This window comes from Choloepus didactylus, chromosome 9 (assembly GCF_015220235.1).
Source record: "Choloepus didactylus isolate mChoDid1 chromosome 9, mChoDid1.pri, whole genome shotgun sequence".
In the NCBI taxonomy this organism is placed as follows: Eukaryota; Metazoa; Chordata; class Mammalia; order Pilosa; family Megalonychidae; genus Choloepus; species Choloepus didactylus.
In genome coordinates, this window is record NC_051315.1 from 70885900 (window position 1) to 71030078 (window position 144179).

Genomic DNA, 144179 nt, shown 5'->3' on the forward strand with positions numbered 1-144179 from the left:
TATAGCCAGAGGACAAAAGGATACAAGTACTAGGGAAGCATCAGAAATGGACTGAAAAAAAGAAGGGGGTAAAATAAAGGAATACTGAGGAAAGTTACCAAGTGGGAGGAACACACAAAAACACTCTGAAGTTAAAAAAAAATAGTAATAAGTATTTGTTCTAGTTTGCTAATGCTGCAGAATGCAAAACACCAGAGATGGATAGGCTTTTATAAAATGGGGATTTATTTCGCTACACAGTTACAGTCTCAAGGCCACAAAGCGTCCAAGGTAACACACCAGCAATCGGGTACCTTCACTGGAGGATGGCCAATGGCCTCCGGAAAACCTCTGCTAGCTAGGAAGGCAGCTGGCGTTCGCTCCAAAGCTTTGGCCTCAAAATGGCTTTCTCCCAGGACGTTCCTCTCCAGCAAGCTTGCTGCTCCGCAAAAGATCACTCACAGCTGCACTCACTTTCCTCCCCCTGCCCCAGTCAGCTCATTTATATAGCTCCACCGATAAAGGCCCACCCTGAATGGGTGGGGCCACGCCTCCATGGGAACAGCTCATCAGAATCATTACCCACAGCTGGGTGGGGCACATTCCGAGCAAATCCAACCATCACCAAAACGCCTGCCCCACAAGATTACAAAGACAAGGGCATTTGGGGGACACAATACATTCAAACCGGCACAGTATTTATTCTACATTCGTTATGTAAGGTATGTTGCTGGCCATGGCAAGTGTTTTAAAAAGATCTGTAGCTCCATACACAGTCATTTACTTGAGAAACTTCTTAGGCAACTCAAAATATTTATCTCTGTATATTTTCTGTAGACACACACATACATACTCAAATATATGTAAAACTCTGATATCAACTGAAAGGCTCAGGAGAAAGCTTCTTCCAAACACCCAAAGGGTTCTGGGGTCTGCCTTGTCTAAAATCCAGCCCACCCTTTTAATAAGGACAGTTCCGTTTTGGTCACACATTTGCTGGGAAAGGGGAGAGTAGGTAATTGTGACAATATCTGTTCATGTTCAGTATCTTTTACCTCTGCCCCTCTCTCAGGTTTGTGAGGGAGAGACTGGTAGGACTACAGACCAACAAGGAAAAACAGGAGACTGAGAGGAAACAACTTTCTGTGATAGCTGGTGTTTGCTTTTGGTGCTATTTTGAGGGCTGTATGGGAATCTTTTTTTTATTATATGCTTTGTAGAATAATTTGCAATAAGTCAAATTTGTATGCCTGCAGGTATGCCTTTAAATCATGACCCCCAATTTCAAGGACAGACATGGCAAAAACAAGTGAGATATAAAATAATTACAGGACAGGTGCCCTCTGAGGAAGACTTCACTTTAGAAACTACGTCATAACTTAAGAGTTGCTTCTGGTCAAGGTGGTGATGTCATGTAACCTTGGAGCAGTACTGAGGTAACTTGAATGACCCTATTAGGTGAATTGAAGGCAACTGGGCACCGTTTAGTCTCTTCATAGTGAATTTATCAATATGGTAACTACTATGAATTCAACATCTGTTAGAAGCCAGGTACTTTCCCAAGAACTTTATATTATCACCTATTCTTTCAGGCCCAATTCATTGTTAATTCTTTTGACCCATACCCCAAGCTAAATAATTTCATTACTACTTATTAATTGATAATAAGTAATGCTCTATTGTCATTCTGTTCACTCCTTTAATACAGCACTTTTCATTTTGTAGCCTACATTTCTGGTATACAGTGAGCTCAGTAAGAGGAGGATTCCATATTTCATTCCATTTTCCTAGCATTTACTAGTTGAATGAATGTTGAGTAGAACTCCCACTGTGACTTCAGACAGTAAAGAATTATGGCATTTTTCAGCAAGAGTGGGCTTAGAACCTTTGAAACAATATTTTTTTAATATATGAGAAAAAGTAAGTTGGAACAGGTAACTTGCTTGAGGGTCACACAAACTTTTGAGGGTTACACAAACTTTTGAGGGTTAGAATCCGGTTCCTTTGAGTGAAGCCCAACATTGTTTCTTCTGTAAAACATGCTACCAAAACACAACTAAACACTTTATCTCCCAATTTCCTTACCCCACCCAAATCCAATCAGCAATTGGCCCCTGGACTTGCAGCTTATTTCTGTGATAGTACATTTCCTGAAAGAACCCATTTTTGACATATAATTTTCCTTTAACATCTCCCCATTCCAAACAGAGCAAAGCCCAAACACCAAATGGGCTGGCTTATGCTGTATGGTCACATAGGGTAAAAGTTGGGGGAACCTTCTGTCCATATTTTCACTAATAAGCTCTTCCCCAAGCCCCCTTTGATTCAGCCAAACCCAAATGCTTGTCCATACGCATGCCATGTTCTTTCTTGAAGACTTGGTGTTCATACTGACTGGAATCTCTTTCCTCCTTAACACCTGGTCAGTTTTAATAATCTGTTCCCCTTCTGAATTGAGAGCTGCTAGCACAGAGGAATCTGGCTTTAATCTCAAACAAAAGGAATGAGTGAATTTTGTGCATCCAGCACGTGGTAGCATATCCCTCAATAAAGTTCATTGAATACCTGTGTCTTAAAAAAATTACAGAAATGCAACTTTACTGGTCACAATTCTAAGTATCCCTTTATCAAACCTTTTTTATTTGGAGGAAAAATGAGTAAATATGTTGGCTCCCGCAGTCATTTTTTTTTTTTTTTTCTTTTCCTTTTAATTCTTGTTCTGGTATGACTCTGCCATTATCTTTCTGTGAACTCCACATTCTCCCAGCACTCAGGCCCCTGGAAACTTGTGGAAGAGGAATCCACAAATTCCTTTAGGGCTCCATCACTGGAACAAGTTCTCAGTAGCTAGTGGAGATCTGGGCTGCAAGCAGAAGTTTTTGTACTTTTGATTACTTTGTGCTTAGGATAAAAACTCCGAGTCCACCTGAAGACTCTGCAAGAGAATGCTAGAGCAAAACTACACTACTTCCCACTACTTTTCTCAGTGTGGATATTCTGGTCCAGTATCATTCAGTTTCTCTTTCCATAACTGATCTCTGGATGCAAGTCAGAACAGCTGAGCAGAAAAGTGTCAGATTTGAGCCCTCAAACTCCCCTCTCCGTCTTCCAAAAAGGTTGAGCGGGATCTCTGAAAACGGTTTTGGATTTTTAAGTTTTCAAAGCATCTGAGGCCAGTCCCCTTTGACTACAGCAGCTGCGGACTTGAGGGTCAAAGAGAAGCAGAGGCTGATCTCCTAGTCTCGCAATCCTTTCTACCCCCTTACCCCACAACCCTATCCTGCCCTTCCCCTCGCCCACATGAGGCAGAAGAGCCAGCTTTCCTCCGCCTGCGTCCCAGGGCCTCAACACTACCACCCTGAGGCTTCCAGTGCCTAGGAGGGCAGCAGGAGACTCCCGACCACGCGCCCAGGGCCCTTGCCCAGGGGTTGAGGCCCAGGGGTCCACGTCGGCCCCTGATCAGGCGGAGGAGACAGATCTAGCCCTGGGAATGACCGCTGTCAGCCCGCCCGTAAGTTGCCCGAGTCCTGGCCGCAGGGCAGGTAGCCCAATGGGCAGCCTCGCCCTGGAGGCGGGCGGAGGCCGGAAGCCACCCCGCGGCACAGCGGCCCCGCGAGACGGCGCCCGCGCCCCCGCCCTCTCTGGCGCGGACTCAGCGGACTCTGCTGGCAGGGGCCAACCCGCCAGGTCCCCGCCGCGCTCTTTGTCCTGGCCGCGCGCGGGCGGACGCGTGCGCCCCCCCCGGGTGGAGTGAGGCGCGAGAAAACGCGCGGGAGCGCGCAGAAGCAGCTCGCGCCCGCGGGGCGGCAGGGAAGCGCGTTCCTCCGCCAGGCAAGCAGCGAGCACGCGCGCCGCCGCCGCCCCTCCCCCCTGCTCGCCTCGGAACTTGCTGACTGCGCGGCCGGGAGGAGCTGAGCCGGGCGGCGGCGGCGGGAGGCCACAGCGCGCGGGGGTCCCCCGCGTCCCCTCCGCCTCGCCGGGAGCTCGCGCCCTCGCCCTGCCGAGCTCCCGACACCCCCCTCCCCTTTTTTTTTCCGAAGGCGCTGGGCGGCGCCACCCTCCGGCCGGAGCCCGGCACTGCACAACCCCCTCCGACTTTCAATGTTCCACACTCCCCGGCCAGAGCCTCCTCGGCTTCTTTTTTTCCCTCCCCCCTTTCCCCCCCCCTCAGCTGCCTCCATTTCCTTAAGGAAGGGTTTTTTTCTCTCTCCCTCCCCCACACCGTAGCGACGCGCGAGCGGGCCGGGCGGGTGGCCGAGGTAAGGCGTGGGGGCCGGGGGGCCGCGTGCGGGGCGGCCGGGGCGGCGGCGGTGGGGGAGGGGGCGGGGGCGGGCAGCTTTGTTCGCGCCGGGCGCCCGCGCCGCCGGTGTCCGCGAGCCGCGGCGGGGACGGCCGGGCTGCTCGCATCACTTGGCGCCCGGCGCGGCGAGCGCTGCCCGCGGCCCCTGCGCGGCCCTCCCCACAAAGGGCCGCGGAGCTGCGTGGCCGCCGCTACCGGCCGAGGCTCGTCTCCGCGGGCGCGGAAATTTGTTGCACTTCTTGGGGCTTTGTTTGTTTGTTTGTTTTTCTTCTGATTTTTTTTGTTGTTGTTGTTATTTTGGACAAAATGTCCGTCCATGATGTAAAAATTGAGCGAGGAACCTTGGAGGCACTGGGAGCTTTGCAGAAGGTGCAGTTTGGATTCTGCTTTTCCCAGGGTGTCAGCTCGGTTTTGGCCGGATGAATCTTTGCTGCTGGCCGTGGAAACGGCTAGAGCAGCTTGTTAGTTGATTTTTAAAATTCTAAGTGTTGTGATTAAAGGCTTACACACACAGAGGAGGAATCGCCACGTTAAATAAGCATATGGGCGATTAACAGGGTATGTTTTCCTTTCAGAAAGGGAATTTGGTAGCTTTGACCAATGTCAGTGTGTAAATATTTAGACATTATTAGTGACTTTTTAACGTTTTTCAGCGCGATCTGTTATTTACAGTGTGTCATGTGTTATTAATGCTCGTTGCCTAAGTTCCCTGGCAAATCTGTTTCATGCCTTCTGAGAAAGTAGACAATTGATAAATTGTCCAAGGGATGGAAAAAAATGTGAGTGGGTTTTCTAACTTGAGTTCGGTAAATCCCTGAATGCTGGCGTTGTGACACACATCACTTCCCCTATAACCTTGCTCTACGATGACATAAGTGTGAACACTTCTGAAGCTTTTTCATTAAGATACTGTTTTAGGTGGATATTAAGAGAAGAAAATGCTAGTGGCTTGTTCTTAGACTTAACATTTTCTTTTATTTTTTCCTCTTTAAAAGTTTTTCAAGAAATAACTTCACCAAGATGTCCAGTGATAGGCAAAGGTCCGATGATGAGAGTCCCAGCACCAGCAGTGGTAGTTCAGATGCGGACCAGCGAGACCCAGCGGCTCCAGAGCCTGAAGAACAAGAAGAAAGAAAACCTTCTGCCACCCAGCAGAAGAAAAACACCAAACTCTCTAGCAAAACCACTGCTAAGTTATCCACTAGTGCTAAAAGGTAATGTGTAAAAGAAGGATTAAGCACATCGTCAGGTTGTCTTCCAAATGGTTGGACACTTTCGTTGGGTTTTTACTTCAGCAGCAATAGTTCAAAAACATTTACTTCATGATCAGTTTTATTTGCACGTGAATGAGCCGTCGTTCTTTAGGTGGTATATAAACCACCTGCCTCCGGTTGTACTTTCAAGAAAACTTATTTTGCATTTTGGTAACTTCAGAAAGAGCATTTCTTAGTAGAGCTTGGATGAACATCCTGACGGATTGTTTTATGAGTTAGTGAAGGTAAATTTGATGAACCCAAATTAGATGGTATATTGGGGATGTTTCCTTTATGTGAGTCACATACTCTTCATTGAAATGGACAGTAAAGATCAGCATGAAACTTGGTGATCAGAATCATCACATTTGCTAGAAAACTTGTAAATTCAAGGCCTTGGCTGTGTGTGAAAGCAGATTTAAAATTGTGCTACAAATCTGCCTTCAGTTTTACAAACAAAATTTTAAGCCATGCATCCCAGATATTACTTTTTATAGTTATGTTATGATTGCCTGTCTGTTCTTGTGAGGACAAATAAAACTTGAAAAGCAGCCTCTTAAAATTTTAGGTGTCACTTGGCTAACTATGAAAGTTTTCAGTAGCCAAATTTTCATCATCCTTGTAACTGGTCACTCTAAAATGTGTGGATATACTTGACACATTAATACTTGGCAGCAGGAGAAATATTTTGTTGGGTACAAGTGAATGGTCATTAGTTTCATGTTGATTTATATTACCTGTGATGGACAAGAAGAGATTTTGTTGATGGGAGTCCATCAGTGATGGTAATTGCGGAATACCCATGAACTCTAGTAAATATGTGTGCAGAGATAGTCAGATGTATTTATTGTACTAGCCATTTTTGACATTGTACTGATTTTTATTGATCACAACTAAAGAGCAAAGAAAATGTAAAAACTGATCAAATATCACATTCTGTAGTGATTCATAAATACTCTTCTATAGATTTTCACTTTGGTTTTGTATCAATAATCAGGTATTAATAACAAGAATATTTTTATTAAATGATAGCAGTCTTTAAATAATTTAATCTTGTTGAAGAACTTATTAAACAAATCTTAAGTTTTGAAAGCATGTTAAATTTGAATAAAATCAGAGAATTGTTTTTTATCTCCTTAATTCAAAGCTATGTAGTATGACTTACTCTTAGTCTCAAATTTTTGACTTTCAGTACTGTATTTAAGATCAGGGAAAACATGCAATTAAATAAGAATGCTGAATAGTTCTTTGAAAGTTTTTTACCGATGAAAATATTTGTAAATTTTAAACTTTTTTAAACAGATAAAATATTGTCAAAACTATTAATGTGTTCTTACAGTAACATGCTAATTCTTACCTCAGGAAAAGTGACTCGAAGTCATTGTCAATATTCTGGTGCTTTCCCTCCTCCCTTCTTGCCTCATTTGCATATAAGCTTGAAAAGAGAATTTCCTTAGTAAAAAGTGTTTTGAAATAGATTTTATATCCTTTACTGAGTACTAGTGGAGGACTATTTCCCAAATCAGGTTTAAATGTCTTACTTATTTACAGTAGCGAGTGAGAAAAAAAGCTGCAAAGTTTCTGTTAAGGGATTTGGGTTATGCCTCTGAGAACAAAGAGGAAGCAGCCATGTTAGCATTACTGAAGGCAAAGCCAGCCTTGCATTTAACTGCATGGTGGTAGAGGGCAGTGTAATTCCCTGGTTATTCTGTAGACTATCTCAGTGCTTTTTGTCTGCTCTCATTTCACTAACAGAATTCAGAAGGAGCTAGCCGAAATAACCCTTGATCCTCCTCCTAACTGCAGGTAAGGAACACATTTTGTTGTTATGATTTCAAATCGTGGAAAAATATCAGGAGATTTCATGTACCGTCCCTGGATATGTGTGCAACATAAGAGGCAACATTTGCTTTTCAGATTTGCAAGTGGATTAAATAAAACTTATCAAAAGTGAATTCAGTAAATTCGGGAGAAAAAAATATTTTTTGGCATGTATCATATATTTTTGACTTTTGAATATACCGATTTTGTGCTGCTTACTGAGATTAGTTTGGATACCATGGATTTTTCTTTAGAACGAAGATTATTTCTATAGAACATGTTATATTCAGAAAAATATTGCAGAAACTTATAAAATTTTGTTAAGCTTTAAAGTTACTGCTTGTGGGCAATCTGAACTGACCTTCCAAATTTAGGAATTGCTGAATGTGGCCTTACAAAATGTAAATGCAGTAAATAAGGGTATAGTTGTTTCTTTATTTATTCAGTGAGTTGCCTTAAGGACAAATTTTATGAGCTAAGCTAATGGATTTGTTGTTTTCCAGAGAATGCACTGTTGCACTTATTTACATTTTAAGCAAATGTCCTAAATACCTGTAAAAATTCTTAGTAATTTTGGTAGTTGTTTATTGTATGAAAAACAATAAAGGAATTGGAATTTGTGGGAAGAACTAATTTCAAGGAACTCAGGGAGAATATATTAAGATTGTTGATTAGTATAAAATACCTTAAAGTAATAGGTTTGGCAAAGTTTTTTAGGTTATCTTGTGTAGTGCTACGTTCTTTTTTTTTTCTTTTTTAACAGTGCTTCTAAAATCATCAAATTTTGAAAAATAATCTTGTCATAGTTTGAATAGATATGTGCTCAGGAATGAGAGTGGCTGTTAGAAATGTAGCAGTGTTATGGTTTGATATGAAAATGTTTTAGTCAGTTACCTGTTTTTTTTTTGCTGCAAGTTTTGTTCCCTTTGATGGTCAGACCTATCTCTGAAGGCTATTTGAGATATAATAGAGTAATCCAGTAGCTTCTTATTGTGTGTGTTAACTGGATCTTCAAATATGGTAATCTGATCTGGTTTATCCAGCGAATTAACGGTTCTTCTCATATTTGTGATTACACCATTTCATTTCAAAAAGGAAACATGAATGTAAACTAGATTATGAACAGGGAGTGGTATGCCAAATCGCCGAGTATGTACTTAAAAGCTGCTCTGTCCAACAGCATAAACGATAGCCTCATGTGGCTCTTGAGCTCTTGAATTGTGGCTAGTCCAAATTAAGATATGCTGCAAGTATAAAATATATACTGGATTTTGAATACTTAGTATTGAAAGAGAATATAAAATACCTTATTAATATTCTTTTATATTTATTACATGTTGAAATGATAGTGTTTTTGATATATTGAGCTATGTAAAATTATTAAAATTGATTTCACTTTTTTCTTTTTTCCCCTTTTTAATGTGGTTACTAGAAAATTAAAAATTACATATGTGGCTTGCATGATACTTCTGTTGGGCAGTGCTGCTTTAGAGAATAAGTAAATCAAAGTATTTCCTTCCAGCCTTCTAAATGGTGTGTCAAATCTGTACCCATTTAGGGAGGTCAAGTTAAATTTGCTCTCTGGAAGATTCATCTTGCCGAGTATATTCTCGTGTTTCTCACTATGAAACGTAAATATCTATCATTTCAAAACTCTTAAATGTTTTAAAATTGCATGCAAGGTCAAACCTTTAAAAGGTTTCTGTTGATTTTCTACAAATGCCATAAACTAGTGTACATGCATAAAGATGGAGAGCACAGTAGACTTAAGTTGAATACCATCAGAGCAGTAGCCTAACTTTGCAGCTGCTGAAGAAAGTGTTTACATGTTTAACCCAGCAGTGTTTCTCCAGGGTCACTGAGAATTATATTACAGGGAGTAAAATCTACCAGATCTAAGACCATAAAATAATGCTTTACATTTAGTGATTAGACTAGTGAAATAGTACAGATTTGGGCTTGTGTACAGTAACAAGGGATACTTCACTTCTTTCTCTTGTCACAACCTGTGATGACTGTTAACTATTGCAAATGATATCCTTCAATTCTCAGGTTCTTTTAATATATGAGTTTCTTTGTGGTTTAAATAATTAAAGAAAAAAACAAACATCAGATATGAGTCTTAGCAGAGGAAGAAGTTATTTTTCATTACTTTGGACAGAGTTCTTACATATTCCTGACATGTAAAATGTCTAGTTACCTTTGTGTGCTTTATTAAAAGTGATTTTAGATTCTTTTAGGTAGAAGATGGCATATATGTATAAATATACATATAAAATTATACAAGATACATAGTAAGTATATTGTTTTTTCTTTTAAGGGTAATACTGTGTTCATTGTTGAATAATATCCTCCAGTAATCCTTTTCAATGATAACTGTTGTGCCCATCACTTAGGTTTCATTATAAAAGATAGAAGAGTCCCGTAAAGCATATTCCCTGTCCTTGAGCAGAAATTTGGAATATTGAGTATTTTAGGTTTTTGACAGATAAGTCTGAATTTATATTGTGTTTTTACCTTCATGTCAGATGTGTGGTAGAGAGCAGTGTTTTGTTAATTACGGTTGCGTAAGTGAGGATTTTCTCTTTATGGTGATTGTGCAGTTTGAATTTTTAAATTGTTATAATTAAAATGGGATTCTGTATTTATAAATTCTAGAATATGTGAGTTCATATTGCCAGAGATATACAAAACCTAGAACTTCTAACTTTTGTGTGTGGTTAATTAATCAGAATTCCATTTTAGGTTTTGAATTATTTTTGCCAGCTTGTCAAAGTATGTGACAGATTTAATTCTTCCTCAGGGAAGAAATGTAAAGTATATTTGTGTGCATTCAGAAAAGATTGAAATTCTGCAAAGTCCAAATCAAAATTACTCTTAATCCTTTCCTATGTTTAATTAAGAAAATACTCTTCAGTTATAAAATTTTGTGTAATATATATGCTGAGTGATCTTGGGGTAAACTGAATTGCTGAGTTAATTGTATAACATTAAACAACATTGTTTGATATACTTAGTATTAATACTTCTTTTGCTGATAGTATAAAAGTTTGATAAAGTTGTTATTTCCAATGATTTGATTGTATTTCAGTTATTAGGTATTAGAGGACTGTGGACTCAAATGTCCTAAACATAGGGATGTAATAGTCATTTAATGGTTTCAATTTATATTCTTTACTTAGGTGACATTCTGTGTTTTAGATTAGAGTATAGATAGTTGATACATCAATAAGAATGAAAGGAAATTGTGCTACTCTCATTCTCCTAGCTGTTTTTGGAGAAAGTTATTGACTAGAATGGTTGAGTGGTGTGTTATTAAGAAATTTATGTTCCAGCTATTTTCCCAAAGTGTGTCCTTTTTTTTTTCTCACAGGCTTTACTTACAAAAGACAAAAATTGAGAAAGGTACTGGACTTTTAACTCAGTCCTTGATTTTTTTCCACATATGAAAAAATACAAAAATGTTCTTTAGAGATAATTAAATATGTTCAGATTGGATCTTTGTTAAAATATACAGGGATATTTGAAATATTTTTTGGATGTGAGGGTAGCCTTTATTGGAGGGGGTATTACAGTATGAAATTATGGCATTTAAACGTACACTATAAACGTGTTTATAACATATTAAACATAATATGTTTACTGGCAAAACCTGAAAGTGGGTACTGTAATTGTAATACTTGCAAGTTTTGCTACCTTGCTGCTGCTTTTTTTTTTTTAAATGAAAGAAACAGTTAGTTCTAAACCAGAAGTTGGCAACCCCTGTCTTGCTCATAGCGTGATTTAGCTTGAATGAAACTACCTCCTTTTGAGGGTTACCACCACTTTCCATTGTTTTCTAGGATAGACTAGAAATTTGCCACTTAAGAATGGTCTGTAGACTAGAAGTATCTGCATCTCAGGTGAGATTGTGAGAATTTCAGAATCCCTCACCCTCCATTCCCCTGTACTGAATCAGAATCTGCATTTGATCAAGATTCCCAGGTGATTCCTATGTATGTTAAGGTTTGCAAAACGATTGGTACTGGAGCTATTTGATCTGGTTCAAATTCCTGTGTTCCTCCTACCTCTTAGCTGTTTTACCCTAGATAAGTTATGTAATATTTCCATCCTTCAGTTTCCTGAGCTGTAAAATGGAGATTATAATGATACTCTCTTCCCCTCTTTTAGGGTTGTTATGAGGATTAAATGAGTTAATATGTTAAAGTGGCTGCAGCATCATAAAAGTAGGAGAGGCAGGATTAACACTTACCTTGCTGGCAGTTTCTCCAGTGCATCAACATCCTACTATAGGAATATTTTTGTGTGTGTGGTAACATATATATAACATAAAATTTGCCACTTTAACCATTTTTTTAATATACACTTCAGTAACATTAATTACATTTACACTGTGCTACCATCACCACCATTCCTTACCATAACTTTTTCATCACCTCAGACAGTGAATGATTTCATTTTAATTAAATCATCAGCTGTTCATTAAATATGTACCAAGCATTTGTTTTTTGATGTAGTAAAAGCAGATCCTTGGAACATAAGTAAAAGAAGGTTAACCTAAGAGCATTGGGCAAAACTGAAAAAATAACACATCCCTTTTAAAGGAATTGGGCTAATGATTTCTCTGACTGTCCAGTAATTTATTATTTTTTAAAATATGGGTGATGGTTATGTTTTCTCCTTTTTAATATCCCATTATAAGAATTTGCAATGGATTATAATTAATTTTAAATTTGGCACCAGCATAGACCTCAAAAATCATGGGAGTTTTTCTGGGGACTTGGGCATTATTGATAATTTTAAATGGTTTGTGATCCAACCAAAATCTTTTATTTTTCTATAAGCTAATAGTTGCTTCAGTTTAGCTGTAATACAATATGCTGTTAGTGCTGTATTATAATTACAGTATCTACTTGTTGTCTTGTTTCAGCAAGAGTGAGTGTTCTTTGAAGGGAGAGATTGCCTTGTTCGTATTTGTATCTTTTGCTTCACATAGTGCTTTGCATGTGAAAATTTGTTAAACTAATAAAATAAATCGAAGTATTTCAAGTTGACATAAAAATAGAAATTCCAGGCAAAACAATGACTTTGGATTGGAGAAAATCTATTAAATAGCAAATACATTCTTACCTTTTTTTTCATAATTGTGTTTTTTAACATGATTATTTAAAGATTATTTAGGTACAGTTTTTATTTGCTTAAAAAAGGAAATTGCTAATCTCAGTAAGCCTAAAGATTTCCATCACATATGCCAGTGTAGCAGGACTCAATACTTGTGTGTGATTAAAAACATTTTCTCTAAAAATGATGTGATTGGAAACAGTTTTTTCTCCAAAACAGTCACATTTTTACCATGGATCTATTAAGTTGATTGCAGATTATGTAGTTAGGTAGATGAAAACAGTGTTAGCTTTTAAAAAAACTTACATAGTTACTTTGCAGCAACTTGCATGATCCCCAAATTGCTTTATTCCTATCTGTAGGCAACTAATTGGTACCTTATTCCTTCTTTGGCTGAGTTGCTGTACAACCATGGATTTGTATAGTTATCAGGAAAATCAGCAAGTCTTCCTTGCTTAGAGTGAAGAGCACTCAGTTGAGAATGGAGATGCTGATAGGCCCTTCTCTCCTTCTCCACCAAGTTGAGATAAAAACACATAATTAAACCACTTCTAGAGCTGGAGAAATAGAAAATGATTATGTATTTTTTCTTCCCATAGTGCTTTTGACAGGGAACTATATTTGGACATTTTATTCAAATCTGAAAGAAAAATCTTCAGAGTGGTTCTTTACTGGGGCCAATTTTTGTCACATTCTCCCCCACACCACCCCAGGAGACAATCACCAGTGCCTGGAGACATTGCTTGTCATTACTAGCAAGGAGTCGGTGGTGCTACTGACATTTAGTAGGTAGAGGCCAGGGATGCTGCTAAATACCCTACAAGTTACAGGCCCAGACTCCACTCCACCCCACCCCCAACAATCCAGTCCAAAGTGTTAGTAGTGCTGAGGTTGAGAAACCCTACTCTGGATATTTGTTCTGATACCTTGGCTCCTGGCATTTTGAATGGCTTGCTTTTTACTGTATTCCTGTCTTATTAGTGATGTCTGTTCAGTAGTTTCTCTTATCCTTTCCTCAGAACTGGTGTCCCTACTTCCTGCTACCCCCACCCTATCATTACATTTATCTTATATTATCTGGCATATGTTTTTTTTTTTTTTTTTATATGAAACCACAGGAATAGCTACCTTGAAAAACCTGCTAAATTATGTCTAGTTGGGCAAGAAACGTTTATTGCCATGTTTTTATTTTTGGTCTTCTACCACTTAATAATATCCCTATGCAATGTGGCTTTAGGCTGGTTGCACCTGTGTTGAATTAGGAATATTGAAGTACCATCAAGGTGAAATACCATATATGCCAGTGTAGCAGAACAACGATCAAAATACCTGTTTTAGGTTGATGAATTATGAAGTCGGGTTAGAAAGCCATACTCTTCATTTGGTTTTTATTTTCCTGTATTTAATACAAAGGTTCTATTCTTCTATTGGTACAAATATACAGTCCTTTATTTTAAACCTTTGGGATCAGATGTGTTTCAGGATTCACAAATTTTCAGATTTTAGAAAGATAATATGATGCGTTTGTTGTAATTTAAGAAACATCCCAGCAGGATCTGGGCAGTAGACCATCATCAAACATAGTAATATTTCTATAACAAAAATGTATGAATATTCATGCTAGATAGAATAAACGGAGACTACAGATAGTGTTAAGTTGGTTCAAGTTTGGTTTTGTTGCCAGATTATTTTGTGCCACACTTACCAAAAACCTCTGGTTTTCATAGCTTACTATACGACTATTACAATGACAATGACTATGGCTCCTACTCTCATGGTGAAAGGGTGTTTTATAGTCCTGTTCTCTTTTCCTTTTACATGTTTCTTAATGCTTGATTCTAGTTTCTCTGTTAGTATTTTTGGGTCATTATGTCCTTTTTATTTATTTTTTTTTTTTGTTATCACTTGTGTGCCTAACTGGAAACATTTTTAGGCTCTTGGTTTCAGAGTTCTTTCCCGTTAAGGTGAAACATAGGTATTTCTCTTTAAATGTTGTTTTGTGTATTGGATTACTCCATTTTGCTATTAAATATTGGCTTTTAATCATTCCAAACATTCTAGATACGTAAAATTACATAGGAAGGAAGATATTCTTTGATACTTAAACACAGGGTTTGCCATTTTTGTGTATTCATTTTATCTTGCAGCATTTAAGTGTAATTAGGTTATAAAAAGATGCATTAAATTATTCTAGGCTGTGTTGTGATAACAAGCTAACACACTAGGAGGTTTAGTAGCTTAACATTTAATGGTTTATTTCTCACACATGAGGTCTACGTTGGATCAGGGGCTCTCCTGGGCAGCTCTTCCAAGTGTTAACTTGGATCTGTGCTGCTTGCCTCTTGTAGCTCTAGCATTTGGAACATATGGCCAGGCAAGAAAGCTGGAGGGTCATGCACAACATTTAAATGCTATGGTCTGGAAGTAAGGCATGAATTAGTCCCACAGCCTTGAGTAACAGCAATGGCTGGGAAATGTGGGAGAGCCTATGAATATTCAGTGAAAAATCAATTTCTCTGACCAGTAAAAGATATATACTTACATGAAAGTATTCCATGAATATTTTCACTCTCGCTTCAAAAGAGGAAAGAGATAATTGAGTACCTGGGCACTGTACTAGGTTCCACAGTACAGTAGTTATTAATACAATATCTTGTTCACCAAACAACCCAATGAAGTAAGTTTTAGTATCTTTGTTTAGATTTTAAAACTGAAATTGAGAGTTGTTGAGAAGTTTGCCAGATCTCACATGCCTAATGCATATATGTAAAAAAAAATCCAGGGCAAAAATCTAGGTTACTTTTGACATGAAAGTAAATATTTTTGCTGTTGCACAGTGTGCCACTTGAGAAATCTGGTAAAAGCACTCAGAGTTGATTAAAATGGGTCTATAGGTGCTTGCTTAAGGCAGTAAGTGCATCCTATTTCTTTGCTTCTAGTCTCTTGAAGGATCCAAAATACTGGTGGTGTATGGTTTTAGAACCTGGCATGTGAGGTCCAGATGGTGAAGTGGGGAAAGAAGAGTCTCCTTTGGCTTGGTGGTACTAGGTCCTTCTTTTTTGTTTCTGTTGATACCGGACAAAAGCAGTGGATTCTCTGCCTGATGTGCTCAAATTACCAATTCCTGAGACACCAGGATTTCAAAGAGAGAAAGAATTTATTGCTAGGCACGAAGCAGGAGATCAGAGATGGCTTACTGACCTGAAAATGTCTCTCTGAACTGCAGTAATTCTTATAATTTTATAATATTTAAAGATGGGCAGGTTTTAGGGTAATGAACACAGTGGCTTTAGATGGTGTAATTAGAGGTGATCTAATTATTGATCATGTGCAGATTGATTACGTGCTTAGTCACAGAACATATGTAAGAAAATGGAGGCCTTAATATGATGGACTTGATTTTTAGTATTATAATGAGGTATAAGTCACAAGTTCAAGTCTAAGCTACTATGCATGTCAGGCGGCCCATTTTGGTTAGATCCAGCTTTGGTTATCGAGATAACTTTTGAAATGTGGGATGGGTTAGTTCTGGGCTGACTCATGATCCTCCATTAGTAAACATTAGGGGCTGTCTTTAGTGATCACAGGACTCCTAAGTCAAACTGGGTAAAATGGGTACAAGTGAAGGTCAGTAGCAAGGTTTTTACAATCACAAGGGCACAAGATAAAGGCTTTATTTATGATCATCATCAGAGATCAAGGCAGCTGCATTACAGTTCTCATATTTCAGGTATTTCCCTCTGTCTGCTGTAATATACCAGAAAGTAAAAAAGGAATATTTATATAATGATTCAGTAATCATAATCATCCCTTAAATCCTTACTTCTCAGTTAGGTTGTTGTTAAGTCACTGTTTGGAAGAATTTTCTTTTTAGGGAGCATTCCCTAAGTAGTCAGCTCTCCTGTCTTGTTCTCTTCCCTTGTAAGGAAAGTTGCCAAGGATTGAATATGATTGTAATAGAAAAGTGGAATTTTTGTTTCTCTGTCTTGTAGTTTTTTGTGTGTGGCTTTCCCGTGGCAAAATAGTAACTTCTAAATCTATCTCTCCTTTTTTCTCTGGACATTGTGAGTCATTCCGTGTTTATAAATTGCTCTGAAGTTGGAAAAATTCTCTAGGGATACGAATTTCTGTACTTTATGGGTAAAAGATCTAATCACATAAGATTTGGGGGATTTTTAAAGCTGATATCTCAGACATGTACACAGATTATCTTTTATTACTGACCATATCTGATTTTTTGCTGAAATTTGGCTTTGTATTAAGTTCTCACTAATACTGTCTTGTTGTCTTGTGTTACATTAGTTTCAGAATTGATTTAAACACAATTTTCCCTAAAGTTGTCAATTTATGCAAAAATTATTCCTAGGTTTTAGTATGAGGATTTTCTTTTTTCTAATGAGTCTCTTTCGAAGAGGAGCTGGTCCACTTAGTGAAAAAGTCCTAATAGTCTCAGGGTGTTCTGCCAGGTTTATATACTTAATTTTGAATTGATGAAACTAATGAGTTTTATGAGTCAAATCTTTACATTACAGTCTTGTCTAAATGCATTATTAAAGTTAAATTCTAGAGTTTTGAGATTATCTCTGTTGCTACCAGAGTTTGCTAATCAGTTTACTAATAGTGTGCAAAAGCTGTTTATTGTACCTGTTATAGATATGATAGGCAGTAGGCAGTAATTACTCTTAATAGTATCAATATTGAGGGTCAGATTTTTACTGTCATTAAATTTTTAAAATTCCAGACACCCCCTTCATTTGGTTCTTGGTGTATGCAATAATTGTTTTAATTTTACGGTTATTTTCAACAAACAAAACTTTGAAAGGAATTGCAGTATCACAGTATTCATTCATTGTCTGAGGTTTTAGTCTGTCTGTCTTGGAGGGATTTGGACCAGTTATGCCATTCTAAGAAAGTTTCATTGCTGTTCACTGTCCTAGAGCAAATGTACTTTGTCATTCAGTTTAACTTTCAGCTTGTCTGGGGAAAAATAAAGACATCTCTAGTTTGAAATTGCTTTTGGGAGCATAGCTCCACATCTTTTGGTCTGAATGAAAGGCCTAGGGAAACATGAATTTTGTTACCGTTTTATTTTATTTTCCTTTTCTTATAAATCATCATGATGATCTTCCCTTTACATTCATGTGTCTCACTTTTGGTAAACACCATTTATTCCCTTTCTGAGGGTGATTATTTGTAGATAGTTTTGCTGTTTACAATCTTATAGGTCCTTTACAAATGGATCATTTTTTCACATTAAATTTTAGTAGGTCAGGAATCCATTTATTCAGGGTCCCCAAGAGAATCGATCTCAGAAGATTGTGGCTGCATATTTTTTATGGCTTCCTATTGCTTTCTGTAGTCTTCTCAATTTAAACAGTGGGAACAACAAAATATGTAGGGCACCGTAAGGCCTTGGCTTCATGATTTTATTCTTGCTTCACACTTGTTTCTATTGGATTTGTGATGTGTATGCTTGTAGTAAATTTACCTGATATCACAGTGTAGAAAAACCTGATGGTTGAAGGCTTTGAACACAAACTTAAGAGACACCTGAGCTATGTGGAATACACTGACAGTCTTGACTAGAGTACCTTAGATTTTTTTTTTTTATTTACACCAGTGCCTATTTCAAGTTTAAAAAGACGTTTCTGTTATAGCTTCCCAGATGCTAAATATCCATTTCCATTGGAGGACTTGTATGCCAAGTATTCATTTTATTCTTTTTTAAAGCTTAAAATAAACGTGTTGCAGATGATCAAACACATTTCTCTCCTGCCAGGGTTTCTTAATTTTTTAACTTTACTTTTTGTTATGGAGAAATTGAAATCCACAAAAGTAGACATACTTTTGTTGAACCCTCATAATCTTAACCCAGTTTCAGCAGTTATCAAACCAATGGCCATTCTTTCATTTACACCCCCATCCGTTTCACCCTCCCATATCACAATGAAGCAAATCTCAGACATCATTTAATCTGCATTTTTAGAGATGCAGATGTTGCAGTATGCATTTTCAAAAGACAGTGACTCCTTTTAACTTAACTGCAAGTTCATTAACGCATCTAAAAATTTTATAGTAATTCCTTAACCCGTCATTGTTCCTATTAATTCCTTAGCCAGTCATTGTTCCTATTTACAAATATTTCATGAGTGTTGTTTTTGTTTCCTTTCTGGTTTGTTTGAATCAGGATCCAAATAAAGTGGACACATTGAGACTGGTTGATATGCCTTTTATATCTCTTCTAATCTATAAGTTCTTCCTTAATTTCTTTTTTTTTTTCTCTTTGTGACTTACTTATTGAAAGAACTGGACTGTTTATCTTGTGGAGTTTCTCACAATCTGGATTTTGCTTATTGCATTCCTATGGAATTTAATATTTTTTATTCTGTATTTTCTGTAAATTTCGGAGTTAGTTCAAAAGGCTTGATCAAATTGAGATTTTATCATTTTTTCTTTTTTGGACAAAACTGCTTCATAAGTAGTGGTATGCTCTTCCATTAGGAGACATAAAAGACATAAAAGGTTGTCTTTCTTTTTGTGATGTTAGCAGCCGTTGACTACATCTGTAAAGGGGAATTTACCTTCATCTTCCATTTGGTTACCAAATGGTATAAGTTGCACAGTAAACACAGGGTGAGCGCTCAATTCTTTCCTCTTGTTTGTCAGGTTTTTTTTTTTTCCCCCTCCTCCAAAATAATGAGTTGGTTTCCTAGCTTCTTCCAGTAGTGACCATTTTTTTCCCAGTCATCATTACCTCGTCTCTGGTGTTTCAGTCCATTGCAGTGCTTCAGTGTTTTGCTATTTTTATCCATTTAGAACATCTTAATTTTACCTAAATTTCAGTATAAATTGCTTTGCCTTAGGCAATCTTATATACATAAAAATGGCATGGACCTATTTGGTGGTGGTAAAATAATGCAAATGTATGCATTCAACTGAACCATTACCCCTGGGTGTTATTTTGAAACCTTTACACTTACTGAAGCTATTGTTTTTAAACATGACATTCTCTGAGCCAACTTATCATTTGTCAAGAGATGTCTTAATATTAGCATAATTTTGTTTATTAGAATTATAGGTGTGTTAAAAGTTTTGAATTAAATCGAGGCAGTAGATCAAGTTGGAAGACAATCTTTATCAAAATCAAATTATATCACAAGAATTGAATTTAAAAACTTACCCTATTTATCTAAATATACGAGACAAGCAACTTGGTCTGCTTACGGTGTTTCTCACAGGGACACATTAGGGATTTTGGGCTGGATGGTGTTTTGCCTTGGAGGACATTGAGTATCCTTGTACCCTGCTGACTAAAGGCTAGTAGGGCCATTGTCAGTATTGTGGCCAACAAAAAACTTCTCTTGCCCCATATCCAAATGTCTTTTGGGGGATGAGGATAGGTGTCACTTCCAGTAGTAAATCAGGCTAGATTCTGTGTTGCAGTGATAGAAATCATAATGCTGTAATAAAGAAAACTAATTTTATGTAGCACTGCTTCAGCTAATGTGTAACAATTTGCATGGTAGTTTGGAGTTGTATGTACCCCAGAAAATGTGTTCCTAAGTTTAATCCATTCCTGTAGATATGAACCCATTGTAAGAGAACCTTTTGATGAGGTCACTTCAGTTAATGTGTGACCCACCTCAGTCAGGATGTGTCTTAATCCTATTTTTGGAGTCCTTTATAAGCAAAATGAAACTCACAATGAGAGAGAGAAAAAGCCATGGACAGTAAGAAGATGAAATTCAATGGAACCTGGAAGAACTGAGAGGCTAGAAGAGGCTGCCATATGCCATTACCATGGGACAGAGGAGCCAAGGACCAAAGATTGCCAGCATGCCACCTAGTATGCTACAGTCGTCAGGGAGAAAGCTTCTCCTTGATGATGCCTTGATTTGGACTTTTTCCTGGCCTCAAAACTGGGAGCTGTTAAATTCCCGTTGTTAAAGCCATTCCTTTGCATGGCATTTGCTTGAGCAGCCTGGGAAACTAAAACCATTTGTAGTAGACTTCTTATGTAAAATCTGTCATGACCAGATTTGCGATTTTACTGCATATGTAATTGTTTTCTATGCAAAAAGTAGATATTTTTCTTTATCTAGCAATTTTTTTAAACCTTCCCCAAACTGAAATTTTATAATAAAAGTTGAACTTTATGTATGAGCCTACATGTGCATGTGCACACATTCTTTTGCAAATATAGGTCTCTGTGTATTCCTTTGCTCTTTTTACCAGTGTGTTTTATTTACAAGAAAACCTGTAGTCTTAACAGGATTTTTTGCTAGCTTATTGTCTTAAACTGAATTTTTCCTTTTCTCTAACTTCTAACCTTTGTCTCACATTATTAACCTCTTCCTGTTTCTGAGAGACGTTGTAAAGGCCCGTTTAAAAATTATTTCTGGCATCTTTTCTCTCCTTTTATATCCACTATCCAACTTCCCCTTTATCTGCAGTTCATTGAATCATATGTAGCCTCTTCTGTACATTCCTACCTTGTACTTTTTCCGTCTTTTTTGTATTTTGGCTTTCCCTCTAATATTTCATTTCAGAAAGGTCATTTTGGTAATCTTAGCTGTCATGTTTTCTTCATATGACTTCTTTCTAATTTCTTTTATGCTTCAAGTGCCCATCTTATGTTTCTCTACTTTCAGCTTCTTTTCTGATGTTCTCTTATTTCTCTTTTTCTCCTAATTACTCTTTTTTATTATTTAGTATTTCTGCCTAAATGTGATTTCTATTCTTTTTTCACTCCTGTATCTTTTACGTTGTCCCATTTCTTCTGGACTCAGATGCCATGCTGTTTCACAGTTGCTTTTTGATTACGGGTTTCTCTCAGAAACTTAAGTGTTGGCCATCAAGATTTCTGCATTTGTATTTTAGCTTATCTTTATTTTGCATCTCCCATTATGTATAAAAGCCTTATGCTGTAGCAAAAGTGGTCTCTTTCTTATTTCCTGGGCATAACTTGGATTTTCTAAGCTCTGCAGCTTTCTTTACCTCTCATTGCCTAGAATGACTTTCTTCATCCAAACACTGATGATCCTGTAAGGCCCATTTTAAATCCTGTGCCTTCTTGTGAAGCCCTTTTCTCTACATCTCTTGAGAGGTTTTTGTATTGTTTATTCACTGGTACTTAACTGCCTTTTGTCATGTGCCCTTTCTCCCCAGTTGGTGTGGGAACTAGGAAGAGATACAGATCTTTGTATTTTCAGCTTTTAGTAAAATACTGTTGCACTAAATGTTAGAATAATTTCAGTTAATTTATTAGTTGCAGGTAGTTCTGAGACTAGCAAGAATCCAAAGTGTGGCGGCACCATATTTTTAACCACACATCTTGGTGTACACCTATCTTGACATAATTATTAATAGTATTTCCTTTCACTTTCAGAAATGTTCCAGATGTGTGATAAATTACAGGGTCACTTTACCCTGATTATGTAAAGGTGGGGTGATGTTCTGGTTGGTCGTGGTTAATCAAGAGGTGCTTGTAATCAACAGTTACCCAAGCATAGAGACTTTGATTCAGCAGGCCAAAAGTGGCCTGAGAGAATGTGCATTTTAAGAAGCATTTCTTGGGATTCACATATTAGTGGCCCTCTAATCCTTCTTTGATAAGTAGTACTCTGAAGCTTATTGTCTTAGTTGGTATGTGGAGAGCTGGGAAGGGGCAGATGAAGGATAATGAAGTACCATTTATCCTCTGTGAAGCTAGAACTGAACATTTAGGATCATGTTTTATGTCAGTTGCCCGGCTGCTATGACATACTGTTATAGTGGACTGGCTTAAACAGTGGGAATGTTTTGTCTCTCAGTTTTGGAGACTAGAAGTTCAAGGTGTTGGCAAGGTGATGCTTTCTTCCTGAAGTTTGTACCATTTGGGTGCTGGCTTGCCTCATCCTTGGGTTCCTTGGCTTGCATCTCTGCCTACCTTCATGTGTTCCTTGTGGCTTTCTCTGTCTTCTGGCTTCCAGTTTCTTCTTTTTGTAAGGCCTCTAGTAGTATGGATTAATCCAACCTGATTCAATTGGCCACACCTTAACTAAAAATAATGTCTTCAAAAGATGGCATTACACCCACAGGAACATGGATTAAGATTATGAATATGGCTCTCCTTGGGGTACATCATTCAACCTACCACATATTGTTTACTTGATTTCAATGGCTAGCCTTTTCTTAACGTTAGTACCCTCTATTTACTTTCATCGTGTCGTGATTCAAAATTAAGTATGGGATTCTGTGCTGGAACATTGAGACTTTTTTTTAATGGATTTAATGAGTTAATGAAATTTTAGTGCAAATAGCTGAAAATAGAAGTAAATTAGAACCTAGTTAATAAAATACAACTCTGGAGAAGCTGGAGTGAGCTAAAAGTGCTAGAGACATTCCTAAATCTCACTAATACGCCCTTTTAACCAAAAAAAAAAAGCAGGAAAATAAAAAAGTCTACTTTAGTAGTCACTTCAAATAATCAACAGAGGATTCATTTGAAAGCATGAACGAATTCAATTATTTGTAAAATAACTTCAATTTATACTTTTGTTACTTTTCTCTATAGATTTATGAATGAGATATTTAAACTTTTGAGGGGTAGATATTTCCCATATTATTCTAGAACATAGGAAAGATGAAAAACTACCTTGAATATTTTTAGGCAAATATGATAACAAATCCCCAAGCCTGATACTATTATGTGTAAAATGACAATTGTCTTGTCTCGTAGATGAATATAGGTATGCAAATTAAGTAGAGTTCATTTATTACGATTTTTTAAAAAAATGCTTCTCAGATAAAGAAAGTCTGTTGGAAGACTTCCAGAGAATGGCAGTTCCCATTACTGTGATGAACCACAACAATGACCAAAGAAGGAAAATTGTTGAGCATTTCCAGCATACCAAAATAAAAAACAAACTTTTGAAATATTTTATCCATTCATCAGTTGATGACTATGTTGTTTCCACCTTTGCTATTGTGAATAAACTTGCTATGAACATTTGCATACAAGTATTTGAGTCCCTGTTTTCAATTATTGGGGTACATACTTCACAGTGGAATTGCTGGGTCATATGGGAATTCTATGTTTAACTTTTTAAGGAACCACTGAACTACTTTCCATAGAGGCCGTACCATTTTACTTCCCCACCAGCAATGTATGAAGGCTCCAATTTCTCCACATCCTTGCCAACACTTACTTTCCATTTTCTAGATTATAATCATCCTAGTGGATATGAGGTGATATTTCATTGTGGTTTTGATTTGCATTTCCTTAATAACTAATGATGTTGGACATCATTTGGTATATTTTAACTGACTTCCAATTTACATGTAGCAGTTGAAGAAGTCTTCCTTAAAATAATAAAATATGCTTCCCTTTAACAAAAAGTTAATATTGTTTATTGAAAATTCTAACTTTTTTTTTTTTTAATTTTGGAGAAAAAGAGCCAGGGGTATGCCATCATAGTTATATAATGACAGACTGTAATAAAATTTGAAAAAGAAAAGGTATAGTGTGGTAGTTTGGAGCTGTATGTACCCCAGAAAGCATGTTTTTAAACTTAATCCATTATTGTGGGTGTGAACCCATTGTAAGGAGGATCTTTTAATGAGGTTACTTCAGGTAGATGTGATCCAATACAATCAGGGAGGGGTCTTAATCCTATTACTGGAGTTCTATATAAATAGAATGAAACTCAGAGAGAGAGGGAAAGCCACAGAGGGAGCAGCCAGAAATTGGATTTCAGCAGAAGCTGAAAGAGAACAGAGAAGCCAGGAGAGGCGACCATGTGCATTGCCATGGAACAGAGGAGCCAGCAAAGGACTGAAGATTGCCAGCAGCCAGCCCTAGAATGCCAGTCTTAAGGAAGAAAGCATTGCCTTGATGACGCCTTGATTTAGACTTTCCTTTAGCCCCCGAATTGTGCGCTAATAAATTCCCTTTGTTTAAGCCAGCTCATTGCATGGTATTTGCTTGGCTATCCAAGGAAACTAACACATGTAGATATTGGAAAGGCAGAAACAGATTGAATCCCTCCTACCCCTTCAAAACTGTCCTGATAGTACATTTATGAAATTCAAAAAATAAAAGGCTTTGGGTCCACAGTTGAATAACTGTAAGAGCTTGGGCAAGTTGTTTAACTTATCTGACTTTCAAAAATGAAGATAATCTTTCTTCATCTGTTTGTGAGTATAATTGATATTACATATCTAGCATATGATACACATAATGGTAATTAGTTTTTGTAGGGAAAGATAAACGAGAACATTTATGAAAACATTTTAAAAATGAACAATTGGAATTTATTATAATACAAAGTATTAAAAAGATGGCCTGGCTGGCAAATAGCAGAGATCAGTGGGACAGAATAAAAAAGTATTATTGAGTATGCTGATTGTTTTGTCTCTCTGACAACACTGAGACCGTGGTATTCAGCAACTGTTGTTTTCTTCTGTTCAAGGCATTTAGCCCAGTTTCTAGCACAGAGTAGATACGTTTTCAAAAAAATTTTGTTGAATTGACGATCAGATTGAAACTCAGTATATTCAATAAATACCTTTTAAAAACTCTGCTAAAGTAGCTTTCCAAAATAGGAGGTTAAGATTATTTATTAAGGGAAATCGGAAGAATAGTGATTTTACAAATCGTCTGTCACAACTTTTATAATGTGATAATCTCCAGATGGATGAAAACCTTAAATATATCATGAAAAGTCAAGGAATTGCAAAATTTGGAAAATGGGCCTATATGTTATTCGGTAGATTCAGAACATCCACATTGAAACCTTCAAGGGGTGTCATTCACACTACATCTTTGTTAATGCACCCTCGGGAGTTGTGCAGTGTGTTAACCATGACTGGACCCTGAAGAATAACTTTAATTTTGAAACTGTAGGCAAAATCATAAGGGAAAGAAGTGAACTTCCAATACGTAAAGTAAGAACACTGTGCTCTAAAAAGGAACAAAGCTTTAAACACACAGAAAAAATACTTGCATCGCTATTACAAAGAATTAATGTGTATTATACATATAGTTAACACATTTATTTAAAAAATCAGGATTCATAATGATTGGATAAGGTTTATGAATTCACACAAGCTCTGACAAAGGCAAAACTTCATAGTACCCCTTGGATTGCTTCAGTATCTATTGAAAGCTGTAAAATCAACTCTTCAGAAAAATACCGACATGGGTTGCATATCAGGAGGTTTGCGGCCACCTAGATTAAGAATTTTGGTTTAGGAGACCACAGAGTTCCTTTTGACCTCTAGAATTTTAAAAATGTGAATTTATTGCATACTTAAATCTAGGTAGTGTGAAGAAGTGAAAAAAGGCAAAACATTCCACTTAGGAAAGATAGGTTGGGGAAAAATACATGCTTAACTTCCAAAAAATTGAGAGCTTGCATGTTGAAATAGAATTTGAAGTACTTATTAAATGGCTGAGAAAATAGAATTATTAATTTCATTTTTTTCACTATGGATGTGTACTGTGGGGGAACAAGAGGTGGAAATCTAACGCAAGAAGGAGATTTAGAGAAGTGGTGGGTTGATAGAGCACCAGATAAGTAGGTTTGCCCAAGCACAATGGAGGGAACAGATGGAAAAGACAAGCCTGAAGTGGCTTAATGAAGCAAAAGGGCAATAGGAAATTTCTGCAAAGAATTGAAGAAAGAGGGTGGGACTTAGAGGTAACGTATTAGCCTGTGACGTGAGTTGTGGTTAGAGAGACTTGGTTAACAGACAAATGGATGTTTGGAGACAGGAAATGATCTGGATACAGTTCACCTTTCAAATCTGTTAATTTACTGTTTTTAAATGTGGAGGGGGGTTTTTAAAAATTTATTTTTTTATCCTTCTAGTGAAACAAAGACTACCCTCACTATTAAATATTTGGTTACTAAAAAAATTGATATTTGTCCAACTTCTTGATTTAATGAAGTTAAGAAGAAAGTTGTACTTTTCCAGCTGTTAAAAAACTCAGAGATGCAAGCAGCAGGCAGTTTAGTATCTTAAGTGAAGTACATGTGACCTTCCATACCACACATTAGTTGGCAAATGAAATTCTAGGGGTTAGGTTGACTTTATGGTTGGCCTACTACCTATGTCTTGGAATGGATTTGTTTTAATGACAATGCATAGCAATTGCTGGCTGTGTGATAAAAGCACTAGCACATTGGTAACAGTGTAATGTCATGTTATTTATTTTTGAGTATAAACTATATTATTATCTATTTTTAGTATAAACTATATTATATGTTAATGTTTACTTTATATTGCTCACTGTCATAAGTAAGGCATTCTAAGTGGTTGTATGAAAAGGTATGGAGAGGATTGTGGAAAGATGGCAGAGTAGGAAGTTCCAGGATTCAGTGCTTCTACCAAAACACTGTCAATCAGGCAGGAACTGTCTGAGACAAACTATTTTGAGACTCCAGAGGCCAGTAGAAAACTTTGTAGCATCCAGGGAAGAGCTGGAGAAAGAGGCTGGTAAATTATGGTAAAGAACAGTCAGTTGCTTTCTGTGTCACTGTGAATGGTGCCCATCTCCATTCTTGCAGCAGACCACCATGGGGTCCAGCACCTGGCTAGCTCACTGGTGACAGAAAGAGACATAAAAATCCTCTTCCCCAAGATCATGGGTGGGCACAGCTATTAGCTGATCACAGCTTTTGATTAGCAACTTGGGGTCTCTGGGGTCCCAGCTCTGAGGGTGGACATTGTTTCAACCTGCCCTGGATAAAGATGGCAGTGGAGGAGACTCAGATGTTATGCTTCCTCAGGGCTGCAGCAGTTAATTGAAGAGCTACACTTGTTGGGCTGGCCAAGAAAACACAGTTTTGGGGAGTCATGGAAGATGTTCTTGGTGCCCTTCTGATCCCCTCTTGTGGGCACTTAGCAGTTGGTCTGCACCCCCTTTGTGGGTCCCTGTGATGGTTAGGTTCATGTGTTAACTTGGCCAGGTGATGGTACCCAGCTGCCTGGTCAAGCAAGCACTGGCCTAACCATTGCTGTGAGGATGTTTGTGGCTGGTTAATAAACCAACAGGCTGGTTTATTAAATCATCAGTCAGTTGGCTGCAGGTGTGACTGATGACCCAACAAAGGGCGTGTCTTCCACAATGAGAGAATGCAATTGGCTGGATTTAATCCAATCAATCAGTTGGAGACTTTTAAGCGAGACAGATAGAGGACCTTCATTTCTTCTTTGGCTGACCAGCGAAGCGTTTCCTGAGGAGTTCGTAGAAGTTGCCAGTTTGTTTCCTGAGGAGTTCATCGAACACGTTCATCGAAGATCCCAGTTCATTTCCTGAGGAGTTCATCTAAGTTGCCAGTTTGTTTCCTGAGGAGTTCATCAAACATCTTCATTGGAGTTGCCAGTTTGCTGACTGCCCTACAGAATTTGGACTCGTGCTTAGCTGCAGTTGCGTGAGTCACTTTTATAAATCTTATATTCATAGATATCTCTCATTGATGCTGTTTCCCTAGGTTACCCTAACTAATACAGTCCCTAACCCTGCTTCAGATTTGAAAACCTAGCAGCTAATATCTTTCTTATTGCTGAAAGACTGAAAGTTTTCCCTCTAAGATCTGAAACAGGACAAGGGCCCACTGTCACCACTGTTATTCACTGTTATACTGGAAGAGCGGTTAGGTAGGGAGAAGTAATAAAAGGCACCCAAATTGGAAAGGAATAAGTAAAAGCTTCCCTATTTGCAGATGGCATGATACTGTATGCAGAAAATCCTGAAAAATCCACACAAAAAAAACTCCTAATAAATGAATTCAACAAAGTGGCAGTGTATAAGAGCAACATGCAAAAAGCAATAGTGTTTCTATACACAAGCATTGAACAGTAATAAGAAATCAAGAAAATTTCCATTTACAACAGCAGTACAAAAATCAAGTATTTATGATATATCTAACCATGGTTGTAAAGGACTTGTACACAGAAAACTACAAAACATTACTAAAAGAAATCAAGGAAGAACTAAGTAAATGGAAGGACATTACATCTTCATGGATTAGAAGACCAAATATTCAGATGTCAGTCCTACCCAAAGCAATTGATAGATTCAATTCAATCCCAATCAAAATTACAACAGTCTTCTTTGAAGAAATGGAAATTTCAATCATCAAATTTATTTGGAATGGTGAGGGGCCCCAAATAGCCATCATCATCTTGAAAAAGAATGAAGTTGGAGGACTCACACTTCCTGATCTTAAAACTTAATACAAAGCCACAGTAATCAAAACAGCACAGTACTGGCACAGGTAAGACATAGGCCAATAGAATTGAGTTGAGAGCTCAGAAATCAACCTTCACATTTATTGGCAAATGATTTTTGTTAAGGGGATAAAGGCCACTCAATTGGGAAGAATAGTCTCTTAACAAATGTTGCTGGGAAAACTGGATCTACATTTGCAAATGAAAGAGGACCACTACCTTACACCTTATACGAAAATCAACACCTAAGTATAAGAACTGGAAGTAAATATAAGAACATAGAAGAAAATGTAGGGAAGCATCTTCAGGTCTTTTGTTAGGCAATGGTTCCTTAGACTTTACACCCAGGGTATAAGCAATAAAAGAAAAAATAGATATATGGGACCTCATCAATATTAAAAACTGTTGTGCCTCAAAGGACTTTATTATGAAAGGTAAACAACAATCTACTCAATAGGTGAAAATATTTGGAAACCACCTATCTGATGAAGGCTTAATATCCAGAATATAAAAAGAAATCCTTCAAGTTAACAACAAAAAACAGACAACTCATTTAAAATGGGCAAAAGACTTGAATAGACATCTCTTCGAGGAAAATATACAAATGGCCAGAAAGCATATGGAAAGAGGCTCAACATCATTAGCTGTTAGGGAAATGCAAATGAAAACCACAATCAGATACCATTTCACACTCATTAGAATGACTGCTATTAAAAAAATGGAACATTTTAAGTGTTGGAGAGAATGTAGAAAAATAGGGACACTCATTCATTGCTGGATACAGTGTGAAATGGTGTAACCACTGTGCAAGACAGTTTGGGGGTTTCTCAGAAAATTAAGTATAGAATCGCCATATGACCCGCTTTTTCGGTTTGCTAAAGCTGCTGGGATGCAAAATACCAGAAATGGATTGGCTTTTACATTGGGGGGTTATTAGTTCACAAATTTGTAGTTCTAACGCCATGAAAGTATCCTAATTAAGGCATCCAAAGGACCATGCTTTCTCTGAAGAAAGGCCGATGGCATCTGGGGTTCCTCTGTCACATGGGAGGGCACATGGTCACCGTCTGTTGGTCCTCTCCTGTATTTAGCTTCTGATTTCTGTTGCTTTCTCCAAAATGTCTCTGGGCTTCTGTATTAGCTTTTCTGTCTTAGCTTCTCTCTCTCAGCTCCTGTGTGTCCTTGTTTGTTTCTCCCAGGGCTTTTTTCTGTTAAATGTCTGGGGTCCTCTCTTAGCTTCTCCAGGGCAAACTCAGGGTTTCATCTCTTAGCTTCTCTCCTGGTTCTGGTTCCAGCAGCTGTTTCCAAAATGTGTCTGGGTGTTTTCTCTCTAAGCATCTTTCTCTCAGCTTTTTTCAGCTCTATCTTTTCATAGAGAATGCCAGTAAACTAATTAAGACCCACCTTGCATGGGTGGGTTCACATCTCCAGGGAAATAATCTAATCAAAAGTTCCCACCCGCAATTGGGTGGGTTACATCTCCATGGAAACAACCTAATCCAAAGATTCCACCCACAGTAAGTCTACACCCACAAGATTGGATTAAAAGAACATAGTCTTTTTCTGGGGTGCTTAACAGATTACCAGCACACCCACCAATCCCATTACTAGGTGTGTACCAAAGAATTGAAGAAGGGACTCAAACAGATATTTGTACATCCATGTTCACAGTGGCATTATTCACAGTTGCCAAAAGATGGAAGCAACCCAAGGGTCCATCACTCAATGAATGGATAAACAAAATGTGGTATCTGCATACCATGGAATATTACTCAGCCATAAAATGGAATGAAGTTCTGATACATACAACAACATGGATGAACCTTGAAGACATCATGTTGAGTGAAATAAGTTAGATAGAAAAGGACACATATTGTATGATGTCACTGATATGGAATAATTAGAATAAGCAAAATCGTAGTGTCAGAATCTAGAATTTAGATTACCAGGTAATGGAGTGGGGATAGGACATGAGAAATTGAGGCTTAAAATGTACAGTGTTCCCATCTAGAACAATGGAAATGTTTTGGTAAAACAGATAATGAAGATAGCACAACATTGTGAATGTAATGAATGGCACTGAATTATATATGTGTATATGGTTAAAGAGGGAAATGTTAGGTTGTACATATATGGTAACAAAATAAAAATTAAAAAATCCATGAAACTGCAGTACAGAAATGGGGAGCCCTAAGTTAAACCATGGACTATAGTTAATAGTATAAGCATAAAAATGTGCTTTCATTGATATACAGCAAATATTCCACACCAATGCAAGGTATCAATAATAGAGTGGTTATGTTAATCTGGTATTTTGTGCATGTTTCTGTAAGCCCATGTCTTCTCTAATAAAGAAAATAAAAAGAAGTTGTATGGAAGGGTGACAGGAAATACAGTGTTTAAACTGGCAGATATGTATTAATAAAAATCTTCTTAAGACAAACCTAGGAATGTATACAAGTAAGGAAAATCCTCTGAATTTACAGATTTAGATGCCATGATTTATAATAGTGCTGTCCAGTAGAAATATAATGCAAGCTGCGTATATAATTTTCAAGTAGCCACATTAAAAAGTTAGGAATAAGTGAAATTAATTTTAATTGTTTTTTAAACTCAAATCTTCAAAATTATTTCAACATGTAAACAATAAAAACATTGAGATATTTTACACTTATTTTTGTATGATGATTTGGAATTTGGAAATCTGATGTATATTTCACTGTTTACAGAATATCTCAGTTCAGACTGGCCACTTTTAAGTACTTAATAGCCACAGGTGGCTGATGGTTACTGTATTGGACAGGTCTGTCTGTATTGCCCCATGACTTTCCATTTATCATGGATTAATTTTAACTCCCTCTTACCTTTTTTATTGTTCATAGATGTCAGAAACTGGGGCACACCCTAGTTTGTAAAAGGACGATTAAAAGTTCTTCTTGGTTAGGGATAAGTAGGTGTTAACTACTGACATCAGGTAACTGCAGATAAATAACGGTGTTGTCAGTATGGACAATAATAGAAGTAGATTGTAAATAAATTTAAATGGATTTGTCTGTGTCTTTTTAACAACTTTCAGGGGGAATTAGATTGTTTTAAGAAATGCAAAATTTACTTAATGTAATTACAATCGGACTTCATTTGAGGTAAACTTTAAATAGGAAGCATTTAGTTCCTGTTTTTTTGGATTGTGGTTTTATTCACAACCTAAATGTAATAATTTGCTTAACCCATAGTGCTTGATAGAACCAGACTATATTTTACATGATTTCTAGTCTTTCACTTTTTTATTGTCATTTACTTTTTTCTTCAGCAATCAACTAGGACAGGGGTCACAAAATTGCAACTATGCATTGCCTATTTGAATGTAACTTCAAGTGTTCTTATTTCGTATGAAACGACAGCTATTTATTGAATGTGCTAGGTACTGTGCTAAGTAATTTACATCTATTATCCTATTTCTCAGTTCTCCCCAGGGAGACACTTTTTTTTTTTTTTTTTTTACAAATGAGAAAAATCTATGAGAGATGATGTAACCAGGCTAAAGAAATAAGTAATGGAAGCAAGATTCAAACTCAGGTCTGCCTGGCACTAGGGGTCATGTTCTTTCCATTACATCACACTGCCTTAGAAGTTCTGAAGGCATCAGTGTGAATGTGTGCTTATGTGTGAGAAATGTGTACATGGGGCTGGGATTGGAGAAGAAAGGAAAGCCTAATACTTTGTCTTTCTCTTCACTTTCTTTTGTATTATAGTTTAAAATCAATTGATACTAAACAACTTTCAAGAACTTAGAGGCATCGTTCTATAAAGTTTAGTTTTTATCTGCTGAAACCAGTGTTAGTGTATAGTAGTTTTATTTGTGAAACTCGGTAATATAATTTTAAATGTCTTATTTGTATGCAAAAAACTACACAAATAATTAGCTGTAGCTTATGAAACAATACAGTTGTATGTAATTTTTGACTTAGGGTTTAATATGTTTAATATCAGGGATACTTGTCAGTTTGAATTTATGTTGTGTTCAGTGAGTGGCTTAGGGTTTATTTCTTTTTAAAGAGACCAAGGCATCATAGTCCGTTTTACTGCCAGAAAAAGGTCATATATTATATAGTAAATGACAAGCAAGGTCTCTCTGTTGCTTCTCTTGGACTTTTGCCAAATGTAGTTTTGAAGACTGGTGTTTGTATGTTATATCTTAAGGCAGACTGTTATGTCTTACAAAGAAAATGTTTTGGAAGGATTTAAAATAAAACCCAAGAGTTTATTTATAAACTATATATATTATACTGGCAGCCTATAAGCTAAACTCAGCATTGTGTTTGTGTGGGAGTTATTTTTAAAAATTGACTTTGAATGCCTGTATCAGGACTCTTGGTTGCAGTGCCAGAAGTAACTGGCTTCTGCAAAACGTGAGTTTGTTAACTCACATGACTGAAAATTTCAGAGTAGATTTGGCCTTAAGCATGTCATTAGCATCTTACTTACCTCTTCATGGGCTAGCTCTGCTTCCTAGTGGCTGAAGCCTCTATGGCTGAAGCCTCTATCAGATGGGCTTGTAGTCACAAGCTGGTACCTTCCAGCTACATCCCTCAAGTTGAGATGCAGTGTGAAGTAGTGTGAGAATTCTGGCCTCAGCATTTCCATCAGAAGTCTAATTGTATTTCATTAATTCTCATGGGTGTTAACTCTGAGAAGTGTATTCATCCTTGAAGCAATCACAGCGGTGTGGGGAGTGAAACGGTAAGTACTTATGGTTCATGCCTAGGCCATCTGTTTTGAATATAGCCTGTGACAAGGGCTACAAATGTGAATAGTGTCACCACAAGTCAAGAGAATGGAGCTACGTAGCAAAATCAGTGTCTTTTGGAGATAGCAGGAGTTCTCTATTTCCCTCCAGTCTTCACCCTTTCCTCTTATGCTGGCTCACTTAACTAATTTACGTAACTGGTTTGGCACCTAGTCTTTTGAATTTGCTTTCTCTGGTTTATAGCTTCCTGTTATGAGAACTATTGAAGAATTTATTACGGTTATGTAAATGTATATTTTATCTACTCCATTTAAAAGATCTGCTTTCATAGCTTTAACATTTTGGGTATCTGGTTGTAAATAAAGAGTTGGGCTAATTAATTTTTTTCAAGTGACTTGACCAAGACAAGTTTACTTGTTCAAACCTCAGCTGAAAGTCTTGAACTGCTTTTGGCATTTTTCTAACAGAACCTGTAGCCAGGATTTTGACTTCTGTAAATGGTTGAAACTAAACAAAGAGCTACTGATCTAAACACCAGTGGACGGTTTGAGGGCTAGGAGGCTGCCATCGATGGAAGCCTGTGTCCTTCAGGAACAGATTCGGGAGACCCTAACTGGGACAGCATGCCAAAAGTGGAGGGGGTGGGGCGGCAAAGGTTAGTGTCAAAAGGATAAAGTTAACAATAAGTAGGAGCTGGAATTGAGTACAACTAGTGTAGAAAAAATTTCTGTATTTACTCCATCTATATTGTTTATGAATTCAGGCTTTATTGGTTTCTAATAAATTTCCAGAGTAAATTTTGAATTTCCAGTTAAATAACAAATAGTTTGTTAGTATTAGTATATCCCAAACATTCCGTCAGGTGTACTTAAATTTTTTGTTATGTATCTGAAATTTAAATTTAACATGGGACCCTGTGTTTTTCTTTAAATTTTTTTATTGTGAGATAATTGTAAATTCACATGCAGTTGTAAGAAATAATTTAGAGAGATCATCTACTATTTTTATTTGCTAAATTTGGCAACCATATCTGAGTCTTTCCATCATAGGGCAACCCACCCCCATTTGCATTTTGCAAATGATATGTATTAGAAACTCTTAGATAAATCAGAGAAGACTAATTATTGGAAGAATCATCTTTAAGGTAAGATAGTACTAAACTTACTTCAGTATTTTCAAATTTTCAAAATGAAATTATTTTAAAAGCCACACAAGAATTTAGAATATCTAATAATCTAAACTCCTTTCTAGGAAATTACTGCATTGAAAATGTTATGAAATATACAATGATCTAATTTTGAGGCATCTCTAAGCAGGTAATATTTTAAGCCAGATAGTCTCAGGGCTCTCTCTCCTTCAAAGGTTTTCCATCTCCTTGAGTCAGATTTGGCAAAAGGGTTATTATCCTGTCGTTTCCAGCAGTTTGCAGTGACCTCATTAGTGATTTCAGAACTCTACAATTATGACAATAAATAAATCAGAACCTATATGCCGGTCTCTCGCCTTCCTTTTGAATAAGCTGATAAAAATAAAACGACCCTTCAGGTTTACAGACTTCTTGGACTAATTGGAATAGCTTGCTTCCTTATCCTTTTCCCTCATCCAGAGAGCAGGTGGTATGGCATGAAGAGAAACATAGCCAGCTTGTTTCCCACACAGCTCCTTAGCCAACTCCAGCTGTTGCTTCCTCATCGGCAGTCAAACTTTTTTAATACTTTTATTGTTTTATAGAGAGTACTAGACTAGGCTGGGAAGAGGGAGAGGAAGTGGAACTAAGTAAAACTGTGAACTGAGTCTAAAAATGATCTTCTCTTTTTTCTTTTTTCTTTCTCCCATGCTTGGAAATAACTAGGCAAATAGCTATAGGACAATTGTTCTTTAATAAAGAGATAAAAATTGGAGCTAGAATTAATTAGCTCATTGGACTTTCCTTTGGATCAGCTTTGGTCCCCAGCTTTATCTCTGGAGGAACATGGCAAGCTGGAATATGTTCTTGTTTATTTTGCCACCACTCACTAGGAGGCAAGACAGTGAATGGAGGCCAGTTCAGCAGTTGCTGTTGCAGGGCTCTTTCTACCCCAGCACTGTGCAGTAGAACTTTCTGTGATGGTGGCAATGTTTTATGTCTGCCACATGTGGGAATTGAGTGCTTGAAATATGACTAGTACAACTGAGAAACTGAATTTGTAATTTCGTTTAAGTTTAATTATATTATTCAATGGGAATGTGAAATTAATTGAAATAACATCAGTTCTTGATTAAGTCAAATATAGCAATACTAAAGATGGTTATTCTAAAACAGAGAATAAACAAATCCTACTTGTATAAAATAATTGAAAGGTAAAAGAGGTAGTTATTTCTTTTAACCAACTCATCCAGTTTTGTTACCTGCCCTGTTCCTTTTGAATGTCCTGTCTAGTCCTTGATTTTCCTCCTTAGTAATTGTTAACGTGATGCTATATTTTTCCAGCGCATGTTACATTTCTGATGTTAAGAGATTGGGCACATTACAAAATGAGTAACTGAAAAGTAATCCCAAGTTTTTCCTTTTTTTCCATAGGTGAAATAAACAGTTCATCCTTTCTTCCGAGTTAACTTTAAAGAACAAAACAACAAAACGCTGTTTCTTACCTTTCCTTTTCAATGGTAAAATGCCTTTGCTGAAAACACCTTAGAGGCCAGTCTTAATGATTTCCTTTCTCAAGTTATATAGTCACACCAGTGTATCTTCAAGCTCTGAAAGGGTGAGGGGGCCCAGACCAGGTCTTTTATCATTCTTGTATGAAGAACATTGGACTGTGAGCCAGGAGACCTCTTTTCTAATTAAGATTCTCTCATTTTTCTGATGTGACTTTAGTCGAGACACTTAATTTGTTTGTATCTTGGAAGTCTCATCTGTGGCTCCTTCAGATACTCTACAAAAGCTGCCTTGAAGCTAAAATGGGGTAAAATAGGTTAGAGAATGTAGAAATACTGCTTTAAGAATTTAGTGATACCTAGAAGTGCAAGGTGGTATTAATAAAGAAAGCGTATTGGCCCTTAGCTTCTTTTATAAATGGTTTTTGGTCACAAAGTATAACCTATTATTATTATTCTAAATAAGCTAATTTTTCCTGTTTCTTTATATACAATTTTACTCTTCACTAATTCTCTATTATTTGTATTTTGATACTGTATTGATTCTAGCCATCTACATGGTACTGAGTGTAATCAGATTCCAGTGATACCCATCTCTTAACCCTTTCTGCATCTTGCCATGTTTTCCCAGCTAGAGAGAGAGTGAGGTGAATGTGTACCAAAATATAAATTCTGCTACAAAACTGATATAATAATTGGGAAATACATACTTGTGGCAGGCTGCCTTCTTTGGTATGATTTATTGTGCTTCTCTATATAGTTCTCGTCTTCAAAGAAATCAGCAGTTACAGGATTAATAACATTACTGTAATATGATTTCTTGTTTTGTCTTATCTTTCACAATATCAAAGGGTTATTTATTGAGGTGGCAGCCTTAAGCTTATTTTTTTTTTAGTTAGTGTGATGGTTGATACTCTTAATGTAGAAGTCATCAAAGGAATATTTGCATATTTTTAGGTTTTCCCTATCTGCCTTAATCTGATGACAGTGTGTTCTCTGGTCATAGTAAAGATTATCTGCAGATAGTATGCAAGAAATTTTTCTTTGCTGTGGTGTAAAAATTCTAGCAGGATTGGTACTTTTTTAGTTTGATTTTGTAATTGTTTTGTGACTGCCAAAAATGGATTCAGTAGTTACATCTGAATTTGGTTTCACAGTTAGATATAAAAAGAAAACTGTTAGTAGAATTTTTCTAAATATCATATTGTACTTTCCTATTTCTACATTTGATAAACAGTGTTTTCTAGTGGGACTTCATAATAACAAAAACAGCCTTTGGCTGATAAAGCCAATTTAGGAAAAAAATGCTTTTTCCTTGCAAGATGTATGATACAGAGTATTGAATATATTTATATTGGATATATTTACCTCCTATTTGTAGTAATTGTTTTATCTTCTTCTTTTGCATTTCATACTTACATGGATGTGCTTATTGGCAGTATTCATATCCACTTCAGACTTTTATGCATGCTTTGTGTACCCACTGGCAAAAAGGAACCTACTACTTTCTTTTTTTTTTTTTTTTTAATCTTCATTTTATTGAGATATATTCACATACCACGCAGTCATACAAAACAAATCGTACTTTCGATTGTTCACAGTACCATTACATAGTTGTACATTCATCACCTAAATCAATCCCTGACGCCTTCATTAGCACACACACAAAAATAACAAGAATAATAATTAGAGTGAAAAAGAGCAATTGAAGTGAAAAAGAACACTGGGTACCTTTGTCTGTTTGTTTTCTTCCCCTATTTTTCTACTCATCCATCCATAAACTAGACAAAGTGGAGTGTGGTCCTCATGGCTTTCCCAATCCCATTGTCACCCCTCATAAGCTATATTTTTATACAACTGTCTTCAAGATTCATGGGTTCTGGGTTGTAGTTTGATAGTTTCAGGTATCCACCACCAGCTACCCCAATTCTTTGGAACTTAAAAAGGGTTGTCTAAAGTGTGCGTAAGAGCGCCCACCAGAGTGACCTCTCGGCTCCTTTTGGAATCTCTCTGCCACTGAAGCTTATTTCATTTCCTTTCACATCCCCCTTTTGGTCAAGATGATGTTCTCCATCCCATGATGCCAGGTCTACATTCCTCCCCGGGAGTCATATTCCACGTTGCCAGGGAGATTCACTCCCCTGGGTGTCTGATCCCATGTAGGGGGGAGGGCAGTGATTTCACCTTTCAAGTTGGCTTAGCCAGAGAGAGAGGGCCACATCTGAGCAACAAAGAGGCATTCGGGAGGAGGCTCTTAGGCACAACCATAGGGAGGCCTAGCCTCTCCTTTGCAGCAACCGTCTTCCCAAGGGTAAAACTTATGGTAGAGGGCTCAACCCATCAAACCACCAGTCCGCTATGTCTGTGGTCATGTTAGCAGCCATCGAGGTGGGATAGGCAAATACCCCTGCATTCTCCACAGCTCCTCAAGGGGGCACTACATCTTTTTTTCCTTGTTTTTCTTTTTTTTTTTTTAACTTTCCCTTCTTTTTTAAATCAACTGTATGAAAAAAAAAGTTAAAAAGAAAACAAACATACAATAAAAGAACATTTCAAAGAGACCATAACAAGGGAGTAAGAAAAAGACAACTCACTTTCTTTATTAGTGAATACTTTGTGTTAAAATTTCCAAGTGAAGACTTGTTTAGCTTTAATTTCCCATCATGCAATAGGCAGAGCCTTTACAGACCTGCATAGTATGAGTACCTCACTTTCTTAGTAAAATTAAGGAGATATTTAATGACTTGGGTGTACAAGGCCATTGACCCGTTTTTTTTTTTTTTTTTTTTTTAAACAGAACCAGAACAAAAGTCCAGATCTTTGGGCTCCAGCCCAGTGCTCTTTTCTAGGGCACTCCAATTAAAAACAAACAGAATTTTCTTTTAGGAATATAATCCAGTGGCTGTAAAGGGACCATGGCATAGAAGTCTTATTTCTTACTATATTAGTTACCAGGTAATATCCTTCCATTCTTCAGCTTTCATTGTAACACCAGTCTTGTGTGAGCAATAACAATTTAATCACTCAGATCTTCTGGCAAGTTGTGTTATAAAAATTAGATCATACTATTATTTGTTTTTATGTTGGCTTTTGAAATGAAAGAACCATGTGTTCCCCTTTTAGGAAGAGCAAATAAGGATTGATGGTAACATTTTTCCAATACTTTAATTTCACATTATGGATGGTGATTTTTATTTATTTGCTTTTAAATTCCTTGAGTGAAATATATTAAGCAAAGTGGACTCCATAGAATACATCATATTTTCTTGTCACTTTAGTGTTCTCAAATTAAAGTTAATCATTTTATGTGCAAGGGTAGGGCTACTTTACTCCACTGCAAGGTAGAGGACTCGGTTACTAGGTGGGAAGGGAAAAATTGCCTTCTTTGATAGAGTCAGTGTCTTTGATAGGCAGTGACATTGGTCCCTCGCTACAGATTTGTTTTATTCCTTGCTGAGGAAGACATCTTTAAATAGTATGCATGTCTTCTCTTGTGTAGTAACACTAAGTAGGTAAGTTTTAACAAATCTATTACATGTAATAGGGTAAATTGTGAAGTTTCAAATAGAACTAAGGCAAATATTTTGTTTTATTATTCAGTTGATAGTGTCATGGTGTTTGTCAGAGCTGTCCTTTAAATCACTGTTGTCTTATTATATACATTATTTCCTAGGTAATTTGCTGTATATTTTAGGTACTTTAATAGCTCTTTAAAAAAACAACAGCAACACAGATCTGTTCAGGGTGTGTGTGTGTGTGCACTCACACATATGTGCACTCATGGATTCATGTTTGTGTGTGTGATTGATTTTAAGCCATTTACCTAAGAAGCCATGTATGGTTAGATAGCTATATAGAGAGGTTTAACAAATAATGGCCACAAAGTAATTTGTAATTCTCCTATGCCTATATTCAGTTTGGAAGGCCTGACTAGTAAAGTGAGTGCAGTATATTCTATTTATGCTAATAGTTTTATATCTGTATCTATATATATGTATACATGTAGACACATATTTGTGATTTTTATAAAAATCAGTTTCCTTGGCTGCTCAGGCAAATACCATGCAGTGGGGTTGCTTAAACATTGGGAATTTATCAGCTCATAGTTTTGAGACTTGGAGCAGTCCAAATCAAGGCATCATCAGGGCGATGCTTTCTTCCAGGACTGGTATAATGGGGCTGAATGCTGGTGATCCTTGGTCTTTGGTTCCTCTCTCACATGGCAGTGTTCATGGTGTCCTCTCCTGGCCTCTCCCTTCTCTTCTTGGTTCAGTTCTTCTGAACTGAATGCTCTGTTCTGGCTGCTCCCTCTTTGTCTTTCTCTATCTGTCTGAATTTCATTCTGCTTTTAAAGGATTCCAGTGATAGCATTAAGACCCATCCTGAATGAGGTGGGTCATGCCTTAACTGAAGTAGCCTCATCAAAAGTCTTACTTAAAATGGGTTTACATTCACAGGAATGGATTAAGTTTAAGGACATGTTTTTCTGGTATACATAGCTCCAAACCACCATGATGTGTATTTGAAATTAAAATCTAGTTTTTGAAGTAAGGTATTAAGCTGTTTCATAGCATCACATATTTGACTAAAGTGAAGTTTTATCATGATCTAACACATTTTTGGTCATAAATTTAGATATAATATCAACAGATATTGACATTTCTCATTTTGAATATTTGTAGAGTCTCTACGATCTTAAACATTGCTTCACATTGAGACTATAGCAGTGAAAGAGTCAGGTGTTGTTATTGTCCATATACTCCTCTCTTTGTAGCCGGGAGGACATATGCAATAATTTTATTTGATTACAAATGTGTTAAGTAAAACAAAGGAAACGTTTAGGTGTTGTACAGTGTACCATAAGGATTGTATTAGTTTCTCTCTTGCTACTTAACGATTTACCCAACAGTTTAGTGACTTAAAGCAACAAATGTCCTCTCACTTTCTAGGTAAGCTAGCTGGGTGGTTCTGGTTCAAGGTATTTCATGAGTTTGCAGTGAAGATTTCAGCAGGCTGTAGTTATCTGAAGAGTTGATTAGGTTTGGAGGATGTTACCAAGATGACTCATTCACATGGCTCTTGGCATGAGGTCTCAGTTCCTTGCTGGCTCTTTGCAGAGGCCTTAGTTCCTTGCCATGCGGGACTCTCCAGAAGCTGCTTAAGTGTCCTTATAACATGGCAGCTAACTTCCCCCAGAGTAAGCAATCTGAGAAAAAGAGGGAGGGAGGAAAAGAGGGGCATGGCTTTTCCATGTGGCCTGGGCTGCCTTAAAACATGATGGCTGGGTTTCCTAGGGCAAGCGTCTTGAGAGAGAGAAAGAGAGAGACAGACAGACACATACACACACAGACACTGGGGCGGGGGACCCAGAAACAGTGAGAAAAAGCAAAAAGCATGTGCATGGGTGCACATGCTAGGTCAATCTGTGTTCTCTTTTCTGACTTATGCTTGGAAGTCATCCAGCATCACTTCTGCCACATTCTGTTCATCAAGGTCCCACACAAATGCAAAGGGAGGAGAAATAGACTGCACTTCTTAACAGAGATGGGTAAGATTCTGGAATAGCATGTTGAACCGGAAGTAATGATCATTTTTGGAAAATACAATCTGCTCTAGAAGAGAGAGTAAAAGCGAATGTGGGGAGATTAGTAAGTACATGCTGCTCTTAGTCCAGGAAGAAGAAAATAAGGTGGCATTGGGGATGGAAAGAAGTGGATACATGCAAGAGATGTGCAAGAAGATGGGCAGGATCTGGTGATTGAAAAGATATGGATGCTGAGGGAATGGAGAATTAGAGATGACTCCCAGGTTTCTTGCATGAGCAATTAAGTGGAAGTGGTGCTGTACTCCGGGATAAGAAAACCTGGAAAAGAATCAAAGTGGGGAGGGAAGTTTTTGCTTTTGTTTTCACTGGTTATGGTTGTGGTGGGCTGGATAGAGGGAAGATTCTGAGCTCATTTCTGAACAAATTTGAATGTATATAGATAGCAATAAGTATGAATGAGATCACTGAGGTGAATGTGGACTGAGAAGATGAAAAGGAAAAAAAAAAGCTTTAAGGAATTCAACAATTTAATGGTTAATTAGAGGAAGATATGTCAACAAGTGAGACTGAGAGGGTCTGGCTTGAGAAGTAGGAGAAAAAGGATAATATGTCATGGAAACCTAAGGAAGTCAGTGTTTCAAGGTTGTATCAAAGTCAATTAAGTTGAGGACTAATAATGTTTATTGGATTTGGCTTCTTGGAGGTCACTGGTGACTTTAGCAAAGTTGTTTTTGAAGAGTGAAGGTGAAGCCAGGTTGGAGCAGTGTGGAAAGGGAGTGGGAAGGAAGGGGAGTGCCTGATGAGACACTTCGTTTAGAAGTTTGCTCAAGGAGAAGATAGAAACTGAGGCCAGTAAGCAGAGGAAAAGTGAAGTAGAGAGATTTTTAAAATTGATTTTTACTTTTTAAGATGGAACACCTAACATTTATGTAAGTATCTGGAGAGAGAGAAATAAGGGCCGAATCCTATTTTTGTTATTTTAATATAAAACTCAGGACCTGCAAAAGGATATTTAAAAATTGAAATGTATATATGGCCAAATATATTGTCACCCCATATATAACCACGTTAGGCCATTTAAAAAATGCAAGCTTGACAGAAAAATGAAAAAGATCATGTGTATAAAGTGACCCGAAGTGTATCATCGTAAAGAATTGTAACTAGGCATTTTTTTTTTATTAAATTCAGTTTTATTGAAATACATTCACACACCATACAATCATCCATGATATACAATCCACTGTCCACAGTATGATAACATAGTTATGCGTTCATCACCACAATCTATCTCTGAACATTTTCCTTACATCAGAAAGAACCAGAACAAGAATAAAAAATAAAAGTGAAAAAAGAACACCCAAATCATCCTCCCATCCCACCCCATTTGTCCTTTAGTTTTTATCCCCATTCCTCCACTCATCCATACGCTAGATAAAGGGGGTGTGATCCACAAGGTCTTCACAATCACACTGTCACCCCTTGTAATCTACATTATTCTATAATTGTCTTCAGGAGTCCAGACTGCTGGGTTGGAGTTTGGTAGTTTCAGGTATTTACTTCTAGCTATTCCAATACATTAAAGCCTAAGAGGTGTTATCTATATAGTGCATAAGAATGTCCACCAGAGTGACCTCTTGACTCCATTTGGAATCTCTCAGCCACTGAAACTATTTCGTCTCATTTTGCATCCCCCTTTTGGTCAAGAAGATACTCTCAGTCCCACGATGCCGGGTCCACATTCATCCCCGTGAGTCATACTCTGTGTTGCCAGGGAGATTTACACCCCTGGGAGTCGGGTCCCACGTAGGGGGGAGGGCAGCGAGTTCACCTGTCGAGATGGCTCGTAACTAGGCATTTTGACTGCTTTCATTGTTGCCATTGGACTAAATCCCAGTAGCCATTGGACTAAATCCCAGGAGCTTGAATGGCAGAGACATTATTACACAGAGGAGTTTAGGATGATGGAATTGAGGACTCCATCTCAGTGGTTCCCTAAGTATGAAGTGCATATGTTTCTAATTCTCACTTATCACTGGATGAATTTTTAAAGCTGAGTCATAAAAAATCATTTTTCATAAATTTAGAAGACTTAGTAAAAAGAATGCGAACTTTCACTTAGCTTCAGTTTACTATTTAGTGTTTTTGTGTTTTTTGAAAAGTAAATTAGTGACTTGAATGTTTTTTTGTTTTCAATAAATCTAGAGCAATTTGCCAATAACCAGTATTTATTGAGACATTTCAGGGGTAGATGATAGTAATTGGTGGATTTTTGCAATAAAGACAAACAAAAATAAAGGATTTCATTTTTGAAAAGGACCCAAGTGGTGAAATAAATGATAATGTATAATCTTGAGGAAATGCAGAGAGATTCTTAAAAAGAAAAAAATAGTAACAGCTATCTTAAAAGCCAGTGTCAGAATTCTTGGAAGAATTAAGATTTTCCATTATGCAGAAAAGGCAAGACCATTTTTGCTTTGAATTTTTCATTTTCACAGATAAGAATGGGTTAAAATCAAGTTAGTTTGTTAGGAAGTCTCCTGGAAATAGCCAACATTTAAAAAATCAGAGTACAATTTCCATCAGAGCTGAAAGGTTGCAGAAAATTGGGATGTTCTTAAAAGCACACACAAAAATCTGGAATAGGGTATAATTGCTAATATTTGTTTATCCTTTGATAAATAAAATAAAAATCTGGTCCCACATTTTTGAGGTCCACAGAGGTTAGCTCACTAGCTCAGTAATTCACAGCTAACTGTACTGAAAGGCCCAAACTAGAAATCTGTTCAATCTTCTCAGCAGTCAGTGTTCTTTCTATTCCAGAATACTGTGGAGTATGTCAGCGCCAAGAAAATGAGACCAGAGTGATTACCAATGAGGATTAAAGTTGTCTGACTAAATTGGCTTCATAAAGTTTTAGGAATTTTTAGGAAGGTAAAATATCCACATGCCACCTCTGACTTTCTTACGACAAACTTTGAAATGAATGGTAGTGAACAGTATAGTGGGTTCAGTGTTAGGAAACTAGGTTTTAATTCTAAATGTGCCACAAATTTAGTTGTGTGAACCTGAACAAGTCACATAACTTTTACCTTCTTTATATCTTTCTGCCATTATCAATAAAATGATGGAGTTGGAGTCAGAGCTATGAAAAGCTCACATTTATTGAGCACTAGGCACAGCGTCACCTTCTTGATATTTCCTCATTTAATCCTTAAAACAACCTTGAACTGCCAAAATTATCCCTCTTTTACAGATGAGTCTAGGTAACTTGACAAGATTACCTGGCTAATAAGTGATGGAGGTAGGATACCAGTTCATGTGTTGATCCCCAAACTGATGGCTTCTTAGACACCATCAGTGTGTTCCAGACTTCATTCATTTTTGTACTGTTGTAAAAACTGTTTCATACCAACATGTTATCACTAGTTATTTATTTATTAAGTAAATATTCAGTATTAATATTTTTCTTTAGTTTTTATTTAATCATTGAAGTCCTGTGATTACTGATAGTATAGGACCTTTACTTTGAATATATTTTACTTAAATTTATTTTGGAAAGAAATTTTAGTTATTGGTAAATAAAAACAATAAAAACTGGTGTGACATTGGGGACTACCAATTTGGATGGCTGAGCCCTTGATCTTGGGGTTTGCCCTTATGAAGCTTGTTACTGCAAAGTAGAGGCTAAGCCTACTTATAATTGTGCCTAAGACTCACCCCCAGAGAACCTCTTTAGTTGCTCATCTGTGGCGTCTCTCTCTAAGTGAAGTTGGCAGGTAATCTTACTGCCCTTCCGCCAACATGAGACGTGACTCCCAGGGGTGTAAATCTCCCTTGTAAAATGGGACATGACTCCCGGGGATGAGTCTGGACCCTGCATTGTGGGATTGAGAAAGCCTTCTTGACCAAAAAGGGGAAGAGAAATGAAACGTAATAAAGTTTCAGTAGCTGAGAGATTTCAAATGAAGTCGAGATGTCATTCTGGAGGTTATTCTTATGTGTTATATAGCTATCCCTTTTTAGTTTTTAGTGTATTGGAATAGCTAGAAGGAAATATCTGAAACTGTCGAACTGCAACCCAGTAGCCTTGATTCTTGAAGATGATTGTATAACTATATAGCTTACACTGTGTGACCGTGTGATTGTGAAAACCTTGTGGCTCACACTCCCTTTATTCAGTGTATGGACAGATAAGTAGAAAAATGAGAACAAAAATTAAATGAATAATAAGGGGGTATAGGATGTTTTGGGTGTTTTTTTACTTTTCTTATTTTTATTTTTTTGGAGTAATGAAAATGTTCAAAAATTGTGATGAATGCACAACTAAATGATGGTACTGTGAACAATTGATTGTACACTGTGGATGATTGTATGGTATGTGAATATAGTGCAGTAAAACTGAATAAAAAAAATTAGCATGAAAGTTCTAAGTGATAAGGAACTCTCCCTTTCCCCCAGGGGGAAAAAGATATGTGAAAGGTAGGAGGGACTATGGACCCAGAGAGAAAGAAATCTCTTTAAGTAGAGGCCAGAGGCTGTAATTGCCAGAGTAGCTCAGGGAAGTGGGTTTGGGAGGGAGACAGAGTTGGGCCAGGAATGGAACCTGTGTTATAGAAGTGTCTGGCTGAGGAAAGAAGACTCCCTGGAAGCTGGGAGAAAGGTAAAGGTATTGGGGAATCTAAAAGAAGTTTAGGATTTGGAGCTCAGATAAAAGCAGAACAGTGGGCAGGACTCGGCAGAAATGGAAGGAGCATGTGAAGGCTGAGGCCCATGGGGCCAATGAGACAAGTAAGGACAGGGTCTGAAATTAAAGGAATTAAAGTTTAAAGTTGGGTTGGTCTGAGGTTGGGACCCTGGAGGATGAGATGGGAGCATGGGAGTGTCGACTAAGCATGACTCCCTTCTGTACCAAGCCAACAGTTTTTCTCTTGGGACTGAATCATGAGTGTGGTTTTGTGCGATTTTCTCAAAGGGAAGACAGTTTGTATGTATACTATCTAAAATAATTTCTCATGTATGCAGTGATGTGCATATCACTCTTTTCAGGAAATATTGTGGCTTTTCCTAGACTTGATTAATCTGTAAGTTCCCTTCCCTTCCCTTCCCTGGGTCTGCTCGATCTACTTTGTGCAGGAGTATTTTATTCTTTTTTCATAGGTACTTATTTAACAATAGTGTGTCAAAGTGTTTTGTTTTTTTTTTTTAATTTAACAAATACTCAGATTCAGAATATTATTTTCACTTGTCTTGTCTTTCAGTTCCTAATAATAAAGGGCAGCTTTGGTATAGAAGATGGGGGACTCAGGCTGCCTTTCTAAAGAGAATGATTGACCTGTGAGACTCTTACACCCTACTACTGCAGGTTTTCTTGGCTAAAGGAATCCCATCACTCCTGATGTCAACCATCATTTTCCAGCTAAACCATCATCTTCCAATTCTGTCTTCTGATCTGGGTTTACTTTTGTCTCCTTTTGCCTTCAATAGTATCTTTATTCTTTCTGCTATTTTCTACCCACAAGGTTACCCTAGTTATTTTGTTTTTGTTTTGTTTTTACTAGGTTCTACAGGATGAGCCTGCAGCACTGGTTGTACTTTGGTTTCATTCATGCCCATTGGACTTTCATGTGCATTTCTTTTCTTGGTACTTTGTTGTCATCTTTTCTCATATGGATAATCTTGAATAACTAATAAGAAAGGTGGTATTGCAGTAGCAGTGTATGCTGTTAAAACCTAAGGAACACTTTATATTTAAAGATTCTGCCCCTTTTGGAGGAATGCATCCTGGTGATATACATTCATACATGAATACATATGCACACATATAAGCACTCTGTTTACATATGTGGGTAATATTTTCATCTGTACTTACACATATATTTGACATATAGGAAGACATTGTGCATACTATATATCTGTAGGGATGTGTGTATATATATGTATACAGCCATACATACATATATACATACATACACATTGCATTACAGATCATCTATTCATTATTTGCTTTTGTGCCAAAGGCCCCATGGGAGTGTAGGTGTAAACTATGTACCCTTATTTGCTGACTTCTCTATTTTGTTTCATTTTTTAATGTCTGTTCTTTTTACTAAACCATTTGTTAAGCGGTTTCTTAGCAGAGTGAAGGAAGAAGTCATTTAATTGCAGGAGTTAGCTGTGGTTTTCCTTCCAGTCTGCCAGGACTCTTCATCTTGGATTTGATACAGTAGTAATAACAGTAGCATATATAGTTGTTTTCTTAAGTGTCATAGAGTCTAGAAGATCTCCTGCCTTTTGTATTGGGGAGAATTATTTTCCTGATAAACAATATCTGGGCTGGGAGTCAGCAGGGATCTAGGTCATTTGGTCTCAGGTTATTCATCATAAAATGAAGAAGTTGGTTTACTAAGTCTCTTATAGTTCTCTTCCAGCTCTAAAATTTATGAGAGTATGGGTCCATAAGATTCTTAGTTGACACACATTAAATCATTGGAGCATGTTTAGCCAGTGCTTAAAATTTGCTGCCCACAAATGTCACTCAGAAGCATATTGCTTCGCATTAATCTCTTCCCCCTGCTGTATAAACTTTCTGACTTTATAGTAAGTCTGCCTGTGCATTTTAAACTGCAGTTGTTTCTTTGAGAAGCACAGCACAAATGTTGTTTCCGTTTTGCAGTTTTAGGGAATAATGGAAACTACAGTCTTCTCAGGAGTTGGTAGCTTCATTTGTAATTAAATTTAAAAAAAAAAAATGAAGTGTTTTTTTTACCAGAGGTCACAATGCACCAGCACTTAAAAAAACAAAAACAAAACAAAAAAAAAAACAAACATTTGTCTAACTTAGCTTTTGAGGAATGGTTGATGAGAAGATTTTGATCATAAATAAGTAATAATGTCCTAAAACCGGAACTATTGTCTTCCTTATTTCATAGTCCTTTCAACACTGTCAGTACCACCTTTCCATCTGCTGAACAAATGTATGTCAAGAAATGTATTTGATCTTGTTCTGGTATCTAAGATCAAATAAAAGTCTCAAGGGCAGTGCTCAAACTGGTCTTTATATAGAGCTAAGAGAAAGAAGGGGAGCAGTTAAAGTGGTTTTCATATGTAATGTATAAGAAAAAAATACTAAGTAGCCATAGGAAGTAGATAACTTTAAATGCACATTAACAGCATTTCATGGTGTGAATGTAAAAAATAGTTCCGTGGTTATAGTTGACAGGATTGATTAAATTTTTAATTAAATTTTTAGACTTAAGGAATGGTAGAGGTAGAAAAGAAAGGGGGATTTTTATCCTTCCTGTCTCATATTTAATTGGAAATGCTTCAGTATTTGAATGTATATGAATTTGAAACCAGTGGAAGGGTTATTGCATACCTTGTCAATTATTTTATAGACTGCTATGCATGAAAAGCAGTAATTATTTCAGGAAAGTAGTTTAACGGGTTCAGAAATATGGATGAGATCATTGCCACAGCAACATCAGTCCTTGTGGACTTGTATATATAACATAGGTGCAACTGAAAATGTGGGATTGCTCAGTATCGTGGTGTTCTTACTGGCAAACAAGATATAAATCCCAGAGCAGGTTTGTTTTCCCTCTTAAAATTATGTATACATTTAAATTACATTTTTTGTCCTAATCCAATTTTTAAAAATTAATTTTCTAAATTATTATAAAACTCCATCCCCACTCCCCAGCCCTGGCTAGAATTTTTCTTTGAAATTTGCTGTATCTGTTAATGCCTGTGGATATGGAGCCATATAAAGTAGTTTAGTGGTATTTGAATCAACAGATTTCTTAGATTCTTATAGACTCGTCTTTTTCTACTGGTGGTTTTTTTGTTGTTGTTGTTTTCTTAATTTAAATGATTCCTAAATACATATGGAAATTTCAGAGTAAGTGTCCTGAGAATCCATAGCTTTGTCCTTCCTTTATATGTGAAATCACCAATTTTTCTTTATTAATTGTTTTACTGTTCTAAGTTAAAAAGAGGATGGTAACGATTTCCCTGCTTTACTTTACAAGTTGTGTGAAGATTAAGTAAGAATAATGTGTTAACATTTTGGAAATTGTGAAATGCTGTACAGATGTAATAAGATATCATTAACAGTAATGTTGCTACTTAAATGGGAAGTGGATCGATCTTTTTCTGATTAATATTGTTATGGTGAATATAAGTATAGGAATCATGGGCCACCATTTTTCTATGAATGTTCAGTAGTTATTTGATGATTTTACCTTTTCAGTAAGAAGACCTTGAAAATAAAATTAATATTGGTAGCTCCATCCATTTTGGGAATATATTGCAAAGTTTTATCAGATGATTGGACAAAAAAATGTACTGAACACTGAAAGAATCAGTTGGGTTAAGTTGTTAAAGTTAGATTTAGATACTTTTTAATCTTAATTTCACAGTAAATAGTACATCCTTTATCTTTGTCTTCTGATTTCTCAAAGAAGATGTATTGCCACACAGTCTTCATTATCAGTGATGTTTGTTACACATAATTAAAATTAATTTAATGCTTTGTTTGCCTTTTTATTTGATGGGAAGGAATATACTACTTAAAACAATCACATGGAATTACTTCGTGGCACCAGAAGGCAGAGGACCTTGGCCAGTGCGAGGCGTCCCTTGTCTTCCTTAACACAGCCTGACTAGCCAATAGCCCTGCTGTTTAAGTAACTTCACTCTGACAGCGTCTGAATGTTTCTGGGAGTAAAATTCAGGGACATTCCATGTAACATAAGAGTTAAAAAAAAAAGAAAGAAGTATCATCTGTATCTTGGTATCATCACTTAGTCTCTGTGTGATCATGGACCTACGTTTTGCATCTCAATTTCTTTTATGTGATGAAGATGGTAGTATTACCTCATGATTTGGGTGTGAGAACTAAGTGAATTGATCTGTGAAGAGTGCTTAAAACAGTGCCTACCACTTAAGTTAGTGCTCAGTAAGTGTTAGCTGTCATCATAATCATTATTCCTCTTTTTACTATCATCTTCAATTTAAGTAGACCATTTTTATTCCTTCCTATCCCTTACTGTCACAGGTGATGAAACAGTTGGAAAAAACTATGGCTTTACAGTATTCCTTGTATTTACAACTTCTCTCATTTTACAGTCTTTGTAAGAAGTCAGGAAGTGGGGAGGTAAACATGTATGTCCAGTCCTCCATTATGAGCCAAAGTTGATACTGGCAGTTTGGTCACTCAAAGGACTGTTTTTAAAAATACTCATTAGTATCTTCATCTTCTTTCAAGGTTGGTCTTTCTGACTGACATGTTCTCAGAGAATGTTTGATAGTGTATATACAATTGGAACTTAAAGTGCATTTTGGATTATGTTAAAATGATTAGGAAAAAGTGAGATTCTGTCCTTCCATTCTACCATCCACTACCCACTTACCTTTTACCAAAAAGAATCCAGAAAGTGTTTCAAAAAGGAAGGAAAATGCAATCAGGTATTTTAGAAACTGAGTTTCAGTCATCATGGAGTGAATAAGCAGTAACCAGAGTAAATAAAGATCCAGTAAAATAGAATTGAAGAGCAATAAATTAGACTTTGAATTTTGTCTAAATTTATTTTCAAACTTGGCATTTAATATATAGGATATTTTAAAGATATAATGGTGATGTGCTGCTATGTAGATAGGAGTCGCTGTCAGAGTGTCCTATTTTTTGCAGCATTTTATTATGAAAATTTTTAAGCCTACAGCTTTTAAAACCAAAAGATTTTTACAGTGAATACTTGTATACCCATCACCTGAAGTCTACTATTCAGTAATCTGTTCTTACGAAGATAATTTAATGTTTTACAAATGAAAACTGTATACTCTAAAAGACAAAGATGTTATCTCCAGAGACACTTTGGTAGAAATGAAATAAGGCTATCTGCTTAGATAAATTGCTCGATTCATAGTAACACAAATGTAATAGTTTCAAAAGTAGGTTTTTTTAATATTATTGTCATGCCGTTTCACATCAGCTCCACTAATAAAAATGGAACAGTAGTAAAATAATAGTTATGATCCCATTGACAGGAGACAAATTTTTCAAAAAACAAATGGTAAATATAGATTTTTTTAGAATCTTGTGGTTTTAATCAGCCACAGATGTGGATGGGTTGTGGCACCAGAGATGGAAATATTCTCAGAGAGTTAAAAATATGGAACAATTTCTAGGGGCCCCAGTGTTTTGAAGTACAGTGTAGGATTTAGGATGGGCCTGGCCATTTGTCCAGAAACTGGACGACTTTGTACATTATACAATAGAATTTGAATTACTAAATGTATTCACCAGTCTATACCCTCTCACTCCTAAACAGATGAGAACCTTGCTCTCAATAACATGTAAGGTAGTAAGCTGTGTTTGCTTTCTGGAAATGTTTTTGTTTTTATTACCAGTATTTTATTTGCAAGTAAATATAATTTTCAGTCATAATTTTTACTCTGTCACTGATAGTGTTACCTTTTTATTCCCTTGACAGTTAATGTTAAAATGTCTTCAGCCTCGTTAAGCAGGAGAGCTTTGATGCTTTTCTTTACTATTTATAATGAAAATATGTGTAATTACTGATTATATGTCGTTTAAGGATATGTTCTTTTACAACGGTTATGTAAGAGGTACCATTAACCCTAAATTGTTCTTGTTAAACACCACATTACCTTTTTTTCTGGATTTAAGTGAGTACTGTGCTGTGTTTATTGAACTTGTCACAGAAATAGTAGAAATAAGAATTATTATATTAAATTAATTCTGGATTTGAATCATGTTACCATTAATAATCTTCCAGAAGCAAATCTTTTTTTATTAACCAGTTAAGAATTATTTTAGTGACAATCTGTTAGACTTAATAAAAGAGAGAAAATGAAAATTTGAGTTCATGCCCTTAAGAGTACTTCTAATTACAGCTCTTTGTTTTTTGTTTTAAAAACTCTTAAGACAGTTGGATTTAATATGGAAACACTTTTCAAATCAGTAGGAAATGGATTTATGTAAATTTTTACATAGCTATATGATTACATTTTATCTAAAATGTATAAAAATGTTTTCTTAATGTTGTTAAAAAATGTTAAAATTTGAATAATACCAAGAAGCAATTTGATTTCATTTACAAAGCCAACACAGGAGTTAATAGAATGACTGTAGCACTGAGGAGGATTTTGCTATAGGATTAGATATGTTTGGGTAATGCAGCCTTACATAGTTTCTATAAAGAAAGCAGGGAAGACTGAAAAATAAACTCTTCTGAAGGTTTAGTTAAAATTTTTGAAATTAATGATTGAGGCTTAAACTTTAGATGATTCCATAGAAATAGAAAAATAGGTGTTTTGGTGTAGCAGATGGAGATTTTATATTCTGTATATTGTGACATTTTCTTGTAATTTGAAATTTTTTTTTATTTTAAAAGACGTTCAGTTCTGACTGACTCCCCCATTTCCTGTAGAGGACATCTGCAGTCTTTAATAGAGTATTTTGGTTCCTGTTTGTTTCTGTGTCTTGTCTGTCTGAAGACAGGGCAGAGGCAGTTACGTGTGTGTGTTTATTTTTGGTCAGCTAGTTTTTATCTCTTTCAGCCATTTTTTCATAATTGTGGAGAAATGCTCTCCAAAATCTTGAGGGAAAAGAGAGGGGAAAGAGCTGCATGTGATGGAATAAGTTGGTGTTCTCAGGTTTGCAATGAAGCCATTAATTTACATGTCTGACTCTGGCACTTTTTTGTTTTTTGTGGTTTTTTTTTTTTTTTTTTAATTTTTTTATTGCAAATATAACATATATACATAGAAGTGATAACTTGCCAAGTGCAATTTACCAAGTAGTTAGCAAATTTCAGAGAATGTTATGGGTTCCAGTTTCAGTTATTTCCTTATTGTAAAATATAACATATGTGCAAAAAAGGTGGTAACTTCAGAGGCTGAGCAAATTCAAATAGAGTAAAGATGCTGTCCTCGAGGTTACTCTGGCACTTTTGTATTTGAGATTTGTCCCATCATTACTTCAGGTAGATTATATTACCTTGATTGAACTTACTATATATGTCTTTTGGCCAAATATTTATGTTAATTAAATGTATATCAGTGGCAATATTAGATCTGTTGTACATTTATCAACTGTAAACTTGTATCGGAGTGATACTGGTTGTAATTCATGTTTGAGTCTACTAACCAGATGACATTTTGTATGATTTCTATAGCTAAAAACTAGTTACCCATGCAGTTCACACTTTAGATTCTTTTATTTGGATTTTATCAGAAGTATCACTCCATGAAGCTAATCATTTATTGGTAAAAAGATTTGTGAATGAGAATTGAGCAGAATATCCTCACTTTCTTTTATCTATTCTTTCTCCTAATTTACATAACATTTAGGAATGTTCTTAGTATCTTTATTATTTAAATTTATCCAGAATTTCGTAGGCAGTCTGTACCATTTTAGTTAAAATGTGATTAGAAACCTTATAATATAAGTGATATATTTTATAAATTATTTGAATTTCAGATTTGTAGCAAATATGTGTTTGTATTTACGTGTGTATATACATACATAAGTTAAGTCTTAAAATAAAAGATTGCCGACAACTAAGTGGAAAAACTTTATAGTCACTATATACTGCTTTATGCTTATCTAGAGAAGATATTAGTGGGTGTATCATGGCCAGCCAAACCTGTTGTTTGAAATGAGAAGCACCATTCTGAAAGAATTATTTGATCCATTAAATAGAAGGATCTTGCCAGGAATTCCTGGACATAAAGCCATTGAATTCTGAGATTTTACTTTAAAAATTAATTAGACTTTAAAGTTTTTGTCCTTTGGACTTGATGGAGGCCAGAAATTTTAGATTTTGTTTTGAAGGTCTAAAAAAAAAGTAATTTAGAAAAGCAGAAGTAGAAGCTTACTCTGATTTATTTGAGTCTTGGCCGTAGTTCATTAATTTCAGTGCTGTATAATATTATGTTATGTGAATATACTTGGTTTTATTTTTCCACTCCCTGGGGCATATTAGATGTGCCATGCTCGTTTGTTTTGTTTTGGCATTGTGAGTAATCTTACTGTGAAGATTGTTAATTAAACTTGTGTTCTAATGTATTTGAATAAGTTCTTTAAGTGTATATCTCAGAGTGGAGTAGGTGGTTCTCACAGGGTATGACGTGGCCTTGCAAGATAATGCCAGATTGTTGTGCACCATTGTACACCAGCAGAGTGCATAACTTCCCTTTGCTCCACATGCCTATCAAATTCAGACTTTTAGATTTCTAGTAATTGATGAGTGTAAAAATGCTATCCTTTTAATTTGCATTTTCTCTAAAGAGGTTGAGTGTCTTTTTATATGTTTATCTTCCATTCCCACTTTGATTTCTTTGAAATTCCTGTTTTTGTTTTTGCCCCTCTGCTCCTCTGTTTTTATCCTTTTTTTTTTTTCTTATCAGTTCTTAAGATTCCTTACATTTTCTTGACACTAATACCTTTTGGTTGTATATATTACAGATATCTTTTCTCGGTAATGTCTTGGTTTTTTCATTTTATGGTATTTTGATGAGAAATTAATTTTATTGTAAACCTACCAGATATCTTCTATGGTTAGGACTTTTTATGTCATGGTTAAGAAATCTTTTCCTGCTCAAGATATTGAAGATATTATCTGTATTTTATTTGTAAAATTTTGTCTTTCATATATTATTTTTAAAGTACTTAAAATTTTTAATTAGAGAAGTTATAGGCTTAAAGAAAAACCATGGAGAAAATACTGCATTCCCAGATACTCACCACTCTTTCCCCATTATTAACATTTTCCATTAATGTGGTACCTTTGTTACAGTTGGTGAAAGAATATTATAATTGTACTATTAACTATAATCCACAGTTTACTTAGAGTGTTTATTTTTCCCCTTGTACCACCCTATTATTAACACCTTGCATTAGTGTGATACATTTGCTAGAATTCATTTTTTAAAACTGTACTGTTAACTATAATCCATTATTTACCATAGAGTTCACTGTGATGTACAGTCCAATGTTTTATATTTTAATTTTTGTTCTAGTAACATATATATGACCTAAAATTTCCCCTTTTAACCACATTCACATATATAATACAGTACTCTTAATCCATACACAACGTTGTGTTACCATCACCACCATCCATTTCAAAACTTTATAATCAACCCAAATAGAAATTCTATATAATTTAAGCATTAACTACCCATTCCCTACCCTGAACCCGGCCTCTGGTAACTAACCCCCTAGAGTCTAACTTTATGATTTTGGTTATTCTAATTATTTCATATCAGTGAGATCATATAATGTTTGTCCTTCTGTGTCTGGCTTATTTCACTCAACATAATGTCTTCAGGGTTCATCCATGTTGTCACATGTATCAGGTCTTCATCCTTTTTATGGCTGATTAATATTTCATTGTATGTATATACCACATTTTGTTTATCCATTCATCTGTTGATGGACACTTGGGTTGCTTCTGTCTTTTTGGTTTTTGTGCATAATGCTGCCATAAACATTGCAAGTATCTGTTCAAGTCCCTGCTTTCAATTCTTCGAATATATACACAATGGAGGGATTATCAGGTCATTTGATAATTCTATACTTAGTTTTCTGAGGAACTGCCAAACTGTCTTCCACAGCAGCTGCACCATTTTACCACGCAACCAACAACGAATGAGTGTTCCTATTTCTCCACATCTTCTCCAACACTTGTAATTTTTTTTAATAGTAGCCATTCTAGTGGGTGTGAAATGGTATTTCAATGTGGTTTTAATTTGTATTTCCCTAATAGCTAACAATGTTGAACATCTTTTCATGTGCTTTTTAGCTCTTTGTATACCCCCTTTGAAGAAATGTGTATTCAAGGATTTTGCCCAATTTGTAATGGGGCTGTTGGTGTTTTTATTACTGAATTGTAGGTTTTCTTCATATATTCTGGATAGTAAACTCTTATTAGATATGTGGTTTCCAAATATTTTCTCCCATTGAGTAGGTTGTTTTTTCACTTTCTTGATAAAGCCCTTTGTACAAGTTTTTAATTTTGATGAGGTCAGATTATCTATTTTTTCTTTATTTGCTTGTGCTTTAGGTGTGAAGTCTAAGAAACCATTGCCTAACACAAGATATTGAAGATGCTTTGCTACATTTTCTTCTAGGAATTTTATAGTCCTGATTGTTACATTTAAGTCTTTTATCCATTTGAATTAATTTTTGTATAAGGTGTGAGATACACTTCCTCCTCCATTCTTTTACATATGGATATACAATTTTCCTAGCAGAAGTGTTGAAAAGAGTATTATTTCCCAATTGAGTAAACTTGGCAGCCTTGTAAAAAATCAGTCAGCCCTAGAAATGAGGGTCTATTTCTGAACTCTCAGTTTGATTCCGTTGGAATATACATCTATCCTTGTGCCAGTACCAGGCTTTTTTGACTACTGTAGCTTTGTAAAGTCAGGAAGTGTGAGTCCTCCAACTTCATTCTTCTTTTTCAAGATAGTTTTGGCTATTCAGGGCCCCTTACCCTTTGAAATAAATTTGATAATTGGCTTTTATATTTCTGGAAAGCAGACTTGGAATTTTGATTGGGATTGCATTGAATCTGTATATCAATGTAGAATTGATATAATAATAAAAGTCTCCATTTCATGAGCACACAATATCCTTCCATTTATTTAGCTCTTCTTTAATTTCTTTTAGCAAAGTTTTGTAGTTTTCCCTGTATAAGTCCTTTAAAACATTGGTTAGATTTTTCCCCCCTTAATTTCCTCCTCAGATTGCTCATTACTACTGTATAGAAACACTACAGATTTTTTGAGTTGATCTTGTACCCCACCATTTTGTTGAATTTATTAGCTCTGATAGCTTTGTTGTAGATTTTTGGGATTTTCTATCTGTAGGATCATGCCAGCTGCAAACAGTGAATGTTTTACTTCTTACTTTCCAATTTAGGTAACTTTTATTTCTTTTTCTTACCTGACTGCTCTGGCTAGAACTTCCAGTACAGTGTTGAATAGCAGTGGTCACAGTGGGCATCTTTGTCTTGTTCCAGATCTTAGAGGGAAAGCTTTCAGTCTTTTACCACTGACTATGATGTTAGCAGATGGTTTTTCATGTATGCCCTTTATCGTGTTGAGAAAGTTTTCTTCTGTTCCTACTTTGCTGGGTGTTTTTGTCAAGAAAGGATGAGGGGCATCGCTTTGCAAGTGGTCAAGCATTTTTTTAAGATCTCCGAAATGTCCAGGCCATTTGAGCTATATGAAGAGAGCAGTGACCTGCCTGCAGGTGGAGGTGATGCCTGGCAAGAGTGACCTTCTGCAGATGGAGAAGAGAAAAGGCCAGTGACTTCACAGTTGGAGGAAAAGGAAAAAGGATCTGAGGACTCTTGAAACCTCTTTTCAAGAATGTCCTGAAGCACTTGTGCCTTTGACTTGCATTGGGGAAAATCTTTCCTGTACGCTTCACTGTATGGAATGGTTTTGCAGGAATAAGTCATGACCAAGACAAACTGCCAACAAAGAGCCCAGTGCTATTAACTGGAATGAGAAAAAATAAGCAAAGTGTCTGTCTTAGGACAGAAGATGTCTTTGAGTTATTTGGACTGGAAGCCTATTGAGAAAACTTTGAAAATTCCAACTTTGAGATCTGTTCAATCTGTGGTTATCAAAGGCTTAATCATTTGTGTAAGATAAAGAGTTTTTAAGTCTCCCAACAGAATGATCAAACCCAAAAGGAAATGATCTGTAATTGAAGAGAATCTATTGTCATAACATTTTAAAAATTAAGACCAATTATAAATTAAGATGCCCTTAATGTTTTAAATGTAAACACCAAAGTGTATGTTAAAGTACAAAGAAAACAAAGTATTTCTAACATGCTTATATACTATGGACAATTACTGTTTTGCTCCATTTTTCATTTACCTTGAGAGGCAAACTTCAGATTATAAAAATTGCTAGTGAAAATTGTCCCATAAAAGGAAAGCTGTGTATTTTGAGCTAAAACAAAAAAATACTTTATATGAACAGTTTTGCCATCAACATTTAAAGGTTTTAACCCTGCCCAGAAATGCACCTTACTATCTGACGTTTCCCTCTGTCTTCTCCACTAATTAAGCATGTTATTCATTATGCACCAGCATTTGAAGATAATAAAATTTCTTGTTCTTTGGGGGTTGGGTAGGCTGGGTGCAGGATGCTGATTTTGTTAAATGCCTTCTCTGCATCAGTTTTGGTGATCGTGTGGTTTTATCCTTTCCTTCTGTTGAATGTGGTGCATTACATTAACTGAATTTCTTAAGACAAATCACCCTTGCATACCTGGGATAAAACATACTCATCATGATATATAATTCTTTTAATGTGCTGTTGGACTCAATTTGTTGATATTTCGCTGGGGATTTTTGCATCTGTATTTGTTGCAGAAATTGGTCTGTAATTTTCTTTTCTTGTATCTTTTTCTGGCTTTGGTATTAGGGGATGTGACATCATAGAATGAGGCAAGTAATGTTCCCTCCTCTTCAGTTTTTTGGAAGAGTTTGAGCAGGGTTGGTACTAATTCTTCTTGGAATGGGTTGTAGAATTCACTGGTGAAGCCATCTGGTCCTGGGCTGTTCTTTGTTGGGAGATTTTTGATGGTTCATTCAATGTCTTTACTTGTAATTTGTCTGTTGAGGTCGTCTGTTTCTTCTTGACTCAGTGTATGTTCATGTGTTTCTATGAATTTGTCCACATCACTTAGGTTGTCTGATTTGTTGGTATGCAGTTGTTCATACAATATTCTTATGAACCTTTTTATTTCTGTGGGGTCAGTAGTAATGTCTCCCCTTTTCATTTCCTGTTTTATTTATTTGCATCTTCTCTCTTTTTTTTCTTTGTCATTCTAGCCAGGGGTTTGTCAATTTTATTGATCTTTTCAAAGAACCAACTTTTGGTTTTGTTAATGCTCTCAGTAGTTTTTTAAATCTCTGTCATTTATTTCTGCTCTAATCTTTATTTCCTTCTGCTTGGTCTGGGTTTCATTTGCTGTTCTTTTCCTAGTTCCTCCAGGTTAGCAGTTAAGTCTTTTATTTTAGCTCTTTCTTTTTTAATGTAAGCTATTAGGGTTATAAATTTCCCTCTGGGCACTGCTTTTGCTGCATCCCATACTGTTTGATATGTCATTGTACCAGTTTGGATATATTATGTCCCCCAGAATCTTGTGGGGCAGATTTATTAGTATTGATTAGGTTGGAACCTTTGGATTAGGTTGTTTCCATGAAGATATGACCCATCCAACTGTAGGTGATAACTCTGATTAGATAATTTCCATGGAGGTATGGCTCAACCCATTCAGCATGGGCAATGATTAGTTTATTAGAGCCCTATATAAGATCTCAGACCGAAGGAGCTTGTTGCTTCAACTTAGAGAGATGTTTTGAAGATGGCCGTTGAAAGCACACTTTTGCTTCGGAGAAGCTAAGCGAGGACAAGCGCCCCCAAGAGCAAAATTTTGAAGAACGCACAGAACTGAAGAGAGGAGCTAGAACACAACCTGGGATCAGCAGGTGCCAGCCATGTGCCTTCCCAGCTTACAGAGGTTTCCCTGGATGCCATTGGCCTTCCTTTGATGAAGGTACACTATTGCTGATGCCTTACCTTGGACACTTAATGGCCTTAAGACTGTAACTTTGTAACCAGATACCCCCTCGCTTTATAAAAGCCAATCCATTTCTGGTATTTTGCATTCCAGCAGCATTAGCAAACCAGAACAGTCGTGTTCTTGCTTTCCTTCATCTGAAGATATTTACTGATTTCCCTTGTAATTTCTTTAACCCATTGGTGTGTAAGATTGTTTTATTTAACATCCATGGGTTTATGGATTTTCCATTTCTCTGCCTTTTACTGATTTCCAGCTTCATTCCCTTATGGTCAGAGACAATGTTTGGTATAATTCTAATCTTTTTAAATCTCCTGAGCTTTGTTTTGTGACATAACATGTAGTCTATCGTGGAGAATGATCCATGTGCACTTGAGAAGAATGTATATCTTTCTGTTTTGGGGTGCAGCGCTCTGTATATGTCTTTTAGTTCTAGTTCATTTATCATATTATTCAAGTTCTTTTGTTTCCTTCTTGATCCTCTGTCTAGATGTTCTTTCTGTTGATGAAGGCTGCACATTGAAGTCTAAAACTATTATTGTAGAGGTGTCTGTTTCTCCCTTCAGTGTTGTCAATGTTTGCCTCATGGTTAGGTGCATAAACATTGGTGATTGCTATTTCTTCTTCATGGATTGGACATTTTATTAATATATAGTTCCTTCTTTGTCTCCTGCAACAGCTTTTGACTTAATGTCTATTTTATTCGATATTATTATAGCTACAGCATCTCTTTTTGGTTACTGTTCATATGAAATATCTTTTTCCGTCCTTTCCCTTTCAACCAATTTGTGCCTTTGGATCTAAGGTAAGTCTCTTGTAAACAACATGTAGTTGGATCATGCTTTGTTATCTATTCTGCTACTCTGTCTTTTTATATGAGGAGTTTAATCTGTTAACATTCAGTGTTACTACTAGAGGCAGTTACGTTTTGTCCTTTTGTTTTTATATGTCATACCTTTTTTTTATCTCTTTTTTTTTGCAACCTCCTTTTCTGTGTAGTTGATTGTGATGTTTCTGACAAGATGCTTTCCCATTTCTGTTTCTGTATATTTTTTAAAAACTTCCTTTTTGGTTACCCTGGGGTTTGTATACACAACCTATATCTGTAAACTACTGATTTGGAGATACCAACATAGCTTCAGTAGTATACATGTTCTCTGCTCCCATATTCCTCTCTTTGTCCTCTTTATGTTGTTTTTGTCCCACATTACCTCTTTATTTTTTGTGTGTCCAGTATAAGGAAATATGCTTTCTTGATCAATTTTACCCTTTCTCATATAGGAATTAAAAAGTAGAGTTATATACTGAGGATACAGTAGTATTGGGTTTTACGTTTACCCTTTTTGATTTCCTTTAGTGAAGATTTTCATTTCTTCACACTACTCTAAGCCAGTCTCGCCTGTCTTTTCCTTTTAGCCTGCAGAACTTCCTATAGTAATTCTTGTAGGGCAAGTCTTTCGTTGACAAATTCAGTTTCTCTTTATATGAATATTTTAAATTCTCATTTTTGAAGGACATTTTCGCGAGATAAAGAATTGGGGGTTGACAATTTTCCTCTTTTAGTACCTCATATATATCATACCACTGCCTTCTTGCCTCCATCGTTTCTGATGAGAAATTGGCGCTTAGCCTTATTGACGATTCCTTGCATGTGACGAATCGCTTGTCTTTGGCACCTGACATTTTGATTCATATGTTTCTCAGAGAGGTCTCTTAGGGCTTATTCTAAGACATGTATATTTATGTCTTTCATAAGAGTTGGGAAATTTTGGACCATTATTTCCTCAGATATTCTTTCTGTCCTTTTTCTTTTCTCTTCCTTCTGGGACACCCATGACATGTATGTTTGTTTGCTTTGTACTGTCATTCAAATCCTTGAGACTGCTCAATTTTTTGTGTTCTTTTCTCTATCTTTATGATTTTGATTGTCCTGTCTTTCAGTTTTCTGCTTCTTTCTTCTGCCTGTTCAAATCTGTTGTTGTATGCCTCTGTGTATTTTTAATCTCTACTGTTGTGTCTTTCATCCCCATAATTTCTTTTTATGTTATGTTTCTTTTTAAACTTTCAAATTCTTTATGCTTACACAGTGTCTTCTTAATATCCTTTAGCTCTATATCGATATTTCCCTTCATCTCCTTGAATTGATTTCAGGAGATTTGTTTGAACTTATTTGATTAGTTCTTCCAAATTCTGTCTCCTCTGCAGTTTTAATTTGTTTGCTTGACTCACCCATATCTTCGTGTTTCTTAATATGGCTTGTGATTTTTTGCTGATAACTGGACATCTGATTATTTTGATTTGCTAACTCCAAAGAGTTTTATTATTGATTGGCTTTGTTTTCTGGCTCTTCACTGACATTTGGTACACCTTATTCTGGACCTTTACAGTAGCCCATGTTTAAATGTTCAGATTTTATTAGGTCTTTTTCACCTGATTCTTGCCCTGGATATGTGCTTCGGTTTTTAAAATTGCACTTTTTTTTGCAAGTGTTCACCTCCAGTTGAAAGCTTCCTTTCCTCTGTTCCTTCTCTGAGAGTCTTACTCTGTTCCGTTTGGTTTTGCGCAGAATTTTCTCCTTAGCTCCTATGATTTTTTTAAATTCTCATCCTCACTTAGTGCCCCCTTTTTCTTACATTTTCAGTTCTGGGACCTCTCCTGTATTACAGCAGTTCAGCCCCCCACCCCCCACCCTTTTGCCCCATGAGGCTTTTTTGTCTGTGGTTTCTTCCCCACTAGATTATCCCACCCCATAGAACCTGATGGTTCAATCCAGAAAGGTCTGTTTTGCCTTTATGTGGTCCGCCAAAAAGAGTTTGGATTATGTGCATGCACCTCTTGTCAACATTTCTGCTGCAGTCTCTCTCTTTCTTTTTTTTTAAACCCTGGGGTCCCTTTTGTATTATACTCCTCAGTGCTTGTGTTTGACCCTGGGTCTCTGCATACATAGGTCCCAGTGCCTGGAAATACATGGGGTTGCAACCGGCTCTGTGAGTGGCTCTATAGTCTGCCTCTGTAGCAGGAAGGACCCGAGCCATGCTGTATTGTGACTCCTAAATTGCGTGGAACAGAGTGAAAGGGTGAGCCCCGGTCTGGTGGGTCTGGGACTAAAATCTCTTATCTGATTTTGGAGACTCTTTTTTTTTCTTCAAGTCAGTGTTTGGGGTGTCCTTCTCCAGTCTCTATTATCCTCCAGAGTTCCAAGCAAGTGGGATTTTCCTTTTCTTAGTTGATTCTGAGCAGAGAATTTTCCAGGGCATGTCTTACCTTGCCATGTTGATGACATCTCCCACATATTTTAAAAAATCTGTTTGATATTGATTCTTTGGACAGTTATTGAATAGTCCCCCCAGAGACTGGAGTGACACCTCTGTAATTTCCTAGTTCTTTTTTTGCATGGTTCTTTGCTGGGCTCGTCTGTTCTAGTGATCAAGTTCTCTATTCCTACAGAAGTACTATTATGATGTTTTAATTGCTACAATACTGACAAGTCTTGATGTATGGTAGGGAAAGTTCGTATCTTTTTCAGGAGCCTTTGGCTCATCATATACATTTGAGAGTCAGCTTATCATATTGCTTGAATAGTTGTTCATGTAGTTTTTTTGTTTTTTTTTTATTAAATTCAGTTTTATTGAAATAGATTCACACACCATACAATCATCCATGGTATACAATCCACTGTTCACAGTATGATAGCATAGTTATGCGTTCATCACCACAATCTATCTCTGAACATTTTCCTTACATCAGAAAGAACCAGAACAGGAATAAAAAATAAAAGTGAAAAAAGAACACCCAAATCATCCCCCCATCCCACCCCATTTGTCCTTTAGTTTTTATCCCCATTTTTCTACTCATCCATACACTAGATAAAGGCGGTGTGATCCACAAGGTCTTCACAATCACACTGTCACCCCTTGTAATCTACATTATTATATAATTGTCTTCAGGAGTCCAGACTGCTGGGTTGGAGTTTGGTAGTTTCAGGTATTTACTTCTAGCTATTCCAATACATTAAAACCTAAGAGGTGTTATCTATATAGTGCATAACAATGTCCACCAGAGTGACCTCTCGACTCCATTTGAAATCTCTCAGCCACTGAAACTATTTCGTCTCATTTTGCATCCCCCTTTTGGTCAAGAAGATACTCTCAGTCCCACGATGCCGGGTCCAGATTCATCCCCAGGAGTCATATTCTGCATTGCCAGGGAGATTTACACCCCTGGGAGTCGGGTACCACGTAGCGGGGAGTGTTCATGTAGTTTTAACTGAAATTTCATGAAATCTGTTTATCAAATTAGGAAGAATTGAAATTCTTAACAATGTTGAATGTTCCCATCTATCAACATAGTACATCGTCTCCATAATTTAGGACTACTTTGATTACATTTGTGTTTTATAATTTTTTCTATACAGGTGTTTCACATCTTTTGTCTGATCTGTTCCTAGGTATTTAATATTTTTATTGCTATTGTAAATTTCATATTATTAAAATTTTAGTTTGTTCCTGTTTTGTTGTGTAGAAATTAAACTTATTTTTAAAATATTTTCCATTGTATCTAGCTAGTTTGCTAAAATTTATTAATTGTATTCATTTGCAAATAGATTTTTAAAATTTTCTATATAGGCAGTCCTATCACCTGTGAAGACTGCTTTCTTTTTGTATTTCTTTTATTTTGAATCCTTGCTTCTTTTAGTCTGTTTCTTAATTTACTGCACTGTTTTGGACCAGATAAGAAGTGGTCCTCCTTGTCTTTTCCTCATTTTATAGGGAATGGTACAAATATTTCATCTTTAAAAGTGATGCTTGCTCTTCCTGGACTTGAGAAGCTTCCTGGTAAGTCCCTGGACCAGCATCGCTGATCATCATCAGTTTTCAGTCAACTCCCCAGTGAAGATTTCCCCATGGTTAGTTCTAGAGCAGCCAAGGTTTAGTTAATGAACAGACCCATATTCTTGTTTCATTTTGTTTAAAAATAAGATCACAGATTCTGGGAAGATGGTGGATTAGGAAAGGCAGAGCAAAATTCTCCTCCATGAAGCATACTAGCTAAAGGACAGAAAGCACTCCAGAACAGCAGTTCCGGGGTACCACCAGCTGGGCAGGACTTCTACACCACATGGTGAGGATGTAGCTGTAGAGGCAGAGAGACTGCGTGCAGGATGAACGAGTGTTCAGCCTGGAACGCCACTGGGGTATAGGTAGTTGGAGCTGGCTGTTGAGCACGGAGCCTTCCACACCCCATATACCCTTCTTAGCATTTGCCTGGGTGATAACCCTTCCCAGCCCTGCGGTTGAGAGCTCCCATGCTAGGGACTGGCGGTTGGAACCAGCAGATGAGCGTGGAAGGGAGCAGCTTTCCAGACCCTGTGCACCCTTCTCAGCAGTTGGCTGGAGAGACAAGCCTTCACAACCCCACGGCCGAGAGTTCCCTTGTGGGAATTTGGGATTCGGTGGTCTCGTGACCAAAGACTGCAGTGTGCACAGCCGAGAGGCAAGAGCATCACATGGAAGTGTCAGGAGCCCCTCCCAAGCCCCAAGGACTTGTTGGCGCACGGTAGACAAAGACTATGGGGCATTTGAGCTGGAAGGGGAGACATGCAGCTCTGCAGCCCCATGGTATACTCCACCCACAGCCCTGGGAATGGCCAGGACCACTGTGTCCTGGAGTGGGCTGCCTGTCGAACTGTGCAGAACCTGTGCCCCTCCCACAAGGCTGACAGTCCCCAGTGCACACGGAAAATTGGTGCAGTGATTGAATTTCTAGCTGGCTTTAGGGTAAGAAGTGGCTCAAGAACACCACCTGCCTGTAGGACAGGGAGAGTGCACTCCACCAAGTTGTGTCTCTGCCAAATTATAGATAAATGTTCAAATAATCCTGCATAACCTTATCAAGATAAGCAAATGCCACAAGGCCAACAACAACAGGAAATCATAAAGCATATGAAAAAACCGGAAGATATGGACAATCCAAATGACCAAATTAAAAAGCTGGAGGAAACACAGAACATAGATTGTATATCATGGATGATTGTATGGTGTGTGAATGTATTTCAATAAAACTGAATTTAACAAAAAAAAAAAAAAAGTACACAAAAAAAACTCCAAAACAACTCCAAGGAGATGGCTAAAGATACAAAGGACATCAAGAAGAACCTAGAAGAACATAAAGAAGAATTTGAAAAAGTATATTAAAAAATAGCAGATCTTATGGAAATAAAAGATACAGTTGATCAAATTAAAAATATACTTGCGGCACAGCAGCAGATTAGAAGGGGCGTAGGAAAGAATAAGCGAACCAGAGGACTGGATGATGCAGTGCAAAAGCATAAAAGAACAAATGGTGAAAAAATTTGCACAATTTGAAATGGCTCTCAGGAAATTGTTGGGCAATGTGACGTGCGCAAATATAAGAATCATTAGCATTCCAGAAGGTGAAGAGAAGAGTAAAGGGCTAGGAAAAGTATTCGAAGACATTGTTGGGGAAAATTTCCAAACCCTTTTAAACAAAATAAAGAGATCCAATCAGTCATTAAAAAGCGTCCTACAAATAAAAGTCCAGGGCCAGATGGCTTCACAGTGGAATTTTACCAAACTTTTCAAAAAGAACTGACACCATTCCTGCTCAAACTCTTTCAAAAAAATTGAAGAAAATGGCACACTACCTAACTCTCATTTTATGAAAGTAATGTCACTCTAATACCAAAACAAGATAAACAAGGTAAAGGTGCCACAAGAACGGAAAACTGCAGGCCAGTCTCCTTAATGACTATAGATGCAGCAATACTTGGCAAATCAAATCCAAAGACACGTTAAAAAATCATACACCATGATCAAGTGGAGTTCGTCCCAGGCATGCAAGGGTGGTTCAAAATAAGAAAATCAATCAGTGTAATACAACACATTAACAAATCGAAAGGGAAAAATCAAATGATTATCACAGTAGATGCTGAAAAAGCATTAGACGAAATTCAGCATCCTTTTTTTGATAAAATTGCTTCAGAAGGTAGAAATTGAAGGAAACTTCCTCAGTATGATAAAAGGCATATGTGAAAAACCCACAACCACATAATACTCAACAGTGAGAGGCTGAAAATCTTTCCCCTATGATCAGGAATGAGACAAGGATGTTTTCTGTCACCACTATTATTCAATATTTGTTAGAAGTTCTATCCAAAGCAATCCAGTGAGCTAAATAAAAGGCATCCAAATTGGAAAGAAAGAAGTAAAACTATCAGTATTGGAGCAGATGATATGGTTGTATATTTGGAAAATCCTGAGAAATTGATGACACAGCTACTTGAGCTAATAAATTCAGCAAAATGGCAGGATACAAGATTAGTGTGCAAAGTCAGTAATGTTCTGATATACTAGAAAGAACCTAACTGAAAAGACACTCAAAAAAAATTCCATTCACAATAGCAACTTAAAAAATCAAGTACTTTGCAATAAGCTTAACCAGGGTTGCAAAAGACTTCTGCACAGAAAATTACATAACTTAACTAAAAGAAATAAAAGGGGACCTAAAGAGATGGAAGAATATTCTGTGTTCCCCTATAGGAAGGATAAACGTCATCAAGATGTCAGTCCTACCCCTACCCAAGCTTGTCTATAGACCCAATGCAATTCAAATCAAAACTCCAACACCCTGCTTTGCAGACTTGGAAAGGCTAGTTATCAAATTTATTTGAAAAGGAAAGTGACCTCAAATTTCTAAAAACCTTCTAAAAAACGTTCTAAAAAAGAAAAAGTCAGGGACTTACACTTCCTGACTTTGAAGCCTACTATAAAGCTACAATAGTCAAAACAGCATGGTATTGGCACAAAGATAGAAATCCTGATCAATGGAATCTAATCAACAGTTCGGATATAGACCCCCAGATCTATGGTTGACTGATTTTTGATAAGGTCCCCAAATCCACTGAACTGGGACAGAACAGTCTCTTCAATAAATGAGACTGGAAGAACTGGATATCCATATCCAAAAGAACGAAAGAGGTCCCCTACCTCACCACCAATGCAGAAATTAACTCAGAGTGGATCAAAGACCTCAATATAATGGACAGTACCATAAAACTAGAAGATAATGTAAGGAAACATCTTCAAGACCTAGTATTAGGAGGTAGCTACATAGACCTTACACTAAAGCACAAGCAATAAAAGAAAGAATAGATAAATGGGAACTTCTCAAAATCAAAAGTTTCTTTACCTCAAATTTGACAAAAATGTGAAGAGGCAGCGAACACTTTTGGGGAAAATATTTGGAAACCATGTGTTCTAGTTTGCTAATGCTGCAGAATGCAAAACACCAGAGATGGATAGGCTTTTATAAAACGGGGGTTTATTCCACTACACAGTTACAGTCTTAAGGCCACAAAGCATCCAAGGTAACACCTCAGCAATCGGGTACTTTCACCGGAGGATGGCCAATGGAGTCCGGAAAACCTCTGCTAGCTAGGAAGGCAGCTGGCATCTGCTCCAAAGCTCCGGCCTCAAAACGGCTTTCTCCCAGGACGTTCCTTTCTAGCAAGCTTGCTTCTCTTCAAAACATCACTCCCAGCTGCACTCCTTTCCTCTTTGAGTCAGCTCATTTATATAGCTCCACCGATCAAGGCCCACCCCGAATGGGTGGGGCCACGCCTCCATGGGAACATCTCATCAAAATTATCACCGACAGCTGGGTGGGGCACACTCCAAGCAAATCCAACCAGCACCCAAGGGTCTGCCCCACACAAGACCACAAAGATAATGGCATTTGGGGGACACAATACATTCAAACCGGCACACCATGTATCTGATAAGAATTGATATCTTGCATATATAAAGAAGTTTTATAACTCAACAACAATCATACAAAGAACCCAGTTAAAAAATGGACCAAAGGTATAAAAAGACTCTTCTCCACATAAGAAATATAAGTGGCCGAAAAGCACATGAAATAATGTTTGTGTTCACTAGAAGCTATTAGGGAAATGTAAATCAAGTCCACAATGAGATATCATCTCACACCAATAAGAATGGCTGCCGTTAAATAAACAGGAAACTAAAAATGCTGGAGAGGATGTGGAGAAATTGGAACTCTTAATCATTGCTAGTGGGACAGTACAGCTGCTGTGGAAGATAGTTTGGCGGTTCCTTAGACAACTAGATACCAAGTTACCCCATCATCCAGCAGTTTCACTTCTCAGCATATACCCAGAACATCTGAAAGCATGACATGAACTGACATTGTTAATAACACATACAGACATGGTAATAAGGGTTAACTTAATGGTATAGGAATGGACAGGTGTTGTTATGGTTGGTTAATGGGATTATAAGTTTGAGTGCCACATTGAAGGCTAATGTATTTGAAAGTTGTTGTTTGAAGGCATGTAACCAACAGAGTAGCACTACAAATATAAATATGTGTTAGCATGATAAAAGGTATGATACTGGTACAAAGAGTTAACCAAGTGGTATATGGAAAAACTACCCATTTCGTATTGTAGACTATATTTAGTAGGAATATTTTACTAGCACCACACTAATATTAGGGATGAATAATTGTCAGCTGATAAGAGCTCTGGGATGTTTTATGTTATGATAATTGTTTAAAATTGATAGTGACTTGATGTGCTGAACCTTCTGTCGTGGGACTTGCCCTTAAGAAGCCTGTTACTGCAAAGGAGAGGCTAGGCCTGCTTATAATTGTGCCTAGGAGTCTCCCCTAAATCCCTCTTTGTTGCTCAGATGTGGCCCTCTCTCTCTAGCTAAGCCAACTTGGCGGGTGAAATCACTGCTCTCCCCCGCTATGTGGGATCTGACTCCCAGGGATGTAAATCTCCCTGGCAATGCGGAATATGTCTCCCGGGGAGGAATCTGGACCCAGCATCCTGGGATGGAGAACATCTTCTTGACCAAAAGGGGGATGTGAAATGAAATGAAATAAAGTTTTAGTGGCTGAGATATTCCAAATGGAGTTGAGAGGTCACTCTGGTGGGCACTGTTATTCAATATATAGATAACTATTTTTAGGTTTTAATGAATTGGAATGGCTAGTAGTAAATACCTAAAACTATCAAACTACAACCCAGTAGCCATGAATCTTGAAGACTATTGTATAACAGTGTAGCTTACAAGGGGTGACAGTGTGATTGTGAAAGCCTTGTGGCTCACACTCCACTTTATCCAGTGTATGGATGGATGAATAGAAAAATGGGGGCAAAAAACTAAAGGTAAAATAGGGCAGGAGGACAGGGACAATTTGGGTGTTGTTTTTTTACTCTTATTTTCACTTTTTCTGGTACAAGGAAAATGTTCAAAAAATAGATCGGGGTGATGAATGAACAACTAACTATATGATTGTAATATGAACAATTGATTGTATACTGTGGATGATTTTATGGTGTGTGAATCAATTTTAACAAAAAAAGATAATATGTTTCTGTTAGGAGGAAGTTAAAAGGCTGAACAAATTTTGACATGTTTTTTGGAGAAATTGAACATAAAAAGTGTAATTATAAGGAGGAAGTTAAATTTACTTAGAAGATAAGGTTAATAAAATTTCTGCACAATTTGGAAAAAAAATTGATAGTGATAATTGTATAAGTGAAGATAATTTGAGAAACTGTTTATCTTTGACAGAATGTATGTTTTGTGAAATTAGGAACCCCCTACTTAATAAATCAGACCCGCGATCTTGAGGCTTGCTCTTGTGAAACTTGATGCCATAAATGGGAGGCTAAAGCCTTCCTATAATGATGCCTAAGAGGCACCTCCAGAGAACCATTTTTATTGCTCAGATGTGGCCTTTTCTCGCTAAGCCCAACTTGGCAAATAAATTAATTAACCTACCCCCTACGTGGGACTCCCAGGGGAATGAATCTCCCTGGCAACATGGTACATGACTTCCAGGAATGAGCCTGGCCCAGGCATCAAGGGATTGAAAATGCCTACTTGACCAAAAAGGGGAAAAGAAAGGTAACAAAGTACAGTTACAGTGGCTAAGAGATCTCAAAGTCGAGAGGCAATACTGGAGGTTTCTTTTATGCAAGCTCCAGCTAGATATCCCAAATGGCCACAGTATGCCATGCTCTTACCAACAGTAGTTCTGAAATACCTAGGTCCCTTTCTTAGATTCTATAAAATCTTCACTCAATAAGTTTTATCTCTCAAACTTAAATCCACCAATGTTCCTATGCGAGACAAGTCCTAAAACCCAGAGGCAACAGCCTCTTGAAGAACAGCAATCAGATGCAGCCCCCTTCCCCATAATGGAGACACCCCTTTTCAAGATGAACAAGTTAGGGTGATCATTGCCTAAACACCCCTGAAGATAGAGAAAGTGATTAAACTAGAGGAAAGAGGAGCAACAGACAAGATAGGATTTAACAAAGGATTACTTATATTGAAACTGTGAAACTGTAACCTATAATATTTTTTGAAATTACCTATATAACTGCTTGTTGAGCTGTTCTTTTAAAGTTAACACCTTTCTGTTCACGTTACATTTTACAATAGTGAAAATAACCGAAGTTGTGTGACTGTAACCCGTGACATCCTTTGAAATTTGCTCTCTAACTACTTGTTAAATTATATTTTGAAAGTTATCACTGTTACCTATATATGTTAAAGTTCACAGTAAAAAATGAATAAAAATGATGCATGGTGGGAGCATGTGAAAGATGGCTTTTTATCAATTAAGGTAATCTCTGTGTTTCTCAGTGATTGCTTTTTTGGTTATTTTTGTTGGTTTATTCTTCCTATGTAAAAAATCATGATTGGATATTAATTTTTATCATACGCTTTACTTACTAAGTTTTGCTTCAATCTGCTGATTGATAAATTTTATCTTTCTAGTGCATGCCCTCTATGCATTTCCAACTTGGCCATGATATGTGATCCTTTCTAATATTAACACTCTTGGATTTGGCTTGTTTTTAAGAGTTCTCCATGTATGTTTATGAGTAAAGCTGTCTTTTTTGTGTGTTTTCTGTGGTTTTTAAGAAGTTTTATTCTTTTAACATATACCTAAATTTCCCACTTTAACCACTTTTAACTGTACAATTCGATGGTGTTAATTTCATTTACAATATTATATTTCCCTGTGAACTGGACGGTTCATCTAAGATTTTTTCGTGGGTATTGTTTATGCCTTTTCTCAATCAGCCTTGATCATAAAATATGGTTTATTGGTCTTGACCATAAAATAACCCCATCCCACTACCCCAAATTCTTTCTCGATGCTCTATTTTGTGTGTGTGTTTTCACTAATTTATACCCTTATCTTTGTTATCTCCTTTCATATGTGCTTGGGATTATTCAGTAGTTCTTTTTGTAGTTCTTTAGGCTGTGTTCTTTGTTCATTAATCTTTAGCTTTTCTTTTTCTCTGATGTTAGTATTTAAAGTTAAATTTATCTCTAAGTACTGTTTTTGGTCCAGATGTTAATTTTTTTAAAATTTGTTGAAACTTGCTTTCTAGTCTCATGTGGTTAATTTTTGAAGATATCTTCAGTGTGTTTGAAAAAATGTATCTAATTATTAGGTTAATTAATTGCATGTTCCAAATATTTTACAGTTTCACTATTTTTGTTTCCTGCTTGACTTAAAAATAAAGTGACAGGTGTGGAAGTGCATACATTTGTCTAATTTCCCCTATACCAATGTATCTTGGGGCTATTTTGTTAGGAAAAATAATTTTGAAGTTAAGTTATTTCTTTCCATGAATTGAAAAATTTATAGCTTTGTTTTTGTTTTGTCATTTAAAATACCATATTACTGTGTGTTCTGGTTTGCCAATGCTGCCAGAATGCAAAACACCAGAGATGGATTGGCTTTTATAAAGGAGGTTTATTTTGGTTACAAAGTCACAGTCTTAAGGCCACAAAGTGTCCAAGGTAAGTCATCAACAATTGGGTACCTTCACTGGAGGATGGCCAGTGGTGTCCGGAAATCCTGTTAGTTGGGAAGGCACGTGGCTGGCATCTGCTCCGGAGTTCTGGTTTCAAAATGGCTTTCTCCCAGGGCGTTCCTCTCTAGGCTGCAGTTCCTCAAAAATGTCACTCTTAGTTGCTCCTGGGGTGCTTGTCCTCTTAGCTTCTCCAGAGCAAGAGTCTGCTTTCAACGGCGGTCTTCAAACTCTCTCATCTGTAGCTACTCTCTCAGCTCCTGTGCATTCTTCGAAGTGTCCCCCTTGGTTGTAGCAAGCTTGCTCCTTCTGTCTGGTCTTACATAGTGTGGCAGTAATTTAATTCAGATCCACCCAGTGGGCGGGCCAACACCTCCATGGAAATTATCCAGTCAGAGTCATCACCCACAGTTGGGTGGGGCGCAAAGAATTACAATCTAATTAACACTGATAGGTCTGCCCACACAAGATTACATCAAAGAATATGGCTTTTTCTGGGGGACATAATACATTCAAACCAGCACATTGTGCTTTTTTTTTTTTTTTTTTTCTCTCTCTCTCTTTTAAATTCAGTTTGGCACTCTCTGAAGAGTTTGGTCCATTTATTTGTTTTTGTGATCAGGGCTTGTTCCTACCATATAACCAGTACTTTCTGTTTATCTGTTTTTTTCTTTTCTTCCCTTCTCCCATTTTGATTGATTGAAGTTTTTTTCTTTTTGTTAGTTTTTTAATTCCATTCTTCCTCTCTGCTCATTTTTGGAAGATACAGACTATTTTTGTTTTCTTAGTAGTTCTCTTGCAATTTTATCATGCCAACTTGATTCTAGATTTAATATCTTAACTCCATCTCAAGTAATACAAGGTCTGTGGAACAGCTTAGTGCCAATCAGCTCCTTTCCTGGTTTAGATATTTTCAAACTAGTGACTTTTTTTTTTTTAATCAGTCTACACTCAGTTTATCTGCTCTTAATACCATTACTTTTTCCATTTACCTAACATTACTTTTTCTTTTAATTGGGAACTTTAACATATATACATAACAGTAATAACTTTCAAAGTACAATTTTACAAGTTGTTAGCCAACATCAAAGTATGTCATGGGTCACAGTTCCATAACATTAGCCATTTCCATTATTGTAAAATACAACATACATAACAGGAAAGTGTGAGCTCTCATTGTACAGCTCAACAAGCAGTTATATAGGTAACTATATTGTAAATAGTGACTTTTTAAATGCTGCTGTTTCTAGCTCTGTTTTCTCGGCTCGCGCTGCCAACTTGGAAATGCTGTGTAACCTGCTCTTGTCATCCAAGGATTATTTTCTGCAATGGGAAACCAGCTTCAGAAAGGTGCTCCATTAGCCAAACCTTGGAACCAAGACTGCTGATGATCACTGTTCTGAGGTTTTTCTTCTGTAAAGAAGCAGAAGCTTTTAGAACCCCTCTAAGGATATTCTGTACCCGGCTTTCCTTGGGAGGTGTCTCTGAGAAAATAAACCATTTAGTTGACGTAATATCTTAGGAAAACATCATTGCTTCAAAGGAAAGGAAAAATAGAATATGATTTTACATAGTGATTAAATGAAACAATACATATGCAGCATTAACTTTTCATTGGTGTCATTCATTTCTCTGGAAAGTCTACTTCTTTGTCTGATTAAAATGTATATCAGAGGAGAGGTGGGGCACGACGGGGGCATAGAGAGGTTGGTCCTCTACAGCAACTAGTAAATAGCCAGGACAACTAGTGAATAGTCTGGAACAACTGTTGGCGGACATCCATGACTGGACACACACATTCTGAAATGGGTGGAACAGCTGAGATCACAGCATAGGATTGTAAGTAAAGCTCCCCAACTGCAGAGCTGGCACCCCTCTCCAACTGGCATGGCAGGCTGATTTGGAACACTTCCTGTGGAAAAAAGAAGCAGGCTACTGGGTACAAGGGTAGGTAACACAGTGAAGCTCCAGTTGTGGTTTTAACTAACAAATTTGGACTACAGAATACATGCTGCAAGCATAGATAAACCTGGAGCAAGCAGGAAAGGAACCCTGAAGTCTCTCCTGGCAGAGAGGAAGCGGGACTGATGAAAAAATAAATAAATAAAAACAGACTTTGGAGATGGTCGAGTTCAGAATACTGGAAAATGGCTGTGTCCCAAGAAAGAGGGCACATAGAACTGGGTATCAATTCGGGTTGACCAGTGAAACTGGGGGGCTTGGGGACTCACTCTGATAGAGGGATTTCTTCCTTTTTTCTTTTTTTCTCTCAGTCTAAGTAGCTTATTAGAGGAAGCCTCAGGCATTTGCAATTTTCAGTACTGACCCTAGCAATGGTGGAGTTAAGATAGTAGAGACAAAGGAAGAAATCAACTGAAGGAGATAATACCCTAAATGGCTTATCTTCCCTAAGAAAAGGGGGGGATGGAGCCCAGCTCAAGTGGCTTCCCTCCCTCAGAGAACTTAGACACTGGGCCCTGCGGGGGTTGGGTGGAGCAGAAACAGCTTAAGCTTGCCTTCTGACATCTTTGGCTGCTTGCCAGGAGAGGGTGCCCTAAGAATTAAAGGCACCGCACCTCTTTACGCCATTGGGGATTTGTGGGCTGACAAGTGCTACCTGCCAGTCAGAATAGGAAAAACAGAGTCTAGAGACCTCACAGGAAAGTGAAAACCTTCTGGGTCTCATCCTCAGGGAATCTTGGTATTGATTACACCGTCCTCCTAAGACCTGGGCCCCTCTGCTCTGGGGAAGCCTGATTGGGGTAACCAAGGAAACCAGATGCCTAGACAACAAAAAAGTACAAGTCACACTAGGAAAAATGAAGTTATGGCCCCAGTCAAAGGAACAGATTTGAGCTTCAAATGAGATACAGGAGTTGAAACAGTTAATTAAAGATTCAAACGAATCTTCTAAATCAAATCAGCGAGCTGAAGGAAAATGTGGCAAAAGAGATGAAGGATATAAAGAAGACACTGGATGACTGTAAAGAAGAATTCGTAACATTGAGAAAACAAATGGCAGAACTTAAGGGAATGAAAGACACAGTAGAAGAGATGAAAACAAAAATGGAGGTATGCAACAGCAGATTTGAAGGGGCAAAAGAAAGGATTCAAGAACAGATAGGGAAAAGAATAGAGAAATATGAGTAGCATCTCAGAATTGAATGACAACATGAAGTGCATGAATATACATATCATGGGTGTCTCAGAAGGAGGAGAGAAGGGAAAAGGGGCAGAAAAAATAATGGAGGAAATAATCACTGAAAACTTCTCATCTCTTATGAAAGACATAAAGTTACACGTGCATGGAGCACAGTGTACCCCAAACAGAATAGATCTGAACAGACCTACTCTGGGACACTTAATAATCAGATTATCATCTGTCAGGTTCAAAGAGAGAATTCTGAAAGTAGCAAGAGAAAAGCAATCCTTTACATACAAGGAAAGCTCAATAAGACTACTGCAGATTTTTTAGCAATAAGCATGCAGGCGAGAAGGCAGGAATATGATATATTTAAGATACTGAAAGAGAGAAACTGCCAACCAAGAATTCTGTATCTAGCAAAACTGTCCTTCAAAAATGAGAGAGTTTTAAATATTTTCAGACAAGCACACTGAGAGGATTTGTGAAGCAGATACCTGGTCTAGAAGAAAAACTAAACAGAGCACTACAGACAGGAAAAGAGGAGAGAGAGTTTTGGAGAATAGTATAGACATGAAGACTATCAGTATGAGTTAAAATACAGAGAGAGAGAAAAAATAAGATATGACGTAAAATCCAAAAGACAAAATGGAAGACAGTAGACATTACATTGAGTGAACTTAGCCAGAAACAAAAGGACAAATACTGCATGGTCTCACCAATATGAACTAACATTAATGAGCGAACCTTGAAAGTTTAAGTTGAGAACACAGGTTATCAGGTAATAGAAAGAGGGTAGAGATAGGCATCTGATGCTGGAGTACAGAATATTCAACAGGATTGATTGCATAGGTCCAGAAATAGGTAGCACAATACTGTGTGATGGTAGCACAATATTGTAAGTACTCTGAACAAGGATGAGTGTGGGTATGGGTGAAAGTGGAAGGCTAGGGCGATGTATGATATTTGAAAGAAAGATAGAGGATAAAGACTGGGACTGTATAACTTAGTGAAGTCTAAAGTGGTCAATAATTGTGATTACGTGTAGTAATAGAAGAATGTTTTTATATGAGGGAGAACAAATGAATGTCAACATTGCAAGGTGTTGAAAACTGAATGGTATAGGGGAAAAATACAGTCAAGGCAAACTAGAATGTATAGTTAACAGTAGCATTGTAATATGCTTCCGTTAATTGTAACAAAGGCAGTATACCAAAGATAAATGTCTATAAGAGGGGGCCATAAGAGAGTGATATGGGATCCTTGGTGGTGTTGTATGACCTTTTCATTGTATTTTGTTTTATTTTTTTCTTCTATCTTTTTGTATTCTTTTTTCTTTTCTCCTCTTCTCTTTGATTGCAGGAGAAATGGAAATGTCCTCATATAGATTGTGCTGGTAAATGCATAAGTATGTGATTATACCAGTAACCATTGAATGTTGACTTAGGATGGATTGTATGGTGTGTCAATGAAACTATTTAAAAAATAGAGGGATATAAGTTCTGGGGAAAACGTTGGAGAGAGGGATGTACCTGTTCACTGTTTGTGGGGAAGTAGAATGGTGCAGCCCATCTGGAGGGCAGTGTGGTGGTTCCACAGGAAGCTAATTATGGGATTGCCATATGGTCCTGCAACCCTATTATTTGTTGTATACTTGGAGAAACTGAGAGTAGGGACATGAGTGGACATTTGCACTCTGGTGTTTGTGGAGGCAGCATTCATGATTTACAATGGATGGAGGTCACCTAAGGGTACATCAATTGATAACTGGAATGGTGAACTGTGGTCTATATATACAATGGAATATTTAGCAGTGGCAAGAAGGAATGAAATTGTGAGATATGCACCTAGGTGAATGGACCTTGAGGGCAGTAGATTGAGTGAAATAAGCCAGAAATTAAAAGACAAACATTATAATGTCTTACTAACATGGACTATCAATAATGTGCAAACTCTGAAAATTGAATCTGGGAGCATGGGTTATCAGGAGAAGGTTTATGTAACGGTTCCTAGATAGTAAGCTCTTACAGCAGTCACATCTGTTCATGAGTTGTAACAGTTATTTCTAAATTCTGATGCTGAGCTGTTTGTGTGTGACCTGAATTAGTCCCTAGAGCTTTGGGGATCTGTATGGCACCAGGGACTCAGAGACAGAGTTTGGCATCTGTGAATGTTGGCATTGCCCCATGCAGCAACTGTTAAAGAGGTTGAAAAGGAGATTGAACTTCATTTGAAGATATGCGCAAAATGGAGTTGGTTGAGAGTGCAGTAGATCAGACTAAAGGATAGAGGATAATATTAACTGGGTTTTAAAACTTCGAATTTTGTGGGACCGAAGGAAGACATGTTTATTTGATGCAAAATCTGTATTTTCTGTAGCACACTATATAATTTAACTTGTATGGTCAGTTTATTCAAACACCATAATTACATGGAATCTTGAATAGGATGTCAGATTTGGTTAATTTATACAGGTTAGCCTGAAGCTCTGGTACATCCAGTGTAATTTTGGCAGAGTATAAAAGGTATTTGCAAGCCCCTTTGAGAGACTGGGGAAAATTGTGGAAATAGTAAACTTCCCCACCTGGGGAATTATTTATATTCTTGCATGCATTGCAGACTGTCAGTTTAGTAGATCAAGCTCTGATCTTGGGGTTTGCCCTTATGAAGCTTCTTAATGCATAGGCAAGTCTAAGCCTACTTATAATTATCCTTGAGAGTCGCCCCCTGAGAACCTCTTTTGTAGCTCAGATGTGGTCTCTCTCCAAGCCAACTCAGCTGGTAAACTTACTGTCTTCCCCACTACATGGGACATGACTCCCAGTGGTGTAAATCTTCCTGGCAACATGGGACATTACTCCTGGGGATGAGCCTGGTCCAGCATCCTAGGATTGAAAAGCCTTCTGGGTCAAAAGGGGGAAGAGAAATGAAACAAAATAAAGTTTCAGTGGCTACGAGATTTCAGATGGAGTCGAAAGGTCATTCTGAAGGTAACTCTTACGCATTATATAGATATCCCTTTTTATTTTTTGTTTGTTAGAATAGCTGGAAGGAAATAATCTGAAACTCTTGAACTTCAATACAGTATCCTTGATTCTTGAAGACGGTAGTATAACTGTATAGTTTACATGGTGTGACCGTGTAATTATGAAAACCTTATGGTTCACATTCCCTTTATCCATGTATGTACAAATGAGTAGAAAATTGGGGACAATAAGTAAATGAATAATAGGGGGAGAAGGGGCATGTGATGTTTTGGGTGTTCTTTTTTTTCTTTTATTCTTATTTTTAATTTTTGGCATAATGAAGATGATCAAAAATTGATTGTGGTGGTGATTGCACAACTGGTTGATACTGTGAGCAGCTGTATACCTTGTATGATTGTATGGTGTGTGAATATATTTCAGTAACATTGCATTTTGGAAATGTATACCGTACTTTCTTATACATGAATTACAGGAAAATCATTTGGCTAACTTATTCAGATGGCTCCTTGAAGAGAATCTCTTAGTCTCCTTAAGATAATGACATTTCAAAAAAAAATTATAGCAAGTCAGTATTTTTTAATATAGTTTTATTGAGGTATATTCACATACCCTACAACATCCACAGTGTATAATCAGTTATTCACAGTACCGTCATACAGTTGTGCAGTCATCACTAGAACCAATTCCTGAACATTTTCCTTAATCTAAAAGAAATAAACAAAAGTAAAAAAGAACACCCAAAAGATTCCACCCACCCCACCCCCATCACACCCTATTTTTCATTCATTTCCTGTCCCCACTTTTCCACTCATCTGTCCATACACTGGACAAAGGGACTGTGAGCCACCAGGTTTTCACAAGCATACAGTCACACCACGTAAGCTACATGGTTATGCAGTCACACTCAAGAATCAAGGCTGCTGGGTGGCAGCTTGACAGTCCTAGGCATTTCCCTTCAGCCATTCCAATACACCAGAAACTAAAGAGGGACATCCATATAGCGCATAAGAATACCCTCCAGAGTGACTTCTCAGCTCTACCTGAAATCTCTCAGCTACTGAAACTTTGCCCTTCGTCATTTTGCTTCCCCCTTTTGGTCAAGAAGATTCTCTGAGTCCCAGGATGCCAGGCCCAGGTTTATCCCCAGGAGTCATGTCCCATGTGACCAGGGAGATTTACACCCCTGGTTGTCATGTCCCACGTAGAAGGGAGTGCAGTGAGTTCACCTGCTGCATGGGCTTAGAGAGAGAGGGCCACATGTGAGCAACAAAGAGGTTCTCTGTGGGAGACTTTAGGCACAATTATAAGTAGGCTTAGACTCTCCTTTGCAGTAACAAGCTTCATAAAAGCAAGCCCCAAGATTGAGAGCATCCTACTAAATTGTCTTTAAAGTCTGTGAGAATATCAGTAATAACCCAGGTGGGGAAGACCGTCATTTCTGCGTTTTTCCCCAGTTCCTCGGTGGGGGCCTGCAAATATAATTCTGTTCTCTGCCGAAGTTACTTTGTATTGGAATTTCACAATAACCCATACAAACCTACCAAATCTCACTTCCTATTCCAAGTTCCATGTAATTATGGTGTTTGAATAAACTGACCATACAAGTTGAATTATTTAGTGTGCTGCAGAAAATACATATCCTGCATCAAATTAACATCTCTTCCCTTGGTCTCAAACAGAATTGATGTTCTAAAACACAGTCAATATTGTCCTTTACCCTTAGGCCTGATTTGCCTTAGTCCTAACCACAACCACTTCATTCATAGCTCTAATTGAAGTCTGAACTCTTTTTCAGCCTTTTTTTAACAGTTGCTGTATGAGACAATACTGACATTCATAGCTGCTAAGCTCTAGCTCTGAGTTTCAGGTGTCACACAGATACCCAGAGTTCCAGAGACCCACCAGGTTGTACAGCTCAGCATCTCAAAATTTGGATATAGCCATTACAACTCAGTAATGGATGTGACTGCTGTAAGAGCTTACAATGTAGGGACCATTACAATAAGTGTTCCCCTGATAAGCTGTGCTCTAAGATTCAGTTCTCAGAATTTACACATTGTCATTAGTCCATAGTAGTGAGGCATTATAGTGTTTATCTTTCTGTTTCTGGTGTACTTCACTCAAAATGCTGTCCTCAAGATCCATTCACCTAGTTGTGCGTCTCACAGCTTCATTCCTTCTTGCAGCTGCTCAATATTCTTTTGTGTTCATACACCACAGTTCCCCATTCTGTTCATCAGACAACGTTCCCTTAGGCCACCTCCATCCATTGCAAATCGTGAATACTGTCGCCATAAACACCAGTATGCCAGTGTCCATTCATGTCCCTGCTCTCAGATCTTCCAAGTATATACACCACATAATGAGGTTGCAGTACCTTATGGCACCCACATACTTAGCTTCTTGTGGAACCTCCACACTGTCCTTCAGGTAGGCTTCACAATTCTACTTCCCTACCAATAGTAAATTGGTACGTCCCTCTCTCCATGTTTTCTCCAGCACTTGTATTCCTGTTTATTTTTTAACATCATTTCATTGACTTCTTTAAATGTGTTTCCAAAGAGTATTATTATTAAAATTATTGTGAGTACATGTCTTACTCTGTGATTTCCTAGGATTCTTGCCATAGGGATTGGGTCACATAATAAGGTATAGGACCTTACAGTGAATTCTTTTTGATTCTTCAACAGCCATCAGTCTTAGAGTCCAATATTTATTGTATTTCATATTGAATTCTATAGTTATATATTAAAATGAACATTGTCTTACGTGGTATCAACACAGTACATTCTTTAAACGGGAGTCATGATTTTCTTGAATAGTATCTTTGAAATATCACATTTCAAGTGGTGGGCATTTTGGAGGGGTTGGTGGAGAGTCAGGCCATTTATGATGTGGTTTTTATTACATTTTGAAATCTTAGTCAAAGACTGCTTTGAAGTTTCAGTAGAGCTTAAATATTACCAATTAGGTTTTGTTCCATTTTCTGACTGGACAGGCATGCCATATTTCGGTTAAAGTGGTCATACATTCTATTTGTGAGAAGAGTTGTCTTTAGCAGTGGTAGTAATAGGAATATAGTTCCCTTGTTACTGAACTCTTCTCAATTTAAAGTGAAACTGTTTAAATTCTTTGCATGTTTGTATTTATACCTATCAAACATTTTCTTTTATTAGGGCCCAACTAGTTCTGAAAGTCAGTGATTCTAAGATTTCTAAGATTCTTATCTTTTCATATGATGTTATAACTAATGAATTTGGGTATGTAGGTAAAGTGAATGGTCACATTCATACTCTGTGTTTGCATGTATATTAAAATTATTCGTTTAGTTACATTCCCTATTTTATTCTAATTTTCTGTCACCTTGGCCTTTCCCACAAGTTCCAATCAGAACTAAAGTTGGGATTCATTTTTTTTTTTTTTAAGTGGAATTCTGTTGAACTAGTGTTCCAGTTTGCTAAAGCTGCCAGAAATTGAATGAGTTTTACAATGGGGGTTTATTAGTTCACAAATTTACAGTTGTAAGGCCATGAAAATGTCCCAGTTAAGGCATCAAAAGGACGCTGTCTCTCTGAAGAAAGGCTGATGGCATCTGGGTTTCTCTGTCACATGGGAAAGCACATGTTTGGAGTCTGCTGGTCATTTCCCTGGTTTATCTTCTGGTGTCTGTAGCTTTCTCCAAAAGGTCTATGGGCTTCTGTCTTAGCTTCACTGTCAGCTTCTCCTGGGGGCAAACTCTGGATTACATATTTTAGCTTCTTTCTTAGCTTCTCTGATTATTTCTCCCAGTGCGTCTCTGAGCTCTCTTCAAAATGTCTCTTTCTTTTATTCTTTCCTAGAGGAGGCCAGTAAAGATGATTAACACCTACACTGAATGGGTTGGGTCACCTCTCCATGGAAATCATCTAATCATAATGTCGCACCTACAAAAGATCTGCCCCGACAAGATCATATTAAAAGAACAGAGTCTTTTATGGGGTACATAACGGATTCAAACCAGCACAACTAGTTAAATAGAAAGTTAAATACTGTCTAGTTTAACTAGGATAGGTAAAATACTATAGTTATTTTGGACTTTAGATATTTTAGATGTCATTTTATTTTATTTAGTTTTTAAATTTCTAGCTAAGTGTTTTCCCATCAATTAAGGGAGTCTGATTTTATTTTTTCTTAATTATTGTAAATAACCTATGGTAATACCAAGGAGTGTTCTCTTAGAATACAGCTTCTCTGTGGTAATGTAGTTAATAGGATTTGGACCTTTTCGTGTACTTTTAGCTCTGGACTAAGGGCTGTGTACACTGTTAAACTTAATTCCTGAAGTGAGATTCTACCATATCTTTCAACCAATAATAGAAGACAATTCTAACTTTTTGCTCCTTTTAGACTACTTATGAATGACTATTAAATATTCCCCACAAGAAATACACTAAATAATCCAGCAAATAATTATATTATTTTTACAATAGATGAATGTAATAAGAACATAATATTAAAATAAATAAATCATTTGATGATGTGGTAGTCTGCAAAAGAAGAATTCTGGTTCTAAAGTAATTCAGTTAGTGCAAGTGAAGTTTTACAGTTTTCTATAGTAATTGAATCTGATTTTCCTCAGTTTTACCGCCTGTTTCTTTTATTTGTTCAGGTTATCCTCCCAAGAGTTTCAGCAGCATAGGGCATCTGTTTGCCAACATATTGTACTATTAATTTTAACTAACATAAAAACTGACAGTATGCAAAGAATTTCATTTTGCTTATATGTTTATACTGGTTATTTTCTAAAAATATCTAATTTTGTATTGAGAAAATTTTACAGATACTAAAATGCATGAACTTATGTGTACAGCTTGATGGATTTTTATATAGGTACACGTAAGTAACACACCCAAATCAAAATACAGGACGTTTCTGGCAGCAGGCCTTCCTCACGCTCTCTCCCAATTGAACAACCCCTCTAAGTTAACTGTTCTTCCCTTTATTATCAGTTTTGCTGCTTTTTGATCTCCATGTAAGTGAGAATAAAATGTTTGCTTTTTTTTCTTTATAATTCAATGTTGTATCTGTGAGTCTCATCCATGTAGTTAGCTATCATGGTAATTTTAGCTTTTCCATTGCTATGTATTATACCATTATACAATGATTTCTTTATCCGTTCGGGTACTGATGCACATCTGGGTAGTTTTCTGGTTGCAGCTACCATAAATAAAGTTGCTGTGAATGTTCTTCCACATGTTGTTTGATTGACATGAGCACTCATTTATTTGGTCATACATGGATTTTGAGTGGAGCGTAGTTGCTGGGTGATTGAAAAGACATTTGTGCCTTCTGAAGTTATCTTAATAGTCTACAAATGTATTATGTATATGTGCCGGTTTGAATGTATTATGTCTCCCAGAAAAAGCCATATTTGATGCAATCTTGTGGGGCAGACATATTAGTGGGGATTAAGTTGGAATTTTTGGATTAGGTTGTTTGCATGGAAATGTGCCCCACCCAACTGTAGGTGATAACTCTGATGAGATATTTCCATGGAGACGTGGCCCCACCCATTCAGGGTGGACCTTGATCAGTGGAGCCATATAAATGAGCTGACAGGCAGAGGGAACTCAGTGCAGCTGTGAGTGACATTTTGAAGAGGAGCTACAGCCAAGAGGGACACTTTGAAGAAAGCACAGGAGCTGCAGTTGAGAGACAGTTTGAAGACGGCCGTTGAAAGCAGAGTCTTGTTCCAGAGAAGCTGAGAGAGGACAAATATCCCAAATGCAACTAAGAGAGACATTTTTGAGGAACTGCAGCCTAGGGAGGAACATCCTGGGAAAAAGCCATTTTGAAACCAGAACTTTGGAGCAGACGCCAGCCATGTGCCTTTTCAGCTAACAGAGGTTTTCTGAACACCATTGGCCATCCTCCAGTGAAGGTACCCGATAGCTGATGTGTTACTTTGGACACTTTTATCGCCTTAAGACTGTTAACTGTATAACCAAATAAACCCCCTTTTATAAAAGCCAGTCTGTCTCTGGTGTTTTGCATTCCAGCAGCATTAGCAAACTAGAACAGTATATTTCATCATTTTCTGTTACATTATTTAACATTTTTTATTTACCACCAGTTTTAATGTCACTTACTGTGCTAGTTTTCCACTGCTAAAACAAATACCATATAGTGGATTGGCTTAATGGGAATTGTTGGCTCATGATTTTGAGTCTAGTAGAAGTACAAAATTGAGGCATCAGCAAGATGATGCTTTCTCCCCAAAGACTGTGGTATTCTGGGTCTGGCTGATGGTGAGTACTGGCTCTTGGCTTTTCTGTTACATAGCAATGTACTTGGAGATGTCTTCTCCTTTCTTTTCCAGATTTTGTTGACTTCCAGCTCTGGCTGTCCTCAGTGACTTCTCTTTCTATGACCTTCTCTTTAAGCACCCCAATAATAGGATTAAGACTCATCCGGCATTAGTTGGCCACATCTTAACTAAAAATGACACCTTCTAAAGGTCCTATTTGTAATGGGTTTATACCCACAGGAATGGATTAAGATTAAAAACATGTTTTTCTGAGGTACATAATTCCAGGCCACTACATTAACTTTCATTATTATCAGCATAAACTCTTGAACTTCATCCAGCATTTATTTAGTTTGGAATATTTTTTAAATAATTTTGAGTGTACTGTTTAGGGGATTTCTAAGTTAACTGAAGTGGACAGGAGGGAGGATCCAGACTAGATCACAAATGGTGCCATTTCAGACAGTTTAATTTTTGAAAGTGAGAAACAAAAGTCAGAGGACTCATGCTGCCTAATTCCAAGACATAATATATAAAGCTAAATAATCCAGACACCGTGGTATTAGCATAAGGATAGATACATACATCAGTGGAACAGGATAGGGAGCCCAGAAATAGATTCCACATAAATGGCCCATTGAGCTTTGAAAGAAGTGCCAAGGTAATTCTGTAGACAAAGTGTAGTCTTTCAACAGATTGTGCTAGAACAACTGGATATCCATATGCAAAATAATGAATCTTAACTTATACGTCACATTATATACAAAAATTAACTTGAAAGGGTTCATGGTTCTACATTGAGCAGCTAGTTATAATACTTGTAAAATAAAACGGAAGAAAATTTTTGTGCTGTTGGATTAAGAAAAGATTTCTTAGGACACAAAAAGCATAAAATGTAAAAGGAAAAAAAGTGGTAAATTGGACTTCATCAAAATAAAAGATATTGTTGAGAAAATAAAAAGTCACATGCAGGGAGAAAATATCTGCAAAACTTACATCTTTTATTCTGTGTTCAGAACATATAAAGAATTCCTATATCTCATTGAGAAAAATCACCCAATTAAAAATGTGCCAAAGATTATAATAGACATCACCAGTGATGCTTTATTACTGGCATTGATCCTTAGCATTACTAGTTATTAGCGGAGTACAAGTTAAAAGCACAATGAGATATAATTATGCGCTGACTAGAATTTTAATTTTAGAAAGACAGACCATACCAAGTTTGGGGAGGACATGGAGTAGTTGGAAGTGTCATGCATTACTGTTGATAATGCAAAATGATAGAGCCACTTTAGATAACAGTCTGGCAGTTTCTTACATTACCATCAACTCACCGTATGACCCAGAAAATACCACTTTTACGCATTTACTCAAGAGAAGTAAAAGCATTCACACAAAGACTTTTACAGAAATGTTTATTGCAACTATATTCATATTAGCCCCAAACTGAAAACAACCTAATGTCTCCCAACTGGGGAAATAGATAAGCAAGTTGTAATGTATCCATATAATAGAATAAACTACTGATACAAACTACAACATGGACGAGTCTAAAAGCATTAAGCTAAGGGAATGAAGCCAGTCAAAAAAAGTCTATAAACTGTTTGCTTCCACTGACGACATTCTAGAAGAGGCAAAACTAGTGATAGAAAATGGGTAAGAGGTAGTTACCAGGAGCAGGGGCTGGGAAGAGGGGATTGAGTGCAAAGGAGAATAAGGGAACTGTTTTTGGGTAGTGGAAATGATGTGTATCATGATTTTGGTGACATTACATGACTATACGTTTGTCAGAACTTACTGAATTGTTCATATTCAAAATAATGAATTTTATCATAAATAAATTACACTTCAAAAAAGCTGATTAAAAATTTATAAAGGAATGTAATAAATGGTTGTGTTGAGGCTATAGCGAATATACCTATAGCTGGAATGCAAAAAATCAATTGTCCTTAGAATATCAAGTCTGGTTTGATAAAATTTCTGTTAACAGTGTCAATTGCAGAAGCAGAAAGTGCTACATCTCAGTAACTTAGAAGTGAAAGTAATGTGCTTTAGAAAGCTGTTAGATGACTTAAATGGATTCTGGTGACAATGAAGACACTGATGTCAGTTGAGTAAAATTTCAGTGTAATGTGAGAGTGGGGAAAAGCATTATTTGCATGTTAATTTATTATTTAGTGTGTGTGTGTGAAAATGGAGGGTTGTTCTATATTCAGGCATGCATAGAACTTTCTCATATACCCAGTGAAGCAGTGTTGATGCATCCTCCTTCATTTTTCCATGGGACATTGGACTGTTTCTAGTTCTGCACTTGGTACACTGAGTTGTATTTAACAATTTCATATCTGTTAAATATGACAAAATTTATCCCTTTTGTCCCTAGGACAGGCTAGAGTACCTGGCATATGATGTGCATAAAGAAATATTAATGCATAGGGAAATTTTGTTTTTTTTTTAGAAAGAATCAATTATATTGTGCCTAAGAGTCTCCCCTGAATACCTCTTTGTTCCTCAGATGTGTCCCTCTCTCTCTCTCTAACTGAGCCACCTCGGCAGGTTAACTCACTGCCCTTCCCCCTGTGTGGGACCCGACTCCCAGTAGTGTAAATATCCCTGGCAATGCAGGATATGACTCCTGGGGATGAATCTGGACCCGGCATTGTGGGATTGAGAATATCTTCTTGACCAAAAAGGGGACGCAGAATGAGACGAAATAGTTTCAGTGGACTGCAGTAAATGCAATACTCTCTGCCTTGGAAGAGTGGAAGTCTTGGATTTTCACAAGTAGGCTCTTAGAAGTTCATTCTGATGCTTCAGCACATTTTATTTTCTGTAAAGTACAATGCTGAGTAATCCTTCACAGATTCACTGGCTTTTTTTTTTTAAAATAGATTTTAGTCCATATAGTATCAAATAGCATTGAGCCATAGCCCTTTACTTCTTATAAGGGATTGTTACACAGTATTGGAAGTTTAGAATGAAGTATCTTTAATATGGTCAGCATAGCTCAATACTAATTGTAAAAATGGGCATCAGCGTTTTCTGTAGTGGCTGTATAAAATATGGATTCTTAATGCCACAAATTGTCATATGGTTTTGTTAAAGAAAATTATATTCCTTCATTCAGTGATTTGAATGACAAAAGGTCTGAAAAGAGCTATTGTGGCCTGGAAGAGTACTGAGTATGAAGAAGACTTCATCTCCACCCTTACAAAGTGGAGTGTCCTCTGGGCAGACCTTAGTACTGTTGACTATAAACACTATGGTGGTGCCTGTCCCTTAAGCAGTAGAAAGCATGTAAATGAGAAAATATTTGTGAATCCTGCTGAAAGTTAATAAGCTCTCTAAATTCTGAACATTAATACCTTGAAGAGTTTAACTCCATTATTCTGTCAGCCTTATAGTGTTGTAATTAATTTACCAAATTTCTGTTAGCTTGATTTGTTCTAGACATGTGAGCAGTGGCTAAGAATATTGTCGCAGCCCATGAGAGCCATGCCAGTCCAGAGGCAAAAGAAGACAACAAGCATTTTCTGATACATGAACTTTTATTCAGGGCTTATTTACAGGGTGAGAAGTCGTGGAGAGATCATGATGGCTCTCTCAGGTCAGGCGGGCAGCGCATTCACAGGGAAGTCGACTGCGGGATGCAAAGAGGACAGCAAGTCATTTATAACGGTTTAAGACAAAGGCATTCCTAAGGGTTAGGGGAGCATGGATGTGGGAACAGGTCACTCTGACCTGAGGGATGGTGCAGGAAGTACTAGAATAACACTTGAACAATTACATTTTGCTTTTTTGTGTGTGAGACTAAGAGCCTCTCACCTCCTGCCTGTTTCCCATAAAGTTACATTTTAAGGTCAATTTACCCTTTTTCTCTTTACTGCCTTGCAAAGACAGTAGGTTAAACATTAGCTGCCTAGGTCATGCAGACTACTGTGCACCAAGATCTGGAGGCCTGTTTTGCTCAGGCCACCGGCTGCCACAAATATAGACTTCTTTTTTGGTGTATGTTTAGCATCATTCATTTGAAATACTTGGTCAGAGAGCAATGGCTGTACTATCTACGCTAAAGAGCACATGTAAAATTACAAATCTCATTTTTTTGGTTTAACAGCATGTCAGAATACAGCATGATGAGATATTTAGATTGAGGAATATAGAAGATATGGAGCGCTTTGCTAGAATCTGCTGGAAAAAGATATTTGAAATAATTCCCAAGTAACCCTTCAAAGTTTATAGAAGTGTTTATTCACTGTGGTGTTTGTTGTCTTGTGAATGTGCTTCCCTTGCCCTATAGTATCAAACATTAACGTTCTGGGAGACTAAACATGTTGTTTTAGTGTCCTGGTTGCTAAAGCAAATATCATGCAGTGAGTTGGCTTAAACAGTAGGAATTCATTGGCTTTTGGTTTTGAGGCTAGGAGAAGTCCAAATGAAGGCATCATCAAGGCATTGCTTTCTTCTCAAAGGCTTGTGTCGTGGGGCTGACTGCTGGCATTCCTTGGTTCTTGATTCCTGTCACATGGCAGTGCATATGTTGTCCTCTCCTGGCTGCTCCTTCTGTGGCTTTCTATCTCTCTGAATTTTGTTCTGCTTATAAAGAACTCCAATGATAGGTTTAAGAGCTGTCCTGATTGGTTACTGAAGTAGGCTCATCAGAAGGTTTTTCTTCCCATAGAGTCACACCCACAGGAATGGATTAAGTTTAAGAACATGTTTTTCTAGGTTATGTAGCTAAAAACCAGCACATGTTATAACAGAAAGAGCACACACAGTCTTTGGGGTTAGGCATACTTGAGTTTGCATTTCAGCTAGCCATGTGAACTTCAACAAATTCCTTAACTTTCTGGGCTTCTGTTTTCTTAGCTGTAAATGCTATAATTCTTGAAACACAAATAAGTTGTTTGCCAACTGGGTGCTTAGTTTTGTAATGCCTTAATCACTTCATTCTAGAAATGAGGAAACTGTAAAATAAACTTTATTTTGGAGTACTTTTAGATTTACATGAAAGTTGCAGGGATAGAGAGAGCTCCTGCATACCCTTTATCCAGTTTCCCCTAATGTTAACCTTTTACATAACCATGCTACGTTTGTCAAAACCAAGAAATGAATGTTGTTACATTACTATTAACTAAACTCCAGTTCTTATTTGGATTTTACCAATTTTTCACTAATGTCCTTTTTCTGTTCCAGGATACTACATTGCATTTAGTTGTCTTGTCTCCTTAGAGTAGCATATCAGTTTTCAAGTATATTATGAATTTTCCAGATGTTTGAAAATTAATCTGTTTGCCTGCCGTAGTAAATAGAAAATATATACTGATCATCAGTCAGTTTTTTTCTTGTTAACTCAGGTCAGTGTTGTGAAACATCAGTTATTATTCTATGCCTTTTGAGGCTGTTGACATGTTTCATGTTTTCTGCCTTGATCTGAATCTACTGTGTGCTCTTCTAGTTGACCCTTCATCACTGTGACCTAACCAAAGGGAACCATCACAGAGTTGTGTACCAGACAAATTAAAAAAGAGAAGTAACTTTTTAGCATTAGGGAGAGCCTTGGCAAGAAAACAATTCAGATAAAGAATACTGAAAGAGGCAGGAATGATCCAGGGAGGTAGGAAAAATAGCATGACTAAAGACCTGAGGAAATTTCCAAGGATATTGTTGCAATAGTACTGAACTTGGAGTCAAGAAACACAGGTTTGGATTCAGGTTCTGCCACTTATTAGTGCTTGGTTTTGAGCAAGCTAATCTCAGTTTGTTCATTTGTAAAACAAAGGACTCATACTGAATGATCCTCTAAAGACTCTCTCAGTTTTAAACCTCTAAAATAGAGTCCCAGTCAGTTGTGGTAAGTATCTGGGTTGGAGGTAGTGATAAAGAGAAGCACCATCTTCACAATAATTCCATAGGTAGGTGCCATCACATATAGACAAGGGAAAAAAAATTGGGCTATGTGCCCAATGTCACACATCTGGTAAGTTCAACCAGATTTTAGACCTTGTGCGATTTCAAAGTCAGTGCATTTCCAACAACAGTTGCTCCTTCCCTTCTCGTGTTATTAAAAAGATTGTTCTTAAAAGGGCTTTCTGAGAATGACTGTATATGGGGCCTGGTGAGGAAGTAAGCTTAAAAACTCAAGTTTTGTGCCTTGAACATCTGCAAGAATGATAAATGAAAGTACTATTTAAAAAAATAACATTTGTTTTCTGATTATACAAGTACATTTACTGAAGAACCTTAGTTAAGAAACAAAAGCAAAAAAATAAAATGAAATTAAGTGTGTGACGTTGCCATAGAGATAACCACTATTAGCATTTCCATTCAGCCACTTTAAAATGATTCCTGTGCATATTTTTTACACAATTTTGTTAATTACTATATAGTTTTGTTACCTGCTTTTTCCCTTTAATCTACCATGAGCATTCCCCTGGCTCATTAAATAATCTTCAAAATAGTGATTTTTCAGTGGCTGTATCATAGTTCATTGAAAACCATAATTTATTACCATTTTGTTAGGCATTTAACTTGTTATGAGTTTATTATTTTGCTTTTTCCAACTGCATGTGCTCACTTGGTGTCTCTGTGTCGCATTTTAATTAAGGTATGCACATTGTTTTTTAGACATGTTTTTGCACGCTTAGTGGACTACAGTACAGTGTAAACTTTTTTATGCATTGGGAAACCCAAAAATTTGTGTGACTTGCTTTATTGCCATGGTCTGGAACCAAGCCTGCAGTATCTCCTCTGTGTGTCTGTATGCTGGTTATCTTTGTAGCTTTTTGGAGTGGCGATAGGGAAGTTGTTTGGCAAGGTTGGTGTGCCCATTGGATTAGCCCGACAAGGCAGCATTTCTTTGGTAAATTCACCACAGCCTGTAGATGATAATGAGTTTTGGCAAAAGTTAGCATAGCCTGTTGCATCTATTTGCACAATAAGAGTGACTGTTACAGAGGCCAAATAATTATGTCATATCTGAGGCTTGGAACATTTTCTTATGTTTCCATTCTGTCATTTTCCAGTCTTTATGTATGTCAGTAGATCTCCTCTCCACACCATAGTTTTGAATCTTGGCTGCATGATATATCTTTTGAATATTTTTCAACTTCTCTGTGCTCAGACCACAACCCAAACTAATTAAATCAGAATTTCCATGAGTCGGACATCAGCAGGAGTAGCTTGTAAAGCTCCACAGGTGATTCCACTTAGCATCCAAAGTTGTGACCCATGCTTTCAGAGCCATCAATTAACGTAGTGCGTCTTAAGAGGATTGATTATTAGAATCATGTGGCAGATTTTTTTTGCCAGCTTATTAACTCTCTTCCTCTCTCATTATTATATGAGTGAACCAGCGTTTACCCATGCCTACAATGTGTTGGGACAAAACAAAAGATCAATTTTTTAAGTGCTAGTTTTTCTGTTTTCTTTTGGGGTGATATTCTGTTGATTTAAATGAATTTTGCATTTATCCAATATTATTTATGTTGATAATTTTGTGTTACCTGTTCAATATTTTTATAATCTCTATGAGGACAGAGGCCATGTCTGTTCTGTTGTTCATCACAGTATTTTTAGTATCTTATAGTGCCTGGTACTCTGTAAATGTTACAAAAATGAATTAACACTGAGCTTTGGGAGTTCCTCACTGTTATCTATATGTACTACCTATATTAAGAGGCTTTATAATTACATGACCCACCAAGGAAAAGATTTTCCACAAAGCAGAACATAAATAGGAAGCACAGTCACTGAATCTTTTTTGCAGTTTAAGGATTCTGTATAGGCATTTTAAGTTTTGAACAAAAGTGCAGCACACACACAATGTAAACAATTCCTGGTAGAAACTGTGTTTCAATACCTGGCCCTCATGTCAGACTTCAGAACACAACAAAACATCCAGAAAAATTAGTGGATAGATAGGTGTTTTTAGAGTCTTGTTAAATTTAATATTCGTGATTAACTGGGCTAGAGCCTGGCACACTTATAAACTTGTTAGTGTACTTTACTCATAGTTTGTCCTAAAGTAGTGGTAGAAAATGAAACTGACTTGTGGTTGACTTGTGATACAGATTTATAATATATTGGCAAATGTCTGACTTGAATTTTTTGTCTACAGAGGGCAAAGAAAAGAGGAATGGGAGGGAGTTACCTAAGAAGTTTCTATCTCAAGACATCTAAGAGCAGTTTTTTTTTTCCTTTCTCTAAAGAGTAAAAAAGTATAATTTATGTACATAGTAAATAATTCATAGAAGAAAAGCATATACAGTGAAAAGTGGGTTTCCTTTCCATCCCAGAGCACCAGATACTTCTTAGAGGGGTAACCACTATCAGTTCATAGTACCAACGTACACATACAGATAGCTTCTGGTAGTTTACACATATAGGAGTATCTATTATCCAGTGCTCTGTATCTTGCTTTTTTTTCCTCCCCACTTAATTATCTTAGAGATTGTTCCAAATTACATTTTTTTTTTCTTCACAGTGAGCTGGCATGATCCTCACCAGGTAAAGTCTTACCTAGTCTAGTTTCTATTATTCTTTTCAAACTCGGCTTCTTCCCATATCTCTTCATGTTACTAATTTCTCCTCCGCTTAGCTCCCATTTTTTTGTCCCTCTATGAAGCACCTGTCACAGCTGTGCCATATATTGTTATTACGTGTATGTGGTTCTTTAATTCCAGACGTCATCTTCCCATTACTCGCTGAACTCTTTCCCTAGCCTGACCTGGCCCATCACCCACAGGACTTTAATTACTACATGTGTATCAAGGTCTCAAATTTATTTCAAAAGCCCAGGCCCCAACTCTGAATTCCAGACCCATACATGTGTATTTATTTTTTGGATATCTCAAAGACATCTCAATCACATATGTCCAAAACCAGGTCTTTTTTTCAGTGTTCCTATGTGATAACAAGGAAACTATGAGCTATTCTTGATACCCCCCGTTTTAGTTTCCTAGCTGTTAAAACAATAGGAATTTATTGGCTCACAGTTTCAGAAGCTGTAGAATGCTTGATTCCTCCTAGGGTTGGTATCTTCTGGGCGGCAGGCAATCTTTTGGGTTCCTTGGCTTTTCCATCACATGGAGTCTTCTGGATTCCATTGACTTCTAGTTTCTGGCTCTCCCAGTGACTTCCTTCTCCATCTGACTTTCACTCTATTTATAAAGGAGTCTAGAAATCTGGATTAAAGCCCAGCCTGATCCAGTTGGGCCACACCTTAACTGAAGTAACATTTTAGAGATCTTATGGGTTCACACCACCAGAACGTGGATCAAGACCTAGAGTATGTCCAAACTGGAATATGCAGTTCAATCTGTCACACCCCCTTCTTCCTCTCCTCCCATATTCCACAAACGTAAGGTTGGTTGGCTTTTACCTCCTAAATATCTCTCAGATACATCTGCTACTTCTCTTATATGGTAACACCACCTTGGTCCAGCTTATCATCTTTCACTTGAATTACTGCAGTCTTCTTCCAAGTAGTCATTGCCCCTTTCTGATCCTTTTTCAAAACATTCTCCACACAGCAACCTGAGGAAGCTTTTCAAAATGTTAACATTATTATGAATTCCTCCCCTGCTTAAAATCTGGATGGCTTCCCATTGCTTTTAGGATAAAGAAAAGTGTCTTTGAAATAACCTGATAACTTCCTTCTAACTCCCTCCCTCTTCAGTTCATCTCTCATGTTCTCTCTGCTTCTGCCATATTGTCCTTATTTCCAGGTCCTCCTTGCCATGCTTCTTATACCTTAGGGTATTTGCATAGGCTGTGCACTGTTCTTTCCTAGCTCTTCCTTCTCACCTTCTAGTTAACTCTCACTGGGGGTTTTAAGTATCATCTCAAGGGTTGCTTCCCTGATTTCTGACTAGGCCACATCCCCGTGATATTCAGCAAGGGATACCTCTCCTTTATAGCGTTTCTCACATTTTTAGTTTTAGATATGTTTGTGTGAGTTTGATTAATATCTATATCCCCAGCTAGGCTGTGATCTCCCTGAAGGCAGTGGCCCCTGTAGCTCTAGTTTCTAGCTTAAGTGCCCAACAAAAATAGTAAACACTCTATAAACCCTTTTTTAATGAATGAATGAATTTATTTCTATTTTCTCCATTGAATCTGGCAAGTACTGTACTTTGTGTATTGTAGAAACTCATACATATTTTGATTGAAACTGAATTCACAAGGCGTAATATGTATTAATAAGCAATACCATTTCCAGGTTGGTTGTAATAGAGATTAATTTACCTCTTCACCAGACTTCACAAGATCTTAAGTTTACCAGAAAAGGGTCATACTGGGGAGGGGAGTAAAAAGATAAGCCCATTGAGAGCTGGTAGCAGATAATCAATGTCTATTTTTTAGTTAAATTTGCTTACTGGTAATTTTTTGGGGGGGCATCTCCTCTAATTGTCTTAAGTCTCTCTCTAATAAATTTTAAACTCCTAATTAAGTTTAGAGAAATCATAACATTTTCTCCAGAGCACTGGGGAATAACACTTCTTTACTTATAAAACAATTGTTTTATATTTGGAAAGAAATAAAGAGATATATTTAAGATTGTGGACTCTAGATAGACTTCCTGGATCTGAGTACTAGCCATTTATCCTTAGAGAAAGCTACTTAACTACTATAAGCCTTGGTTTTCTCAAAACTGGGATAGTTAACAGTACTTATCTCATAGGACTACTGAAGAAAGACTATTTGGTAGTTACTGGCTCAAGAAATCATTGCAATATTTGTGCAGATAGAAGTCTTTAAGCAGATGCCTTGAATATTTTTTGAGTTTGTGAGTTCATCAGCGTTTTTGTATACGCACTTAACCGCCAGATATATTCATTAATCCTTTCATGAACATGATTTCGGAAGCTGCAAATTTATTCATGTGTAGATATGTGATATATACACACATAGATACTGTCTTTTTAGGAGGCTGTTCCCTTTAAACAGAAGATCATGAAAATAAATATTTTTTTTTTCTCTGTAGACTACGTTTTTACATTGTCAGGTCTGAACAGAAAGAGGAAATCTGTTTCTATACCATTTTTAATATATGGAAAGAAGATTAGGCATCAAAAATCATGCTTTCAAAGATCACAGTGATTTACAAAAGGATCAGACAGATATACATGCATTTTGCAGTAATTTATGTAAAAAATGCTAAGCTGGTAAGGGATGGTTCTTTTTAAGAGTCAGAATCTGCATAACACAAATCCCCTGAAAAGAATGCACTCCTTTACAGGACAGTATTCTGATCAGTTTCTTGAATAGATATTAAAAAAAGAGTTACATACTAATACAGGTTTTAAATATACCTGAATTATATTTGTTTTGGAAGTAGATGCTTTATGGATTTTCTATTTAATTGTCTTAAAAACTTGAATTTAATGTTATTTTAATTGTTTTCCCTCCCATCCACTACATTCTAGGTGATAAGTATAAAAGAATCTAAAGCTCAACTTGTCACCTGCCTGTTCTCTTCAGAAACATAACTCCTAAAGTTTGGGAGGTATTACTATCCTAGGCACTTAAACCAAACAAGGATGGAACAAAAAAGATTAATGATCCAAATTTTATGAAGCATTTAATGTTTTAAAAAAAAAAACTAGTACTGGAAGCTATTAACAGAATCATCTTTAATATGTTATCAAATACCTTTGTTTCTGGATCTGTTAACATTTTGTTATTAGAAAGCTGGGTAGTTAGAAATATTTTTAGGTATTTATTGCTTTAAAAATTGTGATGATGACATTTTAGAAGAGGATCTTAGTTATATATGACCCTATGCAATTCACCCTTGGCCCTTTATTTTCTCATTTGTGAAATTGTGATAAGAATACTTAATAGCTTCCTAAGGATCAAATTAGATAACGTGAAGCTCCTGAGAGTGGCAACTCCATAAAGTGTTTCCCTTTATTTACTTAAATTAGTCGTTAAATAGAGCAGTGGTGCATTTTGAAACATTCTTCTTTTTTTGTTTTAGTGTAAAGTACAGAAGTAAATGTGATGAATAATAACCTGATAGTCTTCACTTACATTATAGCTTAAACATACATATTTTTTAAAGGAAATGAAACTGTTTATATGATTGGAGCCTTTTTGTACCTCCTTCCCAGTCTCATTCCTATTCCTTCCTCCCAAGAAGGGACTGTCCTGAAGTTTTTGAGCATGATTCCTGTGTAAGTTTTCATATATTCATAAACAATGTGTAGTATCATTTTTTCATGTTTAGAAATTTGCATAGATTTCAGTCATCTTTTTCAAGTTAGGAGATACATTTACCTAGTGAAAGCATTTTGTATAGATTCTGTGTAGACCCTACATGTATTTCTGAATCACTGAAGTTTTTCCATATATTTGGCACAATCTAAAAAGTGTACTTTTTTTACTTAATTGTAACTGATTTTACTTAATTTTACTTAATTGTGACTGATTTGTAGTGCTGAAATATCTTTTATTTCATTATCTGTTTTAGTAATCTGATTGAATCTTACCCAGCTATTAAGGTTTAGGGAAAAAAGGTAGCTATTTCCTATAAGAAAATGAGGATAGTGCTCAAACTAAAAAAATAATTAAAGTAACTAATTCTTGGTATAATTTGTACAAATTTTGGTTTTTAAAATAATACTAATTAGAATTTTGGTGATGTCAAGAATTTATTAAAACAGAGTCTGTGGCTTTTAAATATTCTTACTGACCCAACTATTTAGGATATATGCTAATTGCTTTTCAGAAACTGAATTTAAAAAATACCTGGAAGTGGCTTCAGCATTGAAAGTTACCATGCAGGCAGAACATCAGACCCCTGATTTTCAAGCATTGAAGCCAACAGCAACATTGGCCAGTCCTCTTCTTTCATTTACTATCTGCTACAGGAATTCCCCCTTGATTATCTCAGAATTCTCTCTTTCCAAGCCCATTGGTCGTATTGTTCCTCATCACTGTTGCCACAGAGAATGCCCACTGTTAAGGTCAGGGTTCGATTCCTTTCTTTCTTTTCTTTGCCCTCCCTCTTGTGCTTCTGCTGTGCCAGGAGAATCCTCTGTCTCCACGCTGTGGCGTGCTTGCTGGTCACTTTCCTACCTTGCCTTCCCCTTTCTCCTTAACCTTTCTCCTGTCTGTTAGCCCAGTTGGTGGACTTCTACAATTCTGTTGTACAATCTTCTTTCAGTCCATCTTTTAGTTATTTTGACACCCTAATTCTCCAGGAATAATCTTTCTTTGATCCTTATCCTTTAGGACTAGCATTGCCTTATTTTTGCCCTTCTCTTCTCCTTGGTTACAAAGGTATGTCTGAAAGATTAGGCAACGGCCAAAGTGAATAAATTCCAACTATGGATTATAGTATGTGTTTAAAAATGTTTAGCCTGATATCTTGATATTTAAAATATAACCTTGCTTTTTAGTATTTTTATTGCAGCTATGCAGTAGATCGTTTAATGTTATGGAGGAAATAGTTTAAGTAGATTTTTGTGGGCCAACATTGAAACCACCATTTATATTACTGTGGTTAAAATGTGTTCCAAGTTCCAAAATACGTGATGTTTTTAATGCAGTTTTATTGAGATATATTTACAAACCATATAATCCATCCAAAGTATACAATCACTGGCTCACAGGATCATCATATAGTTGTACATTGATCATTACAATCAATTTTAGAACATTTTCATTACTCCAAAATAAAGGAAAAAAATAAAAAGAACACCCAAAACATCTCATACCCCTTATCCCCTCTATTATTGTTATATATTTTTGTCTTTATTTTATTACTCATCTGCCCATACACTGGGTAAAGGGAATGTCAGTCACAGGGTTTTCACAGTCACACGGTCACACAATAAAAGCTGTATAGTCATACAGTCATCAGCAAGAATCAAGTCTCCTGGATTATAGTTCAGCAGATTCAGGTGTTTCCTTGTAGCTATTCTATTACACTAGAAACTAAAATGGAATATCTAGATTACACATGAGAATAGCCTCCAGAATGACCTCTTGACTCTCTTTGAGGTCTCTTAGCTGCTCAAACTTTGTTTCATTTCTTTTCCCTCTTTGGTCAAGAAGGCATTCTCAATCCCACCATGCCAGGGCCAGGCTCATACCTAGAAATAATGTCCCACATGGTTGGGGGGTGGGGGTAGAGAGTTTATTTGCAGAGTTGGCTGAGAGAAAGAGGCCACACTTAAGCAACAAAAGATTCTCAGGGGGTGACTCCTAGGCATAATTATAAGTAGGCTTAGCTTCTCCTTTGCAGGAATAAGTTTCATAAGGGCACGCTCAAAGATCAAGGGCTTAACATCAAATTGGGAGTCACCAACACCAGTGAAAATATCGGGAATTCCCCTGGTGAGGAAGTTTACATTTTCCTTCAGTTCCTCAAGGGGATTTTGCAAATACTTTTTTTATTTTCTAACCAAAATACTCTGGGTATATCAGCTATTATATTAACATGTACAGAATGAAAGATCTCATTCCCTATTCTAAGTTACATGTAATTATGTTGTTTGAATAAACTGACCATACAGTGTAATTTACATAATGTGCTACAGAGAATATAAATTTTGAACCAAATAAACATCTCTTAAATAACAGTTTAAAACTCAGGAGTAGATGTGACTGCTGTAAGAGGTTACAGTCTACAGACCTTTACAATAAGCCTTATTGAACATTCTGTACTCCTGCATCGTTGACCACCCAATCTCTGCCCACATTCTATCCCGTTAATTTACGCTCTCAAATTCAATTCTCAGCATTTGCTCATTATACTTTATATTAGTGAGGCCTTACAGTATTTGTCCTTTTGTTTCTGGATTATTTCACTCAACATAATGTCCTCAAGATTCATTCACCTAGTTGCATGTCTCACAAGTTCTTTCCTTCTTGCAGCCATTCATCATTCTGTTGTATGTATACAACACCATTTGCCCTTCTGTTCACCTGTTGATGTACACTTGGGCCACTTCCATTCATTGCAAATCGTGAATACTGCTGCCATGAAAACCAGGGTGCAAATACTTATTCTGTGTCCCTGCTTTCAGTTCTTCCAAGTATATACCAAGAAAAGGGGTTGCAGGATCATATGGTATCCCTATACTTAGCCTTCTGTGGAACCACCATACTGCCCTCCAGGGAGCCCAGACCATTCTGCTTCCATAACAGCAGTGAATAGATATATCTTTCTCTCCATATCTTTTCCAACATTTGTATGTTTCTGTTTATTTATTAAACAGTTTTATTTGAATACCATACAGTCCATCCTAAGTGAACAATCAGTAGCTCCTGGTGTATTCACATACTTAGCTTTCACCACCACAATCTGTATAAGAACATTTCCATTTCTCCTGCAAAGAAAGAAGAGGGCAAAAAAAAAAAAAAAAAAAAAAGAAGAAACAACAACAAGAATCCCACACCCCCTTTTTACATTTAGCTTTGGTATATTGCCTTTGTTACAATTAATGGGAGAATATTACAATGTTACTGTTAAATATAAACCCTAGATTGCATTGATTGTATTTTTTTCCCATGTAACTTTCCCATATATTTGTCATTTTGTTTCTGGCTAATTTTGCTCAACAAAATGTCCTCAAGGTTCATCCACATTGTTGCACGTTTCATGACTTTATTCAGTCTTACAGCTGTGTGATATTCCATTGTATGTGTATATCACAGTTTGTGTATCCACTAGTCCATTGATGGACTTTGGGACTGTTTCCATCTCTTGGCAAACGTGAATAATGCCGTTTTAAACATTGGTATACAAATGTCTGTTTGTGTCCTAACCTTCAATTCCTCCAAGTATATACCTAGTAATAGGATTGCTGGATCATATGGCAATTCTATACTTAGCTTCCTGAGGAACTGCCAAACTGCCTTCCAGAGGGGTTGCACCATTCTACATTCCCACCAACAGTGAACAGGTGTACCTCTTTCTCCACGTCCTCTCCAACCCTTGTAGTTTTCTGTTTTTTTGATAATGGCTATTCTAGTAGGTATGATATGGTATCTCACTGTGGTTTTGATTTGCATTTCCCTAATAGCTAGTAAAGTTGAGCATCTTTTCATATGTTTTTGAGCCATTTGTATTTACTCTTTGGGGAATTGTCTGTCCATGCCTTTTGCCTGTTTTTAAATTGGGTTGTCTTTTTGTTGTTGAGTTGCAGGATCTCTTTATGTATTCTAGATCTTAAACCTTTATCTGATACGTAGTTTCCAAATACTAACTCTCATTGCTTAGGCTGCCTTTTGACTTTTCTGACAAAGTCCTTTGATGTGCAAAAGTTTTCAATTTTGAGGAGACCCATTTCTTCTTTCATTGCTTGCACTTTGGGTGTAAGGTCTAGGAAACCACCTCCTATCACAAGATCTTTAAGATCTTTCCCTGTATTTTCTTCTAAAAGCTTTGTCTTAACTCTGATGTTTAGATCTTTGATCTATTTTGAGTTAATATTTGTATAAGGTGTGAGCTAGGGATCCTCTTTCATTCTTCTGGATATGAATACCCATTTCTCCAAGCATCATTTGTTGAAGTGGCTGCTCTGTCCCAGTTGAGTGGACTTGAACACCTTATCAAAGATCAATTGCCCATAGATGAGAGGGTCTGTTTCTGAACACTAAGTTAGAATCTGTTGGTCAGTATACCTACCTTTATGCCAGTACCATGCTATTTTGAACACTATAGATTTGTAATATGCTTTAAGGTCAGATAGTGTGAGACTTCCCACTTCATTTTTCTTTCTTAAGATATTTTTAGCTATTCAAGGCACCCTGCCCTGCCAACTAAATTTGATTATTGGTTTTTCTATTTCTGCGAAGTAAGTTGTTGGGATTTTAATTGGTATTGCATTAAATCTATAAATCAGTTTGGATAGAATTGACATCTCAACTATGTTTAGTCTTCCATTCTATGAACCCAGTATGTCCTTCCATTTATGTAGGTCTTCCTTGATTTCTTTTAGCAATTTTTTTTTGTAGTTTTCTGTGTATGGGTCTTTTATGTCCTTGGTTAAATTTATTCCTAAATATTTGATTATTTTAGTTGCTATTGTAAATGTATTTTTTTTCCTTGATTTTTCTCCTCAGATTGCTCCTTACTAATGTATAGAAACACTGCTGATTTTTTAACATTGATCTTGTATCCTCACACGTTGATGTACTCATTTATTAGCTCTAATAGCTTTATTGTAGATTTTGCTGGGATTTTCTGTAATATAAGATCATGTCATCTGCAAACAGTGAAAGTTTTACTTATTTCTTTCCAATTTGGATGCCTTTTCTTTCTTTCCTTCCTTCCTTCCTTCTTTCTTTCCATACATCTATCAGTCTAATCTATCTATCTGTCCATCCTAATTGCTCCAGCTACAACTTCCAGCACAATGTTGAATAACAGTGGTGACAGTGGGCATCCTTTTCTTGTTCCTGATCTTAGCCAGAAAGCTTTCAGTCTTTCCCCATTTATTATAGTAAAGGCAGTACTTTCTTCACAAGTTTTTGCTTTTGGATTTTATATGTCATATCTTTTTTTCTTTCTTTCTTTTTATCCTTTTCATTACCCTATGCTAATCTTTATTTCTACCTTCTTCTCCAAAACTCTTTCCTCCGTCTTTTTATGTCTGCCTGTTATGCTCCCTTTATTATTTCTCGAGCAGGTCTCTTGTTCATGAACTCTCTCAGTGTCTGTTTATCTGAATGTTAGCTGTGGGTTTTTCATATATTCGTTTTATCATTTTGAGGAAGTTTCCTTCTTTTCCTGTCCTTTGAAGTGTTTTAATCAAGAAAGGATGCTGAATTTCATCAGATGTCTTTTCTGCATCAATAAGATGATCATGTGGTTTTTCCTATTTAATATATTGATGTGGCTTATTACATTAATTGATTTTCTTGTGTTGAACCACCTTTGCATACCTGGAATAAAACCCACTTGGTCATGTTGTATAATTCTTTTAATGTGTTGTTGGTTTCTATTTACAAGTTTGTTTTTTTTTTTTTTTTTTTTTTGAGGATTTTTGCATCTATATTCATTAAAGAGATTGGTCTGTAATTTTCTTTCCTTATAGTATCTTTGTCTGGATTTGGTATTAGGGTGAAGTTGGCTTCATTAAATGAGCTGGGTAGCTTTTCCTCCTCTTCAATTTTTTTGAAGAATTTGAGCAGGATTTGTACTAATTCTTTCTTGAATGTTTTGTAAAATTTACATACGAAGCCATCTGGTACTTGACGTTTCTTTTGGGGGGAGTTTTTTGATACTCATTCAGTCTCTTTGCTTGTAATTGGTTTGTTGAGGTCTTTTATTTCTTCTGTCACTATTGGCTCTTCAAGCTTTTCTAGGAAGTTGTCCATTTTGTCTAAGTTTTTTAGTTTGTTAACATATAGTTGTTCATAGTTATTTTCTCATTATCTCATTTATTTCTGCAGGGTCAATAATTTTGTCCCCCTCCCGTTTCTGATTTTATTTATTTGCATCCTCACTTTTTTTCTTTGTCAGCCTAGCTAAGGGTCCATGGGTTTTATTGATTTTTCTCAAAGAACCAGCCTCTAGTTTTGTTCACTCTATTGTTTTCATGTTCTCAATTTCATTTATTTCTGTTCTTATTTTGTGATTTCTTTCCTTCTCTTTGCTTTTGGGTTAGTTTGCTGTTCTTTCTGTGGTTCCTCCAGGGGAGCAGTTAAGTCCTCGATTTTTACTCTTTCTTAATAGGAGTTCAGGGCGATAAATTCCCTCTCAGCACTGCCTTTGCTGCATACCATGAGTTTTGATATCTTGTTCTCATTTTCCTCAAGATATTTACTGATTTATCTTGTAATTTCTTCCTTGACCCAGTAGTTGTTTAATAAGTTGTTTAGCCTCCATACATTTGTGAATTTTCCAGCCTTCCGCCTGTGATGATTTCCAATTTTGTATAATTTCAATCTTTTTAAATTTATTGAGACCTGCTTTGTGACCCAACTTGTGTTTTATCCTGGAGAATGATCTGTGAGCACTTAAGAAAAATGTATATCCTTTTGTTGTTAGGTGTAGTGTCCTGTAAATGTCTGTTAAGTGTAGTTCATTTTTCATATTGTTCAAAATCTGTTTCTTTATTGATCTTCTGTCTAGATGGTCTATCCATTGAAGAGAGTGATGCATTGAAGTCTCCAGCTATTATTGTAGAAGTGTCTATTTCTCCCTTCAGTGTTGTCAGTGTTTGCCTCATGTATTTTGGGGCACTTTGGTTGGTGCGTAGATATATATGATGGTTATATCTTCTTTATGGATTGTCCCTTTTATTAATGCATATTGTCCTTCTTTGTCTCTTCACATTTGATGTCTAATTTGTCTGATATTAGTATAGATACACCCACTCTTTTCTGGTTGTTGTTTGCATGAACTATCTTTTTCCAACCTTTCACTTTCAACCTGTTTTTTGTCCTTGGTTCTTAAGTAAGTTTCTTGTAGACAGCATATAGATAGATCTATTTTTTTAATCCATTCTGCCCATCTATGTCTTTTCATTGGGGAGTTTAATTCATTAATGTTGAATGTGATTATTGTAAAGGCAGTACTTTCTTCAACAGTTTTTCTTTTTGGATTTTACATGTCATATCTCTTTTTCTTTCTTTCTTTTTTATCCTTTTAATTACCCTATGCTAATCTTTATTTCTACATTCTTCTCCAAAACTCTTTCCCCTGTCTTTTTATATCTGCCTGTTATGCTTCCTTTAGTATTTCTCGAGCAGGTTTCTTGTTCACAAACTCTCTCAGTGTCTGTTTATCTGTAATTATTTTCAGTTCCCTCTTATTTTTTAAGAACAGTTTTGCTGGATATAGAATTCTTGGTTAGCAAATTTTCTCTTTCAGCATCTTAAATATATCATACCACTGCCTTCATGTCTCCATGTTTCTCTTGCTGCTTCCAGAATTCTCTCTTTGTCTTTAACATTCGAGAGTCTGATTAGTAAGTTTCTTGGTGTAGGTATATTTGGATCTGTTCTGTTTGGGGTAAGCTGCGCTTCTTGGAACTGTAATTTGTCTTTCACTGGAGTTAGGAAATTTTCAGTGGTTATTTCCTCCATTATTCTTTCTGCCCCTTTTCTGTTCTCTTCTCATTCTGGGACACCCATAACACCTATATTTGTGCGTTTCATGTTGTCATTCAGTTCCCTGAGACCCTGCTCATATTTTTCCATTCTTTTCCCTATCCATTCTTTTGTGTGTAGGATTTCAGATATTGGGTCCTCTAGTTCACTAATCTTTTCTTCTTCCTCTTCAGATCTGCTGTTGTATGTCTCTATTGTCTTTTTCATCTCTTGTATTGTGCCTTTTGTTCCCATAAGTTCTGTCATTTGTTTTCTCAAGCTTTTGAGTTCTTATACATGGACATCCTGTGTCATCTTTATAGCCTTCATTTCTTTTGCCACATTTTCTTTCAACTTGTTGATTTGAGTTAGAAGATTTGTTTGACCATCTTTAATTAGTAGAGTTGTGGATATGTTTTGAGAGAAAACCAATAGAATTTGCTGATATATACTAGATGTGGAATGGAAAGATGGTTATCAAGGATGAGGTGTAGGCTTTTCCCCTGAGGAACTAGAAGAATAGAGTGGCCATTAGCTGAAACAAGGAGACTGTAGGATTAGTTGGAATATCAGGAACTCAATTAAAAAAGTGGAATTTGACATACATAATTAGATTTCAAAATAAAGACTTTTCACTGAGCATTTAGATTTATAGTTCTGAAATTCAGGATGGAAATCTAGGACAGAGATACAGATTTGGAAATTAAGAGCGTACTTGTGCCATAAAGATTGAGAAGGAGGGGCCAGAAAATTAGAAGGAAAGCCAGGAAAACGGAATTCTGGTAACAAGCAAAGAAAGTGTTTCAAGGAGGAAGGAATCCATTATCAAATGTTGCTGTACCAAATAAGATAAGGATTGAGAAGTGATCATTGGATCTAGTAATAAGGTTATTGGTGACCTTGAATAAGAGCTGTTTTGATGGAGTGGTGGTGAGTATAAGGCTATTTGGAATGGGTTCACAAAGAAACAGGAGAGATTAGAGGCACCAGGTATGAATAACACTTTCAAGGAAGTTTGCTATAAAGAAAAGAGGCAATTGACATGGATGCTGAAAGGGGTAGACAGAGAAGTTTGGTTTTGTTTGTTTGTTTGTTTGTTTGTTTTTAAATAAAGATTAGAGAAATGGCATTGTTGTTATCTTGTAGGAATGATCTGCCAGAGAGGGTAAAATGGATGATTCAAGACAGAGGGGGAGAATTGCTAGGCTGTTATCCTAGTGGAGCCCTGAGGGAATGAGAACTAGCCTAAAGGTGTGAATGGGAATGCCTCAGGGATAGATCATCTAGAAGCTTGTAAAGTGCTTTGCCTGCATTAGAAAAAGTCCTCTGGGTGGATTCAGTCCTGCATCCCTCCCCTGCCCAACACAAACACAAACCCTATCATGGCTTTACTAGCAAATGCCACTTTTTTGAGAATGAAAAGGGGCCATTCCTCTAACACAAGGGCTGAATTTTAGCCCTTACCCACCTTAGGCCATGTGCGCTTGGTGTAATATAGGAATGACACTGCCATAAACTGTAGCCCTACTCTCCTTACTCTTAAGACAACAGGAAAAGTCCCATTTCATATCCTCCTGAAATAGTTAAACTTAACCTTTGTAAGACCTGTGGCAAATAGCATGTAAATGTGAAGAAAGCAAAGCTATGAATCAAGAATTTAATGTGGATCCTGGCTTGTCCACCAACTGGCAGTAATCGTGATTTAAGATGGATCATGTACTTATTGTGTGCCTCAGTTTCTTCAAGTGTTGAGTCCTTTATCCTCAACCAGGCCTTTTCCAGTGTAAAATTCTGTGGTTCACTAAAATACATTAATCCCCAACTTACCAACCATCTAAAGTATAGTATACTTCTGCTAAGAACCAAAAATTACCTCTGAGGCAGTCTGGTATCTTTGGACAAATAAGACATGTTATTTTACAGATAAGTATTTGTAAAATTTGACTGCAGATTAGAAGTAGCAGCACTAAAATTATAAGAGAAAAAGCAGCAAATCATTGAGTAAAATTATAATTTGTTCACATATGTTGTTCAGATTCTGTGCTATTTTTTTATCTGTGGGAATTCAGAAAGTTACTTAACTCTCTGTGCCCTAGTTTCCTCATCTAATGATAGGAATCTAATAATAGTACCCATTTCCTAGGTTTGTTAGGATAATTAGATGTTATGTACTTCAGTGCTTAGAACAGTCCCTGATAAATAGGAAGGACTAAGTAAACCTTAATGACAGCTTAGAAACTGTCATTATTATAATAACATTGTCATGTTATATAATGTTACATATAATAACATTGTTACATATAGTAAAAATGTCTTTATAATAATAACATTATTCTTACTAGTGTGTAACATGTATAGTTTGAAACTGTTCTAGTATAACAGTTATACTATAAAAGTCTGTGGTAGTAAATTTAATTTTAGAATTTTTACCTTGAAAAATTAATTTAGAAAAGAAATACCTTGAATCAGGTTAAACTTTTTTTGCCAACTTAATACTTAATTTTCTATGTTTTTAGTTACAATGAAAATTCACCTAGGGAGTATTCTGGGTTCTCAAATGATGACAGAACAATGAGCCCTCACTGTTGTGTTTACTTGTTGATGCTGTGTATACTTAGAAATGATAAAATGGTGTTTACTTTAAAATATATTTTTCCTGTGTAGGTCTTATAGTAAGATTTCGTTGTGCCTATATATCTGCCTTAAAGATAGATTTTTGAATCATCCAGCATTTTTATCATACCGTCGAGTTTTCCTGCACCTTTCCCATATGAACTATTTTTTGGAGCACACATTTGATAATTGATAGTATTAGTATTTGAAGCTTTACAGTTCACATTTTATATTATATAGAATTAATAAAATGTATTAAACTTATTTTAACTTGGCCCAAAATGTCTTTTTGCACTTTTTCAGACATGTAGGTCATTTCTTAACTGAGGGTCACTTTAAAAGAGGAAAAGCTTATATATATACGCATGTTCAGAAATTCAAGATAATTTGTAATTTAAAGGTTAGAGAAAAAATGGACATCTCTAATGTATATTTACACAGTTTAAAGAATATTAGAGTTGCCTTATCAATAAACAGTTCTGAGTTTAGATTTTATTTGAACTTTCTCTAATATGTATTTTCTAAGTGAAATGATGTTGAGCACAATGCATCAGAATATAACTGGGGCTAGTTTACCTAGCACTCAGATCTTGGTTTCTAACATTACCCCCACTGAAAGGAGCCAGGCCTCCTTGGAAAAATTACTGTTTCCAAGACTATGGGAGCCTGGAATTTTTGTTATGCCAGAAAGTAAGGAAGTGCTCAAAAAAATAATGGTGGCATTTCACAAGAATCTAGGGGCTCCTATGGGCCAAATCTGCAATAATTTGACATCAAAATAATTAAAAGCATTAATGAATCATTGGGAAAAAAATAGGAATCCGTGAGACGATACCAATAAATATGCACAAATATGTATACTCGTACACACACACACACACATAAAATACGTGCAGAAGAAGAGAAGCTTCGAGTGTCAGCTGGTAAATGTGGAGGAAGTGCTGGAGTTGGAAAATCATGATTTTGCCACCATTAGTCAAGTATCACAAATGGATGTTAAATTTAGGGGAGAAATTTTGATGAGGAGCAGGATATTTGCATGGTCTTAAAATGTCTGCCCACAGGTAGCCTTTAGTAATTGCAGGGAAATTTCTAAGCACTGGAGAAATCGCACAGCACCTGGTCTAGTTGATCACAATTAATATCACCACTGAGAGTCACGTGCATACCATGAGCCATCTGTATGTGATACCCTGAGGACACCATCACTTAGGTATTATTCCAGCCATGAATGCGTTACCTGAATCTAATCATGAGAAACATCCAGGCAAACCTAAAATGATGAGTAGTCTGTTAAAGAAGAGAGAGTGAGAGAGATTGTATTCTTCAAATACGCCAGTTTTATAAAAGTCAAAGAAAGACTGAAGAACTGCTCCCTATTAAAGGAGACTAAAGACACAGGGCATACATGATCCAAAGACTATCTTTTATCTAGAAGAAAATTAAATGTTATAAAGGGCATTATTGGATCAGTTGACACAATTGTAATGAAGTTGTAGTTTAAAGTATTGATGTTATATTTACTGAACATGATAACTGTACTGTGGTAATGTAGGAAGTTAATTTTAGGAAATGCTTGCTGAAATATTTTAAGCAAAAGGGCCATGATATATGCAACTTACTCTCAGATGGTTCAGAAATAGTATGTATGTTCACGCATGTATGTGTGTGTGTGTTGGGTGTATGGGGAGAAAGCAACAGAAATAATAAAGCTAATGGAGCAAAATGCTAATAGAAGGAGATTATGGATAAAAAGGGTATACAGGTGTTCTTTGTACCATTCTTGCCATTTTCTGTAAGCTTGGTATATTTCCGAATAAGTTCATACATGAATGCATGCACACATTGGGGCTTATTTCTCTTTTACTTATCTCTTACTGCTCTGAGCTGCTAATCTACCTTTAATATTTAAGTGGTTTTAAGATGTTAGCATACATTGTATATACACACTGATTTTTATTTCTTTTAAATAGTGCTGGGCCTAAAGGAGATAACATTTATGAATGGAGATCAACTATACTTGGTCCACCAGGTTCTGTATATGAAGGTGGTGTGTTTTTTCTGGATATCACATTTTCATCAGATTATCCGTTTAAGCCACCAAAGGTAAGGTCGTAGAAGTGCATTCTTTAGTTTTTAGCCTTCTCCAAATTCAGTTTATCATTTTTATTTCATTATGTTTTTTGTGGATTGATACAGAAACTGTCGACCAACAATTTAAAAACTTAAATTTTAAACTTAAAATAACTTAACATTTAAAATAACTTTGTAGTCAGAGAGTTAATTGTAAATAAGACCGTACCACTTTGTGTGTCAGTAAAGCAAAGTAATTGTGGATTTATCATTAAAATGAGGGAAACTGTCTTATGAACAGCTTATTTGACAGTATCCAGAAACAGCAGTTGATTAATAAGAATTTTGGGGCTTATGTTTATAGATAAGCAGAGGACTAGAAAACCCATAGCAAAGAAGAGGGGAACTAATATTTAGTACACTATTTTGTATCCTCTGTGGGTATGGTGTAGTAATGGGAGCTGAGGTTCCTGAGCAACCTTGGCCTCCTAGTTTTCTGAGAGTTCATCCAAAGTATGAATTAGAAGGAAAACAAACAATTGAATTGTGCATTTGGTAACTGACAATTATTTTGCAAAGCTTAAACATAGCAATTGTTTGAATAGCTTCTTCCCCCTGACTTTTCATTCTAAAATGGTCAAGCCAACCAGCTGAAAACCACCAGACTTAAGCTTAAGCATAATTATGTTCTTGTTACAGAGACTTCCAACATGCCACGGAAAAATTAACAGTCTAAGCACTTAACCATGAAGAAATGTTTTTCTTTTCAATATGGTTACATATGTTACTGATACTATTTAAAAGTAATGTAGTGACTTAATGTCTATTTGTGTGTGTGTGTGTGTGTATAAAAATAAAGGGTTTATTTATTTTAAAGAGACAGGTTATTTAATCCTGCTTAGAGATCATTTTGCAGAAGAGCATTATCTAACGTGGTTCCAGCTAGTGGTATTTACCTCAAATTGCAGATACACAGCTCCACTACACCTGGAGGCATTTGCTCTCTACTAGTATTATCAGTTTTTCTGAGTACTTTTCTGTGTGGTCTCATCAGAATCCAAGATCTTTCAATGATTATTCTTTGAATGCACCTAGGTCCACAGAATCTGTCTTGCTGAATCAGTGAAATGACACAAACCCTCATGTTAATAACATCACTAATTGTATTCACATTCAAAATGATACATGCTAAATACTGTTATATCACTAACTGCTGAACTGCATTCAGCAGTTGTTTCCTGTAATACAAACAATAAATCAAACCTTGGTAAAGTAGCTCACAATTGTATATATAAATAGTGGTATTTATTTCTACATGCCTAGTTTTTCATATTGAAAATTGGTTTTAACGTGTTAAAAAGTTAAGCAAAAATTTATTTTATGCAAAATTCTGTATATGAGGGGAAAAATTATTAATGGAAGAGATCCTTATGTTTTTCTTAGCACCTTTCATTGGCAAATGGAAATTGACTAAAACATAAGGGTTTCAAAATACGGTTCCTGTATATGATTTATCATGATCATTTTGGTAATGGTTTATTTAGCATGTTAAGTTTTTTGCTGAAATCTTGATATTTTAATTTTCTAAAATTTTATTTCTCTTGCTTAAATATCTTGTACAGTACCATTAATGAGATTTTTACATTCTATTTTTGGTACTAAGTCTATGTATTTTGTACTTTAATCCATCTCAATTTGACTAGCCTCATTTTAAGAGCTCAATATTCACATGCGGCTAGTGTTTTTATCATGTTGAACAGAGCAGTTATAGAGGCCCATACTCTCTTCTCTCCCCACCCTTCCATCACCACCACTAAGCCAGTGGTCTCTCTCTTTTTTTTTTTAAAGTATGCATCCTACTTCGGAGATCACCGTACACGGCTAATTCCAAGAGATCAGGAACTGTCTTTTTGTCTCTGCAAGTCCAAGTCACAAATTAACCATCCACTTGGTGCTTGTGGTTTTGAAACTTACCAGTATTTGTTCTTATGAACAAAGATAAGAAATAGCTAAGTTGGTACTGGTATGTTCTACTAAGAAACTAATATAACTTTCATTTCATGCTAAGAAAAAAAAAAAAAACAGCTTTATCAGTTCCTTTTACCTTTGACCCCAGAACATTTCTGTTCTCCCTCACTTTCTCTCTTTAAAACTCAGGAGTGTGTATGTGTAGTGTGTGTGTATACCTGTGTACATGCATACATAGATAATATTCCTTTAGGTTAAACTAATCAAGTCAATTACTGACTTTGGTTTAATATCAATAAAGCCATTTATTTTTGTTATTATTTTAGAATTAGCTCTTTAGTTCCCTTATTTGCTATCTAGTATCAGCTCTGATATGTTACCCTTCATTTCCTCTGGTAAGAGTTGGTAATAAAGTGTGTATTTTCTTTCTGTTTTTAATATGACTGCCCGTAGGTTACTTTTCGCACCAGAATCTATCACTGCAACATCAACAGTCAGGGAGTCATCTGTCTGGACATTCTTAAAGACAACTGGAGTCCCGCTTTGACTATCTCAAAGGTTTTGCTGTCTATTTGTTCCCTCTTGACAGACTGCAACCCTGGTAAGCACATATAAATGATGCTAAAAAAAAACCAGTGCATTTTCTTGTTAATTTAAATGTAGAGAAGTAAATGCTGTTGGTAGAGAGATTAGCATAAGAGGTTTTGCAAGTAAATTATCAATGTGATTTCAGTTAGAATAAGCCCAAAGTTTCTCAGTAATTCAATATGTTATTGGCATGCCACTCGACAATTATTTCTTCCCTGTCATTGATGGAGTCTCCGTAATCTAAATTATGTTGCTATACATACCACTTCTGACAGTATTAAAAAATAAATGTGTCTAACATCTATGCTGCCTTTTCTCATTCCTTCTATGCTGACATGTGCTTTAAAGCAACCACTGAGTAATGAAGGGGCTTCTTGATCTCTACTTTTTCAATTAATTATAGTTAGTTCTGTTAGAGGTAGTATTAGTGGACATAAAAATGATTGTTTATGAGAGAGTTGGATTAAATTATGAGTAGAGGAACTCAGAGATAAAGTCATTAGTATAGAATTTATAAATTTTTAAAGAAATGCATATTTGCCACATATGAACTTTAACATGGGTAACTGACTTGATGAGTGATTGTCAGGCCAGGGATTTCGCATATGTTATCAGTATTACTGAATGGTCATTTTAAAATAATATGGCTTACTTTTCCTAAAAATTTGATAAATCACAAAAGGCTATGACTATTATCTCAGGCTCAGCAGTTACACATAGGCCATTGATAGGGAGGGATAAAGGTAGTCATCATGGCGTCATCTGTTAAAGCAAAAGATTGAAAGCAGCCTGAGTATACATCAGTAAAGGATGTTGCTATTAAAAAGAATGAGGTATTTATTTATGAACTGATAGGGAAAGATCTCTAAGATGTATTAAATAAAAAAGTAAGTACTGAAAAAAATACGTGTGCATGTATGTATTTTGGGGGGGGACAATAATTTATAAATTCTTGTAAATGTATACAATATCTCTGGAAAGAAGTGTTATGAACATCTAATGATGGTTTGTCAGGGAGAAACTTCTGAATAGCTGGAGTCACGTATCACACTTTAAGTATTGTACCATGTGTACATATTTTACCTTTTGCAAAAGCAATTCAGAATAAAAGTTTACATCTTAAATTCAAATTTGTAGTTCAGAATTTTATTTAAAACAATGGCAAGTAAGTTTTCATATGGAGATATGGGGAGTAATTAGTCAAATTACTGCACAGAACGAAGGAAACATTTCATTTTGAATAACTGTATTCTAAGATCTAAGTTGTATTTAAAAATTGCATTTTTTAATTTCCATAGGAAAGCAGAGATATCACCTAACACGCTTTCATTGTTGAATAAAATCCCATGTGTAAAAATTAGTATTTTGTACATTAAAGGCATACATCTTTTTTAAAAATCACATCTGTTAACTGAACATTTGCTTTTTAAGTGAAATTTTTCTAATTTGAATATTAAATATACAAATGTTTAAACCTTTCTCTTAAAAATCTAGTCATTATGTAGTGTCGTGGTACTGTAAAAATAAGCATTTCAGTTTAATAGAATAATAAAAATCATACTTTATGATACCACATAACATCTTATCTTTTAAACTTCTTTCTACTTTTACAGCGGATCCTCTGGTTGGAAGCATAGCCACTCAGTATTTGACCAACAGAGCAGAACATGACAGGATAGCCAGACAGTGGACCAAGAGATACGCAACATAATTCACATAATTTCTACACAGTGTGGAGGAGCAGAAGGCATCTTCTCACTGTGCTGCAAATCTTTATAGCCTTTACAATACGGACTTCTGTGTATATGTTATACTGATTCTACTCTCTGCTTTTATCCTTTGGAGACTGGGAGACTCCCCAAAAAGGTAAATGTTATCAAGAGTAGAACTTTGTAGCTGTAGATTAGTTACGTTTAAAACGCCTACTTGCAAGTCTTGCTTCTTTGGGATATCAAAATGTATTTTGTGATGTACTAAGGATACTGGTCCTGAAGTCTACCAAATATTATAGTGCATTTTAGCCTAATTCATTATCTGTATGAAGTTATAAAAGTAGCTGTAGATGACTAGGAATTATGTCATTTGTATTAAACCCAGATCTACTTCTGAGTATGTGGTACATGCTGTTGTGAAAAATGTTTTACCTTTGCCTTTGTCAGTTTGTAATGAGAGGATTTCCTTTTACCCTTTGTAGCTCAGAGAGCACCTGATGTATCATCTCAAACACAATAAACATGCTCCTGAAGGCGTAGTTTCCTGTCGTAATATTTTAAGTCAGTCTTATTAGAAGGTGTGTCTTGAGATGATTGTTGATGAAATAAAAATGTGGAGATGCAGAATGACTACAAAGGACTAGTATAAATGAATTATTAAATTGAAAACATTTAAAATTTTATTAAATATGTAGAGTTTTTTTCCTTTAGTCTTAATGAGAGAATGTAATAAGCTTAAATATGCAAAACTGAATTTTAAACCATTGGTCTCAAAAACATATAAACTTTGATGATATGATTCTTCTGCATTATCAAATGGTAGGAATTTGAGCTAAAAAGAACATGAAATCCTGGCTCACTCAGGATTCTGGTAATGTCTTCCAGAACATTTTGTTTCCAAATTGATGATTTCTGTACAGTTTTAGACAATATTGTCAAATAATAACTTTGATCTGATAGCTGTTGTGTATCTTTGGTACCTTTTTTACTTCTAAACCAGTCTTAAATTTTTATGTTGTGCATTACAATTCCTACTGTGGCACTTGGCCAGCAGATACAGCCAGAGGCAGAGTTGAATACAGAAACCCTTGTCTGCCCTGAAGGTAGAATAGAGCTGTGTGGGTAGAGCAGAGTAGTATGCAGATGTGACATTATTTCTCAATGGAAAAAATATCCAATTTTAAAATTTTTACTATTTAAATTCCCCTTTTCTGGATATAATTATTAAATATTAGGTTTCTCTTAGGAATTAGAATTACTTTGCAATATTCAGACTTGGTAAACAATAAAAATGTGCTATTTTTTCTATGAGTAGGATAATTTTTGGGGTATTCTTTGGTTGTATAGCCAAGGTTATGGAATATGGGCAGGTATTCTCTTTAGTTTTAAATATGGAAGTGGAAAAATACCATCTTAAAATTTACAGAATGGAATTATTGGCATAAAAATACATTGCTTCTAGATAATAAAGTAAAACATAAGTAGTTGTACATTCTGCCATTGAGAGGCCCCTACTTGAGTTTTGTCAATGGAGATGTCAAATCAGGGTAAAATTAAAATTATACTCATATACCTAGTTTTCATTTAAACTCCAAAAAACATCTCTCCCTATTACAATGAAACACTAAACAAAAAGATGCTATTTTGAAGAGCTTGTGAAAACCTCTGAGCCTTGACTAATTATTTAAGCAATAGCTAATAATCTATGATGGTGTTCAAGTCAATGTGAATGAAGATGGAGACCTTTTTTGTAAGTTCTGAGATTTCTAGGAGCTGTGTTTGAGCTGTAAAAAGTAGTTTTTCCCCATTTCCAAGCTTATTTATTTGATGTCCTAGGGGAATAAATCTCTTTCTTATTGCTAATAATGCCTTCATCCTATAGACTATTAGGATGTTTGGGAGTACCCTGATTGGATTTCCCTCAGTTATCAGACCAAGTACTGCCTCCAACCTGTTCTGTTTACTTGTAGGCTATCTGGGTCCCCTACTGGCCTGGGACACAGTGAAGGGAATTGGTTACTTAAAAATATTTGTTGCTGCTCCTCAAACAACTTTTGTGGCCTTGAACAAGATTCTTTAACTTCTTTGAGTTTCAGTTTATTCATACATGTAACCAAACAGTCGAATTTGATTATTTCTCTGTTCTTTATTAGCAATCAAATGCTGTAATTATGATCATGTAAGTTTTTGCTGTGCCTGTCTTGCTTTCTCTTTGAGGGAACAGGCTATAGTTTCAAATGGCCTAATAGTGTCCCAGTGTTCTCATTTAAAGTAGATCTGTTTATAAAATGAGTCATAGTCACCAAAGTTTGAGAGGAGAGAATCAAAACTGGTATGTTTTTAAAATAAATAATTATTTTGTTTCCTACTATTGAATTCCTTAAAATTGAGGCTTTTTTATTTTTTTTTTTGGTCAAAAAACCACAGATCCTTTTCCCAGTTGTATAGGTATTCATTTCTGTTTATTATTAGTAAGGATTTGTTTTCCTTCATGAAACTTGGCTTTGATGCAAATTGTGATAATTTAGAACCCAGACTTTCACTCATTAAGAGCAAATTTTACAAGTTCAATTGAAACTTCACAAATGCTCAAGAATGGAATGAGCATGGCACCATGCATCCCATTGTACCTGGAGCACTCCTGTGTGATCATGTGCCTTCAGAAAAGCTGTGCAGTGTGTCGCTATATGCCAGGCATCATCTAGGCACTGACACACCTTATCTCACTTAAGATCCCCTAAAGAGCTTTAGGAGAACAGGCACTCTTATGAACCTCAGTTAACAGAGTTGAAACTGATGCACAGACAGGTTAAATAACTTGCCCCAGATTATACAAACAGTACAAATGGAGGGGAGCCCACATTCCGAATCACTAGTCTTAGGAGTTTTGTTATAACACCACAAGTTAATATCGAGCATATGTATACATGTGATTTAACTGTTTCCTGTAACAATGGATTTTTGTGTACAGAGATTAATTAATCCATAACTTCTGAAAATTAATCTACAAGCCAAAGTACAGTTTTGCTTTTTAATAAATCCTTATTTTAATATGCTATTTTAAAGTCTCAAATTGAACCTCACAAAATAAGACTTGTTTTCAAAGAATATAAGGTATGTTTATATTCTCCCTCCAATCTACATTTGTCATATGGACAGCTTTTAACATTACTGATTTCCTTTTTTTTTTTTTTTTTTTAATTTAGGAAGTTGAAAATGAGATAGATGACATTATTCTATAATAATTAAATTTCATCAGTTATTTGGTTTAGTGATACTTTTAAAATCTACACATTTTGTATTTATGAAAAAGTCATCATAATGTTTAATATAACTTATTTAAGAGTACATTACATAACAGCGTTAGGAAATTTATATTGATAAGTATATCAAGCATTTAATTATTTTTTTTGAATCACAAGGTTTTGAATTATACAGGCATTGCTTTGTTTTTAACAAGAAAATCTTAACTAATCACAGTGATAAAATTCTGTTGACATTTGCAGTGTGAATTGACCCATGTATATATGTTACTCTTTCTAGTGAGAACTTGTAGGTATTTTCTGATGTATACTTAAAGAATTTGGCATCAACCTGTTAACTTGCCCAAAATTCTTATAACAATACAAGAATGTCTATTGTAAAACTTAATCAATATTGGTCTTACGTCTTCAGATATTAATCAATATTGTAGTCATTTTTTACTGTGGTACATTATAGTGTATTCAGTTAGTATTTATGTTGTGGTCTTTCAACAAAAGTATGACATGATCTAAATAGCAGTAATTTTTCTCAAGCCATTGCAGATTGTTTAAGAGGCTGAGATAATGATTCTACAATAATTACATTATTTATATTTCAGTTAGTATTCCTTTTTTAGATAGAGGATATATAAACAAATCCATTTGTTTCATATCTAAACAAATTACTGTGTTTTTTCAAGCAATACCCGCAAAATAGAAAATAATTGTTTTAGTAGATTATTTGGTAAAGTATTTAGTATTTTAATAGAGACACATTATTTGAAATGAAACAGTTTTTTCCTACTAGTGTGTCAACTTTTTCTTGTAAAGCTCTTCATTAATTTAAATGTATACCTTACTAGTATGTATAGGGATATGTCTACACAGTGTAATGATAATCCTTTCAAAATGGTTAGAAAAGGAATGAGTGGGACTGGTTTATAAACTGCATTGCTAACAGTAATGGGTAGTGGTAAAGCCTCAGTCATTGTCAGACAGAATCAACCTTGTTCATTAGAAATGAGGAAGTGATCTTCTAAGTGTCTGCATTGCATTGTCCATCACACCTCACCTTACTTTCCTCCTCTTCTCCCTGATTCTGTTAAACGTATAAGTACTTCTCCCAGGGGAGTGCCCTGGAACTCCATCAGTTTCTCTCTTTCAGTTTTACACCTGCTGTGCTCAGAACTTCTTGTTTTTCCAGTAGCTCAGGTGGTTAGAAGCCCAAGATAATTTTTAAATGACAGTATCCAGTAGAGTGATTTAACTGCAATTAGGCATCATTGCTCTGGGGCCTAGTCCTGGATATGTTCTGAAATATACAGAAATATGGCATAGCAAAAGGTAAATTTTTTGAGCATTCTAAGTACTACCAATGGAAGAGTATTTAGAGAGAATTAAATTCTCTTTAAATCTTCCATATCTCTAGATTACTCTTGGTGAAATCAAGAAAGGCTAAAGCTAATCATGCAAGTCTTCCCAAGACAGATCACAAAAAGCATTTTTTTTTTCAAATCTTCCAATCCCTAAAGTTTATCTCAAGACTAACTCCTTTGATGAAACTTTTCCCTTTCCCTTTTACTGCTCTCATGAATTTTTCTCCTTCACTGCTCATGTACCTCTTAGTCTGTCAGTGTTTCTCTGAGATACCGTCTGCACAAACATCAGAAATATATATTGGATAATAAAAAGAAGTCAAGGATATTCATATTTCCAAGTGCCATCAGTAAGCCAGATGCCTTCCTCGGGAATGTTGGATCTAAGGGTGATGGTGGTGGTAAGGTTATACTTTATAACCCTCTATCAGGTCTCCATTGTTAGTTTATTTGTTTTGCAAATTTTCAGCACTAAGTACAAGGTCCCTAAAGGCAGTGTGGTGCATACAGAGATGAATACATTGTCATATCCTTAAATAGTTTATCATTTTCCTGTCCATATAGATTTTTCCCTCTTCTTAGCAGAGGGGAACATATCTTTGCTAACATATATCCATTTTCTGTTGAATGAGGAATGGAACAGATGTCCCTGCTGATTTAGCTATGAAAATATCAGTTCAATATTTGGTAAGTGTTGCCCAATCTATAGGATATTAAACAAGCTTAGTACTATTTGATACCCTTAAAATGACTGCTCTGTATATATTAAACTATTCTTAGTACCCAGTGTCTCTAGTATGCATTTGGCATTTTATTATATTCAGTTTAACACCTTATACATATTTTTGGATAATGAGCTTTTAGAGGATAGTATCTATAATCCTTGTCTCTGTATCTCAGTACCTAGCCCAGTATCTAACATGATATGTTTGTCCAGTGAATGACTATTATATCATGGGCATACGTCTTCCTCTATAAGCTTATGGAGATGTCATTGAGGGCAGAAACCAGGTAAAGCGTATTAGTGATGTTGTTTGTTCTTGTTTTTTTGCTTCCACATTGTACGGATTGAATACTTTTATACACGGTGGGTACTGTGTATAACCCTGTTGAATCTTAACATGGGAAATAGCCAATGAGTTATTCACATAACCTACTTAATCTTCCTGTTTAAAATGGAAAATGGGTTAATCTTGTAATTTTAGAAGTCCTTAAATATACTGAAACTTTCTGTCCTAAAAAATTTACATTATTTTCTGTTATCATTATCTTCTTAATCTATAGATTTCTCTTATCCCCTTTTATTGGTAAATAGAAAAGACAAAGGAGTACATGCATCTGTTTACAATATTCTTTTAGGAACTCTTAATAGAAAAAGTAAAAAGTGATAGCCTTTGAAAAAAATATTTTAAGACAAATATTTTAGGGAAAGGTAATTAGTATATTATATAGTAGGATTGAGGGGGTGAAATTTGTTTTGTGAAATATTATCCAAATTTCTTCATTTTTTTCCTTCTAGCTTCTGTGAGAAAGGGAAGAGGAATAGGAGGAAGAATCAAACAGATCAGTTTTTTTCTTATTGCCACCTGTTATTCTTGTGCCAATAAGTATAATTAAAAAGTAACTGGGGAAAAGATCTCTAATTCCAGTGGTATAATTCCCACAATTTCTCATTTATTCCACTCGTCATAACAAGTATTTCTTAAGTCAGCTGAGCAAACTCAGGTCTTGGCTGCTTCTTGCTCCCAGGCCTACCCTAGAACAGGACGGGAAAAAGTTAAACCTGTGTAGCAGTGGGTTACTAAGAGGTAATGACATCAAGAGAAATCCCAACGGCACTTTATGTGTACGTGTCATCTCCCATATTTGATTGCGAGCCCCTTGAAATCAGGAATCCAATTCATTTCACTCAGTCAATAAGTTAGCAGTGAACAAAGCACATGAAAATCCCTGCCCTTACGCAGTTTACTTTCAAATGCGGGTAGACAGACAAAAGTTGAAAAATGTGTAATCTGTTAAGTGGAAAGTGCTATGGAGAAACTAAAGCAGGAAAGGGAGATAGGGAGTATGCGTAGGAGGGGGGTGAAAGGGGAAGTTGCCCTGCAGTTATAAAAAGGATAGTAAGGGGAGACCTTGCCAAAAAGTTGAGCCAAGAGCTGAAGATGGTGAGGGATAAGCCACATAGGGAAAGAGTATTCCAGGCACAGGGAGTTGCAAGTAACAAGACCCTGAGGCAGGAGTATGCCTGGTATGTTCAATAAACAAGGACCCACTGGGCCTGGAGCATGGTGAGCAGCTGGGAGAAGAGTAAGACAGGAAGGACAAGGAGATGACAGGTGGACCAATCACATAAGGTCTTGTAGACTATTATAAGGAGTTTGGCTAGCCATTGGAGGGTGACAAAAAACGATGGGCTCTGATTTATGTTTTGTTAAAATCTGGTTGCTGTTTGAGAAAATATGGGGGTTAGGGGGTGCAGTATGGGGATCAGGGCAGTTAGGAGACTAATGTAGTAATCCGGTTAACAGATACTGGTGACTTCAACCTGGGTGACAGTCGTGGAATAGTAAGAAATGATTAGATTTTTTCATGAATAGAATATGGAGTGTGAAAAAGGAATCAGAGTTTGGAGCCAGAGCCAACTAGAAGGCTGTAGTTGCCTTTAGCCACAATAAATCCAGAGATGGATCATGATTGAGAGAAAGAGAAGAGTTTAATTTTCAACAGGTTAACGTTTGAAATGCCTATTAACCTCTAAATGGGGGTGTCAGGGCAGCAGATATACAAATCTTTATTTTAGGAATCAGTTCTGGGCCAGGAATATACATTTGGGGCTCATCAGTGTATTAATGATACTTAAATGAGACAATAATAGCATCAAGGGAGTGACTGCTGCTAGAGAAGAAAGAAGACATTAAGAAGCTGAGATGAGGGATCAGCAGAAGAACCCAGAAAGGAGCAGCTGGAGAAGAGAAGTAAAAGGAAAACCAGGAGAGTGTGTTTACCAGGAAAGGAGGAGTTTCAAACAACAGAGAATCATCTGTATCAGGAGTTTCGAACAAGAGAATCAACTGTATCAGATGCTAATAAGTCAAACAAAATGAAGACTGAGAAATGACCATTTCATTTAGCAACTGGAGTGGGGTGTTGGTAACTTTTACAAGCACAGTTTTGGTGGAGTGGTAAGGTCAAAAGCCCAATTGGAGGAAATTAAAGGCTCCTGACAAATTGGCAGTAAAGTTGAAAAATAGGGAGGAGTAGGGGAGTGGTGGTGGTGTTTCTCATTTTTAAAAGATGGGAGAGATTATAACATGTTTATTTGATGGAGTGGGTGATAAATGATACAGGGTAAGGAGGCACTGTCCTTGAGAAGGTCACCTGTACCGTCTACTGAGGGGTTCCCAAAACTCTCAGCACTTCCTTGGACATCTGTCTCTCTTCTTGTCTGCACCTGAAGGTCTTCAGGAACCATAGCTGTACATAGTTTGTATATATTATGTCCCCCAGAAAAAGCCATATTCTTTAATGCAATCTTGTGGGGACAGACATATTAGTGTTGATTAGGTCGGAACCTATTGATTGTTTCTGTTGAGATGTGACTCAATCAGCTGTGGACAAGACATTTGATTGGATAATTTCCATGGGGGTGTTACCTCATCCATTCATGCTGGGTTTGAATTAAATCACTGGAGCCATATAAAGAGTTCACAGACAGAAGGAGCTCAGAGCAACTAAGAGTGACATTTTGGAGAAGCTGCAGCCGAGAGACTCATTTTGAAGATGGCCGTTGAAAGCTGACACTTCGGAGAATACCATTTTGAAAAGCAACGTGGGAGCAAGCAGACGCCAGCCAGGTGCCTTCCCAGCTAACAGGTTTTCCAGATGCCATTGGCCACCCTTCAGTGGAGGTACCCTACTGTTGATGAGGTAGCTTGGACACTTTCATGGCCTTAAGACTGCAACTTTGTAACCAAATAAACCCCCTTTATAAAAGCCAATCCATTTCTGGCATTTTGCATAACGACAGCATTAGCAAACTGGGACAATAGTATAAATATCTTTTTCATCCAGCACTTCAAACAGTATGGCATTCACCAAATTCTTGAATTCCTGTAGATAGGCAGGAGGGAATAAGGTCTAGCACATGCATGAAATGGTTGGCCTTTCCTGGGAACTCGGGCATACATCCATAATTAACAGGAGAGCAGGCAGAAGACAAGGGGATAAGTCCAGATTGGAGGGTAGGTCTCTGGTTGCTTCTACTTCTCTTTGAAACAGAAAATGGTTATTGGCTGAAAGTGAGGGTGGAAGACCATAGCTCATGTATCCTTGTAACCCCTCAGTGCCCAGCATAGTGACTAGTCATTTTTTGTTGAATAAATAAATGATTGATTGTCTATCTGCATGTTACTTTAATGTCAGTTAGTGTTAAGAATGAACAAGTGGGTACTGTTCCCACAGCAACTGGAACAGCTTTTATTTTTTATCAGTATGGTTAGCAATTGTTAGTTGGTTTGAACATCATATGTTAAACCTCTTTCCTTCAAACCTTTCAGCCAAACCTCTTTCTTTCAAATGATTTTCCATAAGACATGGAAGAATCTACCTTGACACAAGATTCAACTAGGGGAATTTAAGTATTTGCTGAATGCTAATACTGCTTTAAACACTAGATACAGATATTTATGATACATGTCCCCAAGATCTTTATAATCTAGTTAGTAATTCAGACAGATGTCCAAGGTGTCTGCAGACAGCGTTGGACATAGCTCATTAGATGGTACAGCAGATGACTTCTGAGTTGGTAGAGGAATTTGGGCATAGGAAAATGACCTATCAAAAATCCTTTCTTACTCATTCAGGTGATTCTAGAAAATTCAGTCTGTACCCCAGGCTCACTAGGTAAATGTGGTGGTCAGAGAAGGGCATAGTGGACACCAGCCTCATATTACCCCAACTTCTACCCCTAGTCTCCTGGTAAGACACTCAGTCCCAGGCCTTTTCTCCCTCTGAGCCTTGGCATGCTCAGAAAGTGGGAATTTGGAGAGCGGGTTTCGCTTCCAGAGAATCCATCGAATAGTCACAGTTTATGAAAAGAGCCCATACTTTTTATTGTGCTTACCTTTCCCTACTACTGTCCTGACTCCTTGCTTCCCAGCATTGATGCGTAAGAAGTGGGGCATATCTTCTTGGCTTATTTTTTCTGAAAACTTAAGTGAGACAGAGGCCCTAATTATCATTGGCTTAACACATGATTTTGTTTACAGTCAAGAATTAACAAATACTTAGGAGTTAAAAACATTTTTTGTCCTGATTGATCCTTGCTGAACAATATCTTTATTATGATTATTGCACATTTAAGCCCAACTGTACATATGAACTTATAGAATTTTAGGGTATGACATCTTTTCTAAGTTAAATTAATCATAACAGTATTCTTCTGAATATTTTACATACACACAGACTGTTAGGTGCTTTCTTTTTTCCTCATTTCTGAAAGGTATCATGTCTTGATTCTCTTTCTTCCTTTCCAGTTTTAGTATCTTATTCAGGTCATTGGTTATCTCTGCTGGAGCCTTTTAAAATTTATCCTCTTGTCCATACAAAAAAACTCAAATCCATTCCTCACACCATTATCACAGTAATCTTCCTGATGAAAGCTCTTTATCTGGGCATTCCTTGCTCAAAAGACTTCTCTTGACTGCCCATTGTTTACCAAATAAAGTCCAGACGCCTTAGAGGCCTAGCTTTCTGTCATTATACAAGTGTGCTCCCATGAAGCAGCATCTATTTCATAGCAGCTTCAGACACACTTGCTTTGTAGTGAAATACTAGTCACTTGCCAATGGCAGCAGTTCCATCATTTAAAAATATTTCCTCAGAGAAATAGCAATAGTGACTCACTGAGAGCACTACCTTAATCCACTGACTTTTCTTCAAGGCTTTCCGCTCATACTACTATGATGCTCTGATATTTGTATAATAATTTTACTACTAGCAATTGAGTATTGATGCATATAATGCATGCATCAATGCTAAATTTCAAGCATCAGAAAATGGATTACTTAAGATACTTTGATAGGCACACGTATTTTAAATATGAATTGATACACTTAGTGCTTCAAGACAGATGGTGCATTGCTTGTGTGCCTAAGAGCATTTGGCAGTGCTGAAAGTGAACCTTCTGTTCAGTCCAAAATAATTCAGTGATGAGTGGGCAACTTTGTTCCCTCCCTCCCTCCCCTTACTCTTCCCCCCACCCCCTGCTAGATTTGAGTATTGAGGATTGTTTTAGCTTGCATATTAACTATTACTTTGTAAAATGACTCTGCAGGCACAGGCAAGTATTTAATTGTGGTGCATAAGTACTGTATATCAGTTTGGCGTTTGGTGCCCCTTGTTTGTATTTTTGTTATACTGATATGTTTCTAGCAAAATCAGCAACCATTTGGCCAAATTTAAACATGGACATAAAATTTTCCAGTTTTAAAGTTAACTGTTAGCCAGGCTAATATTTAAATGTGCGAAAGATAGGATAATTGAAGTGAATTTAAAAAGAGGATTTTAAACTCTCATGTTTGGTCATCCTTCCTCAGTTTCATTTTATTTCCTTGGTTAACACCTCAGGAACCTTGCTCACATGGCATGTCCTTATTTGAGGTCTTGGTGGAAGACTGCAATGAATAGCACCTCTGATTTCCTGTATTTTGTTACCTAAAATTAGAAATTATTTTGTATTCCCTTTGACTTGCAGCTTGTTAGAGCCATCTTAGTGATTAGCTAGAAATGTATTTTTTTCTTCATGTATTTTCAAAGCAGGATTTAAGTTACTTTGGTGTTATGATTTGGGGAAAACTGAGTGTTAAATATAGGATGCCAAAAGTCCACAAGAAGATAAAGAACACCCCAGTGGTGACCTGAAGAGAAACAGCAAAAGCAGCCCCACTCTGCACTCTGGGCTGTGGGCTATTATGGTGGTGGTTGATTTGGAAGAGGATATTATTCATGTGGGGAAAACATCCTGCCCATTTAAGCTTTGGAAAAAGGTTTACTCCATGGAAATAGGGTTAAAAATATTGCCTGCTCTCATAATACTGGAATGATAAAGAGATCAATAAAGTTTCCTCCGCTTCTGTCAGTCTTGTTTCCTATTTTCTCTGCATTTCCAAGAAGGCCAAGATCACAAAGGACATGGTTGGAATATTAACTAAAAGTATTCAATAATGTTCCTGTATATTCTTTTTCTGAGATTAAATATGTTCTGCATGGGTTCTCTGTCCACATATCTAGATTCATTTCATGTAGCATATCTATGGGCTGATATTTAATCGTTGCCTCTTTAGCCTCAACAACCTTAAGCATGTCAGGAAGAATTGTTCCTGTCTACTACATAGCAGCACACCCTGGGAGTATGGAAGTAGAAGGGTGATGTTGATGTCTCTGAAAATCACCAGAATCTGCTTATTTTGCACAGAAGGGAGAGTAGCCTGAGTTCCAAAGTCAGAGTCCTGCCAGGAATCTTTAAAATCACCATCTCCAAAATAGAATGCATCATTTGATATAATACGTATTACAAAGATATAAAAACTAATTACCAAGGGTTGCAGCCTTACATATTTTGACATTTCTTTCGAAAGAAATTAATATAGAGCTCAACTTTAATTTTAGTAGTATTATCACTAAAGTAATTAGGGGTCATTGATTTGTCACAGCAGTTTCTTTATGAGTAAAACACTGTGCTAATAATTGATATTTCACTTCTGATTTCTGAATCTTTAGGATATTGAACTCTAGAGCCAAAATAGTTTAATTAACTTAACTGCCAGTTTTTAAGAGAATAACTAAGCTTTCAAATCTCTTTAATTTACTATCTTCTTCTGTTACTAGGAATATTTTTTTTACTTCTCTAAAGCCTGAATTTCCTCAATTTTGTAATTGAACTAAAAACATTGAACAACTCTGCAGAAATGTTGTAACGAAGAAAAAATAGTAGTAAAATATCTGAAAGGACTTTTTTTAAGCAGTAAAATATAATACAATAGCAAATTGTATGGATAATTATATGCTTGAGTGCAGCATGAAACTTCACTATTAGAACATTGATTTTTCTTGTGCTAATAGGTTGTGTCGCATCTTTTTTTGTTGTTTTTTTGTTTGTTTGTTTTTGTCTCTGGGCTCTGAAGATTGAAGTTTACTGTTATTGCAGAGAAAGACATAAGTGAGTATATTTCTTCTTTTAAATTTATCACCACTGCCAACAATGGATATACATGTATACATGTATAATTGGTTACGATTAGGCAGTGTGGCTGCCTTAAGATTCTTCTAAGGATTTTACATCATTTCCAGAGGATTCTTCGGGTTTCTAGGCATAAATGAAAGAGTGAAGGAAGAATTAAGAAGCATTCTGGGTGTGGTGGGAGAAACTTCATGCATTCATTTCAAGAGAACATCACAAATTTCCTAGTCTTTGAGGGTTTCTTTTAGTACTGTGTTTCCTCCAGATCAACAGTAAGATGTTTTCACTTTTTTTTTTTTTTTCCAGAAGAGGTGTGGTGGAAGGGTCTGCCAGAACCAGAGGCTAAGCACACAGCAATATAAAAAAAATTTCTTTATTCCAGTTTCCAGAATTATTATTATTCAACCTTTCATGTTCATTGGAATAATGAAGCTATTAAACAGTGGTGTAAAGAAGTTCCATCCAGTGGTTGAAGCTCTGTAGAGAACAAGGAAGTAGGCTGGTGTAGATCAAGTAGCTCATCTGCACCCTCGGTCCTTCCCAGTTTCACTAAAGGAGAAGGAGGGGACACAATTTTAAATTTAATTTGTACTATAGCGGAGTAATGTGATTGTGACAATCTTCCAATGAATATTTGTTAACCCTACCTAATTTAAATAATTGTATGTTAAATAAAACATGTAGGAGTGAAGTTTGACTTTCTCCGGATTGACTTCCTCCAGGGTCCCCCATATTTCTTGTAGCCTTTGGAAAGGAGCACCAGGAGAAACACAGAAGCCACATTTCACTGATGGAACTAGGCATTTGGGAAAGTTCAGGGTGATAAAAATATTTTATTTTATAGTTTTATTCCAAAGTGAAGACTATTAAATGAGCAGGTTTAGATAAATGCTTAGTGACATTACAAGAAGTTTACACATTCATTTGCTTACAGGATCATTCCCTCTGGTATTAATAAAATTCTACCCATAAAGAGGTCCAGGAATGAATTGAAGGGATGCAGTGGAAAAACTAGATGACTTACTTCCTTCCCCACTTCTCCCCTTCTTTTCTTTCTTCTCTCTTTTCCCCTTTCCTGTCCTGCTGCCCCCATTGACTGTAGTAGGAAAAGGGCAGTTGAACGCAGTTACCCACTTACACCTTTAAACTCCAAATTTGAGGGAGGTTGTTTTGGATCTCATACGATCACACCACTAAACAGGTTTTCAATACCCTCCTGCCCCCTCCACCATCCCATAACTTTTGTTTTTTTATTTTTTTTTCTTTTGTTTTTTTTTTCATCCCATAACTGTTGATTATTTGTTTTAGTATACTGAATTGGCCAATGTTTATAATTAAACAAGGAAAACAAATATACATAAAGTGTATCTTTCTGTTTTTAGTCTGTTTATATCCTTTTTTGGTTCTTTGCTTGAAGACAAAAAAGGTGCTTTGGTTCTGTCTGCCCCCATCAGAACTGGGGAATTATTTTGGGGTGTATATGGTATCCCATAGCACACCATAAATCTCCACTAGATGTCAGTGTGTCACTAAATGAAACCTGTTCAGCAAGCGCTCCAGACCTGTTCTTGAAACAGATATAGGGAAGGCAAATTCGTTTAGACTTTTAACCAGAATGATACAGTGAAATTTTAAGTAGTACAAGCTAGTGATAAGTGAAATTTGTCCTAATGAGTACTGATAACAAATGAAGTCTTTTATTTAAAAAATTCAGTACCTTTCTTTTGAGGACTTCAAAATGCTTTACAGGTATTCTCAGATTTTGCCTTATCTCCAAAGAAACAGAAGGCAAATATGGCCTTCATTTTACAATTAACCCGAAGTGCAAAGGGTAAAACAATTGGCCCAATATCACACAGCTGACATATGATGGAAGCGAACTGGTAATTCTGTGGTCTCAGGACCTACTCTACTCAAACTTCTGCTTCTCCTTTGGTGTCTGGTGTATTTAGATGTAGATTCCCTTGAGGGCAGTCCATCCTGTATATTAACTACCTTTCATATAAAACAGGCTCAAGAAGAGTAGAATAAAAATAAAGTAACATTTGAGATATTTCAGTAAATGAGTATAGAGATGTTTATACCAGAAAACCTGAAACAAAAAAACTAAGAACAAAAAAAGTACTAATATCATTTGTAGAAAGGATATTTGGTAATAATTTAAAACTATTTTGTATAGATTTTAGAAAGTATATCAATTCATAATTTTAAGATTTTCTCAAGATTGCACAAAGAATATGCTAAACAGCCAAAGTGGTAACAGTATTTTACATATATTATTTTAGAGATGGTGAAGGCAGCTTAATGTAAGCCTTACCTTTAGTGGAGAAGGACAGAAAGGCAATTGTAATTTGGCCTGGAAGTTTGAAGCTCTTAGGTATTTGGGGATTATAGAATATATTGTATATTGTCAGTTTTACATGGTATAATTTCCTTAAAGAGTTTACATATAATCTTATATATTAGATTTTAAATAGCAGTTTGCTCTAATTGTATGAATACACAGGTTACAACCGTATAAAATTATATTTGTGGATAAAGATTAAAAGTGCACAGAAAAGATATTAGGCTGGTGAGATGGATAATTTAATATTTCTTCCTTATGTGGGAATACTGTTTATAATAAAAGAGGGAAAAAATGGTTTCTCCTTTATTGCTCATGTTGTAAAAATTTGCCACTATCTCGACTTTAAAAGGGTTTATGAAACAATTGTAATTTAAAAGAATGAGATTAGTACTTGATTTGTTTACTTCACATTTCTCAATTAAAGCATAAAAATCAAGGTTAAACTGGCAGGGTCAGATTTTCAAGGTTTATTGTGAATTTTAAGTGAAAATAAATGATTGCCAAGTTCAGCAGCATTTTATGCATGGTTGAACACAGTCTGTTTGCTGTAGTATTTAGTGCATTGTTGGTGTTAAGTAAATGTTGATGAACAAGTGCTTAATAAATGTAGCTCTCTTCAATTTGTGTTTTCAATTTAAATGATGTAAGGTTAAAAGAATTACTAGCAAAGTTCAAGAGATTTTTTTAATTAAAAATTAAAATAGCTGTTGATTTGCATACTTGGACCTATGTTTTGAATCAGAACTGGTAGATAGTAAATCCTGTTTGGATCAAATTGAGGTGTAAAAATGATAATGCTTCACACATATAAAAGAAAACTCGTGCTTTTATGATATGTCTCATTACAAGTAATAATAATGTAGCCACCATTGAATTATATAAGAATATTTCACAGCCAGTAATAAAACTTGCACAATCTATTGGTGATTATCAGTTGGGGAAGTTGAGCACGGGTATCAGAATTGCCTAGAAAGCTTTTTAATACCACAACTGTCGTTTTGTTGCCATCTCCATCCTATAATTATACTTTGAAACTTGGATTTCCAGATTTGTCAGTGGGGTGTATGGATGGAGGAGGCAGGTGTGTGCAACTCCAAAAGATTTCAGGATGCCACAAGGTATTCGAACCTTCAAAATCCTCTCCACCCCCAGTGGTTTATATGCAAGTTAATTCTTGGACACTTGATGCTCTTGAAATGTTCCTGACCTGGAACACCTAGAACACTGGGTTCATACTGGTCTGGAGTTATCAGATAGTTGACTCAAATCTAGGTGATTGGTCAGTGGAGGTGATGAGATTCCCATTTGGAAGGTGAGTTCTTTGCTCAGTCTATTCTTATTAAGTGTAAAGGAGAGGAATTCAGGTGGAAGACCAGGAACAACATGGCCAACCTCATCTGGTTTGTAGCAAATCAAAAGCTCCACCCCCTGCAGTACCTTTATTTTCTCCACCAGTTAACTAACTATGCCTAGAATCTCACCAGTGGAGTTCATTCTTCTGCTTACAATATAGTAATCTCCAGAAATCTTTTCTTTTTAATGCTACTGTAAGAATCAGTAACACATTGAACTCATTAGCTCATTAAAATCACTTGTTGCCTCTGACACCCAGCTGAAGCAAGTTGATGGGTAAAATGGGGATTTTGATAGAATGAAGAGAAGACCAGAGAAGTCCAGCTACTGCTTTATAGGACAGACCCAGGTAGGACTCTGTCTATGGGAATACCCCACAGGAGAACAGAAGAGAGCAGCATGTTTCCAACAGAACTTGCCAAGAAATCTGGGGATCTTCCTAAAATGCAGATTCTGGTTTGGTTGGGCTGGGCTGGGCTGGGCTAGGAGATTCTGCAGTTGTAACAAGCTCCCAGGTGGCATCCCTGCTGCTTGTAGCAAGAAACAAACTTAAATCTCCTTCACCTGGTTGTCTATGCAAGTCTTAAAACTCAGCACCCCCCAAGGTCTTTGCACTTAAGTGAGACTAAGAATCACCTGGAGAGCTTGTTAAACTAGCGTACTGGGCCCCACTTCAGAGATTTTGATTCAGTAGGTGAGGCTCATGAATTTGCTTTTCTAACTGCTGATGCTGGGGCTAAACTTTGAGTAGCACTTGATTTAGACAACACATCCCCAAACCATGTGTACAGCTCCTGCAGAGCACCTGATATCCCAACGTATGCTTAAGATCTAAGTTGTGGATGCTTCCTGACATGCTGCCAGGATGAGCCCAGTATTTCACCAGCATTTACCTTCCTCGTTTTTTGCCAAAAAATAACCCAGAGATCTCTTCATTCAAGCTCTCAAGAAGTCGTCTTGTCTTTTTGAGCTTAACTACTTGCAGGAAGATGAAGATTTTGCATTGATGGATAAAGAAAGGTAATTCAGTAGGTACTGAACCTCAGAATCATCAGATCATAGTTTTCTGACTGTTGGGTTGAATTGTTTGAAATCCACAACTTCCCTGAGAACATTCAATGACATATTCCTGTTTTAAATGTTGTAGGCTTTTATTGGCAAAATCTTCAAAATTTTGATTAAAATATTTTAAGTACTTAGAAATGTATTGAAAAACATCCATATGAAACTGGGAGGAACCTCTTAAAGTTCCTATCTCCTTAGAGCAATGTTTATTCTGTTCTTGCAAAGGATAAAGATGGGGCTAAATATAAAAATAGTTTAACTTAAAATAAGTTAACTTCAAAGAAATAATCAGTCTCAGTTATTTTTGCAACAGCTTAAAATAAAAGTTACTTAGATTTTTGTTCCAATTAGCAGTTCCCTTTCTGTTTTTAACCAGCAGTTTTCTTTTCTTCAATGTTTTTAAATATATTATCATTATTAATATTATGAGAAAATACAGTTTCAGTTCCTTGACCTTCACTTAGCAGTATATATTATAATCACTTCAGTTTGAGTTATCAAAATTTAAATTCTCAAAGAGTAAATGCATTAAATATGTTTAAAATGTATTTTAAAATATGTTAAATATGGCGGTTATAGATATATGTTTTTTTAAAATCAGTTTTACTCCTTTCATTAATATGTAGCCATCCTATTTGAGCACTAGTATTCTGTGATTTGTTAAGATTTCTCTCTGTGGGCAAGCATTTAAGAACATCAGCTTCCCTCCATGGGAAAAGCAGCCCATGCCACACCTGTGTATAATAATTGGCACTAGCCAAGCAGCCTTATTTTCATAACGATATGTACAATATGAAAAATGATAAAACATCAAATATTGCTTTTTAGAGGCTGGTCTGCTTAACAATGCTATTCTGAACAGATCTATCCAAAGCATACTTAATTCCTTTTATACGTAAAGGAACCTCTAGATTATCCACCATAGTAGATGGATTTCATAGATAACTTTCAATGCTAAAAGTTCAATTGCCATTATGTTCTGTTCTATCACTATAAAAGACTTTTAAATGGGACACTTCCACCCCACCAACTCACCCTAGGTCAATTTCCTTTGTTATGTACACTCTCCTGTAACCAAGCTCCTTTCCTTAATGGAAATCATTTCAGTCTTTATTTAGTGTGTGTCTTGTTTTATCACTTATCTTCCCCACCTGACTTCTGAAGCATATGAACACAGGGACCATGTCCTTTTACTCTTCATTGCATCCCCAGCCTTTGGCATAGTGTTTGACTTGGTAGTAGCTCAATAAATACTTACTATTATTGTTATTATTAATTTGCTATTAGAGATTTCTCTATACTCACGTGTAACATATTATTTCCTTAGGCCATCAATCTTGGGGGCCAGTCAGGGTTTGTATTAAGAGTTATTTTGTGCCTGGGTCACCAGATTTCTCCCTCTAAGTCAAATAAAGGCAGGTGATTGCTTGAGAATCTCCTACCTGCCATTTTTTTCCCATTAAAATGTGGCTGTTTTGACTTTCTCTGACTGCTCGGCATAGTATTACTGACCTGCAGCTCCAGCCCCTACATCTGGGGAGCTGTCACTTCACACAAGGCTGCCACCTCCTCCTGGGAGGTAGAGCTGGCAAAGGCTTACAAGGTCAACTTTCTCCTCCCTATTATGAAACTGTACTTTTCTGTTTCCCTTCTCTATGATCCAGCAGCCCCTCCACTGTTGAAAATCTTATTTTTGTCTCGTATTAGACTGCAAGTAGGCTCCTTGGAAACAAGGTTGTCATTTTTCTACATTCAGTGTCTACAGTGTCTAACCTGATGTCTGGCCTTTTTTTTTTTTTTAAACCGTTAATAAATCCTTGTTGATGAAACATACTTGAGGGGTATTTGTTCTGTTTCTGTGCCAGGAAAGTGAGGCTTTCAGTTTTGCTCCTCCTGCCTGTAAATTTGATTCCCCACAGCCCATCACCAACTCCCTACCCGAGATGCTAGCTAGGCAGTTGTTCCTCCTGCTTCTGAAGGTGGGAGTGGGCCTCTGGTTTTATGAGTTGTTTCTTAGCATTCTCAACCCAAACCCAGCTTAAAAATTTTTTCTCCCTCTTTGAGGGAGGCATGTGCTCATCAACCAGGCTGGGTCCCCTATCTGTATTCCAGATTCTTTTTGCCCATCCACCATATGTTTCCCGCTCTCTGGCATAATTTCCTATGGGAGAGGGGAGAGGGTATTTTCCACTAGAACATGTTAACTCATGTTTTGATGTGTAACATCAAGAAATTATATAGCTGCAAATTTTATGTATATTTAATATATATGTGTGTGTATATATTTGTGGTGTCAAATTTATTTCTACATTTAGTATTGTTGCTATTTCTTTGAGGTTGTAAATATATTGACTTTTATGAGTTTAAAACAAAACGATATGTAGGCCTGGTCTTGCATTCATACGAGTTCCATGGGCCATCTGTAAACTTTGAATTTCTTTTTGTTTTTAATAAGACAACTTTGTTTTAGACCATAGGGATATTGTTGGCTTTTTCCCATGCTGGGTTACATCAGATAGCACCTCTCCTTCCTCTAATTCCATTATTCTTATGCTATACTTTTTACAATGCAATCCACTTAACTGGATTAATTAAATCTTTAATTTTATGCTCATTAGAAAGGAAGAATGACTTTAACAAGGATTGTTTTGTTTTGTGTTTCTACTTTGTGAGAAGGACACAAAATTTAATGAGGTGAAATTATCACATAGACTGGGCATACAGTGTGGAGGTGAACAGTGCAGGCTCTCCATCCCAAGCTGGTGTTCCACCTTGGATAAATTACTTAACCTCTCTATGGTTAAATGTTTCATCTATAAAAAAGACCCTCGTTTCACAAGGTTGCTATGAGGATCAAATGAGATAATGGTTGTAAAGAGCATAGCATCATGCCTGGAACATATTAGATGCTCCATCAATGTCAGATATTTTCTTTTCTGGGCTCACACAAGTTCAAACGGCTACTTAAAAGACTATTTTTAAAAAAGAAACTCTATTTCCTGGTCAATCTGACTAGCCTAGTTCTTTTTCTTGCTCTAATTACATGATTAACTGTACCTATTCACTGAGAGCTGGCTCATCTAGTTGGCATTAAGTGTCATTAAGTGTATGTGTGTGTGTGTGTGTGTGTGTGTGTGTGTGTGTGTGTGTATGACAGAGATTGAAGATTCTAAAGCATACAAGTAAACTGTGTCATGAAAAAGCCTTCTTGACATAATGTTGCAGAAGGACCATGCCTCTATCTGACTCTCAGAACACATTCTTGTTATGACCTCATGAAACTGTTTCATATTCTGCAAATTTTGACTAAATCTCTTAATCACTGTTAAGTCCCATATGTGTTTAACCCTGTTGACATGTTCCCTGGATCACAAGTGCTGGATTTGTCCCTGGGTCTCAAGCATGCTGCTTTTATTTTTCTGCCAGTTCTAAGTTTGCCACTGCTGGTTTTATAATTGTGCCCTCAAAATTGTCATTTAAGGCTTCAAAACTTGGTTCTAGGAATTGGCAGCAGCAAAAATTCTTTTTGTTGTTTGATCATTTATATTTTGAATAATTGTACTCTTGAATATCCAAATCCATTATTTACCAAAGATGTATTGATTTCTGAAATGCATTTATTTAATAAATGTTTATTGGTTTCCAAATATCTAGCACTTGTTATTTAGCTGTCAAAAGCTATTTGGATAAAACCAGGGTACAAAACAGGATAGCTATACTTTAAGATAAATGATTTTAAATATTATTTATTCTTAAAAACATAATTCAATTCTTCTGCTTTCAGAGAAATTTTTTTCTCTGAAAACATACACCTTCACATTTCTAACATAGATGCTCTCTTATATTGACACCCTTAGTTAAAACACTCATACAAAACTCCTTTTAGTCAAACTGAAACAATGAATTGACTTTATGACCCACAATATCTGTGAGAGGAGTGATCCATTTATCTTTCCTGAGGGGAAAGTCCTTAGGATAAAGCTGGCGGTAGGCATTTATTTTGCATAGGTGGTCTAAGGAGCCTCATGGGGATGTGGGGCAGGTTTTGATTAGATACACAGGATGACAACCATCTTCAGGATGCAACCCTGAGTTGCTGTTAAAAGATCATTCTAATTCCTGTAGCCATGATCCAAATGGGGACGAAATTCAACTATAGAGAGTAATCAAGATGGACAGGGTACATGTTTGGAGTAGGGCTGGGATCATAGTTTTGACTGTAGCACTGTGTGTCACTCATCTGCTGAGAACCCTGTGCAGCACTGAATAAATTAAAGACTTGGTGATACTCTGAGAGCATGAGACACAGGGAATGACTCAGGAACAGTAAGGGGATTTTCTTCACTGCAAGGGCCACCTAGCATTCAGCCTAGCATGAAGTAGGTTCTCAATTCTTACTGAATAAAAATACAAAAAGAGACGGGCAGCTACAACCAAGCCAACATTTTGAGCAGCAAAGGATGTGCAGTGACCAGTGAGTCACACAGACATCTTTGGGAGCATTAGAGGGCATTGGTCTGAAGCCTGGGGTAGAGCTAGGAGTTAGGAGCACCAGAGGCGGCCCAAGCTAAGAGATCAACCATATGAGTTACCCCTGGAAACTCCTTGAACCTAGAGGGAGGAAATTTTGTAGAAGGATTCTGTGCAAAAATTCCAAAAATTCTGGTAAAGGTTGATCAGGAATTTATTGCTTTGTTATTGCCACTCCCAAGCTGAGAAAATATAGTTTAAGTGTACATATTTAACTGCTCAAGTGGGAAATATTGATAATTTTGATGCCTACAAAAAGGAAAGAAATAAAAACTAATCTTACACTCATTTGTCATTATCAGGAATAGAAAGGGAACAGCAGGTAAAAGGGCTGGATAGAGTGGGTGGCATTCGTGAGTGATAGACTTGGTGACTAACTGTATAAAAAACATGAAGAAGGGAGTAGATATTTTTAAATATCCCTGAACCTTCCAGTGTGGGTAACTTAGTATATAATGCTACTGTCATCCAAGAAAGGAAATATTGAGGAAGGGAGCAAGAGGGAGAGAACTCACTACTGCTGTGCCTGGTCATCTCCATATGTGATTTCTTTGATTCCTTTAAAAACCCCAACAGAGATTATTGAGACTAATTTGCCCAATTTCACAAAGGTAAAGTGACAGAACCAGAATTCAAACTCAGGACCCTCTAGCTGCAAAACCATGGCCATCTATGTCAACCCATGATGAAAAGGAAAGTAAACCACACTGTCTTAGTAAGGAGTTTCTTCTGCTAATTCAGTATCTCAGTTACTTCTCAAAAACAATCTTATCTATGAATAGAGCCTATGAAAAAATAAAATAATTATTGTAGGATTCATGTCTGCAACAATCTGCTCATTTATACTTTCTCAATTGCAACCAATGCAGAATATTTAATTAAGGAGAAACCTATGCACATAATTGCATAAGAAAATGCAGCACTGAAGGGGTTTGCTACTTTGATAATTATAAGTTTGACCATGAGGTCTTGAAATCAAGTATCAAATGTTCATATACTAAACAATATGCCAGTTGTAAGCCGTTGTTATATTGAACCTTCCTTACTGGAAATCGTTGCATCATAAGTCTTTTCTAACCTAGTTCGTCATGATGCTTTGAACACAATTAACTGCCTCAGAGCCCAGGTTGGCTCAGGTCCCAAACAATATGTGTGTATGTATGTGTATGTGTGAGGATACCTGTCAACATGTTTTCCATTTCCGATAATGGAGAGCATGAGCCCTGTGTTGTCCAGGATCCTAAGTAGTGTTACTTAAAATGTGGTTCAATAACTTCATTATCTGGATTGATAGTTAATATCCAGGTGCATGGGCTCCACTCCAAATCTACTTTAATTATTGCAAAGTAATCCAGGAATCTGCATTTTAATATGATTTTCATAAACACTGAAGTTCAGAGCAACTGGTCTAGAAGTTGACCTGCCACTGTTACGATATAATGTTTTGGGGCAGCAGAGGCATACTTCCCAGTGTAACAGGACAAGAACAGGGCCACTGTTTCTCATTTCCCCCCTTTACATTCAGAGATGTATAGGGACACAAAGAGAAAATCATTTTTATTTTGCTTATCATCACTGTAGTTAAGATACCTATGTTATAGCAGCAGCCTACTAGAAGGATGCCTCGTGCTGGTTAAAAGTTTATGTGCTTTGGTGAGAGACGTGTTTCATATGCCATGAAACACTGGTGTGTTCAATTTTCATGGTTTAATTCTTTAGAGTTCCTGAAGTCATAATCTGCTGTGATTTTTCATGCTTAATCAATGAAATGGGAATAAAAATATGCCCTAAATATGCCATGGTCACTCTCATTTCTTGAACAATATCATATGAAGCCAAAACTTACCAAGAAAAAGCAGAATACTGTATTCCTGTGGACAGCTTGTGACTAAAGAATTTATTTTTACATTTATTGAGATCAGTGAAATAATTTGGTTGGTGGTATCTATCCATGTTCTTAAAGGGGCAATATGTTGATTAAAGATTCTCAGCCAAAAAATATGTTGTGTTCAATATACTTAGTGCTAATAAGAGTACTTTGAAGAGGTACATCACCACTTTAAAGAGGTACGTCACCAAATATCTCTTTAAAGTAAATAAGCATAGCACATGATAAGCATAACCAATAAGCATAGGTAAATAAACAAACATAAATAATATGTTTAGCTCTGCTAACTTGTGAGGCCTGAGTCCTGTCCCCCCATAATAAAATGTTTTAGTAGTTGTACCTTATAATGAAGATGAATTCTGGAGCAATAGCCAAACACTTGTGGCATGGGATTAGTAAGAAATCCCAAAGATGGGAATTTACCAGGTGTTATTAATGATGTATGATTCTGCTTAAAATATATAGACTGAAAAGTTGAAAAACTCAGCAATTTCTTTTTTTGCCTCTACAATATTAAACAATGACAATCTCTAATGTTTTCTATTATTTTCATTAAATTTACCAGCCTCTTCCCTGAAGTGGTCTAGAGACCCCTTGAGAAGTTAAATTATGTGCATATGAAAAGATAAGGATTAATCATCAAATTAATGACACACCTTGTGAAAGATATTCAAAGTGGGAAGAGATGACAGAGCTGGAGTGATCAGGAAGACTTCATGGAAGGAGCTAGTGAGCCGAGACTTGGATAGGAAATAAATAGGTTAACAGGCTGGGAGAAGGCAGTTGCGAAACCTCTGTTGATAATAACAAATTGTTTTGGGTAAATGATGTGCTGAGAAATAGTTGTAAGAGAATACTTGTGTTGAGGAGTGATAAATAAGGTTGAAAAAGTGAATTAATTGATAGCGGGGAGGTTCCTTGAGACTTACAGGACACATCCAATACCTTCTGTGCTGGAATCTTCAAAATACATGCTCCTGAGGAAAAAAATATCAATGCACAGATTAAAGCCAACTTGGAAAATAGATGGAAACTAGTTACTTGATAATAATAAGTAGAGCAAACTCTGTCAAATTTTTTTCATGCCTATTAACTTGACTTTTCTATAGGCCCTTCTTATTTTTATTATATAAGACTGCCAATAATGCTGAGTTGGCCTGGTCCCATGAACATAATTAAAATATATAAAAATCCTACGTGTAAACAACATTTACACTAGAACAAGAAACTATTGGGTATGGAATGAAATTCAAAATAAAACTGGTTCATTTTGGAAAAAAAGTATTTTTTTGTTACAGTAGTTGTAGGTTTACAGAAAAACCAGGGATAAAATACAGAGTTCCCATACCACCCTATTATCAACAACTTGCATTAGTGTGGTACATTTGTTACCATTAATGAGAGAACATTTTTATAATTGTACTATTAACTGTAGTCCATCATTTCCAATAGGGTTTATTGTTTGTTCAGTCCTATATGTTTTATTAAAATTTTTATTCTAATATATATACAACCTAGAATTTCCCTTTTAACCACATTCAAATATATAATGTTGTGATACCATTACCACCATCCATTACTAAAACTATGACTATCAACCCAAATATAAACTCTACATTGTAAGCATTAACTCCCCATTCCCTACCTCCACCCTGTTTCCTGTATTCTAGATTCTGACTCTGAGTTTGCCTATTCTAATTATTTCATATCAGTGGAATCATGCAATATTTGTTCTTTTGTGTCTGGCTTATTTCACTCAAAATAATGTCTTTAAGATTATTCTGTGTTGTCATATGAATCAGAACTTCATTCCTTTTTATGACTGAATAATATTCCATTGTACATGTATACTACATTTTGTTTATTCATCAGCTTGGGTTGATCCCATTATTTGGCAATTGTGAATAATGCCACCATGAAATTGGTGTGCAAATATCTGTTCAAGTCTCTGCTTTCAAACTTTGGGGGATTTATCTAGAAGTGGGATTGCCAGATTATATGGTAATTCTATATCTAACTTTCCAAAGAACTGCCAAACTGTCTTCTACAGTGGCCGACCCATTTTACATTCCCACCAACAATGAATGAGAGGATTTCTCCACATCTTCTCCAACACTTGCAATTTTCTGTTTTTGTTTAATAGTAGCCCTTCTAGAGGGTGTGAAATGTTATCTCATTGTGGTTTTGATTTCCATTTCTCTAATAACAGATGATGTAGAGCATCTTTTCAGGTACTATTTGGCCATTAGTATATCTTCTTTGGAGAAATGTCTATTCAAGTCTTTTGTCCACTTTTAAAATGGGTTATATTTTTATTTTTGAGTTGTAGGATTTCTTTATATATTCTAGATATTTCTAGATATTAAACTCTTATTGGTGTGTGGTTTACAAATATTTTCTTCCATTGAGTAGATTGTTTTTCACTTTCATGATAATGTACTTTGCACAAAAGTTTTTAATTTTGATGAGGTCCCATTTTGTCTATTTTTTTTTCTTTCATTACTTGTGCTTTGGGTATAAAGTGTAAGAAACCACTGCCTGCCACAAGATTTTGAAGAATGTTTCCCTACATTTTTTTCTAGGACTATTATAGTCCTGGTTCTTGTATTTAGGTCTTTGATCCATTTGAAGTTAATTTCTGTAGATGGTATGAGATAGGGCCCCCCTTCATTCTTTTGCATATGGATATCCAGCTCTCCTAGCACCATTTTTTGAAGAGACTATTCTTTCCCAATTGAGTAGACCTGGCAGCCTTGTCAAAAATTAATTGGCCATAGATGTGGGGGTCTTCTTCTGAACTCTCAGTTCGATTCCATTGATCTTTATATCTATCCTTGTGCCTGCTCCATGCTCTTTTGACCACTGTAGCTTTGTAATAGGTTTTACAGCCAGAAAGTGTAAGTCCTCCAACTTTGTTCTTTTTCAAAATTATCTTGGCTGTTTGGGGCCCCTTACGCTTCCAAAGAAACTTAATGATTGGCTTTTCCATTTCTGCAGAGAAAGCTATTGGAAATTTGGTTGGGAATGTGTTGAATCTGTAAATTGTATTAGGTAGAATTGAAATCTTAACAATATTTTGTCTTCCAATTCATGAATATGAAATATCCTTCCATTTATTTAGGTCTTCTTTGATTTAGCAAAGTTTTTTAGTTTTCCATGTATAATTCCTTTATATCCTTGGTTAAATTTATCCCTAGGTATTTGGTTCTTTTACTTTCTATTGTAAATGGAATATTTTTCTTGAGTTCCTCCTCAGATTGTTCATTACTAGTGTATAGTAGCACTACTGATTTTTGCTTGTTGATCTTGTACTCTGCCAATTGCCAGATTCATTTATTAGCTCTAGTAGCTTTGTTGTAGTTTTCAGGGCTTTCAGTACATAGATATGCCATCTGCAAATATTGAAAGATTTACTTCTTCCTTTCTAATTTGGATACCTTTTATTTCTTTTTCTTGCCTAACTCCTCTGGCTAGAACTTCCAGTACAATGTTAAATAAGAGTGGTGACAGTGAGCATCCTTATCTTGTTCCTGATCTCAGAAGTAAAGTTTTCAGTCTTTCACCATTGAATATGATGTTAGCAGTTGGTTTCTCGTATATGTCCTTTATCATGTTGAGGAAGATTTCTTCTTTTCTTAGTGTTCTAAGTGTTTTTATCAAGAATGGATGCTGGATTTTGTCAAATGGCCTATCTGCATCAATTGGGATGATTGTGTGTGCGTGTGTGTTTTCCCCCCTTCATCCTGTTAATGTGGTATATTACACTAATTGATTTTCTTATGTTGAACCACCCTTGCATACCTGGGATAAAACCCACTTGATCATGGTGAATAGTTCTTTTAATATGCTATTGAATTCAATTTACAATATTTTTTTGAGGATTTTTGCAGTTATATTCATAAGAGAAATTGGTCTGTAGTTTCCTTTTCTGTAGTATCTTTATCTGGCTTTGGCATGAGGGTGATGTTGGCTTCATAGAATAAGTTAGGTTAGTGTTCCCTCCTCTTCAATATTTTGGAAGAGTTTCAGCAGGATTGGTATTAATTATTCTTGGAATGATTAGTAGAATTCATCTGTGACGCCATCTGGTCCTAGGATTTTCTTTGTTGGGAGTTTTTTTGTTTTTGCTTTTGTGTGTTTTATGTTGTTCAGGGAGCTCATATTAATGATAACATACAGTATCTCTCCTTTTGTGTCTGACTAATTTCACTCAGCATTATGTCTTCAAGATTCATTCATGTTGTCATATGTTTCAGGACCTCATTCCTTCTTACTGCTGCATAGTATTCCATCATATGTATATAGCACATTTTGTTTATCCACTTGTCTGTTGAAGGACACTTGGGTTGTTTCCATCTCTTGGCAATTCTGAACAATGCTGCTATGAACTTTGGTGTGCAAATGTCTGTTCGTGTCGCTGCTTTCAGATCATCTGGGTATATACCAAGAAGTGAAATTGCTGGATTGTAGGGTATCTTTATATCTAGTTTTCCGAGGAACTGCCAAACTGTCTTCTATGGTGGCTGTACCATTATGTATTGTTGGGAGTATTTTGATGACCAATTCAATCTACTTGTAATTGGTCTATTGAAATCTTCTATTTCTTTTAGAGTCAATGTAGGTTGTTCATGTTTTCTGGGAATTTGTTCATTTCATCTAGGTTGTCTAATTTTTTGTCACACAGTTGTTCATAGTATCCTCTTATGATCTTTTTTATTTCTATGGAGTTAGTAGTAATGTCCTCATTTATTTGTTTGTGTCTACTGTTTTTTTTTTTCCTTTGTCAGTTTAGCTAAGGATATGTCAGTTTTGTTGCTCTCAAAGAACCAACTTTTGGTTTTGTTGATTCTCGTTTTTTTTGTTGTTGTTCTCTATTTCATTTATTTCTGCTGTAATCATTGCTGTTTCTTTCCTTCTGCTTGCTTTGGGATTAGTTTGCTGTTCTTTTTCTAGTTCCTCCAGGTGTGCAGTTAGGTCTTTGATTTTAGCTCTTCTTTTTTTAATGTAGGCATTTAGGGCTGTACATTTCCCTCTCAGCACTGACATTGCTGCATCCCATAAGTTTTGATATGTTGTGTTCGCATTCTCATTCATCTCAAGATATTTACTGTTTTCCATTGTGATTTCTTCTTTGACCCATTGATTGTTTAGGAGTGTGTTATTAAATTCCATATATTTGTGGGGTTTCCAGTGCTCTGCCTGCTTTTAAATTCTGGCTTCATTCCATTGTGGTCAGAGAAAATGCTCTGTATCTTTTCAAATTTGTTGAGACTTGTTTTGTGTCACAACATGTGGTCTATCCTGGAAATTGATTCATAAGCACTTGTGAAAAATGTATATCCTGTTGTTTTGGAGTACAGTGTTCTGTATATGTCTGGTAGGTGTAGTTCAGATGTCATATTATTCAGGTTCTCTGTTTCTTTATTGATCTTCTATCTAGATGTTCTATCTATTGATCAGAGTGGTTTTTGAAGTCTCCAACTGTTACTATAAAGGTGTTTATTTCTCCCTTTAGTTTTGCCTCATGTATTTTGGGGCTCCCTGGTTAGGTGCATAAATATTTATGGTTGTTGT

General features: G+C 36.4%; 1 protein-coding gene across 3 annotated transcripts; it reads left to right on the plus strand.

Moving 5' to 3' along the window:
- Window positions 1-3667: 3667 nt before the first annotated feature.
- Window positions 3668-115104, plus strand: UBE2E3 (ubiquitin conjugating enzyme E2 E3). 3 transcript variants are annotated; one of them, XM_037849090.1, is made up of 6 exons: window positions 3668-3810; window positions 5275-5493; window positions 7288-7338; window positions 110198-110330; window positions 112719-112866; window positions 114467-115104. In XM_037849090.1, the coding sequence occupies exons 2-6, from the start codon at window positions 5300-5302 to the stop codon at window positions 114562-114564; spliced, it is 624 nt and encodes a 207-aa protein (XP_037705018.1). In that variant the 5' UTR covers window positions 3668-3810; window positions 5275-5299; the 3' UTR covers window positions 114565-115104. The 3 variants fall into 3 exon arrangements, with proteins under 3 accessions (XP_037705018.1, XP_037705017.1, XP_037705019.1); XM_037849089.1 differs by lacking the exon at window positions 3668-3810 and adding an exon at window positions 3858-4238; XM_037849091.1 differs by lacking the exon at window positions 3668-3810 and adding an exon at window positions 4468-4648.
- Window positions 115105-144179: the final 29075 nt, after the last annotated feature.

Bases quoted from the DNA above. Each gene is read 5' to 3' on its own strand.
- UBE2E3 (XM_037849090.1), top strand. From the start codon at position 5,300: ATGTCCAGTGATAGGCAAAGGTCCGATGATGAGAGTCCCAGCACCAGC. The intron at 7,339-110,197 runs GTAAGGAACACA...TCTTTTAAATAG, and splicing joins GATCCTCCTCCTAACTGCAG to TGCTGGGCCTAAAGGAGATA. The intron at 112,867-114,466 runs GTAAGCACATAT...CTACTTTTACAG, and splicing joins CTTGACAGACTGCAACCCTG to CGGATCCTCTGGTTGGAAGC.